The 121,896-nt window shown below is 40.3% G+C and overlaps 3 protein-coding genes across 8 annotated transcripts; all 3 read right to left on the bottom strand.

Moving 5' to 3' along the window:
• Nucleotides 1-60,450: 60,450 nt before the first annotated feature.
• Nucleotides 60,451-84,980, bottom strand: hace1 (HECT domain and ankyrin repeat containing E3 ubiquitin protein ligase 1). 3 transcript variants are annotated; one of them, XM_020091434.2, is made up of 24 exons: nt 84,656-84,980; nt 83,118-83,172; nt 82,900-82,989; nt 81,580-81,684; nt 80,090-80,165; nt 79,798-79,929; nt 78,736-78,818; nt 78,426-78,522; nt 78,213-78,314; nt 77,910-78,016; nt 77,263-77,413; nt 76,367-76,671; nt 74,331-74,399; nt 74,103-74,190; nt 72,872-72,983; nt 71,299-71,396; nt 71,090-71,177; nt 70,840-70,989; nt 70,222-70,418; nt 68,789-68,920; nt 65,672-65,770; nt 64,363-64,433; nt 64,164-64,277; nt 60,451-62,729 (listed from the first exon to the last, which is right to left on the bottom strand). In XM_020091434.2, the coding sequence occupies exons 1-24, from the start codon at nt 84,744-84,746 to the stop codon at nt 62,627-62,629; spliced, it is 2,715 nt and encodes a 904-aa protein (XP_019946993.1). In that variant the 5' UTR covers nt 84,747-84,980; the 3' UTR covers nt 60,451-62,626. The 3 variants fall into 3 exon arrangements, with proteins under 3 accessions (XP_019946993.1, XP_019946992.1, XP_069393253.1); XM_020091433.2 differs by having other exon boundaries at nt 76,367-76,707; nt 84,656-84,956; XM_069537152.1 differs by lacking the exons at nt 81,580-81,684; nt 82,900-82,989; nt 83,118-83,172; nt 84,656-84,980 and adding an exon at nt 80,278-80,775 and having other exon boundaries at nt 76,367-76,707.
• A 2,789-nt stretch (nt 84,981-87,769) lies between these two features.
• popdc1 (popeye domain cAMP effector 1) lies at nt 87,770-102,626 on the bottom strand. The gene is made up of 11 exons (XM_069537625.1): nt 101,978-102,626; nt 100,230-100,338; nt 97,760-98,034; nt 94,434-94,589; nt 92,321-92,547; nt 90,839-90,963; nt 90,197-90,384; nt 89,313-89,421; nt 88,876-89,043; nt 88,626-88,767; nt 87,770-88,044 (listed from the first exon to the last, which is right to left on the bottom strand). The coding sequence occupies exons 1-11, from the start codon at nt 102,481-102,483 to the stop codon at nt 87,917-87,919; spliced, it is 2,133 nt and encodes a 710-aa protein (XP_069393726.1). The 5' UTR covers nt 102,484-102,626; the 3' UTR covers nt 87,770-87,916.
• Nucleotides 102,627-110,207: 7,581 nt separating this feature from the next.
• LOC109632100 (syntaxin-12-like) lies at nt 110,208-120,556 on the bottom strand. Of its 4 annotated transcripts, none has more exons than XM_020091227.2 (10): nt 120,418-120,556; nt 116,971-117,121; nt 116,804-116,873; nt 116,586-116,685; nt 114,482-114,619; nt 114,277-114,320; nt 113,691-113,796; nt 113,518-113,590; nt 113,327-113,409; nt 110,208-110,977 (listed from the first exon to the last, which is right to left on the bottom strand). In XM_020091227.2, exons 2-10 carry the CDS (start codon nt 117,068-117,070, stop codon nt 110,885-110,887), a joined length of 807 nt encoding a protein of 268 aa, XP_019946786.1. In that variant the 5' UTR covers nt 117,071-117,121; nt 120,418-120,556; the 3' UTR covers nt 110,208-110,884. The 4 variants fall into 4 exon arrangements, with proteins under 4 accessions (XP_019946786.1, XP_019946785.1, XP_019946787.1 ...); XM_020091226.2 differs by having other exon boundaries at nt 120,409-120,544; XM_020091228.2 differs by having other exon boundaries at nt 120,405-120,526.
• Between the last annotated feature and the right edge of the window lie 1,340 nt (nt 120,557-121,896).

Here is a 121,896-nt window from a genome sequence, read left to right on the forward strand (position 1 = left end):
TAAACCAGACACAAAGACAGAAAACTTACATCTGCCATTCTCCCCATGAGCTTTAAAACTGCTGTGGTTACTTAAGAAATTGCTCCTTGATCCTCTAAATAATTATCGACAAATCCGACACACAATATCTAAATTAATCTTATCCACCTTTTAAATCTGTGTTCAGGGCCTGTCAGTCCACTGAAAGTAGTAGTCGTGAATGATTACTATTCAGACTCCACCTCTGCTTCTCTCACTCAGCTTTTAGATAACACAGATATTGGAGTATTCCTAAACTGACTGGAAAACCAATTTGGACTCTGTGGCCTAGCTCACAAGTGTTTCTCATCTTAAAGCACACTGTGTTTCTTCCAATAATACTACAGTAGTTTCTGGAGTGACCCAGGGCTCTGTTCTCCGGCCTCTTTCTGTATGTATTTATATTGAACATATTCTGTAAATTCATACAGAAAATAATACAGAAATATTAACCACATTTATCCACCAGGTTGAATTAATTTCACTTATGCAGCCATGAGGGTGCTCGGACTGGGCAGTGGAGCTTGCAGTCAGTCGGTCCTGAAGTTGTTACATGATCAGCTGGTGCACGGCTGTTGTTCCCCCTGTCATGGCTCAGGCCATTACTCCTGTGTTTTCCCTGTTTCCTGTGTCTTCTCCTTCCCTGTGGGAGTGTGGCAGTCGTGGCGCAAGTTCCACAACTTGTCTCAATCTCCCAGTCAGCAGCCCTACAAGAATACTCGCTCGGCCTCTTTAAACTACCAGTGGAAGGTTTATTTGTATGCTTCATGTGACTCTCCTAACGTTCTTCCTCTTCTGTGCCTCAGGATCGCCTGAGCCAACTTGCATGCCTCATCTCCAACTCACAGGATCTCATGCACACCCTCAGCCTGTCATCTGCCTGCCTCTGCTCAACATTAAAAACTCTTATCCTACACACCAATCCCTCTCTTTGTCTGTTTTCACGTCCAGTTAAAAAAAACCCTCTGTTGCGTTCATCTTCTTTTCTCTTTGTTGAGTCTACTGTGTTTTTTAGCAACACACGTTTAATGTTGCTCAAAGGTTCTAATTTTAGTGAAAGACAAAGAATTGAAGTAGCTTCCAGTCGTAGACGTTTAGAGGCAGCAGCATATTCTCAAAGCTGAGTTCAACAACTTCTTTCAAACTCTCCTCTGTGTCCATCTTCAGCTCCAGCTGTATATATTGATATAACACAGCTAATCATCTCCCTTGACTTGAGCTACTTGTAAGCTTCTTCAGAGCGAGCTATAACTTTACAATCCCTCTGTTCAGGTACCTTCTTCATCACCCTATTGCTGGTTGAACATCTGGGTGCTTCTTGTTCAGAGGAGGCTTAACAGTCTTGTTCACATGTTTTTGCTCCAACATCTTAGTCCTCTGGGTGGATGAAAATCCACAAGTAACATAATAATCAGTTAATGGAGTAGAAATTACTGTGGCTTTGTATGAGTCGCATATAATGACTGTTGAGGATGTTTACAATATCATGCAGTGTGCAGTGTGTTTTTTTTCTTTATTTTGGGATAGGAAGGTCAAGAGGCTGGGTGAAGGAACTTGTTGACTTTGTGGAGCCTTCAGCCTCCTTGAGGAAGAGAATAGGGGCTAAAACTTTCTCTAACCAGAGAAGTGAAAAGTGGTGTTTCAAAAACAGGTGATTTCTCTGTCCAGTATGACTTAAATAAAGTATGAACCTTTGGCCCAGGTATGGTTAATCCTGTGGGTACCAACCTGAATTCTTCATGGTCAGGTGAGTCACTCATGGTCAACTACTCAAGATCACACAACAGTTTGTTTTTCTCCTTGACTGGTTCAATTGTCTAAGGACAGAGGGTATTGTTATGCTGTACAGATTGTTAAGGCCCTTGAGGCAAATATGTGAATTGTTGTATTGGGCTTTATGAATAAAATCTGACTTGCCATGACAATAGTGGCCCCAGTGCATGCTGACTTTTTTAATGGATAAAATCAGATTTGGCATGTAACTGTGGAGTGCTAAAAGGCAGAACAGATTGGAGCTCTTGTACTTTGGAACAAATCAAAGCTTTTTCATGTCTTAAATCACCTTCTTCATCTTTTGGTTTCTATGCATTCTGTAGAACATTGTGGTATTCAACTTATGGTGCTGTATACTTTCTGTCATCACCGGTCTGGTTTCATGTATTGTGTGCAGGCTCACTAGAGCACTTTCACGACCACACACTTTATGAATCAGAATAGCAAGTGAGCAGTAGTGACAGTGAATTCCAATTTTCCTCTTGGCGGGGCCTCAGAAGATTGAAATTCTAATGAATAAAAGATAATCACTTCAGCAGAGCTTTTGTCAGCCAGTTTCAGCTCATTTTCAATTATAACCCCAGCCTCCTTTCCACCTCTGTGAATGCATAATGCTCAATAATATTTAAAGCTTTTTTCCAGGTCCCCTCAACTGCCACAGCCACTGAAAATGTCTTGTCAGCTTAGGTAATCTCTGACAGGTGAGCACATATTGTTCCCGTATTGAGGATCTACATTAGTGTCAATATTTCTGCTGCTATGCAGAACATTCAACTGACTAAGCTGAGGGTGGGATTATAGCCAGTCCAAATATAGTTTATAAGTTCACAAATAATGACAAATAGAAAAAGTGACAACAAAGAAGTAACAAAATGGAGATGATCTCTCACTGGCTTCCTGTCCACAAGCACAGTCCATTGTGTTGGTTGGATTGAAAGAGCATATAAAGATTGACGATGTGTCTCCAAATTCTCCAATTCTTCAGAAATTGAGCTCAAATATCCTGAATATAAATGCATCCGTTTTGGGCCAATGATGTCAATTGGAGCAGGGTGCAGTCGCCATCAGGGGGATGGAGCTGCAATATCACGTTCCTGCCGACGAACTCCCTCGACCTGAGTCAGCCTCAAACATTGTTTGATAAAAACTATCTCCAATGACAGAAACCATCTATGGAAAGTCATTTTTATGGATAAATTGACAACTGACATTGATGATCATCAAAACAAATGCTCAAAAAACAAAGCCACAAAAGCAAGTATGTTATTTTAGTTGACTACTTAAAGCCTGTGAATGTTTCTCTGATGGTCATTCTTACTGCTGACTTTGTGAATTAATAAATTACAGTCCATAAAACCATCACAGAAGCCAAACATTCAAAGAATGTACCATGGAAAGCCTCACAAAATGTAAATAAGAGGCCTTTGGGCATCCAAAGAAAAGACAGGAGGAAATGCTGAAGACACATTTAAAGGGAGGACCTTTGATATTCAAATCCTGGTTCAGTCCTAAATTGAAAATTTTGTAAATGGTTGTTTGTCTTTATTGGCCATACGATAAACTGGCAGTGTCCAGTGAGGACCCTGTCTTACCCAGTGGATTTGAGCCCCCACTGCCAGCCTCACAGGATAAACATGCTTGATTTGAGATTCTTTTTGATCTCATAATATTTGTCAGGATTTTCAAACACACATCGATTAAACTAAAAGGTCGATCACTTTCTTCATCAGTGGGATCTAAATTTGTCAGACCCTTAATTTTTTCTTAAAGTTGCCCTGGTTAAAGTGATTCTCCACAGATAAGTTGTTCCTGTACTATACATTCTTAAGTTTTAACTTGAGAAGCTGATCGATAGTCCAAGCTCACATTAAGTGGAGGAAACTACATTCAGTTTGTACAGCAAACAGCTGCAGTGTGACATTATTTCAGTTCAAAGGTCCACTTAACATCTTTGCTATTTACAGAGAAAAAACACTTTGCACTCTTGGCTAAACATGAACTCAGACAGTAGTTGATCTGTGACTGATGACATTTCACAAATTCAAGTAAAGACAAGAATGCTGATTGTGACAGATTGTAAAAGAAATACATATTTCTGTAGCTGTAATATGAAAAACATCAGTAGGCTTTATTAGATATTAAAGAGGATTTATTGACAATTTGGATTTATTGACTCAAGTTACACCGGACATTATTTATCGTCTACATTATCTGTCTAGATATTGTCACATCCTGATTACATTTCTACCTGGTATACCAATGTTTCTCTAGTATCCACATTGAGATCTGATGAGGCTGCATTAAAAGACACAAATTAAATAACATTGATCGATTAACAAGTATCTTGAATATCATCCATAGTTGACTGAAAAGAGGACACTTTGTATGCTTACTGGATAATAGCTGCTACCTGTAACTACCTCAGACACAAATGCTGTTGGACTTAAATGCACGACTCGATGCAGGTAGTGAAATGCACGACTCGATGCAGGTAGTGAATATAACAAAGGTTTATTTCTAGTCAAAAAAGGTGCACAAACATAAGGCGCTCCCTTGGTGGATCAAAAAGTACCAAAATAAACACTTGGAAAACTGCAAATGAAACAAAATATCATAAACTTGATAAAGAACACAAACTTGGCATGACAGTGATACTCTCATAAACTCTCATGGACAGAACAAGAAGAACTATCACAGGACAAAGGGAGACGAGGACTATTTATACATGAGGAAGAGGAAAACAGGTGAAACCAATCAGGGGCGGGGAAGACGATCAACAAGGCGGGAAAATCACACAAAGGGAGGAAGTCAGGGTCTGAAACGAGAGGGAAAAGGTGAGTACAAAATAAAACAGGAAGTGCACGACGAGACTAGACATTAGTGAAGTTTAAACTAAACACAGAGTGCTCAAAACACACATGACTAGACATGAACTAAACACAGGCATGACATAACTTTAAACATGAACATGAATAAACTTAACACAATTGATGAGACATAACACTACCTGGTTGAGTGCAATTTATTTCAACCCCATAGTTGTTGTATCAAGATTGACAACATAATGCCACTTGCATCTCAGGTGCATTTACATCTACACTGTCATGTGGTCAAGCTCTACCGGTTGCCCTCTGATCACACAAAACTCATTTTAATGCCTGGTGTAAATGTTGGGTTTGACTATAATGGTTAATCTTGGCTCCTGACAACTTGCCAACAGTAGCACATCACTGCTGCTTTACTAATTCCAACCAGACTAATTGCATCACCATTTCATTTGAGGTTCATTTGGTTCTGATATTACCACAGGGAAACAGACCTGTCATTATTTCCTGTGCTGAAAGCCAGATGGTTTGGTCTTCTGCAAACACACACACTGTCTTCCTCCTGCTCCCCCCTCGACAAAGAGTTTTTCAACAAAGCAGCCTCTGACATTACAGCTTAATTCCTCGGTAAATACACAATAGTGCAACAACACCTGCTGTCATCCTCCGCTGCCAATTCTTCTCTAACTTCCCCTGGAATCATTTCAGAAAGAGCCTTATTCACATGCCTGTGTTTATGTGCTCAACTGATTATTCATAAAAAGAGCAGGTCACAGTGCAAACAGAACTATGAGCTGAGATAGAGGAAAAAGAGCAGTGTTGGTGGTGAGAAACAGTGTTTTTGGAGGTGTTGCTGAATGTGTCAAGGTCAAGTGAGAGTCCTTGGTTTGTTTCTACTGTTAATAAAGCTCTGATTTGATTCTAAGAGGAGTTCGTCCTCTCAGGAAATTGTACTGCAAAGCCCAAGGTCATCAGAATTTATTGCACTCCTTAATTGGAGTCTTCTTTGGTTCACTAGCCCTCCACAGCCCGAGCAACTCTTCCGAGTTACTTGTTTTTGCTCTGTTTTCTTTCCTCATTTCTTTTTGTTTTTCAGAGGGTTTGTGTGGGGCATCGGGGACGTGTTCCTCTGCTGTGAAGTCGGGGACTAAAGTCAAGCCTCAAGCTCTTGATTAACAAACACAATATTGAACCTTTTCCTGCTTTTAGTGAGACTTATTAAAACTCTCTGCTTCTTGGTTGCCTTGTTCTTACGCTTGGACATTTATCGTCTACCCTGATAATTAGATTCTGTGGCTTGTGTATGTGCAGGTGTGAGAGAGATTAAATTCCCCTGAACTAGCACACACAGTTTTATCTCATGTGATAACCATTCATAAAGGGCTTTGTAAACGGCAGCTGTAATGTTTTGCCAGCTCATATGTGCATCCTTAACCTGTGTAAAATTCCACTTTCACAGCCAAATGCTACTTGTGCGCAAACCCTAGCATTGTGCTATTTTTCATTTCATTTCACATCAGAGAATGGGCATATATAGAGGGTAATATCTCCCCGTCCTTCAGTGATTAGATTAAGGTTCTTAGCGGTCTGCTCCCACTGTGGCTTAGAAGGCGAAAGCTACCAAAATGAGGTGTCATTGCAAATTACAGGCGCAGCTGAGGCCCTGTGCCGGCCCATCGGCTAAGCTCACCCATCAAGGTGGCACACACAGTAATCACTCCTGATCTGGCCCACAGTTAAGCAGCAGAAATTGGTGCTGATATAGTGTTTGTGTCAGGGGCTGGGTTGGTGGGGGAGGGCTGAGGAGTCTGAGGTAGTCGCATCCCTCCCCCACTATCACCACAATCCACCTGTGATGAAAAGACAAAGGTAGAAAAGCAGACCTGTGCATGGGATGGGAAGAAGAACAGCAACCCGTCCATGCTCCTGGTGAACTGACCCCCCTGAATTTCATTGCACTGGCGGAGAAGCATTGTCCCAAATGAGCCCTCCTCAAGTAAAGCAGGGAAGGTTTTAATCTTAAATGGAAATTGGAAATGCTAGTGCTAACAACTAAGTTAAAGGAGAACCAAACATGACACATTGCATTATTTAAAGTACGATACCAGAGAGATCCAAGAATGTTGATCTCGGTCCTCGAAGAGTGTAGAGAGCCAAAAAAACATGAAAATTGGTTCCTGTTGCATTTCACTGTGGGAAGCTTTAAGCAATCCAAGATTATCTATCACCAAGGCTGTTCACAGCAGGGAGTGAAATCAGATGGAACAGGAGCTCTACTGTCTGTGAGGCCGAACACTGGACGACAATCGGAGAAGAGTAACAAAGAATTTGAAAAAAATGTTGTGTAGCTTTAAAATCGCCTTTCCCTCTCTGACAGTATTCAGTCAACTTCCTAATGCTAATTGAAGCCTAATGATCCTCACACTGAGTGAACGATTCGAACCTACAACTCCTTGATTTTATTTCCAATGTCCTGCATCATTTGAACATTTGGCTGAATAACATGTAAGTAAGAGGCTACATTTCATACAACGAGCGGGAGTTTCAGAGTGAAAACATAATTTTCAGTAATCCTTTGACCACAGATTTACATATCTACATGAATCATTTTATCTCCTTCATAAGACGATTAGGATCATCCTTTGACCTTGTGATGACAAGTGATGCATCTTTATGAGAGAGAGAAACTGTAGTTTGGACTAGAGGACAGGAAAACAAGTCAGAAGGAAGAACATGACGGTGTGAGACCATGACAGCGAGCTGCTTGTCTCAGTGACATTTGTGCATTTGGTTGGTCCCTGCTGCACAGCAGGATCATCTTTCTTCACTGTTATACTCCACCAAACGGAAGATTTCAAAGGAATGACTGGCTGCTTGGGGCTTGTCCCCTCCAGGTGAGGTCAAACATTGCTTCACTGCACCTTCTGCTCACTTTCCTCCACTAGGGAGGTGCCCTTGAGTCATGCACACTTCTCCTTCGCTGCACAGTAAGCCTTGGCGTTGTGGATACTTATTTTCTCTGCTCACGCTCCCTTGCTCTATACTGACACAACCTGGATTGCGATAAAAAATCCCTTCAAAGCCATATCTCGCCCATCTCTATTTTTTTAAACGTGCTTGGGTTCCTTCCCACTTCACTGGCATTTTTTCAGTTGTGAGAACCCTCCATCTACTCAGACAGAAAGATGAGAGAGAAAAAAATCAAGCCTGATCACTTTCGGATGTTTTTTCAGCAGATTAATCAAGCACCTCAAATTACACAGATGATTGAGATCCAATTATTTGCTGAATGATATACAGTTTTAATTAATTTGAATTTACAAGGCATGAGCCTGGAATTAATATTTCTAATTTTAATCTGGAGGAAATCTGGTGGGTGGCTCTGATTGAATCAATCATTCATGCTTCCTGTACTCTGGGCATGTAAGCCTGAGCACAATTTATGATACATCAGATATACTGGTTGTATTGTATTGTAGCATACGGCCAGGGTAAGTGCTGGGGTGAAGGGCAAGGGGACAGGAAACCACCCTGGTCTGAATTTTTTTTTTGTAGTTAGATATGTAGAGATAAGTTGTTTCATAGAGGTGAGGGTATACCAGATTGACTGACAGCACCCCCCAAGTCTGTAGAACAAAAATTAACAAATAAAGGAGATTATTAGAACAGGTAATTTGGAGTTGCCCAAACTGAATAAGTCAGTGGTATACCGTAGCTGTGGTGGAAGCCCCACCCTAATACTTACCCAAATAGATATATCTGAGTCCACAAGTAGTCACAGATAGCTTTTATTTAATTATAGTCCCAGGTTAGAACTTCATTAATTATACAGGTTAACACAGTACGTCATTCACATCCATGTCCTCGCTTCAAGGGTAAGTGAGGACTCTTTAATGTGGACCTTCGCCTCAGAAATCTCCAGAAGGCTTTAGCCAGCAGAAATTCATGTAGTTTGGTTTGGCATTATACAATACGCTCTGCTGGGGAGAGCCCTACTGGGGAGGCCTTAGGGTCACTGACGCATGCAAGCCCCTATGCCACATCAAGCAGAATCCATCTGGGGTTTTTTTTAAAGATAAAATTGTATTTAATTTAAAAAAACAGAAGGAAAATAATGAGTCACAGTCAGGATATGTAAAAATGAAATAAAAGCAAAGAACAGAAGGCAAATGAGTGTCTCAGCTGCAGCCTCTTCTTCTGGAGTACTGTCAGGATATTGAAAAAAAAACAGAGGGAAATTAATGAGTCTCTTAACTCCTCTCTCGGAGGTCCATCAGCATAGGATACAAACCAAAAGAAACAAAAAGAGGAGGCAAGTAACCTGCTTACTTCTGCAACATCTACAGCCTCTTGTGTTTATATGCCTCTCTACTTTGCGTTGGGATGAGGTGGTGTCGGCAACAAATATAGATAGGCCTCCATATGAAGGTTAGAGTATAAATAAATGCACAATATAAATAAGAGCATAAATAAATTTACATAGTAATGTCAAGACCTTGCTAAAATATAGAGAAACCCAACAGTTCCTAAAAGAAGCCTCACTGACGACAGCTGAGAGAAAAAAAACTCAATGGGTTGGCTCTAGAGTTTATGACACACACACATAAAACCTGCTACACAAGTCGAGACATAATGTGACGACAACAGGGTTAAAGTGACCAGAACGATCCAAAGACATGAACCCACATAATTGATTCATTACTATTTTAGAATATAGGACTAGATGGTGAATATCCCTGTGATTTTCAGTTTGTGTGTGAAGCATATCCAGCACACACACACACACACACACATTCCTGCAGACAGAGGAGAAATTCTTCCCGTATATTAAGACCCAACACAGTGGTTTAACTTCATTGTTGCAGAAAAAGCTTTTATCCAGGTACATGAATAAGAACTCAGCAGGTTTTTATAAAGACCAGTTTTAAGTGTGAGTGATTAGAAAACAACCTGACCTGTTGACCTGCGGAGTAAAGCTCCTAGTGCAGTGGTGATGACAGATGGAAACCTCATGTTGTAAATTACAGCATATTATTCAATTGTAATAACAGTAACAGTCTATAATATAACACTTTATAAATAAAAACTGAGTTCATATTTGTTTGATTGATTAATTGATACAAAATCAGCTTTGTGCAGTCATATAGGAAATTGTGGATGTCATACATTGAAATACATCAAGATGCATCGCATTCGATTTCATTGATCTAATCCTAATCCAATTGTGAGGCTAGTGAAGGTGAGCACACAATCATCACAGTCATGTCGGACAGGCTGCATCTCCCACCTCCCCCCAGCTGATTAGCCAAAAGACAAAAACAAATATAGTAAACTTGTGTCCTGCCAATGTACACGCATGAGCTACTAGCTAATGTAATAAATTATGGCATACAGGCTAGTGTAGTGTGCTTAAGGGGCAACACTACAGGTGAATACAGTCAAATTTGTTTCTAATGCCTTGATATGCAAACTGTCCATTATCTAATTCAAATGTGCTCATTTCTATACATTTGCCAAGGAACTGCAGGTAAATAGGATAAAAAATAATTAAAACATATATCCAAAGAACTTCCCCAGTTAATGATTTACATCAAGACAGTATTTTCTCCTGAAATGTTGTGTTAAAATATGCAGATGAGCTTGTTTGGTGAATTTAGCAGAGATGTACGTGTGGGCATGGATGTCATTGTAGTGCACCTCTTGAGGGGTTTGAGGTGTTTAAGCTGTCATATCAGATTTTTTTTTGCTACCAGTTAATCATTTAAAATCAACTACAGATATGCAATTTCATGCCACTAGAAATTGTTGGGAGTGACCGATCAATTATAGGCCAATAAACAAATTAATGAGAGCCAAAAGCGTTACATTTCAACATGAACATTCTCATATACTCTATTGTAAACTAAGTAAACTATTTCTACTGGTATAGTTGAAGATTTTAATTATGACAATAAATGATGAAAGTGCATCACTTTCATGGTCATTGAATACATTTGGTCAATGCATTAGTTAAATTATTGTTGTCTGTTAAAGCCTTTTTTATTTAAATAAAGTTAATATAATATGCATTTAGTTAAAAGGGTGTGTGTTTACATTTTGTTGGACAGCAGGGCCCTCGACATTTGTGCGTATGTCTGAGGAAGTTCTAAATTTGTTCGAACAAATTTAGGGAAGAACATATTGATGAATCCCAGATTTGTGCATTAAACCTTTGTACAGTTTAAGCACAGATTGTATTACATGTATTACACAGCACATCATAGGGAAGGATCACAAGGTTCCTAACTTTAGAAACTTGCAATGACTCAGTTTCAGTCACAACATTCTGCCTTGTTTTTAATCTGTATTTCAGATCCAGTCCCCCTCACAATTGATTACCTGAGTCTCCCCGCACACACTCTCACCTGCTCCTCATTCCCTCATCAGTTCCTCTGTGTATTTACACCGGTTAGTTCAATTCACTCTCTGCCAGATTGTCTAGTGTGTTCGTGCTTAGTTATCCAGCGTTCTAATCGTGTAGTCTTGCCTGCCTGTTCCTGTTCCTGTTCCTGACCTGTTTGGATTCTCTTTTAGCCTGCCTCGGATTTTTTTGCCGTTCGGACTGATATCCTGGTTTTGACCCTCCTGCCTGTCTTTTTGACCTCTGAGAAATAAAACATCTTTTTCTTTGCACTTGAGTTTGTCTGCTGTCGTGCTTTTGGGTTCAGTCCTGTCTCCAGTCATCACAAGTTTCCACAAAATGTTCGGGAAAAAGTAAAAATAAAATGCTGCATGAATACTACATGACGTTAATGGTCAGGAGGTCATTTGTAATTTCTGTTGCATCACTCTCTCAAGTATTCTATTGCAGGCCATGGAGTTGAGGTGAAAAGGCAAAAGTCTGGTGTCAGGTGGGACTGTCCATTATTCAGAGAAGTGGTCCTGGTACAAAATTGTTTTTTAAAATGTAATCTTCTGTCTTTGTAACATCATTCATATTAGTCTTTGTTAAGGAACTTTACAGTTATACAAGATATATTCCTTTATGTAAACATGAAAAATGTGTGATGCAGATTCCTATTTGCCTACATATTATTCATTATTTTTAATCTTTTTTAAATAAATTAAAAGTCACAAAAGTAAACCTCTCATTTGAGCCGTAATGATGGGAAATGAAGGCATCTTCTGTCGTTGATGGACATGGCAGCAGAGGAGAGAAAGTGAGGTATCCAGCATACAGGAGTAGGTGTACTCCTCATGTTAACAAGCTGTCAGATCAAAGGTAAGCAGGACAAAGGCTCGTTCAATCCAAGCCCCACTCACTTCTACTCTTTGACTTCCTCCCCTGCATGTAGCATGTACTTTATCACACTGTGCACCGTTTGACTGCTCTCATGACACGCTGCATAACGAAATAGAGAAGAATGAGGAGACCCCCGGTATTCATCAGAAACATGAAGGCTTGTGTAATGCTTCATGGCATTTTCAAAGAAGTAAGTGTCTCCCTATTGTTGGCCTGCCGTTGTGGCTCTGAAAGAGCTCACTACCCTGCTGTGGTCTGCAAAGGTTTTGGGTCAAAAGGGGTTAAAATATCCTACAAGACACAACATCAAACTTCAACCGTTGCCATGGATACAACAAGTATCAAGACATTATTGTACATCATTGAACAACTCAGAAAAGTTCTGTAAGCAGGTTTGATAATACAGCAGTGTTGAGAGGCTATGCTGTTTCATCTGACTGCCTCACAATGATAATTCACACATGATATTAAAATGTGTCCTCAATATGTCTCCTGTGACCACTTGTGATCGGATCTTTCCAGTGTTGAGATCCGACACTGCGCTCATCATACAAATGATGGACGTGAACGTGAGTGAAATACCAGGAGCGAGCGAAAATGTCCCTGGGGCCCCACCCCCAATCACTCCCACAGAGCTGCACACAGTGAGATGAGAGGAGCAGAGCCTGTTAATGTGAGGTGGCAACAAAATAAATCCCTGGAAACACAGAGATGATCAAAAGGTTGGTTTGTACCGTGCTGGAGTTTCTGCTCTCACTTTAATAAACACCAACACTCGTCACAAGTTATTAGGACCTGATCAGTACATGGAGTTTATTTGGTTTGTTTGATTCGCTCCAGAGTTCATGAGGCTACATTTAAACATAATGAAAAATGAGTCGTCAGCATTTTATGGCTCATTACAACATGAGAGCTAATGCTCACAGTCAGGACTCAGTGTTAAAGTGACCGATCGATCCGGAGTCATGACTCAACACCATTTATTAATAACTAAATACATGATGGTAAGCTTGGCATCTGAATCATAACAATCCCAATAAAAAAAACGAAAGTGAACAAGATCATTTTCATCTGAATGAACTGAACTTCACACTGTCAGAGCGGGGAATGCGGTGCAGGAGAGGGTAAGGGAGCAGGTGGACCAAAAAGTATGTAACCAAAAGTGTCCTTTAATTTCAGGCAGGGTGAAAGTAACAAAAAGAATTCTTCAAGATCTCAAAAAATGCTCTCAGGCAAAACAGGGGAGCAACACAGGAAAAGACTTGAAACACTGACGGGGAACATGGCGAGAGGTGACACAACACATGAACATGGCAACAACGACTAACTGACGAATCCATGGAGGAGCACAAAGACTTAAATCCACACTGAGCTGATGAGTAACTAGAGACAGGTGGCACAGGACAAACAGATGAGCCTGACGAGGGCAGGAAGTCTAGTGGGGAAAACACACCAGGAGCAGGGACTACAAAATAAAACAGGAAGCAGAGAAACACTGAGAAGAAATTTGGGTGAAGCACAGGGTGGAACATAAAGGGGAACACAGAGAGAAACACAGGGTGAAACATAGAAAGGGGAACACAGTATTGACAACAGCGAGGCACACAGGAGAAACACAGAGTGGAACACAGAGGAACACAGGAGAGGGACGAAGAGAGGGATGCAGAGAGTGGGACACAGAAAGGAGCAGAGTGGGACGCAGGCAAGGGACACAGAGGGGACACAGAGCAAACTTAAAACACGAATTCAAACGTAAACACAGTATAAACTTGTGTCAGCTCGGGGGAGCTGAATGAATTAATGAGCAGCTTTGCTATGATGAAGGATTTCACCAATCAATGAAAAGTATCAAAACTGAGTGTTTGGTATTTTGGCAGTGGTCACAAACAAGTTGATGGGTGGGTGCTGAAAAGCATAAAAATATGTTTGATTCATTGTGAAACTGTAGCAGGTCAGAGGACGTCAGCTGTGCCCACATGCGTACCAGACCACCTCTGAATGTGGTGTGAGTGATCAGGTCTCATATTTGGGTGTGTTCACACTTGTACTTGCTGACCTCTTCACTCAAGACTGATGTTAATACTAGGTCAGAGCACAACTAAGTCACCCCTTAGTTCTCCCTTTTAATGTGAAGTAGCAGCAGTAGGAAAGAAGGAAACAGTGGATGACCATTAACTTAATACAGCTCTGATATGGCAACAGTAGACTAGCACTGTTTGGAAAGTTTATCTCATGACCAGGATATCTTTTTTTATGCATCAGCTTTTTGTTTCGCTCAACCTTCCATAACAAACCCTCAGGTTTGGTCATTTGGGAAAGCTAGTTGCTTCTAGATGTAGTTACACAGCTCTTTGTGCAAAATAGCTTATGCAAACCCCAAAATAAATACATATATATTGTGACTAACCCAGGTGATTTGAATGCATAGTGGCAACTTCACATGTACCTGATTTCAGTCAAGCTGGAGAGTCCTGACTGACCTGAAAGACCAAAATCATCATTAGTCTCAGAGTAAAAGTGCACAGGTCCGTGGGTGCTTCAGTGTTTTCCTCCCCAACAGTAAGGAGGTGCAATATGTCCTAAATTCAAAATAACTGCTCCTTATTTTAATTGTATTGCTTGTTAGTTTTCTCTCCAGCGTAATCCCCTGAATAGATGCTCTTAACAGGCCCTTGCCACCTTGAAGGATGTAATGAATTGGAGTCAGATTTGAATGTGCAGCTTTGAAGACTAAATATGTCCTGTTTGGATGTGGTGTGTGTGTGTGTGTGTGTGTACCAGTGTTCCGCATTTAGTCAGTCAATGAGCATTTTCACATCATCTATGTCTCTTCCTCAGATGTCGAAGGAGATGGAGCTGTGTAAGACGATGGAATGCAGCCACTCGAGACGACCCTTGAGGAGCATTAAGTAACTCATTCCCTAACCCTAACGCCACACAGCAATGTATTAAGGTATCCAGTAGCTAAATCATTTACTGAACAACATTTAAATTTACATAATTAAGTGTAAATAAGGTAAAACAATTATGTTAATTTGTGAAGAAAGGATGCATATCTCTTAAATCTTGATGCCTTAACCTGATTTCTTTGCATTTTCATAGTTACCTCGATGTCTTCTGAGGTGCAAGAGCTCAGCTTTAGAAGATTAAAGATTAGTTCTGATTTTATGATGGATAACTCAACATCAAGGGTGTTTAAGGAGCTCAGATTCACAGGATTGCCAGGACTGCTCTCCATGTCCCACACATATTGTAAATGTATTGTCTAATTAAAGACGAAAGTCTTCAATCGTACTGTCAAACTGTTTCATTTGGTTGAGCACTAAAACAGTGCTGGGAGGTGACAAAATACATTGACTTGTACTTAAGTATATTATTCATGTATCCGTTGATTTATTTTCAGGTACTTTTCACTTTTACTCCACTACATACATTATACAACACATTGTTAAGTTCAACACAGAATCATCACACAAATATCTGTATTTTCCATTCTACTACATTTTTACAATGCAGGGTATGACTCCTGTGTCTGAGGCCTGTCCATACCTGGTTCTAGGCTTTATTAATTTTTTGATTGCCAAAACTCATGTTTACATAGTTTTTCAAAGTATTCAATTACAAAAGGGGAATAGAGCTCAACAGTGTGCTTTCTGGAAGTAAAATAATTTAAATTAAATACATTTTCTGTTTAGAGATTTTAATTGTCAGCCATAATACTGCAACCATCCAAGGTGGACATAGTACAAGCTAGATGATTTGGAAGTGATGTTGAATACCCCTGTAGAAGCACAGGTCTGTATGATATCAACTGTGTTTTAAGGAAATGTGTCGAGAACAAAGAACAAAACAAAAAAGGACTACACCACCCACAATCCTCAGGTGTAATAGCTATGTCTATGATGGAATCTACATCTCATCCAACATCCGTCAACTATAGAACAATATTTTTGTTCTGTCATCTATTTCGCAGGAATTGAAATAACTCAACATGGAAAGAAAACAAGACAGCTACAAAATGAATACTGCTTATCCCTGCACACCTACAATACAAGACAGATCTTGCATTTCATCAGTAAATACAGTTAAACAGATTAAATTCAATGCCTAAATCGGATTTATATTAGTTACCTTAAATGTTTTTTTGTCATAATTTTATGATAATCTTTCATTAGAACAGGTCCATACAATGGCCCGATAGCAGTCAAACCAGGTGGGTGTTTACATCATTTTGGGCCAGAGAGGCCACGTGGATCATGTAAAGCATTATGCTTATTTATTGTTGAACTGAATATGCACATTTTCTTTGCAGTTTGCTGCCTTTGGCTTATTACTATATAGCTTTCAATAATGCAACATTCTACATGGTGTTGCCACAGCAACCCCATGAAATGGGTCCATCCAAATAGGTCAGGGGATTCCCAATCCTCGTCCTCTGTACTGACTTATGATGACATCAGATTTTAAAATCCATCAGTGGGCAACCCTCTCATGTTAAAAAGTTCTCCTTCTTGAGAATTATAATTTGGTTATTCATGCATTTTTTAATTTTAGTAGTACTGTTTCTCATAATGACCCCCTCCTTTGTTCCTTTGTGATTCCTCTCACACAATATTAATACAGTTATGACACTGAGCTAAACATCCATTCCCCTAAACAGCTATACATCTGACAATCTTTAAAATACTCAGAGGATCTTATAACAGCACATAAAGCAGCGTTCAAATTAACATGGAAAAATGGGTTTTGTGTGTGTGTGTGTGTGTGTGTGTGTGTGTGTGTGTGTGTGTGTGTGTGTGTGTGTGTGTGTGTGCGCGCATGTGTGGGTGTGTGTGTGGGGGGGGTAGATCAGAGCTCCAGGACTGACAGTGACTTACACTCAGGTAGAGGGAGCTGCCAGCTCCACTCTCTACTTAGAGCAGATGTGAGAGGCAGCTTGTTCCCCTTGATTAATGTCCTCTAGCACTTTACTACTAAGGACTTCAAATAGAGGTTTGATGTATATAATAAGCCACCATTCACCCTCTGAAAAAAATAAAACTTAGTTTAGTGAAGCCACCAGCTGGAGGAGGCATACCTGCCTCCAAGGCTATCAGCTCTGATTGTTTGTGGTGCTATGTTTATGACGGTCCACAGGGAAAAGGGGAATGAGTTTTTTGTTTTTGTTTTTTTCATTCATCTGTCTCTCTGTCTGTTTTTTGTGCATTGATTGAATGGCATGACTTGTGAGCCCTCTCCGTTTGTCAATAGCTGCTAAAGTGAGAGATCATCTGAGTGGGTGGCTCACTTCTGAAGCATTCCATGGATTCCAAAAACTGCATATGCTTTCATTGCAATTGATGGGTTAACACAGTTGTACGGTTAACTAAAAATAGACTTTACCAATATGAAACTTAAATGTAAAATATCATCACAGTGCACAGTATCTCAGTGTTGATATTTAAAAATTAGAAGGATGAATGTGGATTCATTTGGTAGCATGCATAGGAAAACACTGTTCACAGTTGAGGATAAATTCAAATGTACAAGAACAAATGGGTTGAAATGATAAAGTTCATCACTTGTAAACAAAATGAAGCCGATACATTATCCTCGATGAAAATCAGAAACATTTACAGATTGGCTACATTACCACTGGCAAAATGACTGAGCAAACCTAAGAGATGATGCTCTAAAAATGGTGTGTTATTTTAATAAAATTTAAGAAAGTACCAGTTTATGTGTAAGGAAAGTGCATGTATATGATATGTGTGCCTACATGCACCATTTGTGCATGTGGCCCAAGGTTTCTTGGAGTGTGCACTGATCATAATGTGAGTTGGAGTACAATATTAATTTTTATTTGCCAAGTTTGAACTCCAAAAACATAAGATTGAGCCAGTTGTGCTCAGTAATGGATACTTTACCATCATAGTTTGGTGTGTCATCATGCTGACATTTGCTGATTGTGTCATTATAAGGATGTTGAACCTATTTTGCACTGGATGACAAGAGGATCAGACCAAAGTGATTACAAATTATCCTCTAGCGACCATGAATGTCTGTATTTTATGGGAACCTTTGAAATGATGAGCTGGACCAAGCAGTCATTCAAAGAGACAATCCTTAGAGTCCTGCTGCAGCCAAGCAGACAGAAGCAACACCTGTAGTCTATATCCTAGCAGCTGTGTGAGACTGTATACAGGCACAGGGATTTGTTTACATGCTATCAATGATGAGCTGTGTTAAATTTACCATGGTCCAACATTCGCTAGTCAAGTATTGGACAAACAGAGATATTCCCTCTGTGTTGACTAACCAGTGTTGCTAAAGAAAAGAAAACTTAGGTTTGTCAATCCTGAGACCTGAAAGGCAAATGATACATCCATTCCTGTTGGCTGAACCACCTTTACTACTTGGAGAAATCTGTGGCAGAGCTGTGATAAATGTGTTTCAATGTGATTTACATTCCAAACAAGGGTATGAATTTGATCTGTACACCCACACCTAATGTTAGTCTGCAGCCCACCAGCCAGCCTGTTTTGCCTTCCCGCTAGTTAATGCTTCCTGCCCAGAAGCTTGGATTGGATTGTGCCATCTACTACTCTCATAACAACCAAAAATAAATTAAGTTTGCTTAAATCCAAAGCAGAAAGTGAAGTAAAATCATCCCCTGTCTACCTCCACACTACAGAACAGGGCTACCACAGCCTTGTTATAACTTGGTGTAAGATCAAGACTCACCCAAACACACACCTTCACCACCCATTAAACCTGCGCCACCCCACAGTGCTCTTTCAACCATCTCACTCTGCTTGATGTGAACAGCTGAGCCATTTTCAAAACAACAGCTATTAATCTATTGTTTGCCGTCTACACCTAGGTCACAAAAACATTATCGTCTTCAAGAGAAAAGGTAAATGTTCAATGTTATTTCAATATACTGTCAACTGGTGAGCTTTGAGTGGATTGTAGCTTTGAGTGCACTCATCACAAACACAATTGTATAATGTCTTCTGATGCTCTGCAGGAACCTTATCCATATTTGTCATCGTGGTGTCATGTGACTCACCCTTACATGTGCTTGGAGATCTGTTTCAAAGTCTGCATTACAATCCGCAGGTGTGAGGTTTGAAAGACTGGCATTTACAAGGCACCAAATCATTTTATTGGATTTTTTTGGGAAACTTGGAATCTGAAGTGATGGTGTCATCTTTCATGGAACTCCCTCATCATACGACATCAATCAAATGCAATATAACAAGAGAATATTTCAGCCGGTGTAAACTGAAAAAGATGCGAGTAGTGTATGAAATATAATATGTCACATGCCTGTGTCTATTCCCATCAGATGTAACTGTGCTATTTGCCAGCATCCACTTCAGAAAACAACTTTACTCTATTCACCCTCTATCTGCGGGATGAAATAAGCCTGCACTTCTTTTGTAGATGGATTTTTGATGAGGGACTGTTGTTAGCAATCACCTCAGTGCACAATACTACGTAAATTGTGTGTCCTCCGACTGCTTCACAATAATAAACAAACTTTTTTTATGTGAACCAGCTGCGGTAGGAAATGTTGGGTTTGAATGGACAATAATAGCTTTCATACAGCTGTAGATTGAACAGTAAACAGTGAGGCTGATGATTGATTACATAAAATTAAAAAAACACAGCAATGCTTGATTACACATGCATAGTTTTCTGTTTACTGTCTGTGCATGAAGGATATTTTAATCAATCTGAACAGTATAGTTTAGGTTTTGATTGTATGATAATCTGAAGGATTTTAGCATCAAACAGCTTTAGAAAGTTGTTTGATCACATGAAATACTTTAAATGTTAACTTGAAGGGATATTATTAGGTTAAAGACTCTTTACAAATATTATATTACAATTATATGCAGGTCTCCGTTTCACAACTTGCAGCAGAGTGCAGATGCTATCAAAATATTTGCATCCATCCAATCTGGTGTGGAAGACTACCTTTGCATGCACATATAGCATCCCATCAGGCATAGCTGCTGAGATCCTGTACATACGCACCGCCTCATCATGCTCCACAGGGAGGCAGATTGATTACAATGTCTGAGGAAATCAGGACGTGTTGAGGAGAGGCAGGGGGTGGAGGATGATCCTGCACCACACTGAGAAAACGCACACATCCAGGTGACATTGGAGATAAAGGGCTCTGTAATAGCAGCTATACAGTATCTCCCGCCACCATCACCCCCCTGGGACGCTGACAGCGCCACCCACCCACCCAAATTCTCCCTCCAGGACAGTGATCCAGATCAGGCAGTGCAATCAGTGGGGATGGAGGATGTCTCGGAGAAAAAAGCAGCAGTTCATTTATCACCCTGATGCAACTCTAATGAAGTGACAATGCATTAACACATTAACTCAGGGTGGCACAGGGACAAGAGGATGTGATGAGAGGAAAGGAGAACTAATAAGGAAGCCTGATGTCCCCAGTAAATGAGATGGTATATTCACAACTTACTCAGAATAGAAATATGAGTGTCATCATTACAAAGGCAAAGTCTCCAGACACATATGACAACATTCAAGTATTTACTCAGCTATTATGGTTCATTAATGCTTCTTAGTGGTGTACTTGAGTTTTTTTGTCTTGAAAGACTGAACCAAGCACGATGTGAGGGTCTAGCCGATTGCTTTCATGCAGTACAGTTGCAAAAAACCCATTTGATAACAGTGGAGAGGAGGAGGGAAATGCGACACTGAAAAGAGACTAGCGAGTGCAACAACAGCCACAGAGATGTCGAGCCTCTGAGTCTGCATTGAGCGTTCTGTTCAGTTAGGGCGCTTTCACACCTACCTTGTCTGGTCTGGACATAGTTTTCAGTTAAGTTCAAACCATTATTTGACGTGTGAAAGGTGCCTCAGAGCAGAGTCCGGAACAGTGGACCAAACATTTGTCTGACTGAAAGATGTGGTCTGGGCCCGGATTAAACTGAGCCACGGTTCGATTCTTTGCAGTCTGAAAACACTTTGTAAGAATAGTTTGGACTTCCTGATCAACAGTAGGAGACAAAATCAAAATATAGCAGAAGAAAAAGGACCTTGCAGGATTGTTTAGAGTCGTCACCTACACGATTTAGTGTTTGAAGAGCAAGGATGTTATTGTTCCTGGTAGAATGCCGTAATGAACAAAATAAATTATGTGAATCAGTTGATTCATTTTCATTCAAAAGTTTTTTTTCCCACTCCTTAAATTGCAATTGTGAAACCCAAACTATTTGGTCGGAATGTAAACAATGAAACAAATTGGTTCGTACTGTTGTCGGGACTTCAAAGTGTGTTGCCACATCATTTTGTTGCCACTAAATGATTTTTACATCACTGGTGAACTTCTGTCAGCTTGTGTATTTGTTTTGCTTATTTAGAGTTCAGCCTAAATTCATTAGCGCTGACCGGCTCTTTGTTGTAGTAGCAGCAGTGAAAGCAGGTTACAACTTGTACAGACTTAACTTGATGTACCGGGAATAACATGATATACAAATCATTGTAGTTGTTTGATTAAAGACGGGTGCTGTTTCATCAGATTCTTTTTCCTGTTGGATAAATAATGACAGATTTTTTTTCAAATGCACTTGTATAAAATAAAAGTGACATAAGTGAGTGTTCTAATACATACAGTAGCAGAAGTTTCAATTAATTTTCCTGTAACCTAATTTGCACAACTGTAACCAACGCTGCCAATATTCCAGCAGCTGCTGCACCATCAGCTCACAGTTAATTCCACCACTGGCAGCATATTTGGAGGATGTATATAAATATTAGGTATAATGTCTGTTTTCTTGGGGGAACTTGTTCATGGAGATGAACTTGAGACTAACTTGCTTTTAAAGAAGTTGAGAGCGGCTCATGTGGTTGGTCTGTATTGAAACTCACCCAGATAATTCACTGAAAATGTCAGCAGCCTCTATTACGTGCCATTTGTACTTGTTGCTCCTGGTTTGTGGCAGCACCTGTGGTCACCAAAATTGCAAAGAAAGAAAAAAATATTTTTCGCTCGCATTTGAGTCTGTGTCCAATTTCAGGAAAATGTAGCCTGTTGTGTTGTTTCTCATATACAACACCAGCACAGCTTTGAAAGATCACAGCAGTTTGTTTTCCTCAAGTCTTAAGCCCATTTGTTGTTTGCTCAGTTTCTTAATTTGAATGATGAATGAGTGAATGGATTAACATTTTAAAAGTGTCCATTAGACGGCAGAATGCACATTTCAGGATATTTTTCAGTTAAGTTTAGTTTTTTAGTAAGTTTAACAATGATAATTTAACTAAATTAATCACCAGGCTGAAAAAGATTTGTTCTTCCACCAATTTCAGTTTGGCAGCTTCAAGCTTGTTTTACCTCTGACCTCAAACTCTCGATAGATTGTATTACATCCCACTTTGATATCATGGAGTTCTGGAGTGCATGGTTCATTACTGCAGAAAGGTGAGAAGTTAAACTAGTGTCTGTGTCTAATTACTTACAATTAAATCACAACCAAAATTGTTTAGACCAGTCAACAATGTATATTAAATCAGATTCAGAAGATATTAGCTTTTATATGATGTTTTGAAGTAAAAACTGATGACAACAATCACTGTCACTGGCTCTAGCATTGGACGATGCTCTCCAGTTTACCCTGCCTCTCATCCAATGTCAGCTGGGATTGGCTCCACCTCCCTCCATGACCTGCAAAAGGATATGCCATATAGATGATGGATGGATTAATGTTTTTTTGGTTTTTCTAATTATTTTGATCAATTTTCTAATTATTTACAATATATTTCAAACTGCAGTGTGTGGGTCTCTCTGGGCCCAATACATTTAATAAGTGAAGTTTTGGCCCAGTTACAACCTGATTTTAAATATTCATCCTGAGAAATCTGATCACAAATGGTCAGTGTTAAGTTCATCTGTTCACACCTGGTATAAAAATGTTTCTCCTATATGCAAATAAATACATTTCATTACATCAATTATTTATTTGTGTTTGCAAAAGACAAAATCATGTTGTTTTTACCTAGTCTGAGTTTACATGTGTCTGGTGTATGTGTGTGTGTGCGACAGAAAGAGAGAAAGATGTAGAAAGAGAGGAGTCAGAAGGGGCTGAATGAATCTTGAGCTGCACTGTGAAGAATGATTTTTACCAATTTAAGAAAAGTATCAATCATTATGTTGTGGTAGGTGTTGATATTGTGGCAGTGACTACAATCAAATCGATGCACAGAGGAGACTAAAAATACATTTGATTCATTGTGAAACTGAAGCAGGTCAGAGGACGTCAGCTGAGTAGGTTGCCCTATGTGTCCCAGAATGCATTTCAGACAGTCTCGCAATGTCCAAAGAGCTTCATGCCCTTGTGTATCCTGTGTGGCATGTTCAGGTAAAATAACCTGTGGTGCTGCTGATGAGTAAGATGTCTCCCACCAGTCTGAAAATGACCATCTCACTGATCCTGTGGAGGGAATGTAGGAGACCAAACATTGCTTATTGGTGATCCTGTGGTATAGGAGAAGAAAAGTGGCAACTCTGTCAGCTTGGTTCTGAAAAGCCGTTCATTGTTCCACACGATACCATGGCAAGAAACCATATACACTTAAAATCCTCATCATACCAGGGTCGCGTCCACAGTCACTTCATCATCAGCATAGAGAAAGTAAAGAATCCAGGTAAAACAATACACAATATAGTTATAACAACAGATCTGGGGATAACATTGATCCTAGATGGGTTTCAAAATGATGTGCATCATTAAATCCTCGCCTCTAGTGGTGGTTCGAGATAAAAGGGACGAGGGTAATGATGTTTCAGAGAAATGTGTGCTCCAGAGAAAAAGTGAATTTCCAACGGTGGCAATCTGTATTCACAAACATCTCTGCCACATCAACCACAGAGACTGATTGAAAATGCACAGTACAGGATGTAGAGCCTGCAATTTTACAGGATTTCTCCACCTCTGCCCTTTTCTTTCATTTCTGTCTCTTTATAGGAATCAGTTCAGACGACACAGGAAGAGTTGTCCAATTCAACAATCTGCAAAGAACAATTTCCATGCACCAAGCTCAGTGCAAATCAAGGGCAATGTGTCTGATGGTGTGTTTAAGCTGTAGCTTTTACACCAAAATCAAGATGGTACACACAGGTTTTTCTTTTTCTTTTTTTTTTTTTAAATTGCAAATACAGTTTAGAATTTACATTTGTTTCCTGTCTTGCCAGTGTCACATCTTGCACGACACAAAGATTCAAATCACTGTTGCATGCTGTTAATACGATGTAACTTCATTACGTTGAGCCAGAAACAGTGCAGCATCAGTGTAAAATAAGGAAGTGTGTTCACCAAATAGCCATAATTCCATCATCAGACGTGGAGCTATGCTTTTACTCAATCATTTAAGTCTGCTTTGGTTGTTTTGGACAAGTGAGATGATCTATGTGTTGTGGTGCAGAGATTTTAGCTTTAGATTTTTCTGTCTCTAATTATTACAGTGGAGTGACAGAATATAAACTTATCTTTACAGTAGAGAATCAAATCATACATCATCAAAGGTAAGATAGTTTCTATTTTAGAATGTATTCTTAATGTTTTTAATTTTAATTGAACTGAAACACAGTTGGTTTGTCGCCTAAACCCACGAGAACATGCAGCCTCACAGAAAGAAGAAACTTCTGAATCAGGAGCTTGTTCTTTCTTTGAGGCTGCCGGCTTCATCAGTGTCACTCTGAAAGTCAGGAGAGGCTCCCTGTGAGGGAGGGTCAGCAAAGACGAGTGAATGAATGCAGCAGGAGAGACGACAGGTGGAAGTTAGGGGTTATGCTACTTCTGTTCCTCCTAAACTGTACTGCATAACCCTTGTTGGTGTCTGTGGCTTGGATTTGCCGCTGCTCTCTCAGCACTGATGCCTGTGAAAGGTAAAGGGCAGCGCAGCAAGTGACATTTAGAAAAATGATCAGTAAAAGAAAAAAAAAGAGGAAAACAGTTGTATTACCATAGAGTATATGGCTGGTGGGATTTATTTTACCTCCAGTCAAGATTAAGGAAGTGAGCGGGTGTTGTGGTTTGAGGGAGGGGAAGGGGGGGTCACCAGCGGACCGCCAAGATGACTCGTAAAACACCGGGCCATTATCGTCATGCTTTAATGCAGAGCTTAGCATTCCACACATCAATTTCATTCTGCCATGGCTCGGGGATCATTAGGAATTCAGTCACAGTTTCATTTTGAGGCAGTTGCAAGATAAGGAGAGGTGTGATGGGAAGAACAAGCGAGAAAGAGAGTGGGAGGGAGCAAGGGAAAAAAAGGGGGATGCAAAAGTAGAGGTCTTTAAGGTGAAGCAGCAGTGGTGCTTATGGCCATCTCTGTCATACACGTCAGCAGCAGTGGTACATTACAGTAAAGAATGCAAATCACATGTTGACATGACGGCTGACAAACTGCTTTAACACACACTGCTATTATCTGTTCATTCTCAACTCTGAACAGCCATCTGTGGAATAGCAACGGAGATACAAGAGTGTCCAACGTTTCCTTCACCATTCAGTTTCAGTGCCCCCGCTGGGTTCCCACGGTAACATGCAGTATCCTCCAACCCTGCACAGACCCTCCAACAGGCTGCTTTCTTCTCTGTCATTCCAGATCTGCACTGAAGAGTCCTAAAGCAGCTGGAGGATTGTCACCACACAATGCAATAGATTTTACACAGATCCACCGAGCAGGGTCACAAGGGACACTTAACACTACAGGTTTCAGAGGAACATTCAATCAACATGTTAAATATATCACACAGCAGCCGTGATGAACGTATTGTGTTCACTCTGACCATGACCTGAAATGTTTTATATCACTCCTGGTTAACAGTAAGCTGTCTGCAGTATACGTGGAGAGCAAATCTGTTTCAACTGAACCACTACACTGTGTATTTGTCTGCATTAAAAACAGTGTAGGTCAGCAGAGCATGGAGCAGGTATGTGAGGCCTTAATAGTTAAACGATCAATGTTTGAGCACATCATGATTCACTCATCTTCATCTTGCATCGTCATGGTCGTGGATCATGTATCATGGTGGCAGCTGATCGTGGATTATGATTCCAACTAGATTGCTCAGATGTACAATATGTCCACTCACATATTTAACCATTATTCATTACAATTCTCATTGCTGCACCCTTCATAGCTCTCTTTTCCTTTTTTAATAAATACTGTAGACATTGATACACCTCTCCATTTATGTTTTCCTCACAAATGTAATTATTGTTATTTTGTTCAATGCTCTGCTGCACGTGGAAGCTATTGCTCATCTTTCCATCCCTTTTTTTCCTTGTTAAATGTTTTCAACTCTTGATGAGGGTTAATTGTGATAACGTTGCACTTTGATAAACTCTATGAGACAAATTGTGATTATTGAATTTTGGGCTACACAAATAAAAAATATTCCTGATTGATTGATCTTAACAGAAAGAGGAAGTACAGCAAAAATAAAAGACATTCCTTGTTAATAATGTATGGAGCCAACATGAGTTTATAGTTTATTACCATTTCATTATTGTAATTAGTCATTTTGGAAGCAGATAATCTGCTTGTATAAATTTTGTTTGGAAAAAATAAAGTATAAAAAATAAAATATTTTATAGTGCATTACTCAAAATCAACTCTAAACAAATTCACAGTCACAGAAGTCATTGATGTGGCTGCATTTTGGTAAAACAGACATCTAAGTGTAAGTTTTGCAGCAGTTCGCCGATCTCAGCTCAACAACATTCACAGAGAAGGTACGGGGGTAATACACGCCGCAGCATGAGCACATATCAGAGTAAAGTTGAATTTCGGCTGAGAAACAAAGGTAAAAACTTCCCATCCTCAGACACTGCTTACAGGCTGCAGTTAACAGTTCTTAGAATAAAGTCTCACCACAGATGGGGTTGTGTGTCTCTTTTTTCTCTGTTCATTTCCACAAGTCTGTCAAACCCAGCTCTGCGGTTGCATCATGGCACATATCAGAGGAAACCTGGAGCTCTGCTTTGAAAATCAAGATATAAGAGATTTGGCCATTGCTTCTCTTTTCTCCTCTGTTCCTGCAGTTTCCAACTTCCTGTTGTGTGCTGTTTTTCCTTGTTTTGTCCGTGTTTGTGTTTGTTCATCTGGCTGGATGTGGTCTCCCAGACCAATTTTACAATCGATCTACAGTCCTGAGCCTCTGAGCACCAGTTCATCCCACCACACTTTGCCAGATCACACAGTCACTCACAGTGGTACTTATGCTCTCTGCCTTTCTAAATCCTGCATTTTGCCAGTTTGCATGTTCCCTGCATTCTGCTCTGTCCAGGATCATCTCTCCTCTGACATACCTGCCACGCTCAGCCAGACACACCAGGATTAGGATCTAAACCATTTGTTTGCCTGCCCGCTCCTCTCATCTGATTTGGACCCGGATAAAATAATTGCTGGAGCCCTTGTCTGCTCAGCTGTCCAGAAAAATCTCCTGGGCACTGTTCACCTGCTCAACATATTAAACTCTTTGCTAGTTAAAAACTTATTCTGTCTCTAACAACAAATGAAGGTTTAATCCTTGGATACAGTGAAGTCGTTTCCCCAACAATGTTAAATATTTCCCATGAATTTTGATGGCAAATAAAACATGTGTTGAGGACATTTAAAAATGAACCGTCTCCAATCGGATAAATGCAACAGCACAGTAGCTGTGTGGGTCCAGACAGCAACACAGGGTCTAATGCAGCAACACTCACAATGACAGTGATGTCTTTTCACAAAGAGAAAGAGGGCTGGGCACATTTTAATTTCTTTAGTGTTATTTTGTATGTCCCTGTCAACTGAGTGTTTAAGAACTGATATCTAGCTCTGAGTAAATTCAGGAAGAAAAGGCAGGCGTCTCTTTCTCTATTTTTTAAGTGTCACCCTAAAGGTGTAAATCTCTGACTGGCTCCCCGACTTTATTTTGGAGTAAACACATTGTTTTATTTATTTTGATTCAGCCCATCAATGAAGTTTACTTTCACAATATGGCTTTTTACTTTTGTAGTATTTTCTGCAGTAATATTCAGCTCAGATCACAGACAGCAGATTTACACCTTAAGCTACTTTAGTAGCAGCATATTGGAGCTTCACCATTCACTTGCACCTCCCTGTAGCAAGGGGCCTAATCAAGGTCACCAAAGCAACAAGGCTCTAATAACAGGCCTTACTCCATTGGACAGAGCTGATGAGGATCTTTTGTGAGCAGGCAGATGTTGATCATTTATTTCTTCTATATCATTGCATTGGCTCCACTACTCTCACATTTCTTAGCTTTACTTGTTGACTGGTCTTGAAAGTGATCTGGTTGGGTGTTCAACAAAACTATCCCAGCAAGATTTAAAAATATAAAAACATCCCAGCTTGGTATCAGGGTTTTTGTCCCTGTAAGTCCAAGTAGGGTGTCAGACTGCAAAGACAGAGGCAGTGTAAAAATGTAAAGCAACATTATTTTTGAAACCCTTCATCACCACACGTTAAGTGGTTCTGACCTACGTGCAGTGGCTTCTGAACACACCTCACACTGCCACATTCACAGAAGAGAAACAAGAGGGACACACATCCAACAGAGCTTTCCTCACAATACTCCACAGTTACTCTTTGTTGTTATTGAAATGCATGAACTCAATTTTCTGTTTATTTGATACATAGCTAAAACAAATGCACTATAATATAATAAATCCTCACTTCATCAAGGTAATATAGTGATAGTGATATAGCAAAACCTGTTTTTTTTTCCGATACTTAGTGCAGCGCTTTTCAACAGCCACACCAAATATCTGACACACTCTTTAAAACTGTTTCAACAAACACAAGCTATTATCAGATTAAAGGAGGATTTACTGCAGGACTGTTTGCCTTTTGCCCCTTACTTTCTGAATAGCTGAGATTTCATGTTTGGCATTAAATCCAATTGTAAATGCCAGTTGTGGATAACACCAGCTTTGAGACTGTGGGAGGTTGGGGCTGTCAATTGTTTCATCGCTCAAGCTATTCCGGTATTGATCCTAACAAAGATTCATGAGTTTGTTTTTGATGTAGGTTCCAGAGTGATGGCAGTGGAGCTGCATCATATTTGACAGCCATAGTTGAATGGCTCTCCCTTAGGCACCTTGTATTTTTAATAACTTTTTTTTTTTCCAAAGTCCACTTTAACCCAAGCTTCTAATTGAAGTCTCCAGTCTTAGATGATTTTCTCTGACGTTACACAGCTTGAAGACATGATACAACTGTGAGCAATGGATAAATTGATGCTGGAAAGTCTACGGCAACACATAGGATGTGTTATCTCATTCTATTCAAAAGTTCTAAATCTTTTTTTGATGATACACAGAGTTTGCTTAGCGCCTCTTTACCCTTTCAAAAACTTTCACCAAACTGAGGGAAAAAATAATATTGATATGCACAATGTGTAGCTGCGAATGTGCTTACATTTCAATACACTTAAGCAGTTAATCTCACACTATCTGTGGGGAGTGAAAATTAACTGCAGAATGAGGTTGTTTGAGTGAAAGGCTTTTCTTGAAAAGGTCAGCGTTCGCTTAATAATCAAGACAACCTGTTGGAGGCTTCAGGCAGCAGACTGGATGTTCAGTGGAAGATGGCTGGCTGTCAAACTGTGTCATGACTGCTGCGATGACAGCTGTGTGAGGATGATTAATGTCTCAGTCAATTACTTCATTTGATAGACGTTATAGCTGTGAAGGCAATGGTGATACGACATTTTCCTGTGCATAAATAATTTAAATCCTAGACATGCATTGAATGAAACAACAGCCTGATCAGAGTGATCAGAATAATCATGAAGGTAAAATAATAGTCACTGTTCACATAACTATGGCAGAGTGCAAATTCTGTGTAGGTAAATGTACGGTTCAGAGAGTCAGGGCAGGTTTCATGCCACATCACAGCCCTTCATTCATAAGTAAACAGCAGTGGACTGGTGCTGTCAACACCAGTGAATAATTCATCCACATGTGCAGCGCTCAGAACTTTTTTTAAAAGGCCAGCTTCAGCAGTCCTGCTGGATTTCAAAGAAGAAACAAACTGACCTCAATTAAAACTGTTCGATACAGTGGAGGAAATTACTGTTTGTTCCTCTGATGCTCTTGTCTGTAGAACAATAAAGCAGAGGAGTAAAAACTTAAGTGTGACTATCATACAAGGACACTAAACATATATTTACAGGAGTTTGATGAAAATCTTGACACACCTTTTTTATTCGTACATCTGACTCAACTTCCTTAATGAAATCTTCATTATTCCTAATTCAACAAGTAATATTAAGGTGATAAAAAGATTAGAAGGGGTCATCTATACCATATAAGTCTACTATATATGTCCTGCCACAGTTTATGATAACAGAAACACTTACACAACATAAAAGATCTGTAACTTTGTGTTGTTTTGTGTGGAGGCTTCACTTTAGATATGTGTGCTGTGCTCTCTCTGTCTCTCTCGCTCGGTCCTCTCTCTTTCTCTCTCGCTCGGTCCTCTCTCTGTCCCCCCCGTGTCTCTCTAGCTGTGTCCCAATTTAGGGGGTGCACCCTTTATCGGCTGCATCCGTAGACCTATTGCGTCACAGCGGCGCTACAAATGTTTCCTTCCAGCCCTGAGCACTGAAGGCTCCACCAGGTGGTTCCTTCCCAGCCCAAAATATCCCATGATTCATTGCGCTTCAGTGACAAACTGATTTTCAAAGAGGTAATGGAGGCAAAAAGCAAGGCAAAAATATCAGGAGGATTTAACACTAGCCCTGCTGTTACAAACACACACACACACACACGCACGCGCACACACCCGGCTTTGCTGGCATGCAGGGTAAAAAAATGCTCCACACTCTGGTGTTGTTCAGCAAATTACAAATCCCATGACCACTTTCTGACTTCCCTAAACTGTCAATGGTACTTTAGTCCACAGTACCACAATTCCCAACACAGAATCTTTTCACAGTGGGATCTACACCAACATTTGATTTGAATGACTTGTATTTAGGATACAAAGATGCTGTTGTAAAATCATGCCCTAATTTTTAATGTTAAAATTGTGTGTTGAAGAAAAGCAGGAGGCACTGATTGATTTTCTTTGGACGAAAGTGAAGCTCTCTTGCGCAGTCGGAATAACACTTATGACATGTACATGTTTTAGGATCAATTTATTGTTGTTTTGGGTGGCACACAAGGGATTTGTTGGAAAATACAATAGCAAGCCAGCTAAATTACTGCCAAAAATAACAGGGAAAGAAAAAAAGGCCACCCCAGGAGTTTGCAGAGTTTGTCTGACTCTCCGTCCTGTGCTGTATGCTTCCATTTGAAGAGTCCCTCCCTGTGCCACCCAGCTGTCCTCTGAACACAAGAGGTCATGTCATTACTGCCTCCCTATAGGATGGGAAACATCCAGATGAGCGGCCTAATCAGAACATGGACTCAATGATCCCTGTCTGGGGAAATAATTACTCTGCCGTCATCTTAATTAAAACTTGGCCTGGTGATTAAGAGTCATTGTTTACCTTGCAGAGGCACCATTGATATGCATGTCATCGCTCACTATTCCTGGCTTTCATTGTCATCTGACTGCTTGAGGCTACGAGCCTGTCATTCTTCTCCTCTTTTATTTATGTTCTTTTGCTGTCAGAAAGGCACTGTGGGCTTGAGGGGAACCTCCAACAACACCCAATTATCCCACATTTGCTGATTGTCCCTGAATTGATGGTAGAGCACTTTTGATGTGTGGAACACCTTCCCAGGAGGAAGATAGAGGGACGAAGAGGCAAATAGGGGTCAGGGATGATGCAGATGTAAGGATGGACGAAGGTAAGGGTGTTGCAAGGTTTACTGAAAGGGAGAGGAAATAGTGTATAACGTACACTGTCCATATGCGTTAGAGTGTAAACTGGAATTTTTCAGATAACAGCTCGTCTCCTACGCATGTGAACATTTGTATTATTGTAAAATGCAGCTGATAGCAAAGACAACAGAGTCAGCAATGCTTGTAACTGATGGTCCATGTTGCATTCTACATTGGAAGTCAAAGATAAAGCCGGTTCTTTTCTTAAAAAAGGAAATCTTTTGATCGGAGCCTGGTGAATCAGTGAAACTTAATCATGACTAAAAACATCAAATCATCAAGCATTTATTCCGCTCGTCCAGACTAAAATGTGACAAGGGGCCAGCTGCGTTTCTAAACTTCTCAGTTTTAGCGACTCTAAAACTCCAGTAAAGTGGATGCAGACGTACCAAGAGCAGGGTTCATACATTTTCAACCAGAAAATGTATTAGTGTGGATGAAGCCTCCGTGGCACATTGTATAAAGAAACTGATTCTTCACCCAAGGTGCTCTTACATTTTTACAGTCTGGAGACAAAGCTTCCCTACTTGTATTCAAACTACTTCTTTGAAACTAACTATTATTCTCACGTGGCTATTATATCAAAACAAGTCTAGTTCTGTTGTCCTTCACTGAGGCGTATATACTTATCAGAGGACACTGTCAAACATTAGTGCTAGATGCCTTCCGGAGACAAAATTAGGTTTCTAGACACAAAAGACCATGAACATATCACACAATCTGAATCTTCTAAGCGCAACATGTTAATTGTACACTGCAGGTTGAGAGGAAGGCAGGTCAAAATGTGACAATTCCAAATATCTCATTGAAACATTGAGTGCAATTGTTTGGGTTATGGTCTGGGTTGCATGCAATATAAGGCTGAGATGATTAGTCCACCCACCTCCCTCTCTCCCTCCGCTCTTGATAAAGGGTTCCCTTGCAAGCTTCTTTCCTTAAATTGCATTCCGTAGCATTTGTTTCCATGTCGCCAACAAAAACTTTATGGAAGGGATCAGAATACAGAGGCCACAACCATCAAGAGGGCGCCGTTTGTCAGGGGAAAGTTAAAGACACAAAAAGTTTTATTGGGTCATAATTTGTGCATTAAGCAGTCTGGGTAACAAACATCTTTGAGCAGTGCATCACTTAACTTTATTGAATTTAAGGTTATTATGGGGCAGCTGTAGCTATAAAGAGAGCAGGTCATCCCCATTCCGCATGCCAAAGTGTCCTTGGTCAAGATATTGAACCCCAGATTCCCTCTGATGGCTGCACTGACAGTGTGAAAGTGATGTGTGCCAGAGAAAATGCTGCACATAGAAGCACTGCATGACTCTGTGTGTGTGTGTGTGTGTGTGTGTGTGAATGGCAAAAATGAAGTGCAGAGTGTTTTGAGTGCTTTGAAGACTAGAAAAACGTTATATAAATACAAACCATTTACCATTCAGTAAACTTGAACTTTCAGTAGAAATTGGAAAAATGTGTTTTTAAATGTTTTTATTTTGTACCTCATATATTTAGCTCGGATTTCTTTCTTTTTTCTACTTATTGATGCAGTTTAATTTCCCAGGAAGCAGTCTTCCCTCCATCAATCATATCTATAATATACACCACCTGTACAAAAACGCCCATTGTTATTGGAGAAATAAATTGCATTTCTAATGTTTAACAAGTTTTCTCCTCATCAGCCATGTAGTTGAATGCCAATCAAGGCAAAAAGTGGAAAACAGTGAGGAAAAACAATCAAGATTATAATGAAGCAGACGAGGCCTGTGCAGAAATACACGGAACATCTGTTGCTGTTTAATGCAGACTGGCTGCAGTTTCCGTCTGCCTTAACATTTGTGGTTCTCTTCATGATTTCAGTTTGCTCAGCCACCAACCAGCTGCTGTTTGCAGGAAGACAGCTCATCAGAGTGAGTGACTATAGTTTGGGCAGAAAGTTGACAAATTGCGAAAGGAGGACAGGACTAATGCACCTCCTGGTTCTTTTAGAAAAACTATATGGTTTCACCAGTCATTCTTTTATTACTACAGATCACATATATGTAACAACATGAATACGGTCCATCAGTCAATTTATATTCTTTACAGGTACAAAGAGGCACTCCAGGGATCTACTCGTCATTGGATGTACCACTCATGACATAGAAATTGTAGTTAAAATGATGTCACGTTCATGGCAGCATAACCAGGAGGAGTAAATGTGATTTTTTAAAAGGGTTGGCAAGCTCAGTTATATTTGACCTGACCTCAAAGGCTGTGTATAACCCAAGATGTGTTTTGGCAGTTAAAACCATTTATTTGCTGTATATATATTGATTCTTCCCCCCCACCTTAGGTCCATGTCCCATCCCAGTAACATGGAGGAGGCAGAGTTAATGATCTCTACTTCAGCCAGCCACAAGGGGGTCATCGAGATGTTTTGGCTTCACCTTTTGGAGCTGTCATGTTGTCCATCTTTATATAAGGTCATTGGATGACAACATTCTGGGGTTGAGGATTGGAGCTGTTTGGGAACAGTGGTGATATGTCTTGTTCGAGGCTAATGAAACATTCAGAAATCCTGCCAACAGGTATAAGGCAAAGGTCGAAATATCCAGACTGTAACACAGGCAACCTTGTTCAGCAGCATGTCTCCCTCCCAGTCTGTCTCCCCAGCACAACAGGAAAACTTCAACTTCAGCACGGACAAGACACAGGCAATTATCAAGCAGGTCATGGAGCAGCTGAAATGCTGTTTCTGCTGCCTACATGCTGAGCTGTGCGTGTCTGTGAGATCCAGGCCGAGCATGCAAGTCCATTCTTACATTCATAGTGCTGTTCATCTTGTCAAGACTTGGTAGATGATGAGGACGAGCTGCATGAGGCCACTGACGAGGCCGAGGAGGATGAGTGAGAAGGAGGGAGCTGCAAACACCGCCACACTGAGACCCTAGAAAACCATTTTTAGAGATAAAATAATAATATGGCTACAAATGAAAAATCTTCACACTTCCACATATTTCTCAGAGAATATTGTTTGGATCTTCAAGGAAAAAAAGAGACATATTTACTGTGTGAAGATTTGTGAGGTTGCAGATGATCAGAGTTCTTCCTTTTCACTTTTGTTGTTCTATTAGAGGAGCTAGATCAGGTGAACGCAATTGTTTGGCCTTGTGAGTTGGGTGATGTTCAGCCATCGCCTCGGCGGCATCACTCTGAGCAATCAGTGGCTGGAAGGGACATTAGGCTTCTGACTCTATGACAGAGGAAGATATTAGGTGTCCAGTGATGGGAACAAGACAAATGTGGCAACGTGACCGAATGAATGTGGTGGTTTGATCAGGGGACTGTGAAGTAAGCAGGTGTTGTGGGAGTTTTTCCTCTGGTCTGCTCAGTAACAAGGCCATGTGGGCCCCGATGGGACCAATTTCTGTCTGTTCTGTGGGCCATGCCGTGTCTTTTGTGTTGGGTTGAAGAGGAGGAGGAGGAAGAGGAAAAGGAGGTGAGATTAGAGTAATTGGTATACGTGTTAACACCCAGACACCTGACACTGTGTTCTGTCTGCTATAGGCCCACAAAGACCAATGTTGTTGTTTTTCGCTTTTGTGAGGCATTTGTTTCTTTTCAGCTGAACAGAAAAGAAGAGCCTCTCCAGAGGACAATATCAGGAAAATAAGAAAATTCTATCGTGGTTTGGTCCAATTCTCATCAAATGGACTGCTCCATGTTTCGCATTTCAACAGAACTTCTGTAAAAACTTTTGCCCTTTGAAAAGAGTTGCACATTATTCCCAACTCTCACCTGGACAGAGGTGCAAAAGAGAGGTTCTCATTACAGAAGAGGGCGAGTGTAACCCTGAGCCACACAACTCATTCCCTCCTCATTCCTACAGCTGCTTCTGAATGCATCAGGGAGGAGGGGAGCTGTTCGGTGCAGTAGGGGTCTCACAAACAAGATGTGACCTGCAAGTCAGAGAGCTCCAGCTGTTTCCACATACTGAGGCACAGCGTAGGTACACCGACCCGCTGACCCCAGGTCGCCAGCCGCCTAGCAGGATAATCTTGTGGCCAGTGAGACGGATTACTATTTTCTCCCTGCTCTTCCCACTATCACAGGGATGGACTAAAACACAAGTCATTAGACTGGAATTATCCAGCAGGAAAGAGCTTTTTTTTAATGTGACAGTCAATAAAGGAAATCGAACATTCAAAGAAACTAACCATCGAACTCAAACATCCCACCTTGTATGTGCTTTGGGTTGATAATCTTGATAATAAGTAATTTATTGAATTTCCATTTACTGGACAATGACTTGATCTGGAGCTTTTCACTCAGTCAAACAGACAGCAGCAGCAAATTCACTGACTGAATTGGAATATTGTCCAGATCTTATTTTTTTGAACAGTTTTTATATTAGTCAATGATTTCTATATCCTGATGGTTGAACATTTTAAAGCCTTTTGTTTCCTCGCAAAAGCTCGACCACGGATAAATAAATAGAAACAAAGGCAGCCTACAGCTCCTCCCTCCTAATGGTGGCCATGTGGTCGCCACACAACAGTAATTGTTGGTGCTCATCAAAACAGAAATACTGAACTGAAAAATGTAAGATTCTGTTTAAATGCAGCCGTGTCACGATCAAATGTTAGACTGTTGAAACTAGAGGCTATAATTATTCTCATCCCATTGAGGTTAATGGGGAAAATGATGCATATGAAATTATGTATATACTATATCATATGGTTTCTTGGTAAGCAGTGATTTACTCTACTAATAATATTGTCTAATACTGTCAAAGACAATTCGACCCAATCATGTGTTCAGTGTGTCCTCCAAAGAGAAGGTCACAAAATGAAAAGACCCATAGAACAGAGCGATCTTACAGTCATGGAACACAAACACAAACAGCACAAAAGACTCATGAGTGACTGGACGTTCATTCTTACTCCTGTACATATTGATGGAACTCATGTGTAGCTTGTCTTCTGCCATCAAGTGGCAATGCTGGCTTTTCATTAATATTGCCAATGTCAAATGAAAACTGAACTAACATTAAGTCATTGAGGGTGTCCTTATCTCAGTGACTTTTATTTTGAAGGATACAGAAATGAAGGTCAACATTTATTTGAATAAAGGTGACGTTCCGTAACTAAGCCATGATCTGATGTTTTTTTTTCAATCTAAAATCTTTCACTTCCTCCATCATCTCTCACTCAGCCCACTTTTACGATAATGAGATGCTGCATAACTTGGCAGTGTGTAAATATGTCATGAAGCTGAGCAGCTGCTGGGTGGCCTGACTTCTAAGATGCTGACCTCTAAAGTGAAATGTCCATCCATAGGTTCAGATCCTCCTCATAATATATTCATCATATCTGCCAAGATGGACTTTACAGGGAGGTATCCTGCAGCTTCTTTGCAGCTATAATGTGAGTGAAAACTGCATTTAAAGTATGCAGGATGGTGTTTATTTGGTTTGTGTCATTATTTTAAAATAAATGTAATTAAACTGTTTTCTTGGTGTGAATATGGTTTAAATAAGTTATCAGAACTTGTTTAATTGTTTACAATTTGTTGATATCATGTCAAATGTTATGAAATATATCTACATTGTATTAAGATAAACTTATAATACAGTCTATGATTATTATATATATATATATATATATTTGTTCAGCAACCAACAGAAAAGCCCTTGAGTTGGTTAAGTCCTGTTGCTGATCAACATGAGCAGACTGAGAGAACGGAGATTAAATTTCAAGTTTCCATGTTTTTTTCCAATTTTAAGAACATAACCAGAAACCGATGTACATGTAAGATGTTAGTTTGAGGCTCAAATGGCAAAAATGCCAAAACATATCTGGGAAGTTTAATGTTTTGATATTAAGTTGAAACAGTCAAGATGGTGCAGTTATACATTTTATACATCTGTTATTCAATAAAACCCTGAGAGGTTTCCTGGACACCATATATTTAATAACATGCATCACGAGGATAGTCAAGGAAAATATATGCAAAATGTTGCACTTTCCAAAGAAAACATTTCTTTTTCTTGAAGTAAGTAAGTAAGAGGTGCAACTTGTAGTTATGAAAAAGATTAATCCTGGGCATCATTACAACAAAAAATATGCTACAGTGGATGAATTGCTGATGTGGAGCTGCGAGAACTGTCAGTTTTTCCATTTGAAGAACAATGGCAGAGGGGATTACTGATATGATACTGCATTCAATTTCCAGTTTGTCTCTCAGACCAGACATAACAAATACTACCCCAATCGTCACTTTTGATTGTGGCATGCAGAGTTTGGTATGAGGGAGGAATTACTGTCTTTGCTAACTATGCATAGTCCTATTTATCGGGCTTTATTAAAGCAAAAGGCTTTTTTTTTTTACTAAAAAACAGAAGAGAGATTAGTCTGTTGTGTGTGCTTGATAATTTAGTATGGCACTAGAAGGATATAAAATGGAAACATTTTTTGCTACTTGATCTCTTTTGCTCTGTTGGGATTTAGACCAGAAAACAGGCAATTGAGGAAAACATATTATAATGAGATCAGCAGGTATTTGAAGAGCAGTAGCCACAGTCAGACCATGTCACCATCAACACTTATCAAATCCCACTGGGCATTTTACATGAAGTGCAGCCTTCAGATGCTCAAGGTGTGAATTAAACCTACTCTGATGCAAAACTTGAGCAGACTTTAGATCTGCTAATTGGTGGGAAGTCTGTTCTGTGTTGCTCTCTGCTGTTTCTTCTGACTGCAGCTAATCAGATGGTGCATGGTGAGTGTTCATATGGAGCAACACTACCCCCAACGCAGCGGCACAGAGGGGAAAGAATAATCGCTTCGCCGTCTGCTTCCTCCGCCACTGCGGTACCAATCCAGCGGGGTGGAAAATTGTCTTGTCATTTTATTTCCACCACACTAAAAACTTTGTTTTCATAGGATTAATATCTTTGCTTTGCTCCACTTAAGTTGAAAGCTCAGCAAAATGAAGCAAGCTGTGTCTGTATCTGCAATCTGTGGGGACGAGTTTGAGAAGGCACTGAAAGATGAATAATGATCAGCTTCTTTGTCTGCATGTTACTGTTTACTCCATGGAAGCCATTAATTACCCAAAACCTGAGTATTTTCATGAAATGCAGGGCAATAGAAATCTTCCTCCAACAGGTGGACACTGTTCACACAGGTCACTCTGTTCAGATCACATCACAATAACCCAAACACAAGCCTTGTTCAGCAAACTGCACAAAAAAGATCCTGAGTGGTAAATATAACTCAAAAGCAGGTAGTAAATAGCAAAGGTTTATTTCTAGTCAAAAAGTGCTCAAACAAAAAGCGCTCTCTTGGAGGACCAAAAAGTAACAAAATAAAACACTTGCAAAATTGTGAATCAAATAACAATAAACTTGAAAAAGAACACAAACTTGGCTTGGCAACAAAACTCTCATAAACTCTCATGGACAGAACAAGACAAACTATCACAGGACAAAGGGAGACGAGGACTATTTATACATGAGGAAGAGGAAAACAGGTGAAACCAATCAGGGGCGGGGAAGACGATCAACAAGGCGGGAAAATCACACAAAGGGAGGAAGTCAGGGTCTGAAACAAGAGGGAAAAGGTGAGTACAAAATAAAACAGGAAGTGCCAGACGAGACTAGACATGAGTGAAGTTTAAACTAAACATAGAGTGCTCAAAACACACATGACTAGACATGAACTAAACACAGGCATGACATAACTTTAAACATGAACATGAATAAACTTAACATAATTGATGAGACATAACAGGTTGACCAGTGGCTGGTTTGATGACCTGCTAGTTTGGGTCAGTGCCAGGACCTTTCTCCAGTTTGAGTTCAATATTTAAACTCGAGGAGGTGAAGAGAATGACGCATCTTTCGTGTCTGTCGCTTAGATGCAAATTTCATGTCATTATTAGGTTTTAAGTGAATGCAGCATAAAATGTATCATCAAACATGATGTTTCTATTATGCCATCACATGCACAAACCTTCCTCTGTGTTTTGTAAGAACATTACAGATTGATTAGCGCTGGTTCTATTTCAAATAAAAATGTCAGCTTTTCACTGTCCACTGCACCGTCTCCACTCCTCACGTTGGCAAAACACTAGTGTGTTCTCTTCAACATCAACACCCCCTCTTTTCCACACCTTTCCAATGTGTCTGACAATTGTTTTGAAGTTTGCAAAACAGACAACAGTTGAGGTGCAGAACTATCCATCATGGAGAGTGAACAGCCATTATGGAGTATAGTGCTTGGTCAAAAACGTCCATACATTCTCAAGATAAGAATGAGTTTTCTGTCATAGTAGTGATAAATCACGTGTTAAAAATGCTTCATAACCATGTATAGGCAAAACTGGTTTTCCAAATAGAACTAAGAACTGTGAAAATACATAATCTAAAATATTTGGCAAAAGAATTTCCAAAACTACTATTGTTGTCCCCTGATCTCAATGAGCAGAGGAGAGGTGGAGGTGAGGAAGTGCAGCCCATGCAAAGCACAAGCCAGAGGACACCACTGACTGCCAGTCTTCCCATCTGTTCCCCTGTAGCCTCATTAAAAGAAATGGATTTGATCCAGTCAGAAACTCTCTACCCAGTGGCTGACCGGATCAATCAATTTGTGCAAGTGACGACGAGCTCATAAAAGACATGTGTTTAATGAAAACACAAATAGATGGAGATGGAGGAACATGTTAATTGCACGAGAACAAGCGCGAGGCGGGGATCAGACGGGCTCATGACTTCAACCAGGGAGAGTTGGGAAAGGAGGGTTATACTTATTAACCTTTCAGAAATGGCTTATGAGCTGAGCCTCTATTGATAGCCCAGGTTATGGAGTCACGATGATTTCTCTAGGAAGCTGAAATGAAAGGTTAGAGTATTCACATTAATTGCTCTATGAGGTCACTTACTGTGTGAACAGCCCCTTAAGCTTCAGCCAGCACAGTAAAAAAAGAAGGGGCAAAGATGGGAGAAGAGACAGGGGATGAAGTTGGCCAGGCGTTTGATGTTGGTGCAAGTTCTGAGCTGACTGCAAACTGTTTTTTGATAACGTCGGGTGCTCTCGTGTGCCTATGAATAACTCAAAAAGGAGGCACTAACAACAGCCGTCACAAACCTCAGAGGAATCGATTTTTCATGAATAAAATCACCGGGGGGATTCACATGGGCAAATACAATGCATTTGCACATAAATGTGCAGCTCTTAGTGCTGGGGTCCACAGCAGAGCGGCCGCCCTTTGTCTGACTCACCACATGAAACACCACACAACAGTAGTGTGTCTGAACAATACACACAAACCAAAGAACATATAGTGGCATGACGCAAACACAGTGGCAGGATACTGAAAGCTGATACCAAGATCATTTCCATGTCAAACGATAAAGAAGTGGATTTTTCCTCTAAAGCCCCCCCCCCCCTCAGCACTGAAGGCAGGGGAAGTCATCCAGCACTGGAAAATATGCTGTGAATGCTGCTCATCATTTTGGACACACCCTGACCTTTGTGGCAGTTATGTCTGTGAACATCAGTGGTCCACAGAGGGTGATGAGGTTGATGATTGTGGTAAAGATACAATTTATCCACTCTGTCAAAGGTTATTTCATATTCCTCTCCATTTTTATTTTCACTTTGACAGCAGCCACAAATGAAGAAGTGAGAGAGTTATCGATAGATAACCTGTGACTCAGATCCCAGTTGTTTGGTTCTCTGTGTTCCGAGATGTCTGCAATGTGATCAGTCAGTATAATGCTATCTATGGCCAGAGCCAGGGATAAAAGATGGAGTTATATTTGTGGAGCTCTAGGGTCAAGTAGTAGTAGTATTAGTGCAACGTGTCCTGTGTTGAAATACTATTTTAATTTATTCTTTTCACATATTGCAGGTTCAGTTGTGTATTTTACTGTGTTTTATACAGAACATTTGGGTTTCATACCAAGATAGCATATACAGTTGTGGGCCACCTCACCACCATGATACAGCTCTTTTGGTTTGGTTTTCTTTTCAAAATGGATGTGAGTAATATAGCAAACCTGGCTTAATACATATGAGGGCCTTTTTTGGCAAACACTCGCTCTGCAAGGTGTAATCTGGATGCGAACCTTAAGCGACCCATGTAATAAATGGTGAATATGGCCCATATAGCACAAAACTAATGTGGGCCACCTGGTTGACATTGCTATGGCAATTGTTGCCAAGATGTGGCAAACAGGAGCGGCCTGCCCCCATTCCACATGGTCCGTGGGCCAGATGACAGTGGGACAGTGTGGGCCAAATGGGCCAAAACTATTTTGCTATGTGGGTATGAAACAGACTGAAAATTGGCAGATTTAGTTTTCAACTCACAGACTTTTTGTCCCCAGGCCAACAGTAGGAGGCACTAGTGACAACACAACAACTTGAAGTGGAAGAAAAAAAAGAAATCCAATCCTGCCATTGAAAATGGGCAACACTCCTAGAACAATCCCCATTCACTGACAGATATGCCTCAAGAATATCTTAAGGACAGGACAGGGCAGCTCTGCAGACTCTAATGGGCACTTATGAAACACACATATCCATCAGTTCATAAGAGCTGTACGCACCTACTGAGACATGAGAGCTTCTCACCATTAGACTCCACAGTGATTGTATCTACAGGGTTTGATACCTGAAAGAGAAAAAGAATTAAGATTAAGATGAATGCACGGAAACATAAGACACAACATGAGCTGTCTTTGCTGAAAATAAAATTGCTGTGCTTTGATTAAGTGTTTTCTAGTGCACAGACATGAGCGTGTTTAGCATTCTCTACCTCCGCGTGTCTGTCTCCAGCTCGTCTCATGTGTCTGTGAACAGTGGGGTGACAAGAGACAGAGGCGTGTTTTCTTTGTACGAGCATGTGTTTACCAGAGCAATATTGGATCCTCAGATGTAGTCATTGTGTTTATTCTCCCAAGGACAAGGACCTCCTCCTCCTCCGCCTCCTCTTCTTCACTGGCTTCACAGAGACTTGTGTTTTTTATGTACCTCATCTCTGTTTCTTGATTATCAACAAGCACAGTAGTCAGAATGCAGGTAAAACTCATCTGTGAGCCCACTACACACCGCATCATGACACTTCAATAACTTGCAGTTAGAAAATGCAGGTTGGTCTCTCATCTTTTGTTTTTGACCAGTGCTGCCGGATGTATAAATGATCTGTAGCACATTCACTGCAGCTGTGTTTATATGAATTCTTGCATTAATTCAGTCATCATTCATTCCCTTTAAAAACTCCTTGAGATATGTTTTTTTATTAAATTGTCATTGTTTTCGTTCTTAGTTTTCATTAACTTATCGGCTTTAAGTACAGCTCAAGTTACTCTAATTATTCTGTTTTCAATTTTTTGTTCAATTCCTATAATTATTAATATTGACCTATACATATCTTATGTATCAATTAATCAATTCACTCTACAATTGACTATGTAAATCATACATCACCTGACTTTGTTCATTCGGATAATCATTAATTAATTTGCTCCTGTTTTTAGTTGTTCATTCATCAAACAAACATTGAATGACTTAAAATATTCGACAGCCATTGTTGACATTATTATTATTATTTATTCCTATTCTCATTTGTTCAAAATGTTTTGTTTGTAATGATCCTTTATTCATTTTTTTAAATTTGTTTATTTTGTCAATATATTATATTATGATATATTATTTGCACATAACTTGGTTTGTAATGTACGTTTTAAACATTCTTCTAGTGACTTATTTTCACATTCTGAAATCATTTTTATGTATTTATTTGTATTAAATATATTTCTATTTCCTACATAATCCATTCCAGCTTGAGGCCAGCAAATGTGTAACATTCCTCAGAGTAAATCTGGTACGGTTCAGTGGAAAGCCATTCCAGCTTTCACAAGCTGCTGCCGTGCGACTCAGCGCCGAGTAATGTCAGCACTCCTGCTGGGTGGCGGCCGTAGGTGGGTGATTAGGGCTGAGGCGAGAGACGTCAAATCAAATCAGATCTGAAATGTGGCATTATACAGCCTTAATGGAGATTAAAAGCCCTCAGCGTCAGCACTGTACAGCTCAGCCTTACCTGCACTCACCTCCACTGTTTTCACATCTGACCAACAAAAACACTAAAAGCCTACAAAAGCAGCTCCACATCAAGGCTACACTCTGAAAGAGGGTAATTTTCCCTGCATCAGAGCCACAGAGAACAGCACATGCTTTTAGACCTGGACTATATGTGTCCCTTGATGGCGGTGTCTGTATACTTTGCAGGACGGGGAAAATAAAGAATTACACATAAACACGTGGCTTGGTTTGTCCATCTACATGTTCGACAACATGAGAACACAAGAGACATGTTATATGGTTTTACGGTTCTGTGGATAGGACTTGATGTTCAAACTGTATCTTTGTCCTGTTTTCTGTGCAGAAGGATGAGGCCATCAATTTGAAGAAATTGCCTGAAAACGTTTTTTGTTCAGACTGCATCACCCTTGAATTACATAGAATTTTTAGCCTTGAACAAACAGGAGGTTATTTTATTATGTTGCTCAAGATGTTCACAAGAAAAGCTGTGTGTGTTACATTTGGCAGTTTGTGGTGGTAACGAGTGTTCAGGATATCCAAAATAGAGACTGTAGTCTGACAAACCTGTGTTATTATAGCAATCTCTAAATTTGTTCTCTTCTTTTCTATTCATCTGTTTGAAAAATTGTATTATTTTTGTTTCCTAATCCCACAATTCTTGTCATTGTCATTCTAACATGACAAAAAGCAGTGACAGATAATTGTTGGTGCAGAGAATGAAGCCGCTACCCTCACTTGCATCCTATCCACAAACACGGCCAAAACTAGAACATCACCATCACGCCTGCAAAGCCTCTGCACCCTGTCCTCATCCTTGACGCTTTCTTGTTTTGATACATGACAACATATTAATTACATATGTAATATTTGTTATTCAAACGTAAACAACTTTGTGAATTCATGATTGGACATTCTGTCACTTCCTCTCCTGCAGGATAACATATAGTCTTGGCTCTTCCTCGCTAAGTGAAATCATTAATACATGACTAATAAGCTGTTGAGGCAGCTCTGCTTTAATCCACTGGACCTGCAGCTCCTCCACGTTCCATCTCCTTCAATAGAGGGACTTAACTACTGGCCCGCTTGGCTAACTTCCCAAATTCAGCATTGATGTAGGTGTTATTTCTGTTTAAACTGTGAGGGTTAGATGTCAATCAGGGTTAGATGTATTAGTCTGTGATGATTAGAGCTTTTCACCGCAGGATGCATTCAGAGACTAATCAGAATAATCACTTTAATGAGTCCTCTTTCCAAGCCACGCCACACAGCACCAGGGAACCTCATGACTTCCTGTGTGGTCTGGTTTTATTCTGCTTGATGAGACGAGAGACATGATGAGAGACAAACTCAGACATGACAAGACAGCATGATGATACCAGTGTTCAGGAAAATCTGAAAAATAGCTTGCAGGTGTAATGGGAACTATTGTACTGTTGCTTTGAATAAAATGAGAACAATGTCAGCAGGGATTTGAAAGTGTTGTTAATTCATGCTTAGCAGTACCTCAACATTAAAAAGTGACCGAAACTGCAGGGTTCCCAGTAATTACAATTAATCTGTATGATCCCACTGTGCAGGATTGACGTCCAGCACTGTTCAGCACCAAATCAGTGTTCCCTTTTTGCAGTAAAGTGGCAACTAAAGTGCAACACACATGTATGTAGCACAAATCTGAAACACTCGCAGAGTGAATGCGACAAAATTGCTGCAATATGAACAACTGCACTCCACTAACCCTAACCCTCCTCCCACTGTACAAATGAAGCCAAATTATCCCAGGTACAAACACTGCAAATCTCGTGCTGTGAAAATCTTTTAAATCAGAGTTTGTACAGTTGTGATTGTGGCATGACGCTACATCATTGAGGTCCTGCCGATGAACATGATCAACCAACACAATCTCAGCTTTCAATCAGGACGTTTCACCCCGATTTTGCAGCATTAAAGGGATAGTTCCCCAAAACTGAAAATTCCCTTATTATCTACTCACCACTATGCTGATGTAGGGGTGGTTCAAGTGTTGGAGTCCACAAAACACGCTGCGTTGCAGCCCAATCCAATCCAGTTAAGGTAAATGGTGACCGATTCTGAAACGTACAAATAAACATGGTGTAAAAATTTGAATGCCGGGACTGATGGACTTACTTGGATGCACCACAATAGCAATATCAAGGCATTTGATGTTTTTTTTCAGTTTTTATTTGATTAAGAACTGATCAACATTCAATTGTACTGGTTTGGTCTCCGCCAACTCTTGACGAAAAGGTTTGGTTACTGGTCGCTACATTTTTGACTAAAAAGACAACTGCCAGCCTGTGCATCAAACCAGGTTGCTGAAAGAAAGTGGAATCCAAAACAATGAGTAAATGTGACTAAAAACCTGCATTAAGTTGCAGTGCTGGTGCTCATTGAAACAGATTCTGTACTAATTCCACTTGAAACAACTTAATCCTTCAATTTGTAACAAACACTTGTAATGTAATCCATCAGCATGTGTCTCTACTTCTATTGCTTATTCCTTAAAACAGTAGCACATCAATGTAAGTCTCTCCCCCCTTTCCCAACCCCCCCCCCCCCCCCCCCCAAAACGTTTACAGAAACACCAGGACTACATTCATAAATCTTAATATGGACACATTGACACTTTCTTAACTATATGTAAAGGATGAGTACAATTTTAGACAACAGTGTAACAAGAAATATTACAAATAAAACACAAATGACTGCATATGGGGGTTGTGGTCCTCTTACTGCATCATCTAAGTGATCTGGGCTTCCCCCTTCAGCCGGAGAATTATGTTGGCAGCAGTTGAAATTATTAATGAGCGCTCTGAAAGCATTTGGGTGCAAATTCAAGAAACCCAACCTCATCTCCAGGAAGAAATAGACACAGAGGGATCAGAATGGGCAACAGCATGGACTAGAAGTATGTTTCAGTCATATTCACTGATAAATCTTTGGATTTGTCAGAATGTAGTATAACATTTGGTTTTTAGTCATGTGAACGTACCACAACATTTTTTTGAGGTAATTTTTTTTTCACATTTTTAGGTGGTTGCACTACCAATGCCTAAGGAATGTGGAGATTGCCATAGGTTCAAATGTCTAAAAACGACTAGAGGTAGTGTGGTGTTGTTGTAGAGCCACAAAACCTCACTGACAAGAGGTAAACCTCTGTAAATGGTAAACGGTCTTGATCACACACACAGTCATACAGTGCATCTATGGGCAGCACCTCACTTATGTATGAGATTCAATATCTTGCCCAAGGACACTTCAGCCTGCAGTTGGGGAAGACCTTCTGGTTAGAGGACTACCCCTCAGCCACAGCCGCCTTATTCCTCATTTCCAAGGTGAACATGGCAACAAAGGTCGGTGGCTGGAATGGGCTGATATTAATATGCACCCAGCTTAAACATTTAATGTTAGGTGACAACAGTTATCCTCACTTGTCTCAATGGTTCCTTTCAGTTGTTACTCAACTTGACACAAGGAGAAGCAATTTAGGATTTTAATATCTGTCATAAATATCTCATCAACAAATGCAATTACATTTTGTACAATTACTTAAGGTCCCCACAGAATAAATCCCAAGTTTTACTTTGGTGTCATCATGTTGTTTAAATTTAGATGTGAAAAAGTTGTCTTGGTATCTACTGAATTGAGTGCCAGTAATTATTGAAAGGATGTATAACTTAGGTAATCATTGGACGGTTTAACCAACTGATTAAATTCCCATTAGCCAATTTGTACCTAGTCATAACCAGCAAATGTTAGCATGAAAACTTGGATTGCTTGACATGAGTTTAGTGTTATGTGGATGGTTTGATGAAGCATTCAACTCAGTTGCCTGCTGTTAGCTTTCTGTTTCACAGCAGTCATTGTTGGTTCGTTAACTTTATATAATTTAACCACCATCAAGATTATTCCCTGACCTAAACCAAGTAGTTGTTCTTATGATGCCCAATGTTTCCTCATCTTAACCATGCAGCTATTTTTAGCATTTGTAGTGGAGGTCTATGGTGTTGGTCTGTTTGTGGTCCACACTTTCTGCAATTATATTTATCTACTAATTCCAGGAATCTCTGTCTGTCTGTATGTGGGACTGTCTCTATGTTGAATTCACATCTGGTGTTCTGTTGATCAGCTTCACGCATATTTGTACTGTATCAACCCATCACAAGTGGAAAACGTTGATCTGTTTTAATTCAAGAACAGTATTGTCCAGGTACATGTTCAGTACGTGTACAGGTCCAACCATAGAGAAGTCTCACGTGAACTCATTTCCTCTCATGCTTTGTGGGGGGTTGATAATGCCCTTTTAAAATGCTGTGGTAACACACATCACCCTCATGTCCATGAGACGTTGTGAGCCACAGAAAGGCAGGCGAAATGAAAACGTGTTTCACCTGTCCAGGACTAAATTAATTATCCAATTACTCTTTTCCGAGTGACTGTGCTGCCCAGATAACTTCAGAGCTATTTACAACAGACTGTCCTGCCAAGATAACAAAAGGGCTAGTTGCCACATAATCACTTCACGTGGTAAAGGATCGACAGAAAATTCCTGAGACTGACAAAAACTCCCCGGACCTCAGAGAATCCATCAGCATATTTTACTTTTTCTCTCGGGAAAAAGTGATGATAAGGTAATGAGCAAAAACATGCTAAAAAATCCTCTGAGAAACTGGAGGTACGACCAACCACAGGTCAATTCAGCAAAATTCACTTAGTTTGTCACTCATTAGCTCTCACGTCCATCCTGAGCACATCTTCATACTTTGGAACCAGTTGTTTAATTACTATTGCACCAATCAATTTCGTTTTTATCTTTCGCCCAAAGCCAAAAGCAGCAAGGGAAGGGGGAGGAAACTTGTGGCGACAAGCGGGGGGGTCACTCTTTATAAAGCTCAATTACACCCCCAATCCACGCTTCACCTTGACAAGAGGAGCAGCAATGTTTTAATCCAGAGTTTTCACCGCAGCTGAGGATGGTGGCCAGCAGCGAGATTTATCAGAGTTCTGTAACAGATCAAAAGATCAAAAGTGGATCAACACTGCATGGGCACTATGTCTCTAACTGTTCTCCAGGAAAAAACATATCTGTCTCCAATAAAGGAAAACTCAAAGAGTTCTATACATGCTTCATGCTTAGAAACAAGTATCAAGGGCTGCTGGCTGTTCACTGTATTAAAGCACTGAGGTTCTGTATTAAAGCACTGAGGTTCATCATCATTTTCTTACAAATGCGAATGGAAATTAAAATCCAAGCTTCCTGCCTTCCTGTTGCTTCTTTTCTTACTTTACCGTTTGAAGAGAAAAATCGTATCCATAAGTTGTAAACTTTTAAAAAAACGATCACTAAGAAAAGACTGGACTACACATGCTTTAGACACAATAATAAAAGTTTTAAAAGAAGATCATATTTACACTGGACCTATGCCAATCACATGGGTGGAAGAAAATTTGGCCTCAAAGGTCTGCACAGTATGTGACTGCTTGACATGAAGCAGGGGAAAGAGAGATGTAAGATCAATATGGCACGTCAGCAGCCTGCAGGCCTGCTGAAGACACCCTCAGGCCCAGCTCCACACATGCGGGGTGGATGTTGGCGAGCGTGTCAGCACAAAATGGCAAACCAGCTCGCTCCACGAGGGGCAACATCAGAGCCAATGTCAAAACAGAGGTGGAGAGAGTTCAAACGCAGGAACATGATTACTGGTTTGAACTGCTGACCTCTTGAAAGCGAACTGTCAGTAATGTGTATTCATGACTGCCGAGCAAAAAGAGGCAAGGCCAGGGTGCGGGAGAATCCATACACACCTACATACATACGCACACACACTCAAAGACATTAGAGAGTCGTTAATCTGTGCTTTTGATGGGTTGACCCTTTCATAGTGCTGTGAGGGAGGAAATAAAATACACAAGAAGGGCGACCCTGACCATAACCCTGAACCACCCTTTGAGACCAGAGGCATAAGGAGGAGAAGGATCCATGCATAAAAGAGCAACCTGAGGTTCTATCAGCCTCTCTGCCCTCCAGTCAAGGTCTTCTAAGTCAAGGCTGCCACCTGGAGACACATCTGACTGGCCCCAGCAAACTTGTTTTCTGATGGCCTTACAGTTCCACAAAGAATTTTGTGCTTTGTGCTACCACAAAATTAGCCTTGATAACACATGGCCCCAACTGCAGTGAGACCTGCATGACCTCATTCACTGCGCAGAAGATGCAGTGCTGCTTGATGCAAAAGAACAAGTTGAAATATCAGGAAGCAGAGATTTGTGCTCTAAGTGTTTTCAAACAACTACTGCTGTGCCGTTCTGATCCTGCCTGTTTGGAATGGGCTGTTTGCTTGTCTTGTGGTAATGCTGGTTGCAGCTCTCTTTCTGAAAGTGTGACCTGCAGTAATTGAACTGTGGCAAGAAAAGAACCCTAAAGCTGCCTAATAAAGAGCTGTTTGCCTGTTTATTCAAAGTCAGTTGAAGCTCAACTCAGTATGCAAAACCCCAAACTGAAGAATCTGTTCAATGCTGTTGTTGTGAACGCGCTGTTGTCTTGATCGACGTAACTTACATCGATGAGTCCCAGCCGTCACTGCTACTGGCGCTTATCCCCTGTTTGCTGATATTGAACATATCAGATTTGCAAATCACACCAATTTTACGACGCACCTCCCTGGACTAATACATATGTGTTCTACAGACAGACAGAGACTTCAAGGATGAGGATGAGGACAAATAAGTGTTAAGTTTGGAAAATGCTACTCTATATAAAAGCCAACCTCTTTTGAAGTGCAAAGCTGCTTTCCAAAGTTTTCTTAGTATTCAAGATGAACACACTATTCACACTTCTGAGGCTGCTGAAAAACCAATTTTGATTATTGTGCATGCTGGAGATGCAGAAATACACATTTTGACTGGTTTGGTGAAGCAAACAGTGAATGTGTTGAGGTTTCTTCTGCAGGTGAATGACATTGGCTCGACAGGATGAGCAAGGAGGTAAAGAAGGGACAGGACTGTGTGTATTAAAACATTGGTTTGGGCTCCTGTGAACCAACATCACACTCCCTTTTGACAGTAAGCAGATGGAGTGGCAAGTGCTATTCAGACAAGCTGCCACAGTCTGAATATGGAGTAAGACTGACAAAGCCGTGTTGTGATTTTCTTGTTACCTTGTAGGGCTGTGACTCAACTCCCCCTCCATCCCCACTGGCCCTATCTCTGAGGCCTGGCTGCCATGGGTCTGAGTGAATTAATGAGTGAAGGCAGCTCCTGTAACAAGGATGCCAGAGCATGTTAAGTCTGCAGCCCGATCCCGGTAAGCAGCAGTGAGGCCAGCAGTCTGCTTCAATGAGGAGGACTCGGAGTGGGGGGAGCTGCATGGTGAAGGGTGGGGAGGGGAGTTTGAAGGGGCAAAAGCTGAAACCTGCATCAGATGCTAACACCACCTTTGTGTAAAGAACATTCACAAACAACAAAGGGCTCAGTGGAGCACCAGAGAATCACCAGAGAATCACTTCACTGCGTTAGAACCTCTTGAGGGAATATGACATACAGATAACCAGGTAATACACATTCAGTCTGAGAGCTCTTTTTCAAGGGGGGCACGATTTTATAAACAACATCACAAGATACTACAATTATGCAAGTAGTTAATCATGTGGCAATTGCAGTGCAATGCAGAAAAACATGCAGATACAAGTCACATCAAAATATCTTAGTAAGGGAGTGAGTCGAGCTGACAGAGAGGCCACAGAAACTCACATAACCACGGTGAGCACAGACAGTACACCGCGAAAATGATCCAGTAGGTTAATGATACAGCATATCTGTTTTCAGACATGAAATGGACATGAAGGCATGACGTCCAAACAATTGGGTCCATTCATTCACTTCACACTCTGGAGTTTTGGCTTTCACATATCAAGCTTGCAGCAAACAATTCTCCGGTCAACACAGAAATCTCTGGGCCGTTCAGGTGAGGGACGGCGCAGGGGTGGTTAGTTTCCTCGGGGAGGAGTAAGTGAGGGAGGGCCTTTGAAACCATGAAATGGCCCTCAGCTCACTTCATGTGTAACTGTCAATAGAGCGGAGGGAGGTTCATTTCACTCTATAGCTCGTAGACTAGTACACAGCCCCTCTGCCCCTTGATCTCCAGTATCCTTTATGTACCTTTTCCATTGAATCAATGGAAATCTCAAAATCTTTGGTTCAAACTGTGCTTTTCTACCGTGATATGTTATTGGTATATAGAATATTTACCTGTTTCTCCACCTACAGCCTCACCATCATGCTCTGTTCCCTCTCCGGCTGCTTGGTTTAATTTATCTCTCTAGGGTCCAGACATGTCAACAAAACTGATTTGAAGATGTTTCAGAGACTGCACTTCTCATAGAGATCACTTCGACTGAAATAGCAGGAATTTGTTTTGTGTGCTAATAAAACACATTGTGTGCTTCTAGGTTTGTCCTCACTGCCTGGAATTACAGAAGTTTAGACTCAATTACAGAAGATGTTTAAGGGCATGGGCAAAATTAAGAAGCCGGGTATGGTATGGTTTGGACATGCATTACATTCAATATAAATATAATTGAATAAAAAAGTGACCACCCCTCTGCAGCAGTCAGTGAACTTGTCATCTTCTAAGTACTCAAATAAACTATAGCAGCAAATCTTGGGGTCAAAATCACCACCAGATCATTTTGATAATTGTATTATTCTTATTCCACCATATCGGACCGAGACACATACAAAGATCTCAGTCATGGCAACAGCATTCATAGAATCTCTTCCTGTTTGGCAATTAGACTTTTGTTGCTGCAATTCTTTATTTCGAGCTGAATTCCAGAACTGTTGTCAAGGTGTCTCCTACATTTTTAACAGATCAGTTTCTGTGCATCTCTCTCTCTCTCTCTCTCTCTCTAAGCATCCTCGCTCATGCAAAGAATCCAGGAAAGAATTATTTGATTCAGCTTTAAAATTTGACAGATTGCTTCTGTTGTCAGCTCACTTTCTTCCACCTCATATCCATCGATAGAGTTAAATCGTTTCTCTTTCACAAAGACGTTGAATTTATCATGCCTGCTTTCATCTCCTCTAGAATCGATTATCGTAATTCCCACCGTGTTGGAATAGAGTGATCATTACTTCATTACCTCCAAGAGGTTCAAAATGCAGTATCATGATTTTTAACAGGTACAAGAAAAAGAGAACACTTTTTACTCATACTATCTCAAATGCACCTATCAAATCTTTGTATTTCACCCACATATTTATTAAACCTACTCATTCCCACACTCAATTTGATCAAGTCCCCCCCCCCCCCCACTCTTTCTCCTTTCACTTTATTATTATCATATTATTAATATTAATATTAATAATATAATAATAACATAATGTTTATCATTGGTATTTTACTGTGTTATCCTTATATTGGTGGTTTTTGTCCCTGTTACATTTAATCCTTTTTTAGATAAATGGTCTTTAAAGTACGACAAGCATTTGTACCATATTGATTTGACAAGAAAAATGTTCTATTGCAAGAATAAAGAAATAATTCAATGAGGGAAAAAAAAAGCCACAACAAGGATAAAGAAAATGACATTTAGCAAGAAGAACCCGTTCTGCTTGATCCGTCCTGATCCCATCTCATCATTTTTTGAGAAACAATGAAACCTCTTTGAATATCACACAGATGTGACTGATAACCTCTCGTTCAACATTTCCTCCTCCACAAAAGAGGCAACTTCCTTAAAGTTCAGAATTCTGTTTCTTACACAATCTTTTCAAAGTCCTGATTATGTACTCCTGATGATCCAAAAGATGAAGCATTTTGTTATTTGTGAAACTTAAACTCAAGTATAACTTAACAAGATCCGCGACATTCCTCATCCAAGGCAGATTTTCTGATAGTTCCTCTAAAATTAGTTGTGACTTTTATCTCTGAACATTACGACTTTAATGCCTATAATATTACAAACTTATTCTCATAATCTCCCATGTGTTTTCCCTTTAAAGGAACAGTGTGTAGAATTTTGTGATATGTAGTGTTGAAATTGCATGTTGCAGCTGAACACCCATCACCTTCTTGTTCCAAACATGACAAAGAAACTGTGGTAGCTTCAGTTGTCATAAAAACTCAAGGTGTTTAGTTTGTCCAGTCTGGACTACTATACAAAAAAATCTGCAGCCTCCATAGAGAGGGACCCCTTCAAAGGGTCTTTTCTGGGGTAAAGAAAACTACAATTCATACAATTTAGATTAAATGAACTAGTGAAAACATCATGATAATTATTCTACATTAAATTTCTGCCAATAGTTCCCTTTCACCTAAATCTTACACACTGGACCTTTAAGTGGCCCTATCACACATTATTTGTACTGAATAAATACAATGACTTGTCCTGTGTTGACGAGTACATTGGTTCATTCATTGCTCAGTGTATCTCATCCCCTGCAGTTCTTGGTATAACCCTGAGGTGTGCAGCTATGATCAGTGCATGAAAATTCTAATAAACTGGCGGTTTCCTGACTTTTGTAATGCATGTTAACCTTCTTTATGCCTGGTAAGCTCTTGTGAATGCACGCACCCTAGCATCTTTCAGCTATAATATAATCAAAGGTATCAAAGGGACAAGGTGTGTCCATTCATCCCTGTGAGCTGCCTGCAGAAATAAATATAGTGTATGATGGTTTGATAACACATGGTGGATATCTTGGGTCTGATGATCTGATAATGAAGTGTGGAAATACTTGAGGTGTAAAAGAGAAGAAGGGATTGTAGCGTAAATGCAGAATGTGATGCAAAAAATTAAATAATGAACTGACTTTAATTTCCCCATGTGCTTCAAAATGCTAAATATTGGTTTCCAAGTCACAGTTGGTACACAACATGATGTATGGTAAGGCCTGTTTGGAGGAGTGCAAGAGAGAAAGAGGAGGTGGAAAAAACTGGTGTGTGTGTGTGTGTAAGACTAACCCCTGGCCTCTTTCACACATGACCTGCGGATAAAATCTAGAGAATAGGGTCCGGACTTTATCCGCATTTTTTGCACAATGTAGCAGGAGGTTCTCTGTACAGACGTGTTTAGAACAGCATTATTCAGGCGGGAGGTGGTGCAGCCAGGTTCAGCAGGCAGAGGCAGAGCGGAGAGCACGTGGTTTTCTTGACACCAGAGCTCCTTGCATGTTCAAGAGCAGCTCTTTATGTGGATGTTCAGATTAAAGCACCTGTTTTCAATACAGTCCGTCGACTTGTGTACAACTTTTCTCAGTTGTCTCTAACTAAGGCATTCATTTTGACTCATACAAAGGTGATCTAGTTGAAAGGGGCCATGGTTGATGCACTTCGCTTTGGATAAAAGCGTCAGCTAAATATAATGTAATAACATTTTAGCTACCAGTAAGGTTGCAAGTACAGCATCGAACTTAATTTTAATTGCCAAGAGCATTGTGGAGAGAAACACCAATGTTAACTCTTGCTTTGCTTCTTTTTGTTATCACTTAGTTGTATCTACAAAAGTTAGCCCGACAGAAGTGTCTTGCCACTTTCTGATAGAGTCACTGTGGCATCAATCCCTGAACAAGCAGCGACGCGCAGACCTCTTGTAGATGCAACAGTGGCTGAAGTTTTTGACAAGCAACCATCACCACCACCAAAAATCCACATCAGGCAGTAAAGAAAACTAACATACTGCACCTTTAATGCCACTGCCCTTGCAGAAGTACTCTGGATGTGTGCTTGTCTGACTCCCCTGCTGTTTGTTCGTTGCCTTTGTAGCATTTGCCAAAGTCCTGCCGCTGAGACGAGGGAGTTAGCACATTTTCAGCCTCAATACTTTGTACTAGTCCAAGCTAAGGGAACGTGTGTGTGCAATGAATACCTGAATATAAGTGTGTGTGTGGTAAAATGAGGAGGGAAGGTGGGCCGACACAGTCAGAAGACAGGGAATGGAGAGGAAGAGGCAGGACAGGGTGTTTTGTGGAATTTAACAGGTTGTTGTACAGGAGCAGCCGTAGTGTGTACCTGTGCGTGAGCGAGAGCGGGGTTGAACAGATGTAATCAGCCCGTGTAGATGGAGAGGCAATAACTCCACAGGGGAAGGTTGGAGAAGTGAATCTATCTCTGTCATGAAAACACGGAGCAATCAGGAAAAAACTGAGGCAGCAGATAAAGAAGCAGAGGTTTCGAGTTCAGGCACAGGGAGTGGATCAGCTGTGAAGGATTTACAGTCACAGAGCAGTCGGGCACCGTGAGCACACTCCCATTATCTGACTCTATTGTTTGTTCCAGAGAGCAACATGGCTCTAAAGTCAAAATATGTTATCAATAAATGTTTGTTCTACTACATTATTATGTGATGCTGCTTCCATGGATACTAAAATTATGACTTTGATACAATACCTGCCTAAATATACTAATACTGAAATAATATCAACAAGTCTGTTCTCATTAATAGTCATTTTTAAATCTAATTGGAGCTTAGTTTGAGAAGTGCCACGTTAATAGTTAATGTACTTTATGTTTACTATATTAATGAATTTGTATATTTGTAACAATAATAACATTAATGTAATTACCATATTATCACAGTCATAGTATTATTAAAGTGCTTTACATGGAATGCAGAAATCAAACTTCATATTTGCGACCAGATATCCACCTGATTCCTGTTTTTACTTAGAATACGTTCATCTTCTCGGCTTCACACGTGTGTATTGTCAATGTCCCAGGAAAGTGCAGTGCCAAGATTGGTGTGTTTTGGAAATGTGTTAAGTTCAATATTAATATTAGTTATTTAAAAAAATAACAGCAGCACTTAATATAACTTAATAATGACTTTATATACTGATACATGTGAACAGTAAGAGAGCAAATTTAGTTTCATTGCATGACAAAGAATGACTATGAAATCTGTGCCAAAAAACAGAATTTGGTAAATCACTTTTACAGTTTCAGAAAGTTGCAACCAGAGTAATTACCAGGACTGAGCAGACATCCCATTAAAACAGGCAGTTTTAGAATGGATACTGAACAAGAACAGAGTTCTGAACTCTGCCTTGTTTCATATTATAAGTAATCATTGATCAAAATGTGCATGTCATCATTATGAGAGTATAATTGCATACACAATTATTATTTCTAACTGGTGGTGCTGATTTGCAAGTTAACATTACCAGTGTTACCAGATAAATTTGCCACACAGAATATACAGTGCATTACTTTGACATGTGTAGTCTTTTTGAAAGCATAAGCAAGTAAGTAAGTGTAATAAATAATTAGTCTGTCAGGTTCACTAACCTTTATATTTACTGTGCAACACTAGCCCAATGTAGGTTAGTAAATATGGCTCCCTCCCTCAGTTTGACTGTACTAATCCTTAATTGTGTATTTTTCTGTGGCTTAATGGTTCCTGTTGTTAGCCACTCTCTGAGTTTAAAGCCAGGAGTCTATTAAAACTTAATTAATGGAGGCCTGGATTAAGCGAGTTGATTAATTAAGCCAATTATATCAAACTATATGCAGGACATGCTGCTTAAATATGTGCTAACCTAAGTGATGCCCTCTAGTCCACCAGTCACCAACAGAGTGAAAGGAAATTCCACAGCAGACTCACTGTTGACATAACTGTTCAATGAATTCATTGCACAGGTTTTGGGAATTGACCTTTGTCTTTGTAAAGGCTGCATGTTTACTTTCCAATGTGGGTTGTAGATGATAATAAAGTGAACTTGAGTTGTTCAACCAGTCGTTAGAGCCCATGTTTGGCTGGGAGATTTTTTTTCCCACACTGAATATTTCTAGAGAAAGTTACACTTTTACTTTGATGAATTACTTTGCTTGATTACATCCCATACTTCTGAAATACCATACATATTATGTGTATGAACTATATTATTTTTTTCGAACTGTTCTTATATGTACATTAGGACCACGTTGTGCACAGAGCCTAGAAACCAACAAAGAAAGCATCACTTTATAATATGAAACAGAATAACAGAATAACAATCTCTCTCTGGATGAGAATTGCCGAAAAGAGGAACAAATCAAATTAGGGCTGAAAACTTTAATTACAACACCAAAAAGCAACAGTAAACCAAACGGAGTGAGGTGCTCTATCTGTCTCTCTTTTGACAGCGTGGATCACACACACACACACACACACACACACACACACACTCCACATCGCCTGAGTGAAATCTCTCTCGCTCTCGTTTCTGTTCAAATTCTAAATACACCCAAAGTAGGCAAACAAGCAATTTACATGTCACTTCCATGTGAAATAATATAATGGGAGAACAGATCACAATGAATATTAAACAAAAAAACATTTTAAGATTTTGTTAGGAGGGTGGCAGTCCCAGTCTAGGAGGAACAGACTCCAGGGCTTAATTATAAATTAAAGGTGAGCTGATGTCGCTCTGTCCACATGAACGCAGGTATGTGATAAATCAAACTTTCTCCTCTGTGATTGAGGCTCTGGTTGACATGAAAACAGCATTTAACGGCACTAAAAGAGAACGTTTTGTCAGACGATTTTTCAAATAGAGGGAAAGCTTTAGAAGCAGCTGAAGGAAACACAATAAGATGGGCGGTAATTATGTCAAAATAGTGTCATTATAAATAAAATAGGCATGTACTGTGTCACACTACACAGAACACACTATAACAGACAGACAGACAGAATTACTGCAGCTCTTTCAAATTGAAGGTGTAGTTGCTGGTTCTGACAACATGACAGAGCTGTTGCACAAAGACGTTGTGACAAAGACGTCAGACCCCGGTGTAAGGCTGACTTCTCTGTGTTTTGTCTTTTCCTTTTCAGGCCTGCCAGCGGGAAAGAGGTAGCACTTGAAAAAGCTGCCAATACCAGATGAATGTTGTGAAGAAGTTGTTGCCATGGCAAGCATCCTATGTTCAAAAAAGAGAGTGCAGTCCATTCTCGGTGAAAAGGGAAGGGTTGTCATGGGGACCAGGTTCTCTGGTGAGGGATAAGGTTATTCAGCCTTTCACTGGAATCAAATCCATTGGTGTAACCCTTGGTGATTGGAGCGTGTCTTGGTGAAGGTTTGAAGCTGCAGGTGCTACCGGCAGTGTGAAGACTTTCACTCATTTCACACTGCATCATTTAGGCTTGATGACACAATTGTTCCACGGAGAGTCTCAGGGTCAGTGTGTTTTTTCCACTTGAGATAAAGGTAGTCATACTCATCATTAATTAGCAAGCCAGCTAAGCACACACAACATGTTGAGTAACTTTCTGACTGCCAACGTCAAGCCCCCATGTTAACGTTTGCCTGACAAGTGTCTCCACTAAACAAAGACGGACCAAACTAAGACTTGTCTGTTTGTTAGCAAGATTACAAAAATAAAAAAACAGAAGATGGTGTATGGGGAATTCATGTGGGTGCAGATCTGGGTAATGGGGTGAATACAGGATATTTTTTTCACTTTCTTTACCATTATGAGATTTTTTTTTTTATTTCACCATTTTCAAGAGACTGATTCTTGATGAAAAACATTCAGTCACATTTTGGGAACTGATGTCTATGAGTGTGAAATTTGGTGCAGCTTGATGGAAGTTAAGGAGACTGCTGGGCCTTGGTGGAGATATGTTAAGCTCTATTAAGTGCCATTCTAGTTTGTTTATTGGTTGGTTTGTCAGCAGGATTACACAAAAACTACTCCACAGATTTCTATTAAGCTTGGTGGAAGGATGCTACATGGATCAAGACAGAACTTAGAAACAACAAAATGTGTTTCTTTTATTACTCACTCTTTAACGTTGTGAGTGGGGGGGTTATTTTGACATTTTCACCGATGCGTACAGTGAGCCTATGGTCCTGCCTCCAAAGTTCTGATTGGATAGTCAAATGAACCCCCTGAAAACTATAATGACAAGCTTTGTTTTCAGTTTTGGCAGATCCACCCTGCCCTCTGTGCAACAGAACTCAAATGTTATAGTTATATTCTGTGTTGTTTCTTTATCTAAATGTTGCATGCAAATTTGAAGTAACTGTAAATGTTTGCTTAGGACAAAAGGCTAAATTGCTAATTTAATATTTTAATAATTTTTCATTCAATTATGAGAATTTCTCCTCATCCTTGGTAACCCATAGGTAGTTTTTTCACCTGATCTCTGACCCATTTCCATTTATTTCACCCATATGGTAAAACATTCAACCGTCTCTCTGAACTATATCTTATGTATACATATACACATATATAATAGTGCATTATTTGCTTGCATAAATGTTGTCGTGTGGTGTGGCATCAGTTCTAGTCCGATACTGTACAGGGGTGAGGAGAGAGGCAGAGGTCGCAGCCAGTGTAATGTGCTGTCAGGACGGTGCTGCAGCAGATGTTGGGCTCACTAAACACTGGTTAAGGGCCATTTAGCAGCAGTAGACCTGCTGCTCTAAACTGGTGACCCAGCACAGCACTCATGCTGTGGCCACATATGTCTATGCAGGCAAACCCACAGCGACTATGTGTGCGCACACCAACACTGACGGGCTGCATGCATCAACTGCATGCAGCCTCACTCTCATCATCTCCCTTTTGTTTCGTCGCAGCAGAAACATGAGACCGGCCCTCCTGTGCAGCTCGCCACCAAATCACCTGGCTTCTCAAAACAAGGTTTATTGGATAAAATCTCAAAGCACAAAAACTTACTCTGACAAACTACATAATTGAAGATATTTACAGAAGAATGTAGAAATGTTCCATTTTCAACAATCAGAATACAAAAGCTAAAAGGTGACGCATTCAAAACAATACTGCTGGATAATAGGATTGTATGTTTTAAATCAATATGTACACTCCCTTTACAAATGGAAAGAAGGAAAACTAAGCTACCTGATACATTCATGACATTGTCCCCATTCATTTTAGAAGTACAGCACATTTTCAGCATCTTTGTGTCGGCAGAATACAAAAAAAGAATGCACTTAAAATGATTCCAGCTTTGTCTTTTTGGCACTGCAAGCCAAACATGTTCAGATATGTTGTATCATTCCTCATTAAAGTCTACTTGACTGGGACATAGACAAACAATCAACTATCACTAAATAAAACTGCTCATGAAGCACAAAATACAGACGAATACAGACAAACGTAAGCAAAGAAGTTCACAGTCAACTACATGACACATACCTCTTATACTTAGGGAGTGTTCACACAGCTACTGTATGTAGATAGGTCGAAAACCCATTGGCCATACAGTATCTTCAATAGCCTCACCTCAACGTATTATTTATTCAGTTCATCTTCTGCATACTTATTATTCTAAGAAATTACAAATGTTTGTCCTTGGCTTATATTTTTATCGGTAACTTTGTAATTACCCAAAAGAAAAAAAAAAAAATTACACTTACTATTATCCTGCATTGTTAGCGCCCCCTACATTGGTATTCTCCAACGGACATCTATTTTTACCAACTTAACAATGTGCTTTTGATTGGTCCAGTATCTGTGTGTATCTGTATTGTTATTCGTATAGTATCTGTGTGTATCTGTAAAGGACAGTCGACATGATATTACAAATACCAAGGTATTTGCATCAGAATTCATTGTTGTGTTCACTTTTTTTTCTGTAGAGTCCTGACCACTGTTATTGCATTATTTGTATCAGCATTATTTGTATCAGCATTATTTGTATCAGCATTATTTGCACTTAAATACTGCATTTTACACACTTTTGTGGCCAAAAGTCTTTGGACACTGCAGCTCAAATAGAGTACTTGAGTGTAATTTTAAACTATGTGTATTTCTACTAGTTAGGCCCCCTTATTTTCTTTGAGGATACATATTAATACAACACCTTATAATAATAGTAGTCTTAAAGTTTGGGTCAATCATTTGTTTGTGGCCCTGTTGTTGCACAGAGCCGCTGTGGAAGAACATGTGCATCCTGCACAGAGCCCTGAAGTCTACTACACCCAATACCTTTGAGGGGAACAGAAATACAGGCAAGGCCTTATCACCCAACATCAGTGTTGGGCTGCAACTAATGCTCTTGTAACTTGTGGCTGAATGGTAGAAAATCCCTGCAGCCAGGTTAAGAATGTGAAAGCAGAAAAGCGGAGGCTGGTAAAGCAGCACACCACGTATGCTCCCATTGGGGCGGCTGAGAAGCTTGGATTGTTTCTTTAAACCAAATGAACGGACAAGGATTATTAAAACAGGTAAATGAAGACTTAAAAGACTGAAAGAAATAAAAACAAATCTTAAAAACTAAAATCTTGGATTTATTTTGTTATACCAGTCTGCTGGCATGTGGGCCTGGGGCAGGCCCTTTAAATGAATCTGCACTGTGAACCTATGATATGAATATGATGCAGTTTGATTGACAGCATGTTTCAAGGTGAACAATATGATCTGTCCTGCATCCATATGGAAATCTCCTTGAACTCAGTCGATATTTGACATTCAGTAAGCTTGCATGATTATGCTATAGTAGAGTTCATTTTATAAATGCTGTTTTTCATAAATGCTTGAAAATAGTGAAATTTAAATATATCAAATTATTATTTGCATAAATTACCTGAAACCAGCATCAATTAAAAAAAAAAAAAGTAATGGCACAGGTATGACTGGAGCTCCAGAACCTGTGGCCTCCATTCAGTCTGTTGTGCCTCTCCAGCAGCTCATCAATAAGAATCTGGATTTCCTTATTTTGTCTAAAGCAGTACCTGACAACTAAAAGAGCACATGTGGAGGTGGGATTGTTGCTTGGGTCTGTAGACTCTCATGGTAGCAGGAACTGATGTGATGTTTACGCCATGGTGTAGCCGTAGCTCCCACAATGCAGAGCTACAAGCAGCCGGTCTCTCAGAACCTCCTGACTCGGGTATTCTGGTAGTTTCAGCATGTTGATACTGCAGAGGGGGAGAAAAAGTGAGTCGGGGCACTGGGGGAGGGGGGGGGGGGGGGGGGCATGGTCAACACTGTGCAACACTGTGGTCATGATGGCTCATATGAATTATCTGATGCACATTCCACCATGCAGAAGTCTCTCCCCACTTCCAGAGTGTGCCATCAGTGTATGTGAATGACAGTACCTAATGGCTCTGAGGAGACATACTGCCCTCTAGTGGTATCCCTGGCTGTGGAGGCTGCAGAGTGACTCATACTGTCTCTCTGTCTGTTTAGTCATTTTTTAATCTTTAACAGGGCGGATGGGGGAACGCGAGGGATGGTTAGAACACTTACTTGCTTCCAGGGAAGAATAAACCTCACAGTTCTTCTGAGCGTCGTTGCCAGCACAGTATAAGTGTGGCACTAAGCCATGGCTGTAAGACCATCTAAGCTTAGTGTAACTAGAGTTTAAGATCCACACACGACTAAAGTCTAGTCCAAAGAAACACATCAGTCCTCATTTTATATTCTTACACTGTGTTATTGGTCTACTGCCACTGAAAATAACTTTGGATTTAGAAAGGTTTAAAATGTGAGAATATAGAGAAAATATCTTGTGTAGTGGTCTATTTTGAAGAACACAATCTTCCTATAATTTTCCTGAAATAAACTGATATGTATGAAGATGAAGAAATTTGTGGTAATGTTAAATGTCATTCCATAAGAGTTAAAATGGTCAATGGAGTTCAACTGGTGGATTCTACCAAATAATCAATTCCATTAAATTACAAGTGTGATCTGCCACAGTTGGAGAACATTTGGTGTTCACACAGCGAAAAGAATATGGCTACATCCGTCCCAGACCCCCTCTCACTGTGGTTTTAATGGGTTTGAGTGCACTTATCACTGACCATCAGGACAGACGTTAATACCAGATCAGAACAGGGTCTAAATTGCCCAAAAGTGTGAATGTGAGTGTGGATGGTTGTTAGTCTCTGTATTCTGAGATATGATGATGTCATGTCGGCAGTGACACAACCTGTTACTCGATGTCAGATGAGACTGGCACCAATTAATAATAAATAATATGGTTCTTTTTGGAAAACTGCCAAGGAAATTATTATAATATGGAAAAGAAGCACAAAGGAAAATATACAGTAAGTGTTAAAAAAAAAAAAAACTAAAATATTGAATGTCTCTCTGGAGAACTGATGTGTGACTTTAAGCAGAGCAGCTTATCCAGTCTGCTACCACACATGATTCTTATGAAAAGGCAAGAAAATAAAAAGCCAAATGAACCAAGACAAAACCGTGAACACACTCATGAGACCATGACAAGTCAAGGATTACGTGAATGAATAAAAGGATTCAAGATCAAGAGCAAACTTTCATAAAACAGGTCTGAATAGAACTCAGTCAACACAAGGAGACTGACAGAGAAATAGAGTGATTACCAGGTACTAGAGGTAGGTAGAAGGTTGGAGGTGAACGGCACTGCAGCAATGGTGAACTTTTGTAAACCGCTGCCACCCATCAGGTAAGCAAAACCGCCATGAGGAACCCTGGAACTGAGAAATAAGGTTACATCATTACAACAAACATTCACACGCATTTCTTACATCAAGAACTATAGAATAAATGCAACCGACAAACCTTCCAGTGACGAACTGCAGCAGAAGAACTCGTTCCTCCTGGGTCAGGCTCTTCACCACCTCCCAGAACCACTGAGAAAACAAAATACAGACAGGGTTAGCTGATGGCTAAACAGAGAGACAGATGCAGTCTGATATCCCAGGGGGGGGGGGGGGGGGGGGGGGGGGGGGGGGTTGTTTTGTTCCTCCACAAGGAAGTGACATGAATACAATTCTGCCTCGTCTGTGCTCAAGTAAAATGGCTCCTACACTATATTGGGGAGTATAGGGAACAATTTCACCTGAACCTTCATCTTCATCCTTTTTCCAAGGAAATATGTATATATATAAATATTTAGTTGTCTTTGAGTTGTGACTTTGTTGGATCTCGTTATATTATCGCGGGTCAAGGGTCCATTAAACATTATGTGTAATAACCAAGTGGAACCAAAAAGACCCAGCTCCGGCTGTGTCAAACATCACTGATGAAAGTCCTGTGTGTGTTTGTGTGTGTTTGTGTGTGTGTGCAAAGCTGACTGGAAATGAGTCACGTACCATCTTTAAACATGCTACTATTTCAATTAACAAGCGAGGAATAGCAGAAACGTTACATTAGGTAGGTTTGGGGTCCAGGTCCCAGGTTGTGAATGATAGATGGGTATGGCTCAGGTACAAGTTTTCCGGGTTGAGGAACCCATGAATAACTCTATCGTGAACATCTGATGATTGGAAACAGAAACTGACCCCTATCTCTCGTTGTTTTTAACTGTTGAATCTAAAATGATGCTGAAGTCTTCAGTGCTGAGCTGAACCTACATATTTATGTCATTCACCCTCTAGGTGGGTCAGAAAAAAACAAAAAAAACAAGTCATGAAGGGGAATGATAAATTTGCCTTTAAATCAAATTCAATTTTATATCCAGATTCTGGAACGTTTAAACGTTTGATGAGTAACGGCTGCGAGTGTCAGAGTCAAGTGGTAAAGATCCAATGTGTGGGCTCATCTGGCTCTAAAACTGTATATATGCAGACATAAAGCCTAAGGGAAGAGAAGGCAGCAAACCTAAAGTGTTCTATCAGCCGCTTGAAAAATAATATGTAGTGAAAGTTAGAAATAGTTTAAAGTTTGATGATACATTGCACCATGTATGGCATAAATAATCTGCAGCTTTCCTTCAACATTTCTAAACAAATCCATAAATGCAATAAGGTAACGACCTGTGTGTAAGGTCAGGGAAACCTAACTAGTAAACATCAGCGGGACTAAACACAATTGTGTGGTCTTAAAGGATTCAGTCTATGTCAGGCAGATGGAAGAAACAAGAGCCCACCTGGATGACAGGCTCCTGGGGGTCGTAGCCACTAGTGTACTCAGTGTTCCTGCACCAATCCTGCACATCGATCTCCGGCATCCCTGACAGCAGGAGCTCCTGTACGCACACATACGAATCCAAACACAGACACACACACAGCTTGAAGCTCAAAACTATATATTAAGACATTGAGAATTATAAAAGGTGAAAAGAGCTAAAAAGCTTAAAATGAGTGACATAAAAACCCCAGTATTTGAGAAAAACTGTCAACAACTGATTTAATGAATACGGTGCAGTTTGATTGTTAAGCTGGTTATCCAAGGATGGCTCTTTCCCTGCACTGATTGTAATGGATACATAGACCTCTCTATATCCCTTGCAATACTGATTCAGAATATCTACCATAACTGAGCACTGATCCTCTCCCAGTGCCCTTTTCTCACTCTGTAAACCTCCGCATCTAGAAACCATCTAAATAATTTGTGTCACAACCTGAGGTCAGGAATGCTATGCAAACTGACAGCAGTAACACTGAATTCCTGTATTAGTATTGACTAAGAAACAGTATTTACTGTGTATCCTCCAACCACCCAGCCACGCACCCACCCATGTTTTGCATGAGGACAACAAAGTTTTCAGTTGGTTCTGGCTTCCCGCAGAGTTTCTCTTGTTTCTTTGTTTTCATGAACTTAAAACGTCTGTACAACGTTTTTTTTTTTTTTTTTTATAGTCAAACAGGAGGAAATTGTGTATTTGTTGAGAACTATTAGAAGCAGTGGATTAATTTCACATTTGGTGCTCAGGTGAGTATCTGGGACAGCAGGACGACAAATGCAAGTTAAAATTAACCAAAGTGTGTGTGTTTGTTGTAATGTGTGGCTCACTGATGTGTGTATTAGTTGTTTTATGACAATAGAGCTCTATTGCCCAGAGGAGTGAGATATATGAGGCTTTGGATACACATGCAAAAGATACATTAATTGTTGGTTTGGCTCTGCTCATGGGTATTTTTCTTTCTTCTTTCTTTTTATTGTATTTGCCTTAAGCTGATGGTGCAGTGCTGTAACAGAAATGAGACTTTATCTCCTCATCCAAGAAACAGAGTCAACAATATAATTTCTCTTCACTGCAGAAAAAACATTCGGCAGGTTCTCAGTCATATCATTGGTTCAAAGTGTAATTCACATGTTTCATTTTGTGCATTTTAATGGAATCGTTTTTAGTTTACACACAAATACAGTGGGGTTCCTTTCCCTGTGCCAAGACCATTTTAACTTTGACAATGGAAAACGATGCACTTGAACAGTCATGGAGTGAACTGACATGAATCCAGCCTGAAGTCAAACAAAGAAAATCAGGCCAAGATGCAACTACAGGTAATGTCCTGTATGACTGTAGTGGAAGCTCTGAAGGCGACAAGGTGCCAGTGAGACTGAAATAAGATTGAACAAACTGAAAAAGAAAAGCAAACACTGCTGCGGGACATAAAAATGTTAAAACAAAAAACTGAAGCCCTTGGGAACAACAGTACAGTTCAGTTGGAGGATGCTCAGACAGCTTGGAGGAATAAAAGAGGGAAAGAGTGACATCTGTAGTGAATGAAATGACAAATGGGGGCCATCACCTGTGGCTGCTACACAGAACTGGGGAAACCAAAAAGCAGAAATGCACACTAATCTGCCGCTGACCTGCTTTAATATCGTGGCTAATCAGTGTGAATTAAAGATTTAAGAACTAGAATTACCGCACTGTGGTTGTATTCCTCCTCCAACCAGCAGTGCAGTTTACATGTACATATTTTGCATCATTTATTTTCCAGTTTCATATAACGTCACATAATGTAATCCTCTTTGAGTCCAAGTGACAACTGATCAAAAGTTGAGAACATTCCCTCAAGCAGTCTTGGCCAACAAACATGTTTTTTGAGGCCACTGTGACGTTGACCTTTGATCACCAAAAACAAATCAGTGATTCCCAGTTAACAAGTGTCAATTTGAAAGAATTATCTTTGGATGTGTTTGAGAGGCCACAGTGACCACTGACCTCCAAATCAGGTACATACATGAGTCAAAGTGATTTTTTAGATTAGATTAGATTCAACTTTATTGTCATTGCACATGTCACAATTACAAAGCAACAAAATGCAGTGGCAATGAAATGCGACAGATGTAATGAATTTCCCTACGGCAGTCCTGATATAGAATCTAATTATTTCCTCTTTGAGTCCAAGTAAACATTTGTACCAAATTTGAAGACGTTTCCTCGAGCTGATCTCAAGATCTCAAGAAACACATAGACATACTTTATGAGGCCACAGTGACCTTGACCTTTAACCACCAAAATCGAATCAGTTCATCCATGAGTCCAACTGAATATTTGAACCAAAATTGAAGAAATTCCCTCAAAGCATTCTTGAGATATCGAGTTCCCGAGAATGGGATGGATGGACAACACGACAGGATAATGCCCACATGGAGGCATATAGACTAAACTCAAAATCCCTTCTGCACTTTATGAGCCCAAAAATCACCTGGTGTTAAAATGCTTACAATGTGGGAAAGCTCAAAAGAATAGTGGTTATGAGAAACCCCACCATGAGTTCATTTTATTTCAGTAGAGCTTTTCATTGTCAATTTAAAGCTTCTTGAGTGTGTCCAGAACTGGATTCGATCAAATTTTATTGTCAATGAAATGAAATGTCAATGGCAAAATTGAATATTACCATCCTTACTCTCCATTTAAACTGTATGTACATGGAGAATGCTGAATGTGTGAGAGTGAAACGGCAAAACACAAAACAGGGCCTATCAGTTGCCCTCCAATGACAGCATGACCGAGGTATGTCTAACAAATCCAGGGTGGGATAATCATCATGCTACACTATTGATCCACGCAGGAGTGGGGACATGAAATCCAGCGACACATACAGAAAAAAAGACAACCCTCTAATAGAGTTGGAGAAGAGGGAGGAGCTTCAAGGTGACCCCCCACTAGACAAGGCTAATCAATCCCTGCATCAGAGCCAGAGCCGAGCAGGGTGGCAGGCTCAGGGGGACAAGAATACAACTGTGAAAGAAGGGAACAGATAGAGGAAAAGGTATAAAAAGACAGGAAGGTCAGAGGAGGACGACTCACCAATTCATATTCGTCGAAAAGCTGGATGAGTGAGGCGAGGATGAAAGTGTGGAATCCTTGTAGGAAGGCATTTATCTGAGGCTGGATGGCTCGTGTCATCCTCAGCTCCGTTACCAGCTGCACATACTCCTCCTGAGAGAGGACACACACAATGTACACACAGATACTGATGGACAAGCGAAATAGACACAATTCATACATAGTTATTTGTCCAGCTATTCTCTGCTTGATGTGACAGTGCCATCTGCAGGGACCCTACAGCACTGCAATCTCTAATTAGGACTCCTCCAGGCAAAAACCTACAGGAGAGGGTTCAATCGATCATACGAGTCCAACTATGGACAGAGTGGAATGGTCATTAACGCCACCTTCAGCCGCACTGCTGCAGCATGAACCCACAGAAATATTCAAAACTTTTAAGTCAATAACTACAAGTTAATGTCTCGTGTTCTCATCAGAATCTAAGACTTTTCTGGGCTTATATTTAAATACTAATCAGGACAAAAGGGCAGGGAATTGCTTTGTTTTTGATGATTTGAGATAAGAAAATTTTTTGCCTTAAATCGTGATCACAATATAATAACAATGGTTGAGAACTAAGCCTTGAGGTGCCACATACAGACTCCTGTCCTATATTCTATACTTGAGCCATTGAATCAAAGAGAGAACAGACTGATAGCCATCATTGGCTGACAGTAGTAAGTCGATTATAACCTTAAGAAATGCAACTTTTACTTGAGTTCTTTTCTCAAATGGTAATTCTGGCCTTTACTTGAGTCATTTGTTATGAGAGTAACTGAAGGCTATTTTTACTCACTGCATATATGCAATGGAGACAGGCTAATCATTTCCGGAAGTCACATATATTATTGATGTTGTGAGGAATTATGAAAGGTAAACTCAAGCATTAGAGACAGCCAACGCAGCAAATATGTAAATGATGGTCTGGGAAGAGCGTAACGTGGCAGGAAGAGGGAAGGTCAGGACGAGCAGTTTGCTTGATTTCAACAACTTATTTACATCGTAGTTTTTGGAAGGCAGATGACTATTAAGAGCTCTAGACGGTTGTATAACCCCCCCCCCCTTCCAAGATTCAGCCAAATGTAACAAAACTCATCAATCAGCGAAACAACGGTCCTAAATATACTACAACAGAAGCAACCAAACAGATTTTCAAGGTACAGAGGTGGAAGATCCTTGACAGGCCAAATCGATCACCTGATCAACCAAGCACAGAACCTGAAGGACAAAAAACTTGCAACAAAGATATGGAAGTCAAGCCTGGGTACAGGAATACGGTTCTTATGCATTATTTTCATTGATTCAAAACTTTGTACAGAAAGTATTAAAATAAAGCCTCATCACCACACACTGAGCCTGGTCTTTCACCAAACAAACAGAGCTCTGCATTGTATTGGCCATGTGTGACTGACCTTGTTGTCCTGGGTGACCAGGATGCTGGTCCCTCCAGGTTTGAGCGGCACTTCCTCCATCGCCCCGAACACATCTGTCTCCACAGAGAAGGTGAGCTCCAGACCCAGATCACTGATGTCGTTGTCCAGGATCCACTGCAGGTTCTTAGCATACTCTGGATCAATGGATGATACATCCTGGTAGCTCACTGGGATACCTGGAAAACACACACAACTTATTCTCTGAGAGATCAAGTAAAAGGTTGAAAAGCGCTCCAAAACTCAGCTGCTTACCAGTAGCTTTTGCAGAATCTTGCTAGCAAACAAACAAACAAACCAAACCAAAATATAACCTCGTTGGAGTAGATCATTACTGTACCGATGTACTGACAACAATCACCTGAATGACCTTTAGTACAGAAAGGGATTTGTGTTTTTTATGGCAAGATCTGAAGTTTTACAGTATATTCAGTATATTTCTATGTAATTTACTGTTGGTATTAAATATTATTAACTACTGATATATTTAAAATTTATTTAGAAAACGATCTGTTCCCAGTCTGTTTTCCATTTCAGAACTAGAGCCATAACAGATAACAGATTTTGAACATTGACGCCATCACTTTCCCTCTCTCTTACCCAGTATATGTTTGTAGAAGGAGCGGGTAAAGTAGATGTTCACCAGCTGTCGATGGTACAGAGCCAAACCCAGGATATGACCTGCAAACCTGAAGTAGTTCAGATGGTCTGGGTTCACTGAGGAGTTACTGTTGGGCTGAAAAGTGGTTCCTGTGAAGTTTACACACACACACACGCCCCGTCAATTCACATGATAAAGGTCTGCCTCTCACAGTGAATGTTATTGCATTAACAGGAAAATGTCAGGTACCATCAGCTGACTGAGTGAACAGAGCATAGTCTGGGTTGATGATCTCATTGGACAGGATGTCGAACCACTCCCGAACAACACCCTGACCCTGGAACACACACAAGACCACTCCACTTAGGAACACATTAAGTCATGGAAGCGGATCACTGCTGGTCCATCACAGGTTTGATTTCTGACAACTCATGCAGTGGCACAAATTAGAAACCCACCATGCCCTCCTCGCCATGGAAGCGAACAGCAATGCCCTGTTTGAGTTTCTCGTTGGTGGACTTGGAAACCATCTCACAGCTGCTCCTGAATATGGAGTCTGTTAGAGAGGTAGAAGAGCAGAATTAGAATATTGTGTAACATAACTTGAAAGAGATGAGGAGGGCAGATACAGTGGTTAGGTTTGATGCTGCATCCTGTTCTTTCTGTGACAAACTCAAACACACATACAAACACTGTAGAACTTTGCATCGAGGTGAATCTTTGTGTTTATAGATGGATCCATCCACAGTGGATGCTGTTGGAAAAATGTGACACTGAAGGATATGGATTTACTTTTAATATCTCAAGTGCCAACTTAATCAATATATATATATATATATATATATATATTTCTTAATTTTTGTAAATATCCCTTTTGAACTTCAAACATTGTTGGTGTTGAAGGTTCCTCTCTTTCACTCGTCACAGAGCCTTAGTGATGATCCCCCACATCCACTATATCAAAGCTGTTTTTGATATTATTTTTCCTTGGCATCTTTTCAGCAATAGCCTTTCAGCACCACTACTTTATTTATGTTGTGTAACATCAGACTTCACTGTTAATGACAGAGTCCATCTTTCTTATGTGGGATTCAAATCGCTGAACCCACACATATGGTTTTCATAGGAAATGGTGCGCGCATGTAATGATGTGCTAGATGTGATGCAGAGGGATGTATTTCAACAATGCAGCAAACAAAGTCGATAACTGGATTTATAGTCACAGGGAGTAATACTCAAGATTTAATTATTATTGGATGCAAAATGAGTAAATGCTCTTGAGGATGACTCATCAAACAGTGAGAAAGGACAAGAATTTTGACTTGACAATACTATGATAGTGGCAGTTTGACATATTTGACAAATAAGAGGATAAAAATGAACAATTAACATAGAGACACATAATTAAACCCGACTCATATAAGCCCTTAAATTACAACCAGTAACCACTGGTGCCAAACCAACCAGTAATGAACTGTTAAAACTTAAAGGCCTTCAGTTGTTTAGAATGATGTAGAGAGAACCTATTTAAATATGAAGGGCCCATTCTAGGGTAAAGAGAACAATTATTCATACAATTTAGATTGCACACTATTGAAAACATCTCTAAGATTATTTCATATTCCATTTCTGCCTATAGATCCCTTTCACCTTAATCTTACACACTGATCCTTTAAAGGATGCTCATTTATTTCTATTAACCACTGCATTGTTGTAGTGGGGCAACCACCGGAGATGTATATACGTATCTTATTTATCGTTTTTATAGTCTTCTAAAAAACCCACACAAATGCAGCTGCAACAAAACTCAACATGCATGACGCAGATTGCAAATCCAATAAATGAAACTTTCAGTGAGGAGCTGTTTTGGCGTTAACTTGGTCCTAAAGTGAGACTAAATGTCCATCAGAAACTAATTTTCAGTCTCATTCTTGCTAATAAGCCAGGCAACATTACACTGGAGAGTGCATTATATTTCTTCCCCTGACACATGAACAGCAGAGGGTCCATGGTGGTAAGGACAGTTTGTACCTCTGTGGATGAGGAGGATGTCATTCTCGTTGACCGGACGATGAACCATGTCTGAGTCTGGCTGGCCAGCCAGGAGATGCTCGTAGAACCACTCACAGCGATCCTTGAAGGGCTGAGAGGGAAAACAAGACTTCACACCACATCGCACAGCACTTTTCTTAAACTAATTACCACTTTACTGTGCTTTCAATGCTCAGACTGTGGATTTTTCAGCCTCCACTGATGCCTCGGAAAGCTTTCGGTTCTGAAATACAAAGATGAAGCTAAAGTCTATTTGCATAATACTGTATATGCCTTTGTTCTCCAAGCACTGGAGGTAGAGTGAAAGATGAGAGAGAAAGGCTTTTCCCCCCTGGGGCTTTCGCTGCACACTGAGAGAAGAATCAGAAGATGAAATCAAATTCGCCAGGTTAAAGTCTGCAATTAAAACAAGAGCCTGCTCCCAGGCAAGACACAATCCATGGGTAACGAGGCTCGAACGCTGCATTTCAAATATGAATGCTGCAGAACAGCACACAACTCAGAGCAGCACTTAAAATTTATGAAGCCGTATAAATGGAACTTAAGACAAGTGTTATCGCCGTGGTTGTAACACAGTTAAATGATCCTGAAGTAAAGACACAGGACTTTCAAAGTCACTTTCTGTAAAGTCCCCAAAGACACAAACATACAGACACAGAGGGACTAAGAGCTACTTGTCAAAGTATAAAAATACAGAAAAAGGGGTGAGTACTTTTAGATCCACAGCATTGTTAACATAAAACAGAGGTATGGTGATGAGAAAATGTTTATGTACTTTACTCAGCTTGAGAAGAACTACACTTACTCAGAAAAACACACCGGCATTGATTAAAGCTCAGATTTCAATGGTTTGGACAATTTAGAACTGGTTTAAAGTTCCCACTTCTGATAGAGAGCACTAAAATGTAAAAATATATTCAAAAACATTTTTGAGGAACCTGAAGATGCGATCTGCTGATTTGCTTAAAGCTGAAGAGCGTTACAAGTCCGCTTGGAGTGTTAACATACTGCAGTTAGACAAAGTGCCTATAGTGCAAGAGTTACTAACATGGTTACTTTCTCAGGAAGTGCAAGATCAGCTAATATGATTTCAAAAGAGCAACGCAGAATGGTCAATGAGGTTAAAAAAAACAAGTGAAATAGCATAAGAACCATTAATTAGCATCTATAGTCAAGAGTCTAGCACACACAATCATGCAGCATGTCTTACCTGCCCCTTAATTATATGCATGAAGCGTGACATTAACTCTGGACACTCCAGGAGGAAGTGGAAGTGGTTAAAGATGATCTTTGGATTCCTGTGCAGAGAGAGGACGAGGTGAGAGAGCAGAGACAAACATGCAAATAAATTGAGAGGAAGGAAAGTGCTGGATCAATATCAATTCTCTGGGTACTGTTTGAAGAGGCTGATGCGTGGCAGAGGGCCACACTGACTCACCTGGTTACAAAACACTTGAGCACGTTGTCATGCTTGCAGACAAACTCAATGAATCGAGGAGACGTCATTCTGGAAAAAGAAAGAGAGGGATGTGAAGCATGAGGAGCGAGAATAGATTTGAAAAGAGACGGGCAGCAGCTACTGCTTGACAGTGAGATCCCTTGTTTTTATCAAAAAAGTCAAAAACCTCTACACTGAAAATGATCTTGGACCATAATAGAAGACGGCGCTCATCCAGAATGCCAATAGACAGACGGGTGAAAAGAGCAAGCACAACAAAAAAACAGGAAGAGAGAGAGCTAATTTTAGCAGGCGAGTCAATAACAGGCCTCTACTGGCAGTTAATTAAGCATCTTTAATGATCTAATTGCATATAATTATGAAGAGACATAAATGTGGGAGCAAACAGGAGGTAGATGAGGGATGGCTGGTCACAGTGGGAGCAGTCTCAAGTTCTTACAGAGATATAGCGACGTCTTTGATTAGACTGATACACACTACTGCGGAAAAGTTTCAGGGGAGGCTTCTGATTGGTCACAAATTCATTCTGCACAACGACAGTGACCCCAATCACGAAGATATCTTTACAGACAAGTAGAACAAGGAGTACTGTCGGAGTTTGGCCCCCACAGGGGATATGATCTCAACATCGTGAAGTCAGTCATATGAAAAGATGCAAGACACAGAGGAACAATGGTAAGGTCTTCAAGATACATAGAACAACCTACCTGTGCACATGTGTACTGAGGATAATGGCTGATGTTTTAGTCAGTCTGATTAACTAAACCCCCAAAAAAAACATGCTTCACCAGCGCATAATAATCAATTTGGTAATAGTATTAATACTAGTTTTCCAATTGAATGAAGATTATCTATGGATAGAGATAGATAGAGAACCCCCACTATCTCCAAAGGTGGTTGAAGCAAATACAAAATATCAATTTGAGTTAAGTTGTAAAAAAAAAAAAAAAACACCTACATGTACAAATGACAATGTTTCCTGTGGTGCTGAAAATTGACCTGCTGCAGCTGTTGCTGTCGCTAATCTGACATCATCACCTCAGGGGTCAGGGGAACAAAAAAAATCCGAATGCTGCATTTGAACTATAAATTAAAACTATATATATTTTTATTATATATTATTTAATATTATTATATTATATTTTAAGGGTGTTGCTCCTTGTTAAGCCCTTTGAAGCGAATTGTGATTTGTAAATATGGGCTATACAAATGAAATTAGAACCGAATTGAATTTCTGACCTAAGGCATCCCAACCCCTAGTTTGCAGTATGTATAGAGGTGTCTGCAGTCAAGTTTTTTCTCTGGCCTTGTCACTCCTCCCAATGACACACCAAACTCAGCAGAGATTAAGTGTGTGACAACCCCCAGCAGCTTTCTACGGTGGAGATATTCACCTGTGTCTTTCAGTCATCCACAATCATTCACACAGAGCAGATACGCTTCTGTTTCAGAGGAATAGCACGAGTTTCATTTCATTGCAGCCTGCGCGTAACAACAGTGATTGAGTTTTGAGCAATGAGCGCTGCCAAAACACCTCCTACTCAAATACAGGGATGTTTCTGAACACATCTGGAGTGACAAGGACACATGACTGAAGCTGCTGCTGCTGCCAGCAGAGAAAATGTGTTTGACTTAGAGACTATGGAACATTGGAAATACTATACGAACAACAGAAAGGGAACAGGGCACTGACATAACATCGGATATAGAGCACTAGTTCATTTGGAGTAGAGGTAGTAGTACTTGTGTTTTAAAGAAGCAGTAGCGGCAGTAATAGTAGCAGCAGGTGTAGTTGAGAGTATAGCTGTAGTTGTATGTCAGAAGTAATACTAGCAGTGACAGTTGTACAAACAAAGCAGTGTCAGCAGTAGCATATTGTTAATAGTGGCTGTGATAGTAGCAGTAGTGAAAATGTGATTTTCTTGTACTGTATAGTGGCAGAAATGTTCCAGCAGTCAGTTCGTCTCTGTATATTGAGAGATCTGAATGCTGACACATGAAAGCTGAGCACACACCCTTGTGGCATCTGACAGGAGCAGCACATGTAGAAGGCCTGGATCACAGCACTGAGCCGATTGGCTGTCATGGAGATGACGTCCTCCCCGTCAGCGTAGACCTCTGTTTCCATGACGATCTGAGGGTCCAGCAGGGAAGGAAGCTTTGGTGCGGAGCCAGAGTGGTCAGTCTCCCGCTGTTTGAGGAGCAGAGAGGCTATCTCGCTCCCGGAGGAGGAGGAGGATGGATTCTTCCTGTTCCTGTCCAGCTCTGTGGAGATGAGCACCAGCCACTCTTCCAGGGAGTGCCACAGCAGTTCCAACGGCTGCAGAGAGGCACGCACACGGAATCCACTAAGGTGCTACAATCATTTTTAGAATGAGAAATATTTATAGAATAATTCAATGATCTACAACAGCAGCAAAAAAAAAACTCTCCGGGGACATCATTTTAGTCAATGTCTTTTTTTAAATTGGCAAATGGATGTGACGGCCCCAACTTTGCAGTGACTAATTCCTCCTCTCTTTCTTCACAGGTGAAATATGAGTAATGTTAATGCAGATCACAGCCACACAGTCCAAGAGGATGAAGACCCCAGGTAGGGTTGAACAACAGTGAACTATATACTATGAATGTGTTATAAGCTGCCTTCAGATATGTACTGAACTCTGCAGACAAAACGTCCTCCAGAGGAGGTGCATGTGTAAACGTAAATGTCCGAGTGACAGCCTCCGGATTATCTGCAGACTTTCTCCGCCTGGCCCACTTGTATAAAGTCTGCAGCAAGTTAAGGGAAACACTGTGACTATATTCATGTTTTTGGAACATTGTGCTATTTTCCCCATTTTCCCTTCCTTTTTCAGGCAGGACAGCAAATTTTCCAGGTGTGCATTGATAAATGTGACCTCCCACTCACCTTAAAGACCTGGTTGCGAGGCGTCTTGTTGCCATTGTAGCCCATGTCGTTGCCGTTGTTGGGTGACGAAGGCCCCAGGCAGAACACGTGGCAGAAAATACGAACGATTCTCAGCAGGCTCTTCATCTGAGCTTCAAAACTACTGGACAGGCTGAGGAGGGACAGAAGGAAAAGACTTGTATGAACTACATAAAACTAAACCTACTGACACTGAAACAACAACTGCACACAGTATTTTTTCTGTTTGTGATGTCATGTGTCTATAGTCAGGGAAGGAGATGAGTATTGATCTCTCTGAGTCATGATACAGGAGGAGGAGGCTGTTCAGTTATCCATAATCTATCCTGGTTTCAGTTTATCATATCATGATGAAAAAGGGAGATAAAAACCACAAATTCAGTGTGTTAGTAAATTTTGACAGAACAGGGTTGTTTATCTTTGTGGTAAGCTATGCGAGCCACATTTACAAACCAGACATGTAACTGAGAATTGAGACATGGGCAGTGGTGGAACTTAACAAAGTACATTTACTTTGTTACTGTACTTAAGTACATTTTCCATGATGTGTACTTTACTTAAGTAGATTTATTTTTGGGTACTTATCCCTTTTATTTATATCTTCTTCAATATTGACTGTACAATTCTACCTGAGAAGTTTGTGTCCATTGGTGGTCCCCACTTCAGCGAGACTAGTCAAGATCCTCTGGTAGTGATTGTCGCTCTGCTGAGAGACATGCTCCATAACCTGCCTGAGCTACACACACACACACACACACACACACACACACACACACACACACACACACACACACACACACACACACACACACACACACACACACACACACACACACACACACACACACACACACACACACACACACAGAGACTCAATAGATGTATACAAAGGGCTTATCAATGAACGTAGTGACGAACTGGCTGCACTGTACCATGCTCTCTTTAATCTCATCATTCTGTGTCATCTGGATGAGGGTCTGGAAGAGTCGGCCGTGATGTTGGATGAGGATCTCACAGGTCTCCCCATATCCACCCTGATGAGCAGACGGGAGGAACAGGAACCACAGGAGCTTAGCATGAACAGAACAAAACACAAGGAGGGAAAGAAGAAAAGTACAAGAAAGGTTAAGGTGACAAACGCTCACCTGCACACAGAGATCCAGAGGAGTGATTCCATTCTTGTCAGCCAGGTATTTGGCACCTCGAGAGAGCAGGATCTGTGCTGTGTCTCTTTGGCCATGGCTACAGAAGAAAGGCAAGTTTCAATACAAGCAGTACAACATGTACTGACAAAAGGTAAATGGGAGTATTTTAGAATATCACACGCCTTAATACTTCAGTATTATTTTAACCTGTGAATTAATAAGAATAAAGGGGAAGAGAAGAAGAGTCGAGCTGTGACCACACAATTACATAACGGCACTATAGTGACATTACTGATGACATCACTGATACCTGCAGGCAAAGTAAAGAGGCGTGGCTCCAGAGACGTTTGGCCTGTTGATGTCAGCTCCACTGTCCAGAAGGCACAACACCGTCTGTACAAACACAACACACTCTCACTTACTATAATACTGTCTTTTTTTACAATTCTAAACAATTCACAACTTTAAGCTACAATATTAACAGTAATGTTAAGATTTACTACGAGATAGTGTCTGGATTGTCATTGTGCAATTACTTGATTATCAATAGCATAAAGGCATAAGAATATATCTCTATCAAAGGATAACTATTACAAAGTGAGTGTTGTTTCTGTGCTTTCATTTCTAACACATATTATAGTATTGGACCCATCTGACATTACAGAGTAGCTACACTAAAACTGACAGATGAAACTACAGAAATAAGACACTAGAATTACAGAATTATGCTGAATACATGAGTCTGTGTTCTGTGGAAAATTTGTATTTATTTTGTGTTCCCTTAAGATTTGCACAGCACAAATGGGTGTACCCTCTGCTGTGGCTAGCTAATGACAGGCTGCATCATTTTGTCTGTATTTAATTGGTGCAGCTGCAGCTTGGCATTGTAGATGAGTTATTCCTGAATATACAATATGTCACATGTGTTAGAAGAATCACGTTTGAATCCTGGGATTACCACACTGACCTGGTCAGTTTTACCATCTTAGGTGCAGTAAAGAAACCAATAGCAAGCTAGGCACAAACACAGCTACATTCATGGCCAAGTTTCATTTTATCACCAGACAGAAATAACCAGCTGTAGCAAAGTACAAGGCCACTGAGCGGCTGAGGATGATGCCAAGGCTCATGGGGAAATATTGATCAAAGGAAATACAAAGCTAATCTGAGGCAACACAAACAATTTGACACTATTTTCCCTCCCACTAAAACTAAATATTTACTGCCCTGAAACTTTATGCTACAAAATCCTGAAACCTTAACAAATAGTCTCTGACACAAAAGCCATTGCGAGGCTTTGAGTCCTACGGACTAATTATCAGGGCTCAGTTTGTACACATAAAATGTTTAAATAGAATGTGTAGTTTCTCACTGTTTTGTGTCCATTCTGACAGGCTACATGTAGAGCTGTCTGCCCCATGGCATCCTCCACATCCACATTGGTCACATGCTGGACCAGATCATGGAGGAGCTCCGTCCGCCCATTCACTGCCAGCCAGTGGATCTGTAGCAGAGGTTCACAAGGACAGTGTGACTACTAGAGTTCATTAGCCACCAGTCATATAGATAGAACATCACAGTTGTTTGATAAGCAACAATGAACACAAGGTTTTAAGATATTCAGCACAACATGAGCCACAGCCAGAGGATTATCGTCCACTCACAGCAGTCAGTCCCTCATTGTTGCAGATGTTGACATCAGCATTATATTCCAATAGTTTGCCCATGCACTTCTTCTGTCTGAGGGAACAGTGGAAGAAAAGTGTTTAGTAACAGTACCATCACACACTAGTAGTGCCGCAAACAGTCCACGAGTCAATGCATCAGTCAAGAGGACGCTGAATAGACTCACATTTTGTCAGTCGACTCACTGAACTTCTTCTTATTTGTATTGTTCACAGAGCAATGCAGGGCAGCAGCAGGGCAGGCTGTGATCTTTACAACGACTCAAAAGGGCAGAGTCACAAAAATATACGTGATGGAAATAGAGAAGCATGATGGGTACTAAGGCCAGCGCAGCACCGGACAGAATGAAACAGGACTGCACCATTTATATCTGCCATGCTCTCAACTCTAGTGTTCACTGTCAAGGCTATGACGCTAGTACAGCTCCCCCTACTGCCGTCCAGTGTGACTGAGTGTTTGGGGGACACAAAGAACACAAGCAAGAATATGGACAGTAGCAGTAACATCTTAGGTCACAGTAGCTCTCAAACAAGCCAATCAGCTGCTGCCGAGCAAAGTGACAGTAGAAGTAAGCAGCAAAAATACTTTAAAAATTACATTTAGTCTTGAAGATGGATACAAATGTTATGTTATGTCTTAAAATGTTTCTATTAGTCTGACCCAGTTGTAGCTGCTATAATGTATACTACAGTGTCTGGAGGCTGTCTGTGATATGAGAGAGCAGAAACAGTGTTAAACCATAAGAAGTTGGGACAGTTGCACATTCAATCTGAAATAAAATGATGGATAATAGATTTAAGTCTTAGCTTTAATTTAATCAGGTTTACACCAATATTGAAACAACTGTGTGTGAGATGAAGAAACACATAGCAACTAAATTGCAGCAACAGTTCAAATTTAATTGGACAAACAAATTTAATGAGAAAATTTAATGTAGCGTCCATTACTTTACTTAAGGCCTGATTAATAGAATATGCAACTATCCAGGTGCTTATTGTCTGGACTCTAGGGGTGCGCAATATTTATCATCTGCGATAATATCTTAATTGTTGTTTTAATGATGTGCGAGCTCACGTTATCTACTATTGGTAGAGCCACACGGAGCGAGTGCTCCTCTCCACCAGCCCAGTATTTGATGACAATAAATCATTTTTCCAGCGTTCTAGAGATCACAGAGCCTGCCTTCTCATGCACGGTGTGTGTGCATGGGTCTCTCAGCCTTATCCCTCTCTCTTTCTCCTTCCCTCCCTCCCACCCACCCTTATTCTAACTCTCATTCACCCACTCATTCCAGACAGAGAGCCCTGACAGCAGCATTTCTTAACAATATTTAGTATAAGTAAATAATCGTGGTTGCAAAATACTTCATAACATACTGTGGCATTTTTGAGCCGTAGCAATGAACAAACATAAATTAAAACTGAGTAAAACAGCAACATGTAAACAGATATGAAATGCAGCATCATACCCATTCCTAGCAGCGAGATGCAGAGGAGTACAGCCGGAGATGTCCTGGTAGTTTGGGTTGGCTCCTCTCTTTAGCAGCAGAACCAAACACTCCACTGACCCGCAGCTGTAGAGAGAGCACACAACAACTTAGTCTTCCTACAGGCACAAACACCCGCTCTGCACAGTATGTGACAGGTCAGTGTTGTTAACACAATATACAGCATTTTCATTAGCTTTCTCAGTGAGCGTCAGATAAATGACAGAGATCAATCTCAGCTTTCTCACCATTTGGATAAACATGAAACGTTAACACGTTTTTTCTGACGACCATGGGAGTGTGGACGACGAATCACGAATGATGAATCACTATTTCCTTATATAATTTTTATATAAACATTGAAGCACGAACAAAATTACAAATTGTTCTGAAAATAAAGTGACATGTTAAGTGTTGCTTTTGGTTGCTATACTAACACTCAGTTATATAGAGTTGTATCATGTTTTTGTATCAGGATAAGGATGCTCAAAATAATATTTTTGGTACCAACAATGTCATGATGACATCATTATGAAACAGCAGTGGGATATCATCATCTCAACAAATAGTCGTATATGTTTTTTTTTATATCTATATAAGCTTAGTTTTTAAGATGACAATGTCTCAGAGAAGATCTTTCCAAATTTGGATCTCGGGCAGGACAAATAACCATATCAATAACTATTGCAATATATTGTCATCAATATAATAAAGGTTTACTATATTTTTTGATATGCTGCTCGTGCATTGTGTAAGCACAGGTCAGAGGCATAACAACTAAATGATCACCTAAGATTTGTAAAATGTTTTGCTGTTTGACATATGAAGAGTTTTAAACCACAACCTTCATAAATCAGTCTTTAAAGTTAACAGAAATAACAATGTGGCATTTAATTATCAGTATCAAGTAATATGAAGATGTATATCTTAATTTAATTGTTGGCCTTATTGCCTAATTTAATCATCTGGAGAAACCTTGTCAAGTCATATTCCCATTTAGTTTGGTGAAAATCTGTCCATCAACTGAAAAATGTCTCTGGTGGACAAACTATACAACTGGTAAAACATTAAATATATTCAAATTTCGTGACTTTTCTGTACTGTAATTTCTACTTATACATCAATACTGTGATTTCTGCAATAAGCTAGAATAAGCAGGTCTAGCTCTAAAATGAAGACTCCCATGTCCTCCCACACTTATAAAGACAAGGATACACCTCCCTCAGACAAACTTCAAATACAAGCCCCAGAATTCAGTGGTGAGCTCAGTTGTGATTAAGAACTGAGTGAACGATATCTTACTTGGCAGCAATGTGCAACAGACTTCTCTTCACTCGTCCAAAGGCGTAGTTCACATCGAACTTGGAGTTGAGCAGCAGCTCTGACACTGACCTGTTCGGGAAGAGGATGGAGCAAGTCAATGACAACAACACTAATTCACTGTAGATCAGCAGTGGTCAGACAAGAGGACCAAACCTGTTACTACAGCTAACAGCATGTGAATGTGCCACAGTGCTTACCTGTGTTGGTCAGCCATGACCATTGGCATAAGAGTGTACACTGCAGTCTCATTGTCTGTAGAGGGGAAATAAAACCATCAATCAAATTTAACAGACCCCATGTTTTACTACGGCGCATGATAGGACCCAGTGTGTTGAGACAGTCGACAAAGATCACATAATCATTAGAACACAATCAACTGATTACTTGATCTAGTGGTATCAGTTGTTAAGTGAATCTTTGTCAGTCATCTGTCAGTTGTAGCCTCTCAAAATGAAGATTTGCTTTTTTGTGTGTGTTTAGTTTGTCCAGTCTGGACTATTGTAAAAAACATGGCGGCCTCCGTAGAGAGGACCCCCTCAATGTAAATATAAAGTATTTAAATATAAAGGGCCTTTTCTGGGGTAAAGAAAACTACAATTCATACAATTTAGATGAAATGAACTAGTGAAAACATCATGAGGCTTATTCTACATTACATTTCTGCCAATAGTTCCCTTTCACCTAAATCTTACACACTGGACCTTTAATCAAGCAACGTTAGACATTTTGAACTGTAGCTTTGTGACCTGTAGTTACTGCTAACTGCCACTAGATGTAGCCAAAGGTACAGTGTAGAAGCATAGCACTGACTGACTCACACATATAGGTTTCACTCTTCACACACATGTTGTGTGTTGCTACACATTCAGACATTGTTTGGCAGTGAGTCACTGTTCTTACGACACCTTTGGCAAACACTACACATGGATTTCATTATCTGTTGTTTGGTACTGGAATGTGGGGGGTGATCAGTGTGAGTGCCTTGTGTACGATGGCTCTGTTGTTGAGGTCTTTGGAGATGATGATGATGATTAGATTAGTTGTTGTAGAGGTGTGTTATGGGTTGAGGGAGGAGCTACTTCTCCTCAGTGCTCCAGCTGTTTCAGTGAAGCAACAAGGTAACAAGTTAACAAGGTGTCAAAGCGATGTCACAGTAAAGCTTTGCAGTGAGCTGTCTGACATGTCAGTGACATCACTATGACGCCACATTGTCATGACTGAGACATATCTGTGACATCACTAAGAAGCCTCACTGTGAGATCACTAAGAAGCCTCACCTCGACATCACTATGACTGAGACATATCTGTGACATCACTAAGAAGCATCACTGTGACATCACTATGACTGAGACATATCTGTGACATCACTAAGAAGCCTCACTGTGACATCACTATGACTGAGACATATCTGTGACATCACTAAGAAGCATCACTGTGACATCACTATGACTGAGACATATCTGTGACTTCACTAAGAAGCCTCACTGTGTCATCACTATGACTGAGACATATCTGTGACATCACTAAGAAGCCTCACTGTGTCATCACTATGACTGATACATATCTGTGACATCACTAAGAAGCCTCACTGTGATATTACTATGAAGCCTCACTGTGTCATCACTATGACTGAGACATATCTGTGACACCACTATGAAGCCTCACTGTGACTGTGACATCACTATGAAGGGGAACATGAAGAGCGCCTCTGCCTTTCCACACTCGGTGTCGTTACCTTCCGGGAGTTCCACGGTCCTGGCCCGGCGGAGGGACCGGGTCAGCCGGCTGAGCTGAACGTTGAGCTGCTCCATCGCCCGTTCCATCATAGGTGAACGGTCCACCGGGAAGAATCTTAGGGACAGAGCCTCACCGTCGGGTTGAGTGGGTCCTGGCGTGTCGGTGTCGCTCCTGGGTGTCGCCCATGGGCGCTGGCAGAAGAGGAACCGTGTCTCCGACGGACGGTGTTTCACTCGACTCCCATTTTTGTCGTATTGCCGCCCTGCTCTCCGCTCGTTCACTTACAGCAACTGGCCAAGCCTGCTACTTCCTGTTGTGATGACGTAAAGACGATATGCAGTGTGGGAGACGTAGTTTCATATGTCATCGCCTTAAAAGGTAAAAGCAGTGGTTTTGTTGCCCATTGAGATCAGATCACATCTCGATTGATTTAAAAGAAAAAAACACTGTTCAATACAACAAAAAACAAAAGTCAGACATATAATAAAATATGATATGATATAATATAATATAATGTTTACTTGTGTGCAATAATCTCAATGTTAAAGTAGTACAAGGTAAAGAACACAAATACATTTGCTAATAGTTTGGTTTTGCACGTCACAGGTTTGTCATTTGCATCCTCAGCCTTTCTTTTGGGTAGAGATGTCATGAAGACATGTTTCCTAAAGGTGCTATTTTGGAATATGTTCCTGTGTGGATATGATGCAAAGTGCACAAGGACAATTCAAGAATTGAATCCCAATATGTTTTGTGTAGTATCCTAATTCCTAAAAGTGGTGCACACTACTCTGTCTGTATGAGTGTTCCACCTCTATCATCTAACATTCCAAACAACAGACATGTTGTGGTTATATTGTTTTACTCATCAGAAAATAAATGAATGAATTTGTTCATTTTAAGTTTCAGTTTTGTATCAATTCCAATTCTTCCAAACTGAAAAAGAGATTTAAGATAGTTGTCCTGACAATGGATGTTTGAATCATCGGTTTATACAATTTCACTGACTACTATGATGAGACAAGCACATATTGTGACCACAGGGGGGCAATATACCCCAGAAGATACTGGAATACCTTCTCACAACTCAGTTTCACACCAAATGTTTATTGAACACACACAGTGCACTGGTTTCTTGTACAAACATTTAAACAAGAATATACAACACACAGATAAAATCATTTCTCAAGAAAATCCTCACTATCAAAAGCTCTCTTATGAATGTTGAGATTTATGCTTGTGTTTATAAAACTAAAATTACATACAAAATGTATTTCCATATATGTACCTATCCCACAGAGAGAGGAGATGTTCTCCAGAAGGTTCTCCAGAAGGAATTGCTCTTGTTCTGTTTTGAGGATCACAGAGCTCTAGCGTACTGTCACTTTACAACTTATATATCACTTAAAAATACTAAGATGTCATTATTAGAACCCAACTGATTCAGACATGTGACACTAATTGAAATGTGGGACTATACATTTTCTATAATCAATAAATCAAAAGAAAGTCATTTGAAAGGAGTCACTCATTATAATATCCAACAAATGATCCCAATATGGAGTGTGCCATTTCAGAAGCAAGATGGCGTTCCAGAGTCAATGGCGTAATTTGTATCACAACATCATAAGTGCTGCCATGCCACCTTTTACACAGACATCTATGAGGTGGATAGATAGTGGTTCTGTGACCACCTCCGCTGCCGGCATAAAGAATATCTCTTGTGAGATTTTTAGCAACTTTAGCTCCCTGTTTGAGTTTTGTGTTGCATGCCCACCTGCATGAAAACTGCAGCCCTTCTCATTCATAATGAATCGTGATAAGAATTTATGCAGTGGTGAATGGCTGCAATGGGGGGGGGGGCTCTTCCAAAACCATGCTGTGTTGTGGTGGAAAGAAGTTGAATCTGCTATGAATATAGAGGAGAAATCATTGATTGTATATAAAAAGTGGATGCAGCGTCCAGCCATGAAAAATTAAGCTGATGCAGAAGAGCTTAAAAGTACAATACCAAGGAGAGCCAACAGGGGCAACTTCTCCCATAGAATAATATGATTATGGTCTCATTCACTAAATCCACTCCTCCCTATCAGTGTTCTGGTGGTCCATCTGAAAATAATATTACAAATATTCCGATATTTGTGCTCAGAGAGCGGTAGGTTCCGGGTCTTTAAGTCTTAATTAAACATTATGGAGTCTTTGTATATTGTACAAGCAAGCATTAACACTCAAACTGATCACGTGGACCCCTACGTGATCTGCACCAGGTTTTCCTCTCTCAGTATCAACCAGCAGAAACACAGAGGTGGCAACTAGCTTGTTAATAATGTGGAGCATTTGGCAACTAAAAGTCTGACAGGGTTCTCAGGTGTCGGTGAAGACTGAACCAAAGCTAAAAGGAGAATGATAACTTGACTGACTTCATGAAGATCAAAACATGTGTCTGATGGATCAGCTCTTCACCATAAGAACTCTGTAAGATATGTCAGATCTGTTTTATAGCCGTTTCCTTGGCTGTGATCAAATCAATGACTGTACATAGAGATGGAAGACACGTCTCCACTTCCTCCCACTGAACAAAAATGAAGCCATTATATCTAGAACACAGATGCTGCCATCTTGCACTGGTGATGTAGTCTGGAGCCAGAGTCCGTGCTCTGTGATCAAGGAGTAGAGCCACGACCAATAAGCTCTCAATCATGAGGTCACACCCACTTTTTATAGCATCTAATAACTAATTACAAAAGAAGGTATGAGAAACCATCTTCTGGAAAATCATCATTTCATGTGTACTTTGATTTTTTAGGCTGGCATCTTCTAACATGGAGGATGTGGGATTAATGGCCTATACTGCAGCCAGCCACCAGGGGGCCATCCAGCTGTTTCGGCTTTACTATTTTCAAGATGTCATGTCCTCCATCTTCACAATCATTGAGCCAAATGAATCAATTGATGCAGCTTTTTTAAATATCTGATAATACTAGTTATACTAACATTGTTTGTTTACATAAAAACATTTACTTTTCAAATATTTGATTTTTAAAGAATTGTGATCAAGATTTGTGCGGACATTTTACATCATAAAAATAAACTTGTCAGTACTCTATGGTGGACAAACTACAAAATGAAGAAACTATTTCTACATGACCGCACACGTCTTTTTGTCATTTCTTTAGCCGTGTTGGTGTTCAATCAGGCTCTGGGTGTTAGGTTGATAAATACGTAATAAATGTGATGGTGTCCATTCGTCCCCTGCGGGCTACACTTCCTCAGTGGAAGTGCTGGGCATACGATGAGACTCAGAAGGAGCAGATTCTTTGAAAACATCATCCTCCATGCCTTCTTCTATGGGGTTCATCTTGGAGGCCTTGGTACCAGGAGATTTTTCTAGAAAAAACATTTACACTTAAAGATAGAAAAAAATGCATGATCTTGGCTCACCAGCCAATTGAAGTGGTCCAATGTCACAAAAGACAATAAATGATTCACACTTGAGAAGGAGTTCCATACACTAACAGACCTCAGCAGAAGATGAGTGTACAAGCAGATATCATGAAAGCAGAAAATGGCCTGTGAATGTGTCTCCATCACCACTTGTAGCTGATCCATTAAAACACTAAGAACCTTTATGCAGAACAGAAATGCTGCAGCTCTTCTGGGCTCAGAGTAATTTTAAGAGCAACACTCTACTGCGGGTGCTTTTAGCCTGTGTGCAGAGCAGAAAAACATCCAAACATTTGGTTTGCTTGAGTGTCTCCTCTTAATACACGTGATGCTTTCACTCTGTTTAGCAGAATGTGACTGAGTGATGTTACTGGAGTTCAACAAATACTGGTAGAGGGAGAAGTGGATGTTTTAGATAGGTGCTGTCAAGTGTTAAAAATCTGTTTCAAAAATGTAGAAGCACTGAACCACTTTGAGATTCTACACATACAGTAACAAGTCAGCTGGGTGATCGTGTGACTTACGGATGGACGATCCAGCAGATCCTCCTCGTAGGATCTGGTTCAGAACATCATCGGTGTCGTTGGCGCTCGCCATGCTGTTCCTCATCTGCGTCATAGACAGCTGCGAGCACAGGCTGGGCTGACGGTCCATCTTCTTCACCGCCTGGGTCCCATCCAACACCATCATCATCATCATCATCACAATAAGAATAGTTGTAGCTAATATACAGTGTGTAATAAAGGTAGAATCTGAAAGAAGAGCTTGACCAACCTTGTCACTGAGGGTGGGGTCATTCAGAGAGTACAGTTTATTGGTAATGTCTTTGCCGATGAGGTAGCGGAACACCTCACTGAGGAAAGTGTCTGACTCCAGGAAGTAGGTGAGCCTCTCTCGAGACCAGCACAAGAACTTACAGTTCTCCTCTGCCATAATGGTCACCTGCCAATCAATCGATCAACCAATTTATCAATCACAACCATCCTTTGTTTTTCAAGATGTTGGGATTATATGCTCTATCACTGAATCAGAAGGAGCAGCAGGATGTTATTTAAAGCTCTGACACTTCATTCATTTCACCTCAGAGTCATTAAAGCTCAGTGTGAATGACAGGGCAGTCAAATCTTTGTGCTCTTTTAATAGTTTTTAAGAAATTTACCAACCATAGTACAAATAGAGTTTGTTCATTTGTTTTTCTGTTTTCATATTACCTGGAACTTATCTCCTTTGTGCATCTGAGTGGACCTGAACTCTGGAGAATCAATGAATGCATTGGTGTAGATGTTGTGGAGGAAATGGCCTCTGTAGGACACCTTCATCCTGTCACAGAGAAACAGGCAAGTCAAAACTATGATCTTACAATCTTACATAAGTGTGACCTCTTCTGAAGTGATTTTAAAAAGGGGGGGTTCTTTGCAGTTCCACATTAAACTGAGAGTTATGTAATGTGCCAAAATATTATAAGTAAAATATTATAAATCATTAAATATAAATAATATATGTCAAAATTGGTTTAAAATAATTAAATTAGTAAGGGGCCTTTGCCTTTGTGCTTATATTCAATATTTCCAAATTAATGAAAATAATAGAATGGTTAATTTAAAGTCTCAGTCTTAATTTTCCCTTTCTTTTTGACTCCTTGTTACTGCTGATGGTTTAGAAATCATCAGGGCCTGAACAATAACAAAGTCAGAGAGTATATCTTTATTTGATTTGTGTTCAGGAAGCTTGTGAAGCAGAAAACAAAAAGCTGTATAACTATAGAATTTCAGTTTATGATGAAACTGACAAAAGCAAGTAAATAGCTCCACACAATGGAGAAGCTGGATCAACTCTATCTTTAGCATGTTTCATTGACACCATTTTAATGTTAATTTCTTTATCTTCTAAAATGTCAGCACTAAATCATAATATTAATATAAAGAATTATGAATAACAACAAAGAATTTCAATGTGAACCTCCATTCCAGTAAAAACTTCAACTTAGAATCCAGGCTAGGTTTGTGTTGCATACAGACAGTGCAGTATTAGTCAGACTCACATGAAGCATCATATAAACAACAGTTGCACCTACAGCCAAACAAACAGCACATACTTTCCTTTGAGGAGAATGCTGAGGCGTTCGTCCACGGACGTCTTGTCCTCGGCAGCGTAGGCCTGGCCTTTCTTTAGTGTCTGGATGGTGCAGAACTGTCCTGTGAGCCTCTGAAACAGAGCCTCCTTCACATGGAGCGGCTCAAACATGCGCTTGTAGACTGACCGCAGCTCCCTGTCGATCTTTATCTGACAAGAGCGCAGACACAAACGTAACTCATTATATAATGACATTAAAGCTATCTGCAGTGATGCTAATGTGAAATTACAGTCAGTGAGTTAGTAGAGGAGCTACTGACCGAGAACGACAGGTCTACTGTGTCATTATGAAAAGTCCTGGTCTGATTCTATCAGCTTGCTGGAGGCCCCTTACTTATATTATATCCCCTGGAGTCTCCCATGGACTTGATCAAACCTGCATCTTATTACCATAAAGCAGGAGTGAGCCCAGGAGGATGAGCTGCTTCCTGCCAGAGACAGCCAAGAAAATCTCAACTCGGAGCCTCTGCATAAATAAACACACTGTTTCCCCAATGTCTGCTTCACTATCTCAATTCGGTGGAAGAAAAAAAAACCACCTGACTGGCCTGAATGTGAAGGGACTGTTGAAATGTGAAGGAGAGTGTGTTGCTGTAGAACTCACTGGCCTTCGCTTGTACAGGAGGTAGAAGAGATGCATGAAGTTGACCACCAGAAAAACCACGTTCCAAACCATCACATCCAGGTTGCATCTATACAGAGTCGCCCAGGCAATGAAGAGCCCACATCCTGTCACGGTTAAAGACACACAACAAAAAGAATATCTAAAATTCAAAGATTCAAAATCTAAAACCAAACAAAAGTTAATTTATCTCAGTCTGCTTTATTTCAGATTTACACAGACAATATGAAAAACTAAAATATGGATAACAAAAAGAAAACAATCCAATTTAGCATAGAAACCTGACATTCATAGTAGTAATAATACAAATAATAATAATAATGTTAATGTAATCTAAAATAAAATCTTTGCTGGAGGCACTGCTTATTTGCAACTTTCCAAGTTAAACAAACAAATATTAATTTATTTTTAGATAAGAATGACTTTGTCTCATAAAAGCAATAGAAAGAGAAATATTTTTTTAATAATAATAATTGAGACCTGAGATAACAACGTGTTCATGATTGATGATTAATCAGTGTCTGTGTTTTTCACAATTAAGTGCACATATTAATAGTCGAGTGTAGCCAATATAATAAAAGCAGCACATCGAGGAACATAAATTCAAAATTATCTTGAGACCCCACAGGCAAAAGAAATAAATTACAAAGTTTGTGATTGTGCTCAAACCAGTGGAAGCAGATTTACCACTAACATCATTAATAGCCTATAACTGATGAAACAATCAATGATTACTTTTTAGATTTGAGTCATTTACACTATCAGTATGGATCAGCTACACATTAGAATTCATAACTGAACTTAGTGTTCAGGAAATTTAATTGGATGTCTAGTTCTAAAGTGTAATCCTCATGAATGTGAATTAATATTTCTCTACACTAATAAAACTTGAATGAAAGGTTTTAGGGAAAATTCCCCAGCACTTATTTATTCATCTTTTTGTTTAAAACTTTTAAATTGCTATTTTACCCACAATGTTTTCAAGCTACCTTTAACTCCTTCAGCTGTGTAAGATTACTCTTCCTCTCGACTGTGTCTGTTTCTTTTCCTCTGTAAAACCCTCTGAGACAGAAAAGGCTAATATAAATAAATGAACTGTCAAAATGACCATGTTTCCCATAAATCCTGCTGCTTCCTGTCTCCACTCTCCTTCCAAGGAGAAGATAAACATGTTTGAAGTGTTTTTTTCCATCTCTCCTTCCGCTATCTGCCCCTATCAGAGCCTTTTAGGGCGTCGGACAGGGCCCAGTACCGTAGAGATCCCTCTCAGATCGGAACAGAAAAGCTCTTAAAAAAAAAAATACAGATCTTCTCAATGTGAACTGAGCTCAGCTGCTCCTCAAAGAGCTTGTGGTGATTAATGGCTGATGCTTTGACAGTAAAAACATCTGCTGTGGCTTTTGATGGTGTTTTCCCTGTGGTGACCACAGAAATGCCATTCGGAAGGGGGCGCTGTGGACTGACCTGTCATCAGCAGGAGGCGCAGCAGGATCATGTGCAGGCCCAGGGTGGTCGGGATCACCAGGCCCATCAGCAGTGACAGGTTCCCCAGATGGAAGAGGAGGTGGTGGGCCTGCTCCCACTCCTGGCAGGAGGTAGCATTGGGCACAGCGGCGAATCCTGGCGTGGCCGAGGGGAAGGGGGGCAGAGTGGTGAAGAAGGGGAGGGGTTGATCTGAGGGAGAGGACATCCTTCAGCAGGGGTCACCTTAGAAACTGGAGCAAGGTTAGAGCAGATGTGATTGGACGAATGGTTCAGGGCTGATTAGATGTCTGAAAGAAAACAGCATCATCTTTATCCTGCAACACTCACAGGTTTTACTTGGCTTGTTAAACTTTAAACGTTCACTGTTTTTTGGGGACAAGCTGAACATTCATCAAATTCATGGTAAACATGTCAGCAAACAGTTTCCTATTCACACATTCAGGACCTGGAGCAACATGTTCAGTTATTTGGGGTTGGTCTTCACAGACTGTAAATCTTTATTTAGCCTATTTTATTCGAGTTAGTCCTGTTGACATAGCAATCTCATTAACAAGATATCAATGTACATGAATGTTGGTCCACAGAATTAAGCTGCTAGTTGCTAATCTTCGGTGCATTTATGGAAGTTCTCCTGTTGTCCCGATTTTAGGAATGTTGCTAATTATTCCAAGGTGGTTACCCTCAAATCTTGCACTCAAAATTTGTGTGAATTTAGAATAGCTGCTGGGTACATTTCTTTTATATCGGGTTCCAGATGCAGCTTCAATTAAGATGGTGCAGAACACAGTGATACAATTATCAATGTGCTTTAAGTGTATTGATGCTTTAATGGGCTGCCTACACAATGCTGTGTGTGTGCATGTCTGTGTACTAGCTGGGCACCATAAATATGCTTTCTTGTTCACATTGTTGTTCTTGCACTTTTATGTCAGGGCTGCATTAAGAGAAGCAATTTAAATAACAGCAATCTGAAGTTTGTATGCACACATGTAAAAAGTACATGAATATTAATATTTTCAAAAGAGTGCAAACAATTTGTTAAGTGACCATTTCATGACGGTTACAATTCTGTTGTGCTAGTTGTGTTTTGCCCTACTTTACTGTATTCCACTTGTCTTTATTATTTATGTTAGCTGAGATGATCTGTTTTTGTTTTTTTCTGTTGTTATTAGCCGGAAGAGAGACATCATCTCACCTCCTGAGATTTGCTCACAGTGAAATGTTGAGTCTTTTATTTGTTTTTTAAAGGGATAGTTAAACAGTGTTGCAGCCAAATCCAATACAATTGAAGTAAATGGTGACCTATCTTCAAACTTAAACGTACTGTTCCTGTGGTGTCATGTCCCTGAGCCCTGACATTAAACATTGTTTTACGTTTGAAGAAGTGGTCACCATTCACTTCAATTGTATTGGATTTGGCTGCAACGCTGTTTACCCCTGAAACTCCAAAAGTGTTTCCTGGACTCAAACACTTCACCCACCTCTCCATCGACATGGTGATGAGTAGAGCATGAATGCATTTTCATTTTTGGGTGAACTATCTCTAAAGCTTTACATGGCCTAACACCCCTATCACAAATCTAAGCTCCTCTGCTCCTCTTCCATCCCCACATCCTCATCTCTGAAACAGTTTCCTTCCATTGGCATGTTGAAGAGTGAAGTGAAGATTTTACTGTCCTCATGTTGTCATTATTCACTTCTTAACCTTTTTTGTTTCTGTACTTCTTTCTTCTACATCTCTTTAAGTTGTACAGCACGTTGCTCACTTCTGCTTGTTTTAACTGAGCTTTCTAAATAAACCTGACACACACACACACACACACACACACACACACACAACCTGGGATACATCTATAAACTTACACATGAAATATAAACATGAGAAAACATGTGCTCACAAAATAATGTTCACAGTTGGATGGCTCCCACTGTAACAGGTGTGTGTGTGTGTGTGTGTGTGTGTGTGTGTGTGTGTGTGTGTGTGTGTGTGTAAAAATAGACCTACAGAGTACTCTGTAGATATTTAACTCGTATAGTTACAACTTTCTCTCAAAGTAAAAGTACCGGGAGGAGATGGCGGCTCGTCACTCACCGATTCCCCGGGCTGGTGTGGGTGAAGCGGGGCTGTGCACGGCAGAGGATGAGGGGCTGGTTCCGATGAAGAAGGGGCAGAGACGGTGCTGTGGCTGCGGCTGCTCCCTCACGTCGGGGCTGCACAGTGTGCGTCGCACATTCCTCAGTGAGGAGACTAAAATAGGCAAGAAGGCGAGAGCGGTGCACCTGCAGTGTCTCACAGCTCCGACAGGGGGAGACAGAGCACAGAATAACACCTATCACCCCCGCCCCCTTTCTTTCAGTCCAGCTTGTGTAGATAAGTTGTCTGAGTAGGTGACTAACAGATGATAAATCAATAAAACCTGGTACAGTATAATACTTCTTTAAATACTGTCAGATATTTGGTAAATATTTAAAAAGTTACACATTGTGACATGTTTCTTAGAGCATTCAGTGATTTCAGAATTGGATTAGGTCCACGTTATTTATTTTTAAGAAAAGAAACAATTATAGAATTCTGACTTTAGTCTCAGAATTTCAATTCTACCTCACATAAAAGCATTCAGTTTCTTAATAGAAGAAAGGGCAGACAACACCAGGCCTCCTGGCTGTATATACAGATTAATCTGGCCCACAAGACAATTCTTAGAGACACAAAAGTAGTTCAGCAACACATGAAATTCTCCTGACAACAATTAAGAGAAAGAATATAAGACTAAATAGATAAAATAGTAAGCCCACAGATGAATCAGTCAGAGACGCAGAGGTAAACCAACCGTGCAGTCCACTTAAATTTGAGCACCTCCTGTACTCTTTCCCAAAACAACTACACAGCAGAGTAGTAAATGCCATGGACAAGAGCAGCAGTGATAGCGGACCAGTATAGTAACACACAATCTCCGTCGTCAAGTAGAAATACAAGTAACTGTTACAGAAGAAGCTCTGCTAGCAGTCAAAGTATCATTTTAAGTTATTTAATGACATTTAAACATACGGGTACAGAATGTAGAAACAAGTTCCTCTGCATTTCACTCCTCCACTGGGAAGTCAACATGCTTGACTTGTAAGAGAAGTGATTTGGCCAGCCCAGTGTCAGTGGAGACAATTAACCAATGGGGCCATTGTCTCTCTGCTTTATAAGCAAAACAAAACAAAAAAATGAATAAATTATATTTTCAAGCGAAAGAGACAAAAGATGATTCTTTTTCGGGAAGTAAACGACGAGGCAGTGTGACTTGTTGTTTGTGGATGAAATCACAGCGATGAAAAAGGTCATTCCAGAAGGAAACATGCAACTAAACTGGAGAAGTTACATTCAGATGTGTTTTTCTCAAAGAATGATTGCTAACGATAGCAGGCGCTAGAGGATGCCAACTGACACATTCTAAAACCTTGAACATGGAATTAAATGAATAATGAGGTTGAGACAGATCTTCAGCAATGTGGAGCTTGTTCTTACAAATGAATGGATTGTTTTTGTTACATGTTCGAATGTGGCACAATCACACCGATATTATTTTTATGAGTTACCATTATCTCACAGTCACTGATGATAAATACTGATATAGACTGAGATGTAAAAGGATAAGAAAACACTAAATTAATAATTCTGCAAACTACCGTATATTTCAATTTACTTCATCATATTGTAGCCATTCTATTTTATATTATTTACACTGTGTGTCTGTGTTAACTAGAAAAATCTGATGAATTTCCAGTTAGTTAATTTATTTTTAACAGTAAAATATAGACACAATTAGCCTATTTACAGCTTAATTTGAACAATCTTACAACAATAGTCACTGATCCAATCTGTCAATATTGCACATCACAGAATCTTATACAGTTAAGACATCTACAGCCTCTAATCTCACTTTATACACGTATAAAGTAATTATAAATGACTAACTAAAATAAATAACATCAATTCAGCTTTAGGTTAATTTCACCTTAGTTGAACAGCACAATCTTTAGTGTCATTTGTTTAAAACTATTTCCATACACACAAACTCAATTTTCACAAACTCTTCCACATTTAATTTCTTTAAACGGCTGCTTGACTATGATGTGAGAATAGGAAAGCAAAATGTCCGTCAGTGAAGAAGTAACAATTTCTACTTTCTCTGTTCTGTTAGATTGTGAAATGTTTGCCCTGTCAAGCCAAGTGGGTCTAAACCTCTAAAGTAGCAACTAACTACACAGGATATTTACTACCAGAACACATGCTTGTCTAGTACACAGTCAAAAGCAGCTGGTCTTATCAGTAAACATATGACTGAATGAAACAGATTTAACTCTGAGATTGAGATTGTAGTTCGGTTCAGCTACAATAATGAGGGAGCAGATTATTCACCAAGCCACAGGAAAAGTTCCACATTTTAGCCATTATATGAGTTTTTTCCTCTCTTTACATTTCTAGATATTTCATGACAAACGACAGGACCTCATGGTGGATCTGAACAATCTATTAAGAGGACTATGCCTTCCACTCATTCTTTAAGTCGCTCAGGGTGCAAATTCCTGAAAGGTTTTCTGGCTTCTGTGCTTCTTCTCCAGCTAAACCACGGACTGTTTATAAAGATGGACAACATGGTGATGATGCTCTGAGATGGCAGCCTTCATATTGTATTTTACATTGTGGCATCATTTCTGAGTAGTGGGAGGAAATGGAGACAAGTCGTCCATCTTTATATAAAGTCTGGTGTGAGTGGTCATCTAGACAAGAAAATCGCTATCTAAATAAAGACCATTGACCATTTGTCTATGAGATAAACCCGTTATTAGCATTAGTAGCATTACAAACCAATATGGATGAAAAAAGATACAAATTGCAAACCTTGAAGTTTTGGCTGATTTGGTTTTTCTGTTAATTTTAAGACTAAAATCGAATAGTTTCAAAAGGTGAATGAGAGCTTTCAAACAAAGTCCCACATATCTTGGTGATTTGAAGCTTGAACGTAGTTCAAAACACAATAAACGTAGGACAACCTGGGCCAAAGTATACCTAGGTATATTTTTAAAAAGGTTAACAAGGCAGCTATTATGCATCTTAAGGATTTATATGGAGTGTCAGTCATATGACCCTTTCCAAATAAATCTATAGGGTTATCTGGATACAACATGACTGGTGAAACATCTGCTAGCTCCACCTACTGTACCTACTACTGCATATTGAGATCTGAAAACATAGGCAGATATGTTACAACTGCATTTGAGACCTACTTTCCCTAAATGGTACAGTCACACTTTGGCCTTCTTAAATAACACTATATTTACATTACATTCCTACCCACAGTGAGTCACTTCCAAGTGTTTAAGGCCTAGAGCAGAGTATGTATGTGTGTGCAAGTGTGTGTTTGTGTTCAGGCCATCCTCCCACCCTGCACTGGAACTTGCAGGACATCTGCCTGTTCTAATTCGGTCCCTGGCATGTGACAGTAACTTGGTAAGCGGAGATCGTAGCGGCGGCCAGACGAGCTGAAAGCCTTATCATTAAGGGAGAACAGCTTTTCTGCAATGTCATTGCGCACAACGAGGGCGAAGATCTTGGCAATGTAGCGATGCTTAGCAAAAAGCAGGTAGAGTTTCTTCCTCCTCCACGCCACGTAGCGGCAGGGGTTATCAGCACGCAGGGTCACCTATGGGAGAAAAACATTCAACAGAGAGCCAAGGCTGTAAGGATGTAAACTGGTGTTCACGCTAAGAAAAGACAATCAGTTATAATAAACTACTGTATGCTGTCCCTATAAGGAGTCAAATGAAATTGAAAAAAAGGAAAAGTCTAGGGAAATGAATTGACATTCATAAGTTAATCATGAGTCAGATTATTGATTAAACTGACCAGAACTATTTCTACTAATAATAATAATCACCAATATTTGATTATCATTATTTGACAGTTTCATTTGTAAATTATGTCACATGCATGGTCTATTACTGATATAAATGTCTGTATCAAATATGATTTGATGAAATCCAGTTTTAAACATAACATAATTTTTTGGAATTTATTTGCGCATAAGCATTCTGTTATGCACCCCCTCTGTTGTCCGACTGAAATGGATTATATCAAATGTTGTTTAATACGCCTGAAGTCTTGGTAACCAGTTACTTCAATTTTATTGGATTCAGCTGCTACAAGGTTTACTTCTGAGACTCCAGTAGTGTTTTCACATCACCCTCCCCTCCATCGGCATAGTGGTGAGTAGATAATGCGTGAGTCTTCATTTTTGGGTGAACTATCCCTTTAAGGCTGATTCTGATTGGCAAAACAACAGGAGGCCTGCCGAGAGGCAACACCACCACTGTTTGTGAGCACCGCCTCATCCACTTACAGATGTACCTGGATTTATTCTTTTAGTCAAAATCAGTTTCCTACATTTGTTATTAGTTGAATAAGTGGGTAACAAGCTAAAATACTAATTGAAGTGTGAAACATCTGGCGTCAAAAAATACAAAAGTTAATGTTACTGATTATATTATTATATACTGTATAATATTATTATTATATTATTCTGCTGCCATCACTCAACAGCTGTATATTAAACCTGCACCCTCTGTTATTTCTATGGGTACATGAAATGCCTTTAACACTTCTCACGTGGACAGATTTGGGGGAACAATGTGTGCTCGGAGCAGAAGACCGAATCAAGAAATCTGTGACATGCTGATGTCAACTTGACCCATGAAGAAGAAAAAAAAGGAAACTTTTGTCTCACAGGGTTTTCTTTTACACACGTTTACCTCTTTATGAAACACATTGTCCAAGTTTAATATTGACATCTGACACTGAAGAATCATAAATAGGTCTAATAATTAAATAAGAGTCCCCTCTAATAGTGCATTTTAAGAATAAAGCAAGTGTTTCATCCATATTTTTCTTATTCCCATCAAATCCCATAATAAGACACAAGATGAGAGGTGATTCGCACAGTCAGGACATCAGGGTTAAAGTGACCGGAACGATCCTGAGTCATGATCCGACATCACTGAATAATAAATAATACATGTGTTTTTCAGTTCGTGTGAAGACTAACAGAGATGAGCGGGGACAAACACACTCACTCACACTCCTGCTGACAGAACACTTCTGCATATTATGACCTTACACAGTGTTTTATCGTCACTGTTGCAGAAGAAGCGACGCCCCGTTTATCCAGGAACATAATATGAATTCAGCAGGTTTTTATAAAGATCAGTTCTAAGTGTGAGTGATTAGAAACCATCAGAGTCACTTGTTGACCAACGAAGTAATGAGCCTCAGTGAAGTGGAGCTGATTTAAGATAAGATAAAACTTTATTAATCCACACACTGGGAAAAATTCAGTTGTTATATCAGCAGGCACATCGGAATGAGGTAGACACGAGAAAAAAGTTATAGATATGTATAAAATTAAAGAGAAAATGCTGAGTATGTACATTATATAAACCTTTCCATGTTTACTCTATCGATATATATTGGCTGATATTCTTTTTATCCATATCTACATATATATAGTTGGTCCATTTGTTTAGTGAAGACCAACTTTTTCTAACTTAAGTTTAAGTTTTTATCTCAGCACATATCAAACGTCATATCCACAGATATTTGTGACAGTCCGATATAAACTAATAAAATCAGCTAACCATTATATTGGCCATTACACAAATGCTTTTCATACCACTCAAACTGCTTCAGAGCTACAAAAGCTCTATGACAAAAAGAAAGAACATGCAGTTCGTTGAGGACATTAAGATTTGTGGAATTAACAAATTGGGGTTAAAGGCTTATAGAAGCTACTGACACAGGGTTTTGTCTGAAATGTGTTTTTGCAAATCATGAGTTGAACTGAACCTGGAAGATCCCCTCCTCTGCTGGTCTGAGAGAGTCCCACTCAGGAGAATCCAGGAATTGAAACGGGTAGATGTAGTGCAGAAACTCTCCATTTACTGTCACACGGACTCTGTAGGAGGATGGAGGGAGAGTTGATGTTAAATTTCCAGCGGGAAACACGGCTACAAATGGAAATACAGCTGCTGTGAATAAGAGTGTGGCTCAACATGCAACAGGCTAGAAGACCTTTTTCTTTTACAGCATAAATCTGATGCAAACAGCGTGATTAGGAGTTGAGTTCAATATAACCTTTAACACCTCCATCCTCAGACGTCTGCAGCAACACAAACCTCCTTTAGGTTTGACCACTTTTTGAAGAACACTGCTGTTTTTAAAACCAGCTCAGATGTGAGCTGTTTACAAGTTGACAACAAAATGGATGTCGTTAAAACGGTTTTATCTCACTCATTTATGATCTCAGAGAAAATCCAAGAGTATATTTTTTACCCATGATGAGCCTGACACACTGTCATACTTATATGTGATCAATGTCATTTTTATTCGATTTATTTATTGTTTAAAACATAGCACCGAACAAACAGTTTATTTCCCCTGCATACTGAACATTGTATATATAAAGACAGTACACTCCACCTTGTACATCATTTCATTGTGTCCCGTGTTGAATCCTGACAAATCTCAACTTCAACATCTCCAACAAACACTTTCTGTCAAATGCCAGTTGTTTTCTCTGCATCTTATCCCACGAGACGTTAGCTGTTGGAAATTTGAACAACTCTGATGAGGTGAGATTCATGCACCCCATGCATTGCTGCACATCAAAATCCAAATCATCAGCAGTCATCCACACGCCCTGAACACGGATCATGATGACACTGAAGCCTTGGCTCCACTTCACAGCTCCTGACTGGTATTAGAAACATGAAGGGAGAGTAAGAAATTATAGAAAGACATATCTTCACTCCTATCAATGTTCTTAATGTGATGATATCAAAAGCAGACACACTAAAGGTATAACATCTAATGAGCTATGATATATATGTATTTATAATTAAAATTGAATTATACTATTATGCAGGGGCAGACCCAGGGGGCACTGGCTGTAGCTGAAATCAGATTTTGGATCCTGAAGTGCCCCTGTCCTATCAGTAGTCTTGTAACCAACAGTACAACAATAAACAAGACAATGTTTAAATAACTGTGTAACTTTCCCAAGCTTATTTGAAGAACACAATATGATTAAACAAGGAGCATTTTCAACATTTATCAATGATGTGTGGCTTAGCTCAAATCTACAGAGCTAACGGTAAACAAGGAAAGACTTACATGTGCACCTTAGAGAATTGTGCATGGATGTTAGACATATAGTTACCCCCTCTTTGTGGCCCCTGATCTATACAAATCCTAGATCCACCAATGCTATGAGGTATAATTATGTTGCAATGTGCCACTTGTTCATTCTTTTGCATGTCCAGCTCAGTAGAGGAATCAAAGTGCAGCATATGCACAATGTGCATATTGGGAACATACCTCTTTATATACAGTCTATGGAACATACATGGCTTTAAAGATATCAGCAGTATTATCTCAAACATTTCCTACATGATGGGTGTTACAAATAAGGCTTCATGACATCAGTGTTTTCAGTTTTTATGTTGGACTTTTAAGTGTTTAAGTGACTCTGGCTAAAGACATTTAATCAATCTGTCTGATATAAACTCATGGAGGTGTGAGACACGTGCAGTCACCTGCCAGACAGCAGCACCGACAGCTTGTCGATGGCGGTTTTCCCCTCGATGGCGAAGCAGTGGCTGGGCTCTAAGGTGTGGATGTCTCCGTCACAGCAGGCCACGATCTTCCCGAACTGTGTGAGCGACACCCCCAGCTTTTGAAACATGCACTGGTACAGCTCCTGGAAGTCCCGCTCGAAGGAGACGCCCCGCAGCCGGTAGGCGACGTGCACCACCTGCGCCAGGCTGACGGCGAACAGCGCGAAGGTCCAGAGGAACGAGTCGGTGGTGCACGAGTCCGACCAAGCCCAGAGAGAGGAGCAGAAGAAGCCCAGCGTGAGGAAGGAGAAGAGGTAGAGGAGCCCGTAGAAGCCGCTGCCGCCCATGAAGCCGAGGAAGAGGAAGATGTGCGCCAGGTGGAAGACGGCGCCCTCCGCGCCGTCCCTCCACTCCTCACACAGCGGGTACAACGACGGCACCTGCTCCACCGTGAAGTTCATGGCTTCGAAGTCCGGAGGCTCCATGTCGCAGAAAAGTCCACGAAACTAGCTGCGGAGGTCACACACGCACGCTGCGTCGCAGCCTTTGGTCGCAGCGCACTAAAGGAGTTCGCGTAAAGTTAAGTTGACGGAGCAAAGGCTGAGAAACGCACAGACACTTGGAGAGAGTGTTTACACCAAGACTGTGGAGAGCTGCGAGTCAGGACCGGATGTTGTGTGGGAGAAGAGAAAATAAAACAACATTCAAAGCACTGACATTCATATTCATGATGATCAGATGAGATGAGATAAGATGATCGTTTATTAGTCCACTAATTTGAAATTTGCCGCAGCAAAGAGGATAGTAAAATAGAAATTAAACAGAACATGCAAACAATACGCAAAGTGTGAATACAATAGCCTGTATACAACATGAACTATTACATATCTAATGCAAATAGAGCAGATACAGTGTAAACGACAATATATACAATGCAAACAATACATACAGTGTGAACTGAGTCTATAGTGTGAACTGAGTATTTACAATGTAAACAATATATCCAGTGTGAACAGAATCTATGATGTCGACAGAATATATACAGTCAGGCAGGATGGCCCATAAGACTGAAAGGCACAGAAAATGAAGTATTCATATCCGTCTTCAGACTGAGAAAAAATAAGTGAAATAAAGGAGAATATATATGTTTCAGAGGAAACAGTATGATTATATAAGTGGAGGAGCTACCAAGATGTATTAAGAATTAATTGAACAAATCAAATTTATTGTTTAAACAAACAAATACATTTTGTATAAAACATTGTTGTGTCAAGCTGTCATACATATTTCATATTAATTCATGTTGTATATGATATAGTGTTGTAAAGGATATGAAGATATTCAATATAGGAAGGACTCACCAGGATTCAGTGAAAAAAAGAAGATTGACCTGATATGAAAATATTCATCTCAATACAATTCGTATGTCCTCGCCCCTTCTGAAGATCAGCTCATGATCCCTAAATGAAAAGCTTTTATTTTGACAATCAGAAGAGCTCTTTCTTTGATACATCTGTCTCAGTGTGACTTGACACATGCAGGCCATCTAAAAAAGAAGGCACTGGGCTGGCTCTCTTGGCTCTGGCATCCCCTTGATTCTAAATATGACATGGTGAACGTTGACTTACTTACTGGGAAATGTATAAATGCAAATTAATAAATGTAATCAAATTTAATAAAATTATTATTGTATTAATTAATCAGAATAAGTAGTTAGAAGTGGCAACATTAGCGAGTTTATCAGGCGATACGATGCATCTAAATAAGAGGTAGTCGGAGAGTAAGTGAACTAATTTCCTCAAACGTCCTCATAAATCAGAGCTACACGAGGTTATGATAGGGGCTGATCTTTGTGGACCAGAATAGCAGCACTACTCCCCCTGTGTATCTGGTCAAGGTGACTGTGACTGTTATCTGGATGGGAGAAAGCGAGTGTGGGTGGTACCGTATCTATGTAGGGCAGCAGAGAAGGACAGAGAACCCCTGGGTTTACTTCACATCATGTCAGACAGAGGGAGCAGAAACATCCTCACCATGGTCTGGCCCAGTTTTTTTCAGAAGAGGGGTTAATGATGAAGGAAAGCAACAGGACCGGGGACCATCAACTGTCAATTTTGGAGCTATTTTTGTGAGAGAATTCTTGAGTTTGTGTGTCACAGGGTAGTATATATCTGCATACATGTTTGATTGCATGCATAAGCCTCATATAAATGGGTTTCTCTGCATGGTGAACATATCACCACCGTCTATTTTTAGAGCCTGGACAGCCTGTGTGTGTGTGATATGTTTGAATTTGTCTGTCACCGGATGACACAGTGCCAGTCAGCACTAATGTTGGTGCAAATGGCTGTGCATCCAATCACACACCACCTTTTCCAAAATCACACCGTGAGAAACAAACAGCAACCATTTATCTCCTTCAGCAGATAAGCTTCGGTGTTAGCTGCTAGTACTCTTTTATTTTTAGCCATCTCTGGATAGAGCAATACTTCCATTGGCACTGGAGCAGTTACAGGGTTCCTCTTGTGTCAGAGGGTGTCAGGTTCAGCATGTGTTGGATCGTCCTGAACAACAATCTAAAGCCTGACTGGGTCAGTTTCTTCAATCCATTCATTCCTGCACTGATAATCAAGACATTTTTAAAATATCTGTATGAAACAACAAATTAGTTGTGAGGTAGTACCAAATGGTGCTGTTCATTTTGTTACATTTAATCTCAACTGATCATACACAAATCCTTACAGATCTCTTTTACATGAAGAGTGTGTAAAATAGGAAAGTAGTCCTTTTTATAATAATCCCCATCATCCCTCAGTTCATATCTGGTTTTCAGGGGCTGTTATCAATGAGTCAGAGAGATGAAAACAAGTGGCAACAAAAGAATGTGAAGCAACCACAATGTGCAACAGTTGTTTGTTCTTTTATAGAAATATTTAGTTTGTTTAATACCCTCTTAATGGACAGCCCGGCTAGCATTTGGTGCTCCACATGGCAGTCATTGTATCACAACTCCATTTTAGTTCCAGTTTCATCACTGAAGAAAATGGGTTTAAAGTGGTTGATCTTGTTGCAGTCTACTGTTCCCCCGGCGCTTTTAGCTCATTGTTTTTCATTTCAACTTTACTCTTACGTTCAGTCTCAGTGCTAAAATCTACCCAGCTGCAGGCAGTTGTTACATTGAAACGCTCTGAGAAAGCCACTGCAGACTGCTCAACACCAAACCGACAAGGACAAAGTGAGATACTAATGGAGAATTTATTTATATTTTTATTCAGAGGATCTCATTCTGTGTTCCAATATGGCGCCCCACTCATTCCAATGACAGTTAAATGGGCACGTATAAGTGTGTGAGGCTCCTGTGTTTTGGGGCAAACAGTGCATGAGTCCTTATTTGATTGAGATGGTTGCTCGCTCTCTGTACTCACAAAACTCTTCTTGGAGACTTTTGATTTAAAAGAATTTAATTTAACTAGTGCAGTGGACTAAATCCACAGAGCCTGCAGTAAAGACCTGCTGGCACAAAGAGCTGTTCATCTGTTTACTCAAAGTTCAGTGAAGCTTGACTCTGTCTGCACAACCCTGAACTGGAGATCAGTTGTCAGTGCCATTGTCATAAACACAACTGTTGTTGTGAATGCACTGTTATTGTGATCAACAATGTCACATTGATTAAATCCCAACCAGAGCAACAGAGCGCTGGTCTCCTGTTTATTCAAATCTTATTAATATTTAACATATTGCGTGTCCACCTCTCACAAAATCCAACACTGCACTTTCCTGCCCATAAATGCCAAACTCATTATCCCCGAAGATGGTTGAAGAGCTCAAAGGACATTGATTTGAGCTAATATACAAATCACCGACATGCACGTCACAGTGTTTCACTGTCTGTTTTTGAAAACATCATCTGACTGTTCATGTTTTCTGACCTGTCAGACTTTGTAGTGATGTTTCCATGTTACCAGAATGGTTACCTTTATGTCTTCTGATGGAGATTTATGTGTCTGTTGAGTTTGTGTTCCATGGCGTCCTAAACCATGTTTGCTGCAACAGAAACAGAGCCTGAATAGATGAACACTGGCAACATGATGATCAGACTCATGTTTAATTGTTGATTCTGAGTTGGGAGCAGGATAATTTGCTCTTGAACAGAGAGACCTGGCTTTCTCCCTGTGATAGATTCCTATCTCTGACAGGCCGATGAGATGAGCTCCTGCCTGCAGAGAAGAATGCCACAGTCAGTTTATCCAGCCTGCAGATGTGGTTTGACATGCCTGTTGTACCGTAGAGGAACAGGGGCTTGCAGGGAGCTACAGCGTAGCATGTGGGCAGACAATATATGAGGGTGAATTCAGATGATAGGAGACAGATGACAAGAGGTGGTGCACATGAAAGGCCAGTCCAGGTTGTCCTTAACTTCATGTCAGGAAAGGTCCTCGTGAAGCATGTTTTTATTTCCCATCCTTGATCCTACTCTTGCTAAGCTGTCACACACATTATTCTCTTCCAACAAAGAAAGGAGCCCTTCCTCTTGCCTCGTGATTATTATTAAGTGTGTCTGCGTCCATGTCTGCAGTCTGCATGTGTCATCCAGAAACCATTAACTGACCTTTATTTAAAAGCTTTCTGATGGTGTGAAATAAAGAGGCAGAGAAAGAGGTTGTTTGTCATCTGATGGGAGGGTAATGTCAAAGAGGAGTTCTTTAGCCATTCCTCCCTTGACCAACCCCATCAAACATCCATCAAGAGACATGAGATCTGCTCCCTTTCATTTCCCGCAATCAAGAGAGCCTCTGTTGCCTCTCTTCAAAGAGGGAAAATCGCTGTCACTCTCACTTGTTGTCTGCTCATCAGCAAGACTGATCAGTGCTGATGATGTGTGTTCAAGTCTTTATAAAAGAGGAAATGAAAGAAGAGCTTGGACAATGGGTTCAGCCTCCGACAAAAAGGATATGGAAAGCAGATGCACCCTCCTTTTATCCTCCCAGAATAATGAAAGTCGAGCAGACAGGCGGGTTCTATCTGACCTTTTTTACTGGGTTACCTTAGAGACATCCGTTCTTTCAAGGAATACACACTTTCTCTAATCTAAAGGCCAGGTGAAAAGATGGAGAGAAGACATTGTTACATGGGCCTTTTCATATGTGCTTCTTGATCCACAAAGATGACAAGAGCTGCTTGTAAGAGCTGCCATTTTATTCACATGTACACCATGAAACCATGAGACATAAAATGTTTTTAGAATGTCATGTGAGGAGAATATGGCTGGGTGTAGTGAGAAAATGTCTGATAACTTTTTCATTACATCACACATGAGTTGAAGGATGATGATCGATCACCTCAAGGGCAAAAGGAATTAAATCCAGTTGATTTGACACATTTTCAATCTCTAAACAAGCTCGAAAACTCACAAAACTATAAAATAAATAAATAAATATATATATATTGTGGTTGTTTTGGAACATAGTTGTGATGGACAGTTTAAATAATCAAGGCCCCCTGCTTTAACTTTGTCCCAGATGGATGAAATTATAGGGAGGCATGTCTATCAGAATTTAAAAAGCCTCTCAGACACATAACTAAAACCCTTTTTTAACTCATTGGTAAAATGTTGGTCATGAGCTTTATCTGGAGCTTTATCTTTTTCTTAAAAACCTATTACAAAATATTGCAGTTTTACTTTTACCTTACTGCAGCAGCTCGTTGCTTCTGTTGATGTGACACTACATGCATCCTAATACAGCGTTCCCCTGAATGCTGTGTCTTGTCAAAAGCTTCTGAAAGGCATTTATAGACAACACAGAAAGTTAGGAAACCTCAATGAAAGCTGCATTCGTTAAATACTCTCAAGCTAAGCAGCTTAAGACAAATTGGGGCAATTGCTGAGGAAAATATTCCTGCAACACACTGGAATCATTCTAATGTGTCTAATCAGACTTCTGACAACTGCACTGTCTCGACACACGAGTAGCAGCAGCTTTACTGTGGAGTTTACAGCCATGCTGCTTTGATGAGCAATACTAACATGTTATTGTTTAGCATGTATTATAATAGTAATGGATGATGGTTATGCTGATGTTTACCATATTAGACTCCTTATTCAGTATGTTAGTATAGTGCTAATCTGCACTGATCAGTGATCACAGATGTAAATCAACCATTTATTGGATGGAATGGGCTGTGGAATTAGTAAGTAGGTACTTCAACAGAAGATAAGCAGTATAGATAATGGATGGATGGATTGATTGATAGAATCACAAGTGAGGGATCCCTCGAAGTCCCAGGACGGACAGAAGTGCAATGAAGAAAAGACAGATTATCTAATTATCTTAGACAGTGTCTAAGATAATTGGAGAGATGTATCAATGTTTAAAGTATTTATACAAAAGACAAAGTCTGGCAGAGATGAAGGGAGCAGGGATGACAAATGTACTGACAGAGGTATTGCCAAAAATGGCTGCAACATATATATATATATACATATGTATGTGTGTAATAATAGTTTCCAGTGTACTGTCAATAATGCCAAGTGTAATCCATCTGCCTTTAGTTTATGCTGATGACATACTGTAGCTCTGTGGCATGTTCAACATGTTCGTTCACATCGTACAGACGTTCATTGGTCCCTGGAGAATGTATCCTCATGACTTGATTCGACTTGTTTGACTTTAGATGATGAAATCAGATTTGTCCTCCAGAGTTGAATGATTTTGAGTGGCTGCACCTCATCTCTTAATAACAGGTCGGTGTGAGCGTACCCACACAAAGCATGGCCGTTGAGGACCACTCAGTGCTCCTCCGCAGCCTAAAGACAGCGCGTGGCCAAGACAACCCTGATGTGAGCCTCATCACAGCCCACCATATACTCTCCTTTATCACTTATTTACTATTCCGTCCACACCAAGTGTCTCATTCAGACAAAATCCACCCACCATTTGAACATCTTTTACTTTGAGGACGACAGCTTGAGTACAACAATGAGTCACTCAGAAAACACTACAAAGTTCAGTTTATAATTGGACACTGATGGATCTCAATCAGCAAAGTATGTCCACATCACAAATACTGTACAAGTCTATTATTACATCAGTTCAGCTTCAATTCAGTGGCTACAAGTGCACTTGAGGCCTGATTTCACTGGCAATCCAACAGTCCAAGTGATTAACTGACCTAAAAGCACAGAAGCACATGTCATGAATACGGTATGTGCTGCACCAACAAGGCTCAGGTGTATTTTCTACCCAAGGAATGTTGTCTTTGTTTTAAAGTCCCGTAGAATTATGTTTTTTACTTTGAGTGTTTGAAATAGTAGCACTGCTGTTGCAAATAAATAATAAGCTGAAAGAGGTTTCAAATAACAAAAACATTATTTTCCTTACCTTTAGCGCTATCCAGACCAGCAGCAGCATATTGCTGATCACAATTTAACATTTTTCCACATTTTAATGATATATATAGATAGATATCTATATATATATAGATATATAGATAGGTAGATATATCACTTAATCCATCTCTTCTCTCAAAGAGTTCTCACTGAAAAAAAAAATTGCTATAAACTGTTGCTTTTGCAACAAAAAGGTCAAGTTAGTGCTCTGGGAGAACACACTGCCGGACACACAGGGAGCTACAGATGGAGGAACACTCTGATCAAAGTCCAACATCATTTTACTCTGGACGCAGACATATACATTTTGCTCTGCTACTCTATGATATAATAATGATATTCATGCTATTTTTTTAATGCTGTGAGCATCATAAACTATCCAGTGTATTCAGGTGCAGGATGTATACTGCAGTTTGTGTTCTTTGTGTACACTCACTCTTTAGAGTTGTAGCTCTGTTTTGTTTGTGTTTGACACCATCACATTACACATGAAAATGTTTTGTTAAAAATTTGACCAGTATACACTTTAAAGACTGTCCACTACAAATAATATCATATTTTCACATTTTATTGGTGTTCTTTCTCCTTATTCTACTTCTACTTTAAGCATTTTGTTTTATTTTCTGTTTTCACTCTTGACGATTTGATATTTAGATGTTGATGGTGATATCTACTTGTACTTTTATGTGGTGTGTTTCTACTATGGTGATACCACTCCAGTACACCGAAGTATAAATTCCAGGGCTACTCATTTACATTATCAGAACCCCTGTCATGCTTAGCTCACCACCTGGTGGGCGAAATGAGACATTACACCAGCAGTACTGGGCACGACCAGTGAAACGAGCTGTTTTACTGAAGACACACATTCATCATATTTCTTTCAACATTATCATGAGTAAAACACTACATTCTACACTCTACATTCAAACAAGACAGGATGGACTTTCTGTGTACAAAATTGTGCAACATTGGTCATCATAATCCAGGCTGTGACTGTAGTGATGGAAGTTACATGAAGACAAAATTACTTTTGTGTAGGGATACAGGGTTTGTTTGTTTTTCTTAAGACAAAAAACACAGAGCTTTTTTTTAGTCAACACCCACACACACCATCCATCCCCCTCCTCCATTCTGCAAAATCCCCATCCCATTATCATCATTACTATCTGCAGTAGCAGTGGGGTTGGAAGTAGAACAGTTTAATGTCTCAAACTACAGGAAGAAGAACTGAAAGTGTCAGTTTTTGACTTAAAAAAACAAATGATAAAAAAAAAATTCAACAGCATGACAAAATATTGACAGGTTAGTTCCTAACACGTTGCTGTTAGCCCCAAAAGACATTAAACATAAGAAACCAACTGTTATTCCCACTCATTTGTCCTCCCACATAAATACACACACACACACACACACACACACACACACACACACACACACACACACACACACACACAGAGGAAGTCATGTGAAGGTGTCATCGGGCTGTGCTTCTCCTCTCATTTCAGGGCCTGCCAGATGATGATGATGAGGATGGTGAGCACAAGCGTCAGCACCATGGCCAGCATGCACATCCTCTTACGAGATTTCCTCTGCACACAACAAATATCATGTCAGAGTGAGTGAAGAAGATGATACTATGCTGTTTTACATCACAGTGGTACTGGTGGAGGACATAACATCATATCAAACTTTATTCATCGACAAATTATACTGTTGTATCACTTTCTTATTGTTAAAAAAATGAAAAGACCGAAACCACCAATGTGTGGGTGAATGTGACTGAGCCGAGGTTTGGAAATTAAAGTAAAAAGTGATATTAAATATTTAATTTACTTTACTCACTTAGTCATTTCCTGGTTAAGTAGTTTTTAATAAATGTGAAATAGGAGGAAATAGGAGGAAGATGGCAACACACACATATATATATATATATATATATATATATAATATTATATTTATATATATATAATGCTCAAAAAAATAAAGGGAACACTTAAACGACACATCCTAGATCTCAATGAATGAAATATTCCAGTTGAAAATCTTTATTCATTACATAGTGGAATGTGTTGAGAACAAAATAACACAAATGATCAATGGAAATCAAAATCATTATCCCATGGAGGTCTGGATTCAGAATCATACTCAAAATAAAAGTGGAAAAATCTGATCACTGGTTGATCCAACTTCTGTGGAAATTCCTCAAGACAAGTCAAAATGAGGCTCAGTAGTGTGTGTGACCTCCACATGCCTGTATGAACTCCCTACAATGCCTGGGCATGCTCCTGATGAGACGACGGATGTTCTCCTGAGGGATCTCCTCCCAGACCTGGATCAAAGCATCAGTCAACTCCTGGACAGTCTGAGGAGAGATGTGGCATTGGTGGATGGAACGAGACATGATGTCCCAGATGTGCTTGATTGGATTCAGGTCCGGGGAACAGGCAGGCCAGTCCATAGCATCAATGCCTTCATCATGCAGGAAACTGCTGACACACTCCAGCCACATGAGGCTTAGCATTGTCATGCATCAGAAGGAACCCAGGGCCCACTGCACCAGCATATGGTCTCACAATGGGTCTGAGGATCTCATCCCGGTACCTAATGGCAGTCAGGGTACCTCTGGAGGGCTGTGCGGCTCTCCAGAGAAATGCCTCCCCAGACCATAGCTGACCCACTGCCAAACTGGTCATGCTGGAGGATGTTGCAGACAGCAGAACTTTCTCCACGGCGTCTCAAGACTCTGTCATGTCTGTCACATGTGCTCAGTGTGAACCTGCTCTCATCCGTGAAGAGCACAGGGCGCCAATGGCGAAACTCCCAATCTTGGTGTTATCTGGCAAATGCCATTTGCCCTGCACGGTGTTGGGCTGTAAGCACAGGCCCCACTTGTGGACATCGGGCCCTTGTACCACCCTCATGGAGTCTGTTTCTGACAGTTTGAGCAGAAACATGCACATCACTGGCCTGCTGGAGGTCATTTTGTAGGGCTCTGGCAGTGCTCCTCCTTGCACAAAGGAGCAGATAGCGGTCCTGCTGCTGGCTTGTTGTCCTTCTATGGCCCCCTCCACATCTCCTGGTGTACTGGCCTGTCTCCTGGTATCTCCTCCATGCTCTTGACACTGTGCTGACAGACACAGCAAACCTTCTTGCCACAGCATGCATTGATGTGGATGAGCTGCACTACCTGAGCAATGTCTGTGGGTTGTAGACACCGCCTCATGCTACCTCTAGTGGGGAGGGCACTGGCAAAATGCAAAAGTGACCAAAAATCAGCCAGAAAGGATGAGGACAGAGGAATGATCCGTGGTCACCACCTGCAGAGCCATTCCTTTATAGGGGTTGTCTTGCTAACTGCCTCTCATTTCCACCTGTTGTCTGTTCCATTTGCACAACAGCAGGTGAAATCGATTCACAATCAGTGTTGCTTCCTAACTGGACAGTTTGATTTCCCAGAAGTGTGATAAATTCACAACTCAACCACTTGGAGGACAAGGAGCTCATAACACTGCTGATGGGAGTTAATTTGTACATAGCATTTGTGTTAAATCGTGGATGAGGGGTCAGGCTGTGGGACATATGTAAACAGGTCCAGGTTAGTCCAGATTTGACTTGTAGATAATTGTTGGTAGTGGGTCAGGTCAGGTACGGAGCTTTGCAGGGGCCTGTGGGTGTGGGTTTGCAAACATTGATCAGTGCAGGACTCACTGCAACAGTGCTGCTCACTGCAGGTGTTTGTACAGTGTGTCAGGCTGTTGAGTAATGGGATCAGCTCTTTATTGGTTTGGTGTTGTCATAGAATCAGACCACGTCTTACCCTTCAACATGCAATCATTATGTATTATGTACTTTATTATGCCATACATCTTTAGCTGGCTTTTAAAATATGATGATATGATGTAGTGTTTCCATTGTTTTGTGCAGACCCTCTATCCTACCTTGTAATAGGCGGCCTTCTGCAGCTGCACTGCTCCTCTGTCTACATGAACCTCAGCGCACTCCACATTGGCCTCGATGCTGTCTGGTAATGGAAACACAGGAGCCTCGGTGTTAACACACACACACACACACATACACACACACACACATCTGTATGACTCAGGGCTAACCCGGGTTTCCTCTTACGTACCGATCATATCTCCCTGGTCGTGGATCATCACAGCAAGGTCCTTGAAGATCTGGTTCACATCCATAATGTCGGCCTGGAGAGGAGGACAGGAGTGACTGCATGAGGACAACTACCAATGACAGTGTGACAGCGTCCCTCTCTCTGTGGGACATCATGTAAGTTCAGGTTTATACCTCCAGCTGTTTGATGTTGGTCTCTCTCTCCTTGATGAGCTCCAGGTCCTCCTCTGTGATGGTGGGCTCCTCAGTCTGAGTCTGGCTCTGACTCCATTCATCTTCCCTGAGCAATACAATAATAATAATAATCATATCATAATATATAGATATATATATATATATATAATAACATATATATGAAGTACAAACATTATTTAGCTGTAAAAGTTAACAGAGTCATCTCTTTGTACAATCTGTATAATGATACTGAATGTTTCTGAATGACCTTACACATATTTTTGGTTTGTCTGTGCTGATATTTCTTACTACTCATCAGCCTGCATTTCTACAATATGCTAATAGCTGATCATATTGATAGTGTCACTATGCTCTGGATTATACAGTCTCATTATTGTATTTGGATTCAGTGAAAATACTTGAATACTCAAAATATCCCACAGCTGTTTCACCGTGGACTGATTCTTTTAAAATAGCTTGAACTGTGCAGTCAGTCAAAGAACTCAAAGGAACAAACTGAACAGAGAACAGTGGCAACAGAGACTTGGCTGAAGGTAAAATAATTAAAGAACACTATGAAACTTACTTTTCAAATGTCACCAGCTGGTCATTCACATTCCCTCCATCTCCCTGTAGACAGACACAAAAAGGTTCCATCAGCCTGCGTCACTTATCAATCATTCATATTTATCAGGAGTGATTCAAGTCCTCACTGTGTGTTTGGGAGTATAATGTTACTGGTGGTTAAGTCTAAACTGTTGTGTTCCATGAAAAGTATGCTATTTGTTCACCATGACTCTGGATCCGGCTCGAGCTCTGGCCACTGACTCCTTCTCTTTCTCAGCCGCCTTCCGCTGCACCACCTGGAAGTTGTTGAGGGCTGCAGAGAAATCGTTCATCAGGCGTTCCCTCTGCAGCTTCTGCTGCCTCTGGAAGAAAGACGAAAGGAAACAATAAAGACTGTTTCTTAATATTTCTTTTACATTCTCATGTCGGACACCCAAATGCACAAATGCTGAACCTTTAATTTCCTGAACTTAGGCCCGGAGCTGCAGAAAACAGCTGGAGCAGGGTCACTACATGATTACTGTTAAGAGAGCAGGATCATGAACTTAGTTCTGCTGTTTGTCTCTGGACAGAGCAAATTCCCAAGGCACAAATACATATAGATGTTGTTTTCAGTCCAAAACTAAATGTTAATCTAACTTTCCTGAAAAGTATTTCTAAGTATAAGTAGAGCAGATTTATTTCATAGCTGTTAACGAGCACAACTCGGTTAGGTTATCATATGTATTATAGGAATACCTACAAATTAGATATCATTTTTATCATAAATGTCCCTCAGTGAGTTTTTAAAATGAACAAACAGACATCCACTAATGCAGGGGAATAAAGAAAAAGCAAAGCTAAACTACTTTTAAAATATCTCACTTTCAAATGTCTTAAACCTTATTGTGTAATTTAACATGTATTTCAAACATTAACATTTATTCTAAATGTTTAAATAAAAAGATCATATTGTGTTGCATGAATACTGTGTGCCCCCACAGTCCAGGGCCTTCTCTGTTTATTCTGTGTGTAACTTCAACAAACATAAGAAAGTCATTATCTCAGATACATGTGACTCTTGCTGAGCTATTGTTTCAGAACAATGGACAGCTCAGTTTGAGGTTTCCAGGTGTGGCACTGTCCATAGTCCTGAAACAGAGCAGAGGACAACACAGTGCATGTCACTCAGTCTATTTACTTTTCATGGTGAGAATAGAACTAATTTAATTTCCCCCAATTGTAACCAGAGACAGACAGAAGGGACTGTGATCATTTAGATTTAAAAAAACTAAGATCTTATTTGTGATTTCAGTTTTGTTCAGTATTGTTCGTTTCACCAGCTGGCAGCAAGGTTGTCTAAGGCGCTCCAGGAGCTGTGGATGTTTTCAGATATGGTCCATGACCTTTGACCTCACCTGACCCTTCACACTCCCTGTGTTTCAGCACCACCATCATGAGCATGGACTGAAGGGTCTATTCCTGTTTGTGTTTTCAGCCTTAATGCTACACGATGGACCTTTTAATTTGATGGCTAACAGGGCACCTTATTAAGAACAACTGTGCACCAGATAACTGGTGCATTTATTAAATCATCCACACGTGTTTAAACTGAAGCAGATACATCTTCAGGTAATGTTCACCTTGAACATCAGAATAGAGGAGACGTGATCTCAGTGAGTTTGACCACATGTTGTTCTGAAAGTGCTGATCTCACACAACACACCACAGTCTGACAGTTTTACTCACAGTGGTGCAAACAAACTGTTTTCTAGCACATCAACAGTGGGCACATGATGTCTGATGTTCAACAATTAGATAGTTAGATATTCTACAACAGCAGAGACTAAATCAGGTTCCACACATGTCGGCCAAGAAGCGATACGTGAAGCTGCAGAGGACACACACTCACAAACACAACAGATGAAGAGACACAGACACTGAGTTGACTGCACTTCAGTGAGCTCCCCAGTCACCAGATGTGAGTCCAGCAGAACCTTTGTGATGTGGTAGAACATCTCAACATGGAGCAGAATCTCAAAAGGAAAATTTCCAACAACTTGTAGAATTGACGACATGAAGAACTGAGGCTGTTTTGAGAGCACATGATTGGCTGATTGGATAACTGCATGAATAAATAGGTTTATAGGTGCTTGTGTTAATTTATGGTGCATTCACCTGAGATCCATAAATCATCTATGAATAAATAGCAAACATAGCACATCGTATGCTGGCTACATAGTTCTTTAATAAGTCTAAGGTGGAGACTGTTAAAACAGCTCATTCAGGATCTAATATTATTTATCTAAACATGCAGCCTGATCGATTGAAAAAAGCTTCTACGCTGACCTGCTCTGATGGAGACAGTGGGGGGGGCAGCGCTCCCAGCTCCTTCAGGTGTCTGTTGGTTTCTTTAGCCAGCTGGTTGGTGTAGTGCTGGAGCTGTTGGCTGCAGGGAGGCACAAACAAACGCTTAGACCAAACTTTTGAGTTGTTGCAGTGCTCACAGACTGGATCAACTGATGATAACATGCATGGGATACGGCTGATGCCAGACAAGCACTCACAGCCTCTCCTGCAGCTCTGTGGTCTCCTCGCTCGTTCCCAGTTGGTAGAGGAGACTTTTGATCTGACCAGCTGCAGAGAGAGGGAACCACGTCAGTAAACATGTAATTCATGTGTGGAGGTGTGAACAGATGTTTGTGTGTGTGTGTGTTGGATGCAGTCAGCTCACAGTTTTGGTTGATCCTCTGGATGTTGAAACTGCACGCCTGGATGAGACTGCTCATGTCCCGCGGCTGGGACCAGCTGCTGTCTCCTCTCATTGACGACATCTTGGCTGTAGCCCACTAGCCTGTCACACTAACGAACTCTCTAAACACAAACTAAACACAACAGAATAGTTACATTTATCATTTTAACATTTCCGTAACTGAATTTCCTCCAATCTCTTTTTATTGGATTTATTTGTGCTGATGTGTCAAATAAAAATTTCAATTTCAAAAAAGGTACATCTTATCTGATCTTATATTTTCTGATCTTATCTTTTTAAGTCAAGACACAGTCAGCTGTTATATTTTGGAAGCAATGATGGAGGAGAGCAACAAAAAACAAAAACAACAAGAAGACGAAGAACGACTACAACAAAAGCTGCCGCAGCAGGAGTAAATCCGGCCCTTCTGCAGTGCAGCTCTATGAGGGAATGCAAAGGTCTAAGTCAGAGCTGCCGGACTTCCTGCGAACCATCTCCGTCCCTATGACGTTTGCTGACGGTCCAGAGGAGCCAATGAAACAAAAAAGTAGCGATCGTCCACAGCAATCACCGCGAGTGTGTTGTCGTGGTAATGATGTTTGTGAAAACAGAGTCACGTCAGTAGCAGCACTGGTCTAACACAGTCTACTAACACAGGACAGACACTGGACTAACACTGGACTAACACAGGACTAACACTGGACTAACACTGGACTAACACTGGACAAACACTGGACTCACACAGGTCTAACACAGGACTAACACTGGACTAACACTGGACTAACACTGGACTAACACTGGACTAACACAGGACTAACACAGTCTATTAACACTGGACTAACACAGGACTAACACAGTCTACTAACACTGGACTAACACTGGACTAACACTGGACTAACACAGGACTAACACTGGACTAACACAGGACTAACACAGTCTATTAACACTGGACTAACACAGGACTAACACAGTCTACTAACACTGGACTAACACTGGACTAACACTGGACTAACACTGGACTAACACTGGACTAACACAGGACTAACACTGGACTAACACTGGACTAACACAGGACTAACACAGTCTATTAACACTGGACTAACACAGGACTAACACAGTCTACTAACACTGGACTAACACTGGACTAACACTGGACTAACACTGGACTAACACAGGACTAACACAGTCTACTAACACTGGACTAACACTGGACTAACACAGGACTAACACAGGACTAACACTGGACTAACACAGGACTAACACAGTCTATTAACACTGGACTAACACAGGACTAACACAGTCTACTAACACTGGACTAACACTGGACTAACACTGGACTAACACTGGACTAACACAGTCTACTAACACTGGACTAACACAGGACTAACACAGGACTAACACTGGACTAACACTGGACTAACACAGGACTAACACTGGACTAACACAGGACTAACACTGGACTAACACTGGACTAACACAGTCTACTAACACAGGACTAACACAGGACTAACACAGGACTAACACTGGACTAACACAGGACTAACACAGGACTAACACAGTCTACTAACACTGGACTAACACAGGACTAACACAGTCTACTAACACAGGACTAACACAGGACTAACACAGGACTAACACTGGACTAACACAGTCTACTAACACAGGACTAACACTGGACTAACACAGGACTAACACTGGACTAACACAGGACTAACACAGGACTAACACAGGTCTAACACTAGACTAACACTGGACTAACACAGTCTACTAACACAGGTCTAACACAGGACTAACACAGTCTACTAACACAGGACTAACACAGGTCTAACACTGGACTAACACAGGTCGAACACAGGACTAACACAGGACTAACACAGGACTAACACAGGTCTAACACTAGACTAACACAGGACTAACACAGTCTACTAACACAGGACTAACACAGGACTAACACAGTCTACTAACACAGGACTAACACAGGACTAACACTGGACTAACACTGGACTAACACTGGACAAACACTGGACTCACACAGGTCTAACACAGGACTAACACTGGACTAACACTGGACTAACACTGGACTAACACTGGACTAACACAGGACTAACACAGTCTATTAACACTGGACTAACACAGGACTAACACAGTCTACTAACACTGGACTAACACTGGACTAACACTGGACTAACACAGGACTAACACTGGACTAACACAGGACTAACACAGTCTATTAACACTGGACTAACACAGGACTAACACAGTCTACTAACACTGGACTAACACTGGACTAACACTGGACTAACACTGGACTAACACTGGACTAACACAGGACTAACACTGGACTAACACTGGACTAACACAGGACTAACACAGTCTATTAACACTGGACTAACACAGGACTAACACAGTCTACTAACACTGGACTAACACTGGACTAACACTGGACTAACACTGGACTAACACAGGACTAACACAGTCTACTAACACTGGACTAACACTGGACTAACACAGGACTAACACAGGACTAACACTGGACTAACACAGGACTAACACAGTCTATTAACACTGGACTAACACAGGACTAACACAGTCTACTAACACTGGACTAACACTGGACTAACACTGGACTAACACTGGACTAACACAGTCTACTAACACTGGACTAACACAGGACTAACACAGGACTAACACTGGACTAACACTGGACTAACACAGGACTAACACTGGACTAACACAGGACTAACACTGGACTAACACTGGACTAACACAGTCTACTAACACAGGACTAACACAGGACTAACACAGGACTAACACTGGACTAACACAGGACTAACACAGGACTAACACAGTCTACTAACACTGGACTAACACAGGACTAACACAGTCTACTAACACAGGACTAACACAGGACTAACACAGGACTAACACTGGACTAACACAGTCTACTAACACAGGACTAACACTGGACTAACACAGGACTAACACTGGACTAACACAGGACTAACACAGGACTAACACAGGTCTAACACTAGACTAACACTGGACTAACACAGTCTACTAACACAGGTCTAACACAGGACTAACACAGTCTACTAACACAGGACTAACACAGGTCTAACACTGGACTAACACAGGTCGAACACAGGACTAACACAGGACTAACACAGGACTAACACAGGTCTAACACTAGACTAACACAGGACTAACACAGTCTACTAACACAGGACTAACACAGGACTAACACAGTCTACTAACACAGGACTAACACAGGTCTAACACTGGACTAACACATGTTCCCAGCAGCGGACTCCAACACAAACCATAATAAGCCTGGTAAACAAACAAATGATTCAGCGCTAATAACTCCAGCCTGCATATTATGGTCTGTAGTAGGGTGAGATTGACGTCATGCTCACATACAGCTCTTACTTGACCGTGACGCTGCTGGACTCCACGGTGTTTGTCTCTGCAACCCCTCCGCACATCACATCTTTTATTCCTCTGTCACAATTAGCAGCAGACCCAGCCCGGCCGTGACGTCACGCGTCCACAGCACTAATCCGACGGCGGCTCCCGGGATGCGTTCACTGGCATGAAAAAGGTGGGGATTCACAACATTTCGCAATTTGTGTGGATTTCCATAGGAATGTGAGCAATACATCAAGACTTTTAGACACTAAAGAAGCAACGCAACCACATTTACAAACAAATATAGTATATAGTATAATGAACAATAATAAACGAACGCCCCCCTCTTCCTTTCCATTTCTTTCCAATATATGAAAGCTGTTTATACATTTGTATTCTTGTATTCTTTCTAACCAATATGCATTTGTCTCCATGCCTGTCTAATTGACTTTTGATTTTTGTATTCAGCATATATTTGCAATGTTTGTAGCCTATGCATTTGATTGTAAATAAAGGTGAAAAAAATAACACAATTTTCCTGTAAGACAAAAGCTTGTATTATTAGTGTTATACTAGTTACACAACACCACACAATACTATTTTCTGCCTGTTTATTCAGTATTCACAGAGCAGTCCTGTGTCCCGTATCCCTGACCCCAACCAGCTATCATCTCCACATGAGATGTAGTTTATCATATCAGCATTTGGGGTTGTCTTATGTTTCTTCGTTTGTTTGGTTTTCCAACTAGATACAGCTTCAACAGATATATGTACACATCATTCGGTTTCATCAAAATCTTGGAACCTAGCACTATAATTTTGAGTCACCCACAAGAATAAGAAATGTCCATTGAAACATTGAACGTGGACTAAGTATAAAGAGCCAGTCTCCCTCTCTCTCTCTCTCTCTCTCTCTCTCTCTCTCTCTCTCTCTCTCTAATCCCGTGCCTGTCCCATGACTTTCCAACTGACTAATAATAAGTCTGATTGCAGCACTGTGGAGCCGTGCACGTGACAACTCACAGAGGACACATGAGTCTCTAATGCTGCTGGTGATGAAGGGAGAGGCTACATAGAAGGTCCATAACTTTGCCATCATCAGGGACAATGTGAGGTTTCAGTGTATTCTTTTCTTTTTTACATGAAACCATTATGAAACCAGTGTTCACTGCTAAAAACGTGGAGCGCGTGCCCACAGTTTAAGACAATTGGTTTCATAACACATTGAGTATCAACAGGAATGTGGAAGAATGTGATCACTTGAACGGTTGTGACGATGCCAGTTAAGACTTTTGTCACAGTCAGGGAGGATTTTCATGTTAGTCTGCACTTAAAGCAACATATTTCAATGCAGAACCAGAACACTGAATACATGTCTATGTCACAAGCCGAGAATCAAACCTCACAGCAGACTTTTTAGTCAGTTTGAAGTTTAGAAAAAAAGACATTTTACATTATCACTGATTTCAGTGATAATGTTCTTGACAGAAAATGAGAGGG

The sequence above is a fragment of the Paralichthys olivaceus genome, chromosome 13, assembly GCF_024713975.1.
Source record: "Paralichthys olivaceus isolate ysfri-2021 chromosome 13, ASM2471397v2, whole genome shotgun sequence".
NCBI classification, from domain to species: domain Eukaryota; kingdom Metazoa; phylum Chordata; class Actinopteri; order Pleuronectiformes; family Paralichthyidae; genus Paralichthys; species Paralichthys olivaceus.

Coding starts and splice junctions, on each gene's coding strand:
- hace1 (XM_020091433.2), bottom strand. CDS start 84,746: ATGATGGAACGGGCGATGGAGCAGCTCAACGTTCAGCTCAGCCGGCTG. Junction 80,166..81,579: donor CATCTCGCTGCTAGGAATGG/GTATGATGCTGC, acceptor CTGTTCCCTCAG/ACAGAAGAAGTGCATGGGCA. Junction 70,990..71,089: donor GTTCACTCAGTCAGCTGATG/GTACCTGACATT, acceptor TAAACTTCACAG/GAACCACTTTTCAGCCCAAC.
- popdc1 (XM_069537625.1), bottom strand. CDS start 102,483: ATGGAGCCTCCGGACTTCGAAGCCATGAACTTCACGGTGGAGCAGGTG. Junction 94,590..97,759: donor CAGGGTGGGAGGATGGCCTG/AACACAAACACA, acceptor TGCCTATTTTAG/TCTCCTCACTGAGGAATGTG. Junction 89,044..89,312: donor ACAAAGGAGATAAGTTCCAG/GTAATATGAAAA, acceptor ATTGATTGGCAG/GTGACCATTATGGCAGAGGA.
- LOC109632100 (XM_020091227.2), bottom strand. CDS start 117,070: ATGTCGTCAATGAGAGGAGACAGCAGCTGGTCCCAGCCGCGGGACATG. Junction 113,797..114,276: donor CAGCTGGTGACATTTGAAAA/GTAAGTTTCATA, acceptor TGTATTGCTCAG/GGAAGATGAATGGAGTCAGA. Junction 110,978..113,326: donor AGAAGGCCGCCTATTACAAG/GTAGGATAGAGG, acceptor TGTTGTGTGCAG/AGGAAATCTCGTAAGAGGAT.